Raw genomic sequence first — 138276 nt, 5'->3', positions numbered from 1 at the left:
TAATATATAACACTTAATCTTAAATATATAATATTTAACCTTAGCTATATAATACTTAACCTTAAACTTATAATATTATTTAATATTATTAGCTAAGCTTAATTGCCTTAATTTAAATTAATTTAGCCTTTAATAAATATTTTATAATACTTTTTAATAAAATTACTTAGGAAATTAATTAATATATTATGCTAAAGCTTAGTTAGCTTAATTAGCTTTTTTATATAAATAGTTAAATTAATAATATTATCTTTAAGAATTAATTTTTCTTTTAATTAACTTTATACTTAATTTTACTTAAGTTTTTATTTTTAATATAATTTAACTTTTTTTATTAAACTTTAATAATTATAAATTTATAATAATATATAGGGCTTTATAAGCATTTTTATATATAAATATGCATTAAGGGGCATAAATAATTATTAATAAGTATATTTAGCATTATTATAGCATTTTTATATAATATTTTTTTAATTATTAAAGGTTTTATAAAGGATTATGGTTTAAGCTATGCATATATTTAGTTTAGCAGGGTTAAATATAATTAAATAAATGTAAATAATATCTTTTAAGGCTTAAAATCTTTTTTTATATATTAATTTTAAATCATTAAATTTATTTAATAATAAATATTAATAATTATTTTTATTTATTTATATTATAATATATAACCCTTTATATATACTTAATAATTATATAATTATTTAATAATAATGCTTAATAAGCCTATATATATATAATTATAATTATCCCTTTACCCCGCTTTTCCTTTTTAAATTTTTTCTTTATTTTCTTTTAATTTATTATTAAATATTTTATTAATTTACCTTATATAGCTTTAATTAATATATTATAATTATTTATTAATTTTAATTTATATCTTATATAAATTAAGAATAAAATATAAGCTTAAATACTTATTTTTATAATATTATTTAAGCTTAAATAAGTTTATAATATTATTATTTAAAAATTTATATTATATATATACCTTAAAAAACATTTTATTAAATCTTTATAAAGTTATATTATTAAAACCCTTGCTTTACGCGCTTAAATAGGAACTTTATACTTTAAATAAAGATTATTAAACTTATAAATATTATAATATTTTATTAAAAAGGAAAATTAATTTCTTACTTTAAATAGCGTTGAATAAATTTAGAAATAATTAAATATTATTAAATAATGCAATTTAAAGGAATTTAAACGTATATATAATTACTTATAACAGTTCTTTAAAGATAAATAATATAAAGAAAACCTTATAGTTAAGATTAAAAGGAATATATTATATATATACCTTTAATAGCATATAATTAATATTTTATGCAATATCTTTAGCAATATATACCTAGCATTTTATTTAAATAACCTTAAACATTATTATTTAAAAGCATATAAGCATTAAGAAGGCTAAATATGCTTTAGCCTTAACTTTATATAGTTTATTAATAAATATATAAAGTTGTTTATATATAAAATTAAGTATTATGCTAGGATTAATGTATATTTATAGTTTATTATATAGTTTTATTATAGTATTTTAATTATTATAACTTAAGTTATACTTATATAATATATTAAGATAATTAAATAATATAAGTATATCCCTTTACTTATATATATAAATTATAAAAGGAAAACTAAGCTTATTATTAAAGCTTATTATTATTTATTATAAAATTCCAACTTTATATAAAAACTTAAATAACTTTATATAATATTATAACCATAATATTACCAAGCTACCTTATTTAATAATTATTAGCTTTTTATTAAGCTTATTTAATTATTATTAAGTAATAATATTAACTTTTATAAGGTTATATTACTTAATAATTAATAATTAAATTTAACCTTTTATAAATATTAATTATATAATAAGAATATATATAATATTAAGATTAAATGTTAATAAGAAAGCTTATATAAAGGCTATATAAAGTTTTAATTAATAAGTTTAATGTTTTATAAGTTTAATTATTTAAAATTAATTAATAATTATAAACTTTTTTTAAGTAATTAAAGCTTTTAAGCCTTTAAAATAAGCATAACCTTATATATTATATTGCATTATTATATATTTATTTATTATAAATTTAATATAAGTTTGCTTAATTTATATAACTTTAAAATGCTTATCTTATTTAAAAATAAAAAAGCTGCTTATATATTATCCTTAAAAAACTATAAGTTTTTTATTATTTATTAACATTAAAGATAATTAAGGATTATTAATGCCTTGCACTTAATTTTATTCTTTAAGAATTATTAAATATTATTAAATAAAATGGTATAAATTTAAATATATACCTTTTTTAAAAAATAATAATAATTTATAATAATATAATATATTTATTTAAAAAAAATTCCTTAAATAATTAATAAATAAAACTTATAATACCCTATTTATATATTAATATAAAATATTAAAAATTAAACTTTAAATATATATTAATAAAGGGATAAAACTTAAAATTAATTTGCTTAAATTATATATTAATAGCCTTGCTTATTTTTATATATAGCTTTTTAAAAAAAAAGTTAATATTAATTAACTTAATATGGAATTAAATTAAGAAATAAATATTAATATTATATAATTAAAGATATATCTTATTTTATATTAATTAAATTATATAATTTATTTTAATTTAATTCTTTAATCTTATTTTTATTTCTTAAATTACTTAAATAAATAATGTAATATATATTTATTATAAAGGGTATTTATTTAAGTAATAAGGATTATATATATTTACGCTTCTTAGCTCCTTCTTATATATTATTATTAATTAATTATTAATATTATAAGGAAATATAACTTATAATAATTTCTTTCTTTATATTTAATTGCTTATAATTATTTAAATGCATTAAAGTTTTAACTTAAAGCAAGCTTAATATATTTAAGCCTTTTTCTTATTTAATAATATTTAAGTTATTAAATTGCTAATTATTATAATTCTCTTATTTAATTAAGGAATCTTTTTAATTTTCTTATTTAATTATAATAAAAGTAGCTTATTCTTTTAGCTTTTTATTATTTTATTATTATATAAATTAAGTTTTAGCTATACTTTTTTTTCCTTTCTTATTTAATATTAACTTATTCTTAAATATAACTTATTAATTTTAAAGAAGCATAAGATTATATTTATCTTTATTATTTTCTTTAATTTTCTTAGCTTAAAGTATAATTATAAATATATAAAAATTAATAATAAACTTTATATTTATAGCTAGTTTAATTATATTAGCATTATTATTAAGCATAATTAATTAAATAATGCATTAATCCTTAAATAAGAAATTAAGCTTAATATAAAGATATTAAAGAAGTTTATAAATTAAATTCTTATATAATAAATATTAATAAATAAGTTTAAATAGCAGCATTTAATATTTATTATACTTAATAATTTAAACATAATTATAAATATTTAGTTTTTTAATTAATTTAATTATATATTATTAGCAGGTATAAGGAAATGCAAAGAAAAATAATATTATATTAAATTTCAGCTAGTTATAAAAAGCTAGCTCTTTTGCTCTTTTAAATACTTTTTTAAAGAAATTAACTCTTTTCTTTTTTTATATATTTAATGCTTTAATTAAGCTTTTTTTATTTTTAAGAATTTTTAAAATACTTACTTTTTCCCTTTTTTAACTTTCTTTTATTTTTATCTTCCCTCTTTATTATATTAAAGCTCCTCTTTAAGTTATTCTTAAAAAGGTTTAATAAAACTTATTCTTTATTATTTAAATAGCTTATTTTTATTAATAATTTAACTTAAGCTTAATTTTAATTTTATATATTTTTAATTAATAATAAAAGAAATAAAAAGTTAATTATAAGTTAATTATCTTTTAATTTTATTTTTTTTTTTATTTTTATATTAAATATTATTAAATTATTTTATATTTTAATTTAAAGCTTTAATTAAAACTTATATTTATTTTTAACTTATTATAAAAAAGAATTAAATATAATTAAACTTATAATAATATTATAAATATTTTAAAATTATTTTTTAATTTTAAAATATTTCTTATATTTTTAATATTTAAATAAAATATTACCTTAATTTTATATTTATATATTATTAAGCTTTAAACTTATTTTAAGTTTTTTATTAAAGATTATACTTAAATATAATAATAATATAAATATAAAACTTAAAATAATAAATTTAAACTTATAAATATTACTTAATATTAATTAAAAATACTTTTAAATTCTTAATTAATATTTATTATTATTATTATAATTTTAAGTTTAAAATAAAAAGAGTTATAATATAAAATTAAAGTATTTATTTTATTTATTTATAAGTTTAATAAATAATATTATATTATATATTTTATATTAATTAATTAAATTATAAAAAAGTTTAAATTTAAAGTATAACTTTACTTAAGCTTTAATTAAACTTAAATTTAAATTATTAAGGATTTAATATAATATTAATAAATAAAAATATTAAATATAAATTTAAAAAAGCTTTTTTTTTTATAATTTTATAATATTTATTTTTTAATAAAATATTTTTTTATTAAATTTATTTTTTATTTATTATATTTATTAATATTTTTATTTTTTAAGCTTTAATTTAAATATTTTATAATAATATTAAAAATAAATTTCTTAAAAGTAATTATTTTAATTAAAAATATTATTATTTTTAAGTTTCTTTATTTTATTATTATTTTAATAAAAATTATTATAATATATATATATATATTTTTTAATTTAAAGCCTTTTTAAACTTATTTTTATTTTAAAAATACCTTTAAATCTTAAAAATTATTTATTTTCTTTTATTTAAAGCTAAAAAAGGAATTTTAAAAAACTTATTAAGAAAAAAAAAAACTTAATTTTATTTATTATTAATTAAAGTATTAATTTTACTTTAATTAAACCTTATAATTTATTATTAATAATAAATTAAAAATTTAAATTAATATTTTAAAAATCTTATTTTTTATTAATATAATAATTTTATTATAAATAGCTTTATTTATAATTTATAATTTAAATATTTTAAAATTTAATAAAATTAATATTATTAAGATTTTAAATAACCTTAAGATTATTATTTATTAATTTTCTTATTTAAATAATTAAATTTTAAAATTACTTAAATAATGCTATATTATTTTAAACTTAATTAAAGTAATTAAAAATATTATTATTAAATAATATATTTAAAAAAATTAAAAAGAAAAGCTTTTTACTTTTTATAAGTTAAATAATTAAACTTATTATATAAACTTAATAATAATTATTAAAAATATTATTTATAATAATTTTTATAATAATTTAAAAGTATAAAAAGAAAAAATTATAAAATATAATTAAAAACTTAATAATATAAATAATATTTCTTTTTTTATAATTTAATTCTTTTATAAAATGCTTTTATTATATTTAAAAAAATAATTAATAAAGAAAGAAATTACTTATAAATTAATAAAGAATATTTTTTAGCTAAACTTTAAATATACTTTATTAAAAGTTATTAATTAAAAGCTTAAATATTTTAAATAAAATAATTATTTATTTATATAAAATAATTTTAATTAAAATTTACTTAATATAAAAAAATAAAATTTTCTTTAAAAAAGTTAAAATAATTTTAAATTTTTAAATTATTTTTAAAATAAAAACTTATAAGCTTAATAATCTTTATTTAAATTTAATTATATTAATATTATTAAAAAATATAATTAAAATTTATAAAATATAAATAAATTTATTAAAAAGTTTATAAAGTTAAAGCTTAATTTAATTAAGTTTAAAAATAAATTTAAAATATTTTAATAAAATATTAAAGCTTTTTTTTATAATAAATAATAAAATAATTTTAAAATAATTAAATTAAGGGTTATAAATTTTATTTAATAACCTTTAATAAAATTTAATTAAAATAACTTTAATAATAATAAGGTATAAATTATAATTTTAATACTTTTTTTTAAAAAAAATAAATTACTTAAAGTTTATTATAATTATACTTTTTAAAATTATAATATATATTAATATAATAAGCTTAAATAATTTTTTTTAAATAGCTTATTAATAGCTTTAAAGTTAAAAGGGTTATTAATATTTTTTAATTTATTTAAAAATATTTAAGCTAACTTTTTAAAATATTTAAATTTTACTTATATTTAATTATATTATAATTAAAGTAGCTATAATTTAAAAAAATATATTTATAATTAATTAAAGTTTTTATTTAAAAAAAAAAGGTTTAATTTATTTTATATAATTAAATATTATAAGCTTATTAAGATAAATTCTTTATTTAAAGAAAAAGCTTTATTAAAAGCTTTAAAAGTAATTTAAAAGCTTAATAATTAAAAAAAAATTAACTTAATTTTAATATTTATAAATTTTATAAATTATATAATTTATATTAAAAAAAAGCTTATAATTATAAATAATAATAAGCTTTTTTAAATAAATATTATTATAATTAAGAAAAAGTATATAATTAAGAATATTAAAAATTAAAATAAAATTATAAAAATTATAAAGATTAATTAAGCTTATTTTAAAAATTTTAAAAAAGTAAAAAATAATTAATTTTAAATTATTAATAATAAGTTATAGTTAAAAAATAAAAAAAAAATAAGAAAAAAGAAAAATTTATTTATTAATTAAAATTAAACTTAAAAAGAAAATATTAAGTTTTTTATAATAAAAATAAGCTTAATAAATATAATAAACTTAAAATTAAAAAAGTATACTTAATAATTCTTATTATTTAAGGAAAAAGTAGTTTAAATAATTTTAATTATAATTATTAAAATAAATATTATAAATATTTTAATACTTAATAATATTAATTTAATTTTAATTAAGTATTTATTAATAATATAATTTAAGGTATATATTTTATTAAAGGTATTTTTTAAGTTAATATATTTTAAAAAGTAAGCTAAAAACTTATTTTTTAAAGTTAATATAATTATGCTTTTAAGAAATAATATTAAGATTAATATTTTAATTATTTTATTATAAATTATTTAATATTAAATTAACTTTATTATTATATTTATTATAAATATAATTAATTAAGAATATTTTAATTTAATTTACTTAATAATTTATATAAAAGTAAATAATTACTTTTTTTAGCTTACTTTTTTAAATATTAAAGTTAAAATAAATTTTTTATTTTTATTATATTATAAATATAATAAATTTTTATATATTTTACTTAATAATATAAACTTAATAATATATAATAAGGATTTTTTAACTTTAATTAAAATTATAAAAAAATAAGTTTATATTAATTTAAATAAAATTAAAGTAATATTTTTTATTATTAATAATAAAGCTTTTAATATTTTATATTATATTTTTTTAAAAATACCCTTTTTTTTAAATATAAACTTAATATTTAAATAATTTAAAAAATATCTTTATATTTATTTTATTTTTAATAATATTAAGGTAATATATAATTTAAAATAAAAGAATTAAAAGCCTTTTAAAGTAACTTTATTTAAAAAAGCTTAAGTTTCTTAAAAATATTTATTAACTTTTAAAAGTATTTTTTTATTTTCTTTATACTTTAATTAAAGCTTAATATTAATTAATATATTAATTATATTAATATATTTTAATATATTTTTAAAAGAAAATAAAAAGATTTTAAGCATTTTTTTAAATAAAGATATAAAAAGTTTAATTTTTATATTTATAAAAAACTTTTTAAGCTAAAATTTAAAGAATTTATTAAATTAAAGGAAAAGGTTAATAAATATTAATTTATATTTATAATGCTTATTTATAAAAAAAAGCTATATATATTAAAAAATAATTAATAAAATTCTTTTTACTTTAATTATAATTAAATTAATTAATAAAATAATTTAATTTTTAATTAAAACTCTTTATAAATAAATAAATATTAAAATTTATTTTATAAATAATTATCTTTTTAATAATATTATTTTTAAAAATATAATTAATTAAAAACTTATTTATAAAAAAGAAATTAAATAAGTTATAAATAAAAATTATAAAAATAAATATAATACTTAAATTTAACTTAAGTTTTCTTTAATTAATAAAGAATTAAAATTAATACTTAATTAATTAAATACTTTTTTATAAAAAAATTATAACTTTTTTTTAAAGTAAAAAAAAGAAATATTTATTTATTTACTTTTTAATTAAGAAAAATTTTTAATATAAAATTAATTTTATATTACTTAAATTAATATTAATATTATATTATTATAATTTATTTAAATAATTTCTTATAAAGTATATTAAGTAAAGATAATTTAACTTTTAAAAGCCTTAAGAAAGATAATTATTAAAATATTTAAGGATTAATAAATTAATAAAGTTATTAAGAAATTTCATATTATATATAAAAATTAATAATTTTTTATAAAAAAGAAGGATTTTAATTATTAATTTATTAATAATATTTTAAAAGCTAATAAAATTATAATTAAAAATGCCTTTATTTTATTATTAATAAATAAGTTTATTAAAAAGTTTATAATATATAAAATATTATTTTTTTTTAACTTTTTTTTAAAATATAATTAAATTAAATTAAATAAGAAAAGCTAAAATATTATAATTTTCTTTATTTTAATTAAATTATTTTAATAATATAATTTATTTATAAAAGTTATAAATTTTATTATTTAATTTATATAATATATAATTTAAACTTTTTATAACTTAATTTTTATAATATATAAACCTTTTTTTAATAATATTATAATTAAAAGCTTAAAAATAAGTTATAAAAATAAAGAAATATTTATTTTATTAAAAGTTTAAAAATATATAATTAAATATATTAAGAATTTTAATAATATTTTTTATAATTTTAAGTTAATTAAAAAGATAATTAATATTATTAAATTAAAATAATATAAATAATAAGTTAATATTATTAATTATATTTATAAAATACTTAATTAATTTTTATTAAATAAAAAGATTATTAAAATTAATAAATAAAATATTTATAAGAATATAATTAAGCTTAAATTCTTTTTAAGCTTAATAAACTTTTATAAAATATAAATGCTTTTTTATAAGATTATTATTAAGTTATTATTTAATCTTTTTAAAAAAGAAGTTTTTTATTAATAAATCTTAAATTATTAAAAAGTTATAAATACTTTTAAAGCTATAATTACTTTAAAGCTATACTTAATTAATATTAATTATTTTAATAATAAAATTATTTTTATAATAAATATAAATTTTAAAAAATAAAGTATATACCTTATATAAATTAAAAATAAAATATAATACTTAATTTAATATAAAAGTAATACTTAAATAAAGGCTAAAAAGTTATATAATATAATAAAATAAAAATATAAAGCTATTTTATATATAATTAAATACTTATACTTTTATATTTATAATATTTACTTTATTTTAAAAATAAATTTAAATATTTTAATTTAGTAATTTAAAAAATTTACCTTAAATATATTAAATGCTTATATTATAAAATAGCTAATAATAATTAAAATATATAATTTTATTATTTATTATATTAAAGGCTTTAAAAATATTATTATAAATATATTTTTTAAAAAGCTATTAAAGTTATTAAATAAGATAAATTAAGAATTTAAAGGAAATATTAAGAATTAATATAATACTTTTTTTAATTAATTATTTTAACTTTAATTATTTAATTAAAAATTATTATTATTTAATAATTATTTTTAATTAAAAAAATTACTTAAGATTACTTAATACCTTTATTATAAAACTTATTTTAAAAACTTAATATTATAATAATAATTATTCTTTTATAAAAAAGCTTATTATTTCTTTATTTATAAAAGAATTCTTTAAAAATAACTTAAAAAGGATTTATTATAATAATAAGTTATAAATAATTTTAATTAAAAATAAAAAATTATTAAGAATTGTTATGCTTTTTTTAAGCATTATAAAAGAAATATTATTTATTTTTAAATTTAAGCTATATATTATTAAAAAGGAATATATATTAATATTAAAAAGGTTATTGCTAATTATTCTTATTATAATAAATAAAATACTTAAATTTATAATAATAAAATTATTTTAATTATATTAAATTAATTATTTATTAAAATTTATATTAATATTTAATATTTACCTTTTAATTAAGGATATAATAAGTTAATTAAAAAATAATATAACTTAATAAAATAAGTTAAAGCCATGCCTTTTAAGGTAGCTAATTTAAAAAGCATTAAGAACTTCTTTATTTAAAAATTTCTTTTTAAATAAAAGCTTTTAATAAAGGTAATAATAAATAAAGAATAAAAAAATATAAGTTAATTTACTTAATATTTCTTAATAATTAAAATTAAAAAGATTATAATCTTAATATATAATCCTTATATTAATAATATTATTAAATATAAATACTTTATTATTATAGCTATTATTAAAAAGATATTTAATAAAAGGATTAAAAGCTAAGTATAAATTTTATTTTATGCTTTCTTTATTAATTAAACTTTATTTAAAAGATTTTATAAAAAAAATCTTTTTTATTTTTTTTATAATTTTAAATTAATTATTTTAATTAAAATTATTATTTTTATATAATATATTTAAGCTTAAACTTTAAATATATTTACTTAAAATGCTTTTAATTCTTAGCTTTAATTACTTTTTAATTTCTTATAAAATATAAAGATAATAATTAAATTAATCTTTAATTATAAAAAGAAAGTTATATAATAAAATATATATTATAATTTCCCTTAATTTATTTCCTTAAAAAAAGATAACTTAATTTTGCTTATTAATAAGTAAAAAAAGGTTAATTATTTTTTATTTTAAAAACTAATTTATTATTAATTTAACCCTTTTATTATTTATAAAATTTATTATAATAAAATTTATAAACTTTAAATACTTAATAATATTTATTTTTTAAGTATATTTTTATTAAAATAATTAAAAAAATTTATTAATTATTTTAAAATATAAAAACTTAAATCTTATTTATTTTAAAAAATTAACCTTATAAGTATTATAAATAATAATCCCTTTTTAAATATTTTAATAAATTTTACTTTATTTAATTTTAACTTAAATAACCTTAACTTTAATTATTATTAATATTAATTAAATATATCTTTATTAATTACTTAAGTATATTAATTATTTATAAACTTAAATTTATTAAATTCTTTAAACTTTAATATTTAAAATATTAAACTTATAATATATTTATATATAAAATAAAGAAGTTTAATAAATAAGCTTATATAATTTATTAATATTTCTTTACTTTAATTAAATAACCTTTAACGTTTTTAATATAATTAGCTTAATAATACTTTAAAATCTTAGCTTAAATATTTATTTAATAAAGAAAAGGGTTTTCCTTTTTTATATAATTATATATATATTTATTATATTATAATATTGCATTTCTTTTTTATATATTATATTTATTTATCTTTAATTAAACCTTATTTAATTTTTAAAATAAAAATATTAAATTTTTAAAAAATGCATTAAAAAATATATTATAAAGAGTTATTATATATTTATTTATTATTTTACTTTACTTATTTTAAAACCTTTTTATAATTAAAAATATTTAATTATTTAATTTATTTAAGTTTTCCTTTTTTTTAACTTTAATTACTTTTTATATTTTTATTAAAAACCTATTTTTATAATTAACATAATAAAAATTTTATATTATAAGGTTATAGTTATTAACCTTAAATAATATTAACTTCCTTATTTTAAATAATATTAAAGCTAATTATTCCTTTAAGCTATATTATTTTATTAATAATAATTTTAAAGTTAAGTATATCTTTAAACTTTACTTACTTAGCTATTATTACCTTTTATACTTTTTTTATATTATTATATTTATTAAAAGTATAATTAAATTCCTTAATATAATAAATATAATTAATATAAGCATTATTATAAAAATTATATAAAAAGCAATAATTAAAGAAAGGGATTATAATAAGAATATATTTATTTATAATTAAGGAAAAGTTATAATTTATATATTTTAAGTAATACTTATAAAGAAAAGCATTTTAATAGCTATAAAAGGTTATAAGTAAAGCTGCTTAATAATAATAATTAAAGTAATTATATATTATTATTATATATTTCTTATAAGAAGCTTTATTACTTTTCTTAATAATAATAATATTTATATAGCTTTTAATTAAATTTTTAATATTATTTAAAAATTATTTTTTTTATAACTTATTAAGAAATTTATTAAATAATTTCTTAATTACCTTTTAAAAAGTAAAATTAATAAGTTGCTAAGTAAAATATTAATTTTATTTAATATTAATAATCTTATATACTTAAATGCCTTTTATAAAAGCATTATAAAAAATAATTTTAATAAAATAATTTTTATTAAAAATGCCTTTTAATTTAAAAAAAGTATAAATACTTTTAATTAAGACTTATTTAGCTTATAAGTTATAATAAATAGCTTAAAAAAAAAAAAAGGAAATCCTTTTATATTAAACTCCCTATCCTTAATTAAAAAGGGTTTATTAATAAAGATATTATTATAGAAAGATATTTAAAAATAAAAGGATTATAATATTTTGCTTTAATTTTAGCTTAATTTAAAGGCTAATTAAAATTAAAAAAATATTAAAAAAAAGAAGGAAGAAGAAGGAACTTAAGAAAGGAAAAAAAATTTATATATATAAAGTTGCTATAATAAGAAAAAGCAGATAATATTAATAATAAGCTATTTTATTATTAAAAGGAGTGATTTATTACCTTGCTTTTAATTAAGATTAATTTATTACTTAAAAAGGATTATTTACCTTTAATTCCTTGCTTATAAAAAAGTTATTTATCTTTTTATTATAAAGAAATTTTAGCTAAGTAACTTATTTTAGCTTATGCTTAATAAACTTATAAATTAAGAAAAGTATACTTTATAATTAACTATTATTTAAAAAAAATAAAAAACTATATATTTTATTTATTTTAATTATTAATAAAATAATAAATTAATAGCTTTTAAATAATAATTTATAAACTTTCTTATTACTCCTTTCTTTTAATTAATATAATTATTTAACTTAAAAGCAATAAGTTACTAGCTTTTATTACTTTAAACTTATATGCATTGCTATACCTATTTATTTATAACTAAACTTTCTTCCTATCTTTCTTTCTTTCTTCTTCTTCTTACCTTTATATTATTATTAATTAAAGGTTAAAAGTTAGCTGCTACTTAGTTATTTTAATAAAAAGTATACTTTTAATATATTAATTTTTTCCCTTATTTAATTCTTATTTAAGAATAAGTAATAATTATTTATAAAAGCTACTTAAAGCTATAAATAAACGTTAAATACTTCTTTTCCTTATTTTTAACCTTCTTTACTTTAATTACCTATATAATAATCCTTAAAGATATAAGGCTTTTCTTATTATTATACTTCCCCTTTTTATTATTTAAAATTTTATTACTTCTTTTTACTTTACCTTTTATTTTCTTTACCTTCTTTCCTTATAATTAAAAGTTAAAATATTTTTTAATTAAAAAGGGAAAATAAAAAAATAATCTTAATTACCCTTATATTATAAGGTACTTTAAAACCTTAATATTTTAATTTTAATAATTAAACTTATTACTTTAAGAGAAAATAATTTTATATTAATAATTATATAACTTCCTTATTTTAATAACTTTAAAAACCTACTTAGCAAAGCATTGTAATTTTTAAATATTATAAATATATAAAATTAATAAAACTTTATTTAAAAAGTAAGTGCTAACTTTTTTAAAGATTCTTTTAAAATAAGAATTATTATAAATAAAGTTTACTTAAATAATATTTAGTAAACTTAAACCCTTAATTATTTATTATTCTTTAATATAAAATAAATAGCATTTAATAATAAGCTTATAAAGATAATATAAAAATACTTTTTAAATATTAATTTTTATTTTAAGCTAAGAAAATTAACTAAATTAATAAATTTAATAAAATAATATTAAGCCTTTTTTACTTTTAATTTCTTTAATATAAAAAAAATACTTTATAAATATAAAAAGTTAAGAACTTAATATATTATAACTCTTATAATTTAATAATTTCTTAACTTTTAAAATATTATATTTTTACTTAAAAAGTTTTTACATTATAATTAATCTTTACTTATAAAATATTAATAATATAAATTAATAAAGGATTATAAATTTATTATTATATTTATTTATATATTTAATTATTAAATAATAGCAATTTTTAATAAAATTAATAATTATTGCTTATTATAAAATAATTTTATATTAAAAGATAAAAATAATAAAATAAATAAAAATATTAAAGCATTTATTTATAAATATTTAATAATTACCTTAAAAAATAAAATATAAGATTTTAATAAAAAGTTTATATTTAAATTAAAATAAATTAATAAAATATTTTATAAATAATATATTATTAAATTTATTAAAAACTACTTTAAAGAAAATTAAGGAAAGAATAATTAAAAAATATAAAATTAAGCTAAGGCTGCTTTAATTAAAATTATATACCTTAAAATGCTTAAAGTTATTATTAATATTACTATTTAAATATTTATTATTTAATTAAAGTTTAATAAAATTAATAAAGCTATTTAAATATTTATATTAATTTTCTTTATTAAAATTAATAATATAAAAGTAATTAAAATAAGAAATAAACTTTTATTATAAAGAGAAATTATTTAATAGCATTTATTTAAATTATAATATATTAAGATTATTATTAATTAAAAGAAAAATATAAGGGAAATAATACCTTTAATATAAATTAATTTAATAACTTAATTTTAAATATTTAATATATAATAAAGTATAAACTTTTATATAATTTAAAATTAATTAAGCATAACTTTAATTAAATAAGCTTTTAACTTAAGTATTATATTATAAAATATTTTAAAATTAATAAGAAATGCTTATCTTAATATATATAAAGATTTTTTTTATTTACTTTTTTTAATAATAAATATAAATAAAATTTAAAATATATTAATTAATTTTAAATAATTAAAGTAATAATAAAATTTAAAATAATAATAAAGTTTACTTAAAAATAATTTAATAAGCTTATTAATAAGTTAATTAAATAATAAAATATAAGGTATAAAATTTAAAAATAAAAGCTTTATAAAAAATAAAAGTAAAATTAATAAAGCTAATATATTATGCTTAATATAATAGTTAAAAAGAAAAATAAGTTTGCTTTTTATTTTATAAAAATATTTAAATCTTTAATAATTATATTTATATTAATTATTAAAGCAAACTTTAATAATTAAGAAAATATAATTAATAAATATATTACTAAGTAAGTTTTAAGAATATTTAAAGCTTTTATAAAGAAGTAAAAGCTATAATAAGATAAGTAAGTAAGGAATTAAAGATAATAATAATAATTTAAATTATAATAAGGTAAATTTTAAAGCTTAAAGGCTTAATTAAAGATAATAAGGTTTTATTTTTAATAATTTTTATAATACTTATTATAAAATATTTAAAAAAGGATATATTAATAAGTATAAAGAAATATAGGAAAAAATAATATTATATTAAATTTTAGCTAGCTATAAAAAGCTAGCTTTTTTACTTTTTTAAATACTTTTTTAAAGAAATTAACTCTTTTCTTTTCTTATATATTTAGTGCTTTAATTAAGCTTTTCTTATTTTTAAGAATTTTTAAAATACTTACCTTTTCCCTTCTTTAACTTCCTTTTATTTTTATCTTCCTTTTTTATTATATTAAAGCTCTTCCTTAAGTTGCCCTTAAGAGGATTTAATAAAACTTATCCCCCATTGTTTAGGTAGCTTGTTTTTAATATTCCTTAAAATAAAGAGTAATATTAATTTAAGTTAATAGCTATTATTTAGGTTTATGCATTTCTTTTTTACTTTAATATTAATTTTAAATTATAGTTTTAATGTTAAAAATAAGTAATTTAATTAAATTTAAGCTGGGAATTATAAATATAGGCATGGTTTAGCTTTATATATTGCTAAAAAGTATTAAATAGTTTTATATAAAGGTTATTTATAAAGGTTAAAAAGGTATAATTAAGTTAATAATATTTAAAAGGGGAAGGTTATAATTTAAATAATAGCGTTAATATGGATTTATAAACTTAATCTTAGCATAAAGTATATATATAATTAAACATTTAGCTATAAGCTTAAAGGGTGGTATAAATAATATTATTTTATAGTAATGAGTTATATGCAGCGCTATATAAGGCTATATAATTATGAAAAGGGGTATAGGAGGGGAAAATGGAATTATATGGAGTTAATTAATAAAAAAACTTTTAAGTTTAAAAAGTAATGAATAAATATAAGGAGATATATAATTGCATATTGCATAATTAGCTTAGATTCCAGGTGTTTAAATATATTTAAGGGTATATGCCTATAAAGAGAATTTAGGGGTACAAGGGGTTTTTGGAAAGTCAGCCCTATCGCGCACCATACGTTATAATCACTTGTACAAAAATCGACACAAGCGTGGTATAGAACACGCCATCACGTGCGACCGCGACATCGGCAACGGTCCCGTGCAGCAACGGTTGTTTGTCGGGTATATCCGTTGCAGGGAATGAGACTGCACATCCATCCTTGACCCACCCGAGGACGTCGTGCGACCTCCTACCCGACGACCGCCGCGGGCATGTGTCCGTGTGCGGACTTGCAGCCGAGTCGCTGTCAGCTATCAAGGCATGGCACATACTGACAAATAAGTTAGGAGAGATGGGAGGAAAACACAGAGAACAGGACGGTGGCCAGTGAAGAGATGAGTCCTTGTTTTGACGCTGTGGGATTTCCAAGATTCGGCACACCTGCTCTGTTTACCTAGGTAGTTACTGTAAATGCAACGATTAGAGCCTTATCAACCTCAAGCCCAAGAGCTTTGAGAGATTTCAGTCAGAGTAGGATGATCATCCAACAGACATGCTTCTCATGTTCATACATACATTTAATTTGTTTCAAAAGAGTCATTAGGCCACACGTTCCTGAAATCTAGAAAGTCAGTCTCACACGATCCAGTTCAACACATTGAGAAAAACGCACCGGACAATAGGAAAACATCCACCACAGAGAAAATATTGGCGAAATTCCTGGGGAGGGGGGCACGAAATATCCAACCAACACATCCGTTCTTCTAACCATGATAGGCTATTCCCTAACTGTCCCTGCCGACCGACTAAGTATAAAGCCCTCTCGCTCCCGGTTCGTAGACGCGCTCCTCGCTGTGGACCCAGCCCGCAACATATATATATCTCTATAGATATTTATCAAGGACCCGGAATCCCTCGCTTCCGTTCAACAGCACCCAACACGCTTCAAAGCTGTAGGTGTCAAGTCCATGGTCGAATGCGACCAACACCGCCGGCTGGAAACCCCTCACTCAGACTTTGGTCTCTTCTTTCATGTATCAGTCTCCCATCCATTCTCACCTCCTCCCTCATATTCACCAAATCAACTAAGGAAGCAACCGAGTGATGAGCAACACTCTCGATATGAATGTATGTACGTATCCATGACATTGAAATCCTATCCTGAACTCCAATGGTTTGACAACAAGGCACAATCATGAATCCACCACCTAAATATAAAGCGGCTGGCTGGAGCAGGTCGTCAGGGGGAAAAGGGAGATCATCGTAGCGGTAAGGAAATGAACTCCTGCCCGATATTAGGAAAAGAAGAAAACGGGGACATTGGCGAAACTCCTGTGGTATCATCGGTCGACGCCCCTTACTCCTCGGTTTTTACAAATCATCCACCCCAACAGTCCCTTTCCCCTTCCGCTATTTTCTGGGGGTTCCCATGTACAGCGGGGCGTCTTCGAAATCACCTTCGATCTAACTTCATCATCATCAATGTCATCATGAGTCGCCGATGCGATCCTTGGTCTTCTTTGTCGCCTTGGCCGTGCCAATATGGGTGTTGTGCACCTGTGTTTAGTTAGCATCGTTGGCAAACCCCAAGAAGAACGGGATCGACTTACCTTGGTAGCAAATCTCAAGCTGGTCAGCGTCTCCTTGAGGTGTGCCTCCAGAGGCGACACCATCACGAACATGAGAGTCTTGGAGTTGCCGCCCAGTGAGTTTTTCAGCAGGTACGTTAGCTGAGAGTTGCGGTAGGGGATGTGGCCGTTGCCCTTGCCCAGCGCCTCGATCACATCGCCGAGGCACGTCAAACTCTTGTTGATGTTCTGAGTCTCCTTCATGCGGTCGCCCTCGGCGCCCGAATGCTTGAGCCGCTCCGACCCGGCCAGGTCCACGAGGTTGAGCGTGCCCTCGCACCGCTCGTGCGTCGCCGAGTTCTCGCCGGTCAACTTGAGGATGAACACCGAGTGCGAACGGGACGACCGCTCGTTGGCCTTGGTGGCCGCGACAGAGCGGTTGTTCTGAGCGTGCTTGAGCATCTGCTCCACAGTGTCCTCCGAGTCGAGCGTCACGCTCTTGCAGTTGACCACGGTCGTGGTCTTGCGAGCCTCGTCGTGGCGGATCTCGGGTCTCCTCTTGCCTTCAGCCTCCTTCGCCGGAGTCAGCAGGTCGTGCAGCTCCTCATTGTACACCTCGACGAAGTTACCCTCCATGGTGTACGTCCAAGACTTCTCTTTCAACTTGTTCACCGTGTCGTAGATCATCTTCGTGGCTCGAGGTATCATACCATCAGCTGAGGACATAGTGTATGTCTTGCCTGAGCCAGTTTGACCGTAACAGAAGATGCACACATTGTAGCCATCCAGGGCGCTTTGTACCAACTGTGCGATCTCGTCAAAGACCTCTTCGTTGTGTATCTGAGGAGTAAAAACGCGGTCGAACTCGAATGGGTAAGTCTTGCTGCTGGTCTTGCCGAGGGCATTCCTCTCCTCCGGTCCTTTGACGTAGATTTGAGCCGATGTCTTGTCGTCGGGGAACTCCAGTTCTGCTGCGGTGCCCTCGGAGTCTTCAAGAACCGGCCTGACCCTGCACATAACTCGGATGTTGCCTTTCAATTCCTGGTACTTGTTGAAGAGGGCTCGTCGTTCCGTCTCCTCCTTGATGAGCTTCTGCCGCGCCTCGTCGGCAGCAACCAAAGCTTCTTGCATCCTCGCCTCCATCTCAGCAAATGAGTCTGATTGTTGCTTGCTATCCGATTCCAAGAAGTGGACTTGAGCTTGCAGCGATCGGACGGTGCCTTCGAGGGATGTGTTGGTGCCGATCAAGTCATCGATCTGTTTCTGCAGGTGGGTCTTTTGGACTCGTTCACGGTCGAGGTCTGCGTTCAAGACGTCCATCTCTGCTCGAGTGCTTTGAATTTCGCGATCCTTGTTATGGAGGGCAAGGTTGAGGCCATCTTGTTCAGAGCCAAGTTTCGATCTCAACTCCTCAACCTCGCGGGTGGCCTGTAGTTTCTCGTCCTCCAACTCAGCCCGGTAGTGCCTCTTCAATGCGTCTAGCTCTTCCTGGTGCTGCCTGCTCAGGCGGTCGGTCTGGTCTTCCAGAGTTCTTCGAAGCTGGTCCAGTTCACTACGCTGCTCCCGGGCCTTGTCCTCGAGCTCGTACTTGTACGACCTCCGTTCTTGTTCCAGTTCGAGTGTTAGCGATTGGAGCTGCTGTCTCATGCCATCAAGTTCGCCTTGCAAACCCGCGTTCTTCTCGTCTAATCGATTTCGTTCGCGCTCGAGGTCGTTCGCTGTGAAGTATCAGTATACACGACCAACACATTTCTGTGCTTCCGTCAGACGCCTACCTCTCGTTTTTGCCATTTCGATCACCTCTTCCATGGCCTTCTTGTCGGTCAGGGAGACGTTCATGACCTCTTTCATGGCTTTGAACTGGGCCTCCACTTCCACGAGACGCTCGTCCATGTCCCAAGCTGTGAATGTAGTCAGATTAGAATCCCTAGTTAAGAACGGCCGCGCCTTTGAAGGAGATTTAGAAGGCGACTCTGGGCACTTCCTAGTAGAAGCGTGTAGAGTGTCCTCGAACTTGTCCAGCATATCCAGAGCGTGTTGCGCATCTCGAGGAGGAGTCTTGGGCGGCGCCATTATGCTGGCCCTAGAATCCTCCGGGCGGGTGACTGGCGTTGCTGTGCCGTCTTCTCTGCGCGACTGAGCCGGCCTGAGGATGACGTTTTCCAGTAGAATGTCTGATTGACGCAAGGAACTCGGACTGGGGGGACAGTTCTCTTTGGTCGAAATCGCTTGATCCCGGGTGAGAAGAATACCGTTTGAACGCTCGTCGTTGAGACTCAATTTGCCCATCATGGTGCTGATGGAGAAATCTCTTCCTGGCGCTGAGGCTCGCGGCCCCATGCATTGAACTGAGGCAGCCTTTCTGAGTCTTCTTTCTGGCAAAGCATTGGGAGCGGACTGGGTAGAGGATCGAAAAGAAATGGGCAGCATCGTACAATTCTGCTTTCCGGTTGGTTGCTCATCCTCCTCCACTGCATGGGTGGTCATGGAGGTCTGAGGTCGGATGCGGCTTGCGTTGGGACGCTGTCTCGTGTCTGTCGAGCGATGGAACGACATGGAAGTCTGAGAGCGTCCGATCATGGAGCCAGGACGACTCGCGTTCGGGCCGACACTCTGAGCGAAGCTGTTCGGGGGGAGTCGGGAAGACAAGGATTTGGAAGATTGGTGGCGTGTGAGAGGCATCGCGGTCGAAGGTGGCTTGATCTGTTGAAGGCAGAGTTAGTCGCCGTATCAAGACAAGGTTTGATGCCCAGTAGGCCTTCGCAAACGTCGAAGACAGACTTCAGCCTCGTAACGCAGCTCGATGATCCCGCAGAACCCGTTCAGGTCATATTGTTCTACGATGCAGAAGTCGTTGAGCTCGGTAGACCCGTCTTCGATCGGGTGCGCTTCTTCAAGCCGTGCGTGGCGCGACGAAGACGTCGCGGCACGAAGCAGCTGCTTGGGCAACGGAGGAAACCTCATCTTGGCGAGGAATGGTGATATTCTGCCGGGACACAGATTGGATAGGGACAAGTTGCGCGTAGGAGATGCAAATGAACAGGCGCAGGTCGGGCCTCGGATATAGGCAAATGTGATCCGGGTCGACCACGCGCTCAAAGAAACGTGCGGTCAGAGATCAAGACATGTTGCAGAACTTACCCCAGACTGTGAAGCGAGCGAGACACCTTTGTTGGCGGTCCTTGGAGCGGGAGTAGCGGTAAGGGAGGTCTTGCTGCCAGGAAATTCGCCGGCCCTCTCCATCAGAGTCTTTCGTGCTTTCGGGTCAGGTAGTGTTTGCGAGACTGTTATCGGGTCAGCGATGAGCAGTATGGTCATTGCTCGTTCGAGGGCGTACCACTGTTAGACTGTGGCCGCTTGATGCCGGACTGCGGGAGCATCGAGGGCTGAGCCCTGACGTTGTTCTGCGATTCGGACATCTCGTTGAGGGTCGGCGGTCGAACGTTTGGCGCGGGCAGTCTACTCCCCGGAGGGCGCAGCTGGGAGGCGCGCATCTGCTGGTGGGACGACGGTGAGATTAGCTAGATGCGACGAGGCATGGGATCGCAATTGGGTGGCTACATACGGCGCTTTCTGTTCTCTCTCCATGGTGTAGTGGGTAATGATGCGCTGGCGGGGGAGGACGATATGGAACAGGAAGATGGAAGCGAGGAGCGATGCCCCGTTCAGCGGAGAAGTTGAGGCAGGCAGGATGAGCAACTTGTATCCGTCCGTGGGCGGGGAGGGCGGCGTGCAGGGTCTAGAAAGGGGCTCTCGAGGTCATGGAGCATCTAAGTGGTGCTGGGTAGAGCAAGTTGAGCCGGGTTTGAGGTGGAGTTGTTGGTTGGCTGACAGACTCGTGGGCGCCCGGTCAGGATTTCTGACGTGCACTTTGCAATTATTTACGCGGGATTTGGCGGTTGCGAGGAGCAACGAGGGACGTGCAGATGAGGATTGGGGTCGATTGGCTGCATGCGACCCGCCCCTGCACATGGCGGGCAGGTGGGGGAGCTTGGCTGCTCGCCATGCACCTCGTCTCCCCGTCTACTCTAGGTTTGTGTACAGACGGTGGACAAAAGTTCCACCACAGTCGAAATGCTTATAATTACTAAAAAGTTTTATCAGCATGTGTTACCGACCTTACGTTTTTTGGTGTTTAGGGGGGCTACATCACATAATTTTCTCACGGATGAATCAGACCATGTCAATTCAGTCATTGACAAGAACCGTAGAGTTTGAGTACGTGCTTATCCCTGATGTGGCTGCTGCCTGAGGATCAGATCAAAACAGTGATGACTCATTCAATCAAGGGGGTTCTGCAGAAGAAAAGAGGAAAGGAAGTTATCTACACTGCACTGAGAGCAAAATGATGGGTGCAAAAGGGATGCTTGCTCCGAGGTTAACCCCGTCTCTCAGCACACCCAATCATGCCTGTCACACTGACACAAAAGCTGTTTTGCACCACAGACATCATACCTAAGTATTTTTGCTTGCAAACTTTGCAACAATGTGCACATTTTGTTTCTTAATCCACAAGTTCCATTGAGAAGCTCTTCAATGTCACTGAGCCACCCAAAGACTGCGTGGCGTAGTTGAAGGCTGCAAAGCGATAGCCAACAAAGTATGACCAAGTATTGACCAAGAGATAAGGCTCGCCCAACTGTGTCCAATTAGTCCCATCTGCACTGTAGCTGAAAACAGCCGGGCGCAAAGGGGCAGCCTCTAGTGCAGGTGCGATAGCTGCTGTGATCTTCTCGACGCGGTGGCCCAGTTCCAGTCAGCCAATTCCAGGCCGTTGACGTACACCAGCATGACTGCGTCTCCGCTCTTGTGGACGCCAATATAGGCAGAGCGGTCCCGGAACATGGCTGCGCCAGCACAGTCGCCGTTGGTCATCTGGCTAATGTTGAATTCGAAGATGGCTTCTGATCTTGGCCCGAGCACCCGGCGTGTGAGCGTGTTTTTCGCATCGTAGACGTCATATGTGACGGTCGCGGTCTTGAGGGTGATCCCGCCTTCCCCGGCCAGACTCCAGCTAGAGGTGTCGGGGTTGTGGTTCCATTCCCATTCGTCACTCAGCGTCGTGAATGTGTCCAAGCCAACCGGTGGTTGGACTGTCTGGGTAGTCGCAACTGGGATAGGGTATTCTGTCGCCCAGCCGCCTGAGCTGTTTGTCACAATGTATGGCCACCCCTCCGAGTCCCACTCGACAGGAGCCATGACAGGAATGCGGCCTCCAGGGAAGGCGTCAATGAATGCGACATAGTGCCAGTCCCCGGCCTGAGTCTCCACCATGCCTCCCTGATGCGGCCATCCAGCTTGAGCAAGCGGGGCGTCGAGGAAGTCATAGAAGACATGTTGCTCATATGGACCCCAGGGGCTTGTGGAACGGTATGCCCATTCCCCGGTCGCAACCTTGGTGGGTATGATCCAGTAATAGCCGTTGATCTTGTACATGTGGCTTCCTTCGATGTAGACGTCCCCGCCTGAGACGACTTCCTGGTTGCTGGCTTCGCTCAAGCCGTCGCTTGATAGTTGTGCCACTGAGACGTTGGTGTTGCCGTAAACAACATACATAGAGTCGTCATCGTCAACCAGGAGCCCGCGATCGTAATAACACCTGTCGATGACGCCTGCTATCTGCCAATTCCAGGAGGAAACCTCGCCATTGTTGGCTGCCGCGTTGCTTCCAGAAGAAGTGTAGATGTAGGTCTTGGAAAATTCAATGCATCCAATCCAGTAGAAGGTATCAGTAGACTTACGGTAGCGCACCGTACTGGCCCATATACCCTTCACATAAGCGCGGTCTGAAGTGCCAAGGTTGTATGTGTCCCCAAACTCAAGCGTTGGCACGCTGTGGCTGACTGGAGTCCAGTTGGCCAAATCATAAGACTTGTAAAGTGGCACACCGGGTGAAAAGGTAACGGTAGAACTCGAGTAGTAGAAGACGTCGCCGATGCGGAAAATGTCGGCATCTGGCATGTCCTCCCATCGAATTGGGTTGGTGAATGTCGAGCTTTGACGTTGGCCCACAATGTGCGGCGCCGGCGAGGCACAGAAAAGAGTGCAGCAAAGACCGCTAAGGCCTGGACAGTATTGATAAGATGCATGATTTCCTGATGCTTATGGAGTAATGTTCGCAGGACCCAGAGCCCAGGGCACATGAAAGGAATTATATATTTCAAGTTGTAATTTCTATCCTTTTGATATCAACTCTAAACATCAGTGTTTCGTCAGAGACGACTGTCTGTACAATGAGTGCAGAGTCGTTAAGCAATGCACGCGTGCCAATCAAAGGCTACTCGGATAACCGGCCAAACTATTGTCTTGCGCCTTGCTACCCACAGAGAGGCAGTTGACCTGTCTGTGGTGCCCACGACTATTCTCCATTCAGTCCCATCGCCAAACCCACATGTCCGATGCGTACCAATCAAAGGCTCTACGGATAGCCGCCCGTACTATACACTGTTTCTAGTGATGTGTGCACCAATTCTTTTGTATTGAGTGGGCGGCCAGAAAGAGCTGGGTAGGCGGACGGAAGAAGCTGGGTAGGCTGACATAAGCCTAATTGTCTTTCAGGGTTCATTGCAGAGCCACTCTGCAGCGGGAGTTGCCTGACTTGTTTGACTGTGATCTTGTTTAAGCACCCCATTGCGGAAAGTTCGTGGAAGGTGGGTGTCCAAATGGTGCGACTTGGGTTAGAAGAATTCCAGAGTGGCTGGACTGGGAGTGCTGTTATTGGCGGTTCAGATTCGGCAACTGGGCGATCTCTTCGTCTCGACTCACCAATGTTATAGCGAGAAGGTTGGGACTGACTCCATGGGGATAGACTTTGGAGATCAAGAATCGTTAGGATGCCTTGGCATTGTTTCTGCCCACCGTACAAGCACTGCGACAAGTTTGTCAGTGCAGTATGTTGATCGCGATGTTATTTGTCTAGGTATGACACTCACTGGTCGCTTGTAAAGCTCCGTAGCCAACTGGTGCGGTTGGAAGAAAGGAAAAAGAAGAAATCGGATATTTGCACCCGCAAAAACGGAGGGTACACCCGTACATCGCCAGATGTAATGATTTCTTTTATATATATCTTGTAATTATAAATGCAAAGCTAATATTTTCTTTAAACCTCTGAAATTGTATAGATTTGTATAGAGGGTTAAAGTAGAAGTGTTTGGAGTTTGTGTGGGAAATTAGCGCCGAAATGGTGGTCCGCCATGGTAATGCTCATTACAAAGATGAAGGGAGGGAAGAGCACCCGAGAGGACACATTTTGTTTTGTCTCTGTTGCACAATTCTCAGTAAGAAAACGATCTGTCAAATTGGTAACCTTCACATGCACGAGACACGCCAATGAGCTGATCATCAACACGACAACAGGGCAGTCAACATGCAGGATATGAGTGGTACCGACAGAGTGTCACGGCAACAAATAGACTTCGGCTTGCTCCTTGCAGCCCGAACCCGAACCCTTCCCGTTGCGCCTAGATTGCCTAGGTACCTAGGCACCTTCTCTGCCCCTCCTCATTCTGCACGTGGCCACTTTTTTCACATGCCAGCAGCCACCTAGTCTCACTCAGCAAGCTCCCTACCTCCCTCCCTCACCCACCAGTCAGCACAGCTCCAGCTCTGCTCTGCTCGGCAAGGCTCGACCTGCTCACAATAAAATGGTCTGATAGTCAGTCATGACGATCCCTTCCTTACTGTTGATCCGACTGAGCTTTTGATACTTCGTTGCAACCGTCCTGTCGTCTTGTGTACCCCTTGCGCTCCCATGCGCTCTTTGTCTGACATGAAGTGAGCTGCATCATCGTCATCTGCTCTTGGAAACAAAGTCTACACATATCTTTGATCCCTCCCTTCCTGGACATCCCAGCCCGGCACAGCGCATCCAGTCGCAACTGTTTTCTCCATCGCCAGCCATGGAGAAGTTCTCGCAATTCCGTGACAGAGGTATGCCCCATCTCCTCCTATCCATCAACAATAACAACATCAACACCAACGGTAACTGACTGCTCGTAACCCCCAGGCTCCGGCATCTCCCCCTTCATCCCGCACAGCTCGCCCTCCAGCACCCCGGCCAAGCTGCTGCACCTCACCCTCTTCGTCTTCCGCCTGCCGTTCCTCCTCTCCTACGTGGCCTTCTACTTCCTGCTGGCCCAGCACATCCCCTTCCTGCCCCAGGCCCTCAACAAGCTGCTGGTCTGGGCCCTCCTCGCCATCCCCCAGATCTGGTGGGGCGACCTCCAGCTCGACGGCGTCAAGCGCGGCTCCCTCTCGCAGCAGCCCCCGGGCCGCATGCCCTCCGCCCCGCCAGCCTCCCTCATCGCAGCCAGCTTCACCAGCCCCGTCGACGCCGTCTACCTCGCCGCCGTCTTCGACCCCATCTTCACGATCAGCTACCCGCGCAGCCGCAAGGTCTCCAAGGTCGGCCTCTGGGGCGCCATCTGGCACGCCCTGAGCCCCCAACAGCTGCGCACCGGCCCTCCGTCTGCCGGCGACAACACCCCCAGTAGCGGCCTGACCACGATCGACGCCATCCTCGCCGAGAACCCGGGCCGCGTCGTCGCCGTCTTCCCCGAGTGCGCCACCACCAACGGCCAGGGCATCCTCCCCTTCAGCCCGAGCCTGCTCACCGCGCCCGCGGAGGCCAAGATCTTCCCCGTAAGCATCCGCTACGCCTCGCCCGCCATCACCACCCCCGTCCCGGGCGCCTGGGCCAGCTTCCTGTGGCGCCTGCTCAGCCGGCCCACCCACGTCATGCGCATCCGCATCGCCGAGGCCGTCTACAACACCTCGGGCGCCGTCAACGGTGTCGGCGAGGCGTCGGGCGTGGACGTGCCGGCCCGTTCGGAGGCTAGCAGGGCCGGCGCCGGCGGCGACGAACCCACGAAGATCACGGCCGAGGAGCGGCGTGTGCTGGACCGGGTCGCGGAGAACCTCGCGAGGCTCGGGCGGAACAAGAGGGTCGGCCTCACGATCGAGGACAAGGCCAAGTTTGTCGAGGCCTGGAAAAGGAAATAAGCTGAGTGTCAAAGCTGGAGGTAACACGTCTTAATGGCTTGGTGGGTACGGTACTAGGAGGGCACTTGGCCGAGGAGTGCGAAGGTGGTAATTTCCGAAAAATGCATCGCTGAGGTGTTTTGGGTCTATACGACGGTTCTGTTTTTCTTAGATATCTCCCCGCGAGTCGAGTATCCTTCGTCGGTTCTTTGGTTTTATTACCCTCCACGGAGATCCAAAAATATCTGTGTTGGTTTGTTCGGTTCAGCAGAATCAATAATCACGAGTAAATGAGCCAGTCGAATTCACACGCCGTGACATCAGTAGGCTCAGGGAACAGAGCGATAGTGTTAAGAAAGAGCGCTTTCGCATAGCGCCCCCAGTTTTGAACGCCAGGAATTATCAAGGTATCTACAGTACACACATCCAACATGACCCTCACTCGCACGGACGCCACCCACACGCCCCGGCACCTCATGACAGCTTCAGCAGCTTGTCGTCCGTGACGCAGCCCTGGCTGGCGTCGCTGACCAGCGTGGCGTACTTGGCCAGCGTGCCGCGGAGCACGCGGTTCTGGGGCCTGACCCACGCCTTGCGGCGGGCCTGGAGCTCCTCGTCGGCGACCTCGAGGTCGATGACGCGCTTGTCGGCGTCGATGACGATGCGGTCGCCGTCCCTGGCGAGCGCGATGGGCCCGCCCTCCATGGCCTCGGGCACGACGTGGCCGATGATGAAGCCGTGGCTGCCGCCCGAGAAGCGGCCGTCGGTCAGCAGGGCGACGTCCTGGCCCAGCCCCGCGCCCATGATGGCCGAGCTGGGCTTGAGCATCTCGGGCATGCCGGGCCCGCCCTTGGGGCCCTCGTACCGGATGATCACCACCGTCTTCTCGCCCTTCTTGATCTCGCCCCGCTCCAGGGACTGGATGAAGTCGTCCTCCTTGTCGTACACGCGCGCCTTGCCCTCGAACCGCAGGCCCTCCTTGCCGGTGATCTTGGCCACCGAGCCGCCCGGCGCCAGAGAGCCGCGCAGGATCTGGATGTGCCCGTTGGGCTTGATTGGGTTGCTCAGCGGGCGGATGATGGCCTGGTCCGAGGGGAAGTCCTTGAACGCCTCGAGGTTCTGCTTCATTGTCTTGCCGGTCACGGTGACGCCCGACCCATCAATGACACCCTCCTTCAAGAGGAACTTGAGGAGCGCTGGAATTCCACCAGCGTTATACAGGTCCTCGAAGACGTACTTGCCCGAGGGCTTCAGGTCAGCCAGGAGGGGCGTGCGGTCGGAAACAGTCTGGAAGTCGTCGATGGTCAGCTTGACACCGACGGCATCAGCAATGGGGATAAGGTGAAGCACGGCGTTGGTGCTGCCACCGAGGATGCTGATCAGGACCATGGCGTTCTCAAAGGATTGTCTCGTCAGTATGTCACTAGGCCGGATGTCCTCCTTGAGCAGGTTCCTGATAGCCGGGCCAACAGCCTCACACTCTGCCTTCTTGGCGTCGCTGACGGCGGGGAAACTGCTGCTTCCGGGCAGGGTCATGCCCATGGTCTCGATGGCACTGGCCATGGTGTTGGCGGTGTACATGCCACCGCACGCACCAGCGCCGGGGCAGGCATTCCGGATGATGTCGAACCGCTCCGCCTCGTTGATCTCGCCAGTGATGTACTGCCCGTAGGCCTGGAAGGCCGACACGATGTCGAGGTCCTTGCCCTTGGAGCAGCCGGGCTTGATGGACCCTCCGTAAACCATGATGCTGGGTCGGTTGACACGGCCCATGGCCATCAGGACACCAGGCATGTTCTTGTCACATCCTGGCAGGGACACGTTGGCGTCGTACCACTGGCCGTTCATGACCGTCTCGATACTGTCGGCGATGATCTCACGACTCTGCAGGGAGTAACGCATACCGGTGGTGCCCATACTGATGCCGTCTGACACGCCAATGGTGTTAAAGCGGTAGGGCACGAGGCCGGCCTTTGCCACGGACTCCCTGCAGAGGTTCGACAGGTCCATCAGGTGCATGTTGCACGGGTTGCCCTCGTACCACACGGACGAGATGCCAACCTGGGCCTTGTTCATGTCCTCCTCGCTGAGCCCGGTCGCGTAGAGCATGGCCTGGGAGGCGCCCTGCGACTTGGGCTGTGTGATGTTGGCCGAGACCTTGTTGAGCTTGTCGTCGGCATAGCGGGCTGGGGTCGTGGAGAGGAGGCGGCTGCATCGAGAGGCAATTGTCAGCAACGGAGATCCAATGTTTACATGATGAGTCAATTGGAGCTGGACGGTATAGCACGTACGCTTGGCCATTGGAGGCCAGATAGCGGCCTGCTGCCAGGGCTCGTGGGGCCCTGGCCCGGAGGAGTGAGGGCAGCGACATGGCGCTAACTCAGTCACTGTATGGACGGACGCACGAGTGACAAGAGAAAACCGGACAAAGTGAACGAGGCGTCGAGGCAGAAGAACCGAAAAGTCGTATTTCTATCTGCGCCTTGCCATGCGGGATTGGAGGCGGGGGGCGGGCTGGTCGGGGATGACTCGAAGGCCACGAGCACAATTGAGCCGACGCTGAGACGAAATCCAATTCTTGCCCTCACCTCGAGATCACAGGGACAATCACAGGGACACACCTGCAAAAAAGGCGGCAGTAATAATTTCTGGGGAGCTCAGCGACATCGGCCCCGGATTCCCACCCGCGCCCCTGCAGCCCCACACCAGCTGTAATCATGCCCCCTCTCATTGGTTGCTGGCTTTGTGTTGCATCAAGCGGCTCTGGAGCTGGCCAGGGGGCGACACACTTGGCTTTGCAACGACATTTAACTTGGAAAAGCTCCAACGTACAATTGATTTTCACCTGGATCCATGTACTTGCTGGAACTCATGTCCATGAAAATGAGTTCTCGACTGCGGACTCATGTCAGAGTTCCTGACTCTGTCTTGGACGCAGCTGGATTCATACACTCACGCCTGCTCAAATCTAAGCTCTCGTTCTCTGGAGTTGACCCACGCTGGCGTCCACTACCCACATCTCATGACGAGCTGATCCGACTGTTAACATTGGCGTCCAGATCTCTCCCTAATATATCGTACCAAGCTAGATAATTAGGCATAGAGTACCAATCTGTACACTTGTCTTGGTCTTGCACTGTGTTGGTTAGGAGGGGGTTGGGTCTTGGTATCTGCCTCGCTCGTCAACATTGCTCGGCGAGTGTCGAGGATCTATCTTTTCTTACAATCAATCATGTGCAAACTCAGGTTCATCCTGGTCTTTCATTGCATGTGAAAAAGTCTATCTCGGTAGCCCTCAAATCATGCTCCAAAATTCAATCAGAGGAGAAAGAGTAATTTTCCTATTCCCCCTAACAGGCAGAGGACCCTGACCCCAGTGCCGCTAGTTCGCGTCGACGGCAATGTCTTCTGACCCGATCTCACTCAATCCACCTCAGAATGCTACTGATCCGCCCCGTCCACAAAAGCCTGCAACGTCGTAACGACTTCGTCTACTGTCAGCTTGCTGACAAGATCGTCATCGGTCTGGGCCCAGGCAGTAAGCCCTGACAGACAGGCCTCAAGGTCATCTGCATGCTCCGGCGCAGCCAGCTCCAGGAATCCCTTCAGATCGACGACCTCGAGCTCGCCCGGGTCGATCGTGGAGCGCCTGAGAGGTACAGGGCGGGCCTTGGAGCGCACCAATGCCACTCGGAATCGAGCTGAGCCCGGCACCTGGCGGAGCGTCTGGGGGTCCATGGCGGCCGTGTGGACCATGACCGCAGTCCAACCCTTGGGGTGAATGTCCCGGATCGAACCGGTCGGCCGTTTCTTAGGGTACGAGTAATACTCCGATCTGGCGCAGAACAAGGCCTCTGATGGTATGGGGCTCACTTCAATCGAAAATGTGAAGGTTTTGAGGGTAGAAGGGGCGCAGGCAAAATTCAGAGGAACGTCGAGCTGTCCATTCCCGTTTCCGGCTTGGCGGGGCTCCTTGGACCTGCCCTTGACGACGTTGAGGAGACCGGTGACAAAGCGGACTGGCGTGAGAAGACCGTCGCACAGGAAGAAGCCCGACAACCAGGGCCCATTTTCCCGACTGCCCTGGATCCCCTTGAACTCCGTCGGGCCGTGATAAAGTAGCTGCATTACGGGAAAAGTCTTCCAGTAGCCGGTTCCAGGGAGGGCGGCTTTCCAATTGGTCTCGTTCGTTCGTCGGAGACTTCGGGAGAAGGCAGAGCCCAGCACAAGCCTCTGGCTTACCAGAGGTTGGTTGGAACCATTTGTAAGAACCTCCACCATCTCGGACGGGTCCTCAGTCCGACGATCTGGGCGAGTAAGCAAATATAAGCTGTCAAGTTTGACGTGTTCCACGATAGCAGCCGCGGTTGGGCAGGCTTCGAGGAATGAACCGATGCCAGAGAGGTTGGCTGTCTTCAGGTGTCTCAGAGCCTTGCTGTTCGCGAATGCCACAAGATCGTCTTCTGCTAGCTGGCTTAGGAAAGGGGTGAAATCGAAATGCTTCTCGCCCGCAAACGCCTTCTTGAGGATCTCGGCTGCTGCAGAAGACTTGGAAAGCGCATCAGTGTGCTCGATAAGATGGTGCTGGAAGTCGCTTGTGAAGTTGCGGATATATTCCATGGGCTCATCCAGTAGTGTCAGGTCCGGGGGTGCGTCGCTTGATAGTAACTCCTGGAACAGCTTGTTCTGCGAAAGGGACCGAAGTGATTGCACTGATGCCTTGTTTGATACTGCAAGGGGAAGCCCGTCATTGGTGTCGCCTGCTCCTGGGGTGGTGGGCCATGCACCGTCCGGCCAACAGTCTAAGCAGGTCCTGTTAGCATTTAATACTTAAACTTCAAGCATTCCCATGCCTAGGTGATGCCAGTTGATAACAATCTGAGTGTGGCCATGTGTCTGGCTGGGAACTGGCAGTCGGAGAAAGAAAGCAGTTCCAAGTGTACTGACCTGCAAGGGCAGACAACTCAACAAGAGCGTAGTTCTCAAGGCCGTCAACCGCCATTTTGTTTCTGAGAACAATTTCATCACCGTCATCGTGGTAGGCCCTCATGTAGGTCCATCCATCCAAAGGTGTATGCAATGGCACCTCTTGCTCCGAATCTATGCCACAGAAGGCCACGAAGCAGTAGCGGACGTTGGAAAGGTCGGTTATATCTAGGATCATGATACCTGCAGCCTCATGTAAGCTTACTGAAATGCCGTGAATTAGAAGGATGATATTACTGTTGGTGCTGGGGCGGTGGTTTTGGTTGGATCTCATTTCAAAACGTCCCTCTTCCACTGCATAACAACTTCCAAGATCTGGGTTGCATGAAGCGCCCGCAATCAAGCAAGTCGTGATGAATGGGAAAGGACATGGGGCCTGTCCCACAGCAGAACCATTGTATCTGACCAATCTTTCAATCTCAGTCTCAGATGCAGCCCCATAAAATTCGGCAGCAAACTTGAGCTCTTGCTGAATAGAGTATCGATTCGCCTGATCAGAGAAAATGCGCAGGAGGCGGTAGCAGGTAGACAGGGCTGAGACGCCCTCGAGCCCTTGTGATCAAGTCAGTGATATCCCAGAAGAGTAATGATTAGCAGCAAGTTAGAGGAGTTCTCACATGGATGATTTGCGGCAGCAAGGGAGCGGTAATGCTGACCCTTGAGTTTTGCAATGATGAAGAGTTGGTGAGCCTGGCGCTGTCGTACCATTGTGGATATGCTGTAGTGAGCTGAGAAAGGCAACCAACAGCTACTTTGCGGCTACCCAAGATAGAGAGAGAAAGGAATACGGCAAGTAGCCGACAATCTAGCCTTTAAATACTCATCAGACTGTTCAGTGACTGGTGGTCAAGTGAATGTATCCATAGTATCGCTGTGTGTGACTGAAGAATTCTGTGAACTTTGCAAATCAAGTTACAAGTTATGGATTCACATCAACCAAACAACTTCTGAGACAATGTATCTGCTGCTACAACCCCACTTCAGTCGTGAGAGTTGCCAGCAACTAAGCCCGAAGTCTCCTCCCAGGTTATTTACTTGATGACACGGCCTTCACGGAGAACAGTGATGATACCAGTGAATAGAACAGTCACCTGGGTTCTGTGATATGGTGTGGCAGGAAAGACTGGGTCTGGCAAATAGGGGATTGTTTGTCTTCGAAGTTGGCGTATGGCTCAGTTCCGAGTGCAGAAGGGGCCCCAGGGCAACTTTTTTAAAGACGTGTGGCCCAGTGACTGGCCCATATTCACAGGAAACCCCAGTGAATGCCATATAGGCTGTCCATTCACTTCTTTTATCAACAACTATGTTCAACACACAGGAGGCTTGCACTCAACATTCAAATGTGACTCAGCGCTACCTGGAGAAATATATCTAGACACCAATGGCCCGTCACATTCATGGATTAAAGGGATTGGTATGGGACTTCAGATATATTTAATACACCCGTATCGACCTTATCAGAAAGGGAATACCTGCAACTTAGCTTCCTATTTCCATTTGCCTCTTGTCTCTGAGGTCCAACTCCTTCACTTCTTCAACTCCGCTCATTCCAAGTGCTTGACTTCCTTGCTGAGATTCTGCTTAAAATCAACATGGTACTTGAGCTTACGTGGCATAAATCCATGCTTTTGTTTCAAGCATGAAGAACAGTTGTGCGCTGGAGCGTCTCGTATGATGGGATGAAGTCGATGATTGAAGACCAACAGGGCAGGGACGGACTGAATTTCAATTTGATTGTCAATAATGCTGAAAAGTTCACTGCACAGAGTTTGGTAACTGTAGCCTTCTTAAACATCAAGTGAAAGATAATGAGGATAAGAAAATTGGCAACAATTAGCCGGAATATCGTTCCGGCCTGAGAAGATGTTATTCCATGGGAAAAGGTAGTATTGGTCTGACTCAAGCCACAATTGTTATATTCTTTGCGCTGCTCTATCCGAAAGGGGCCAAGTGCTTCCTGATTACACCAGCCCGTCAGCCCAGCCAAGGCACACGGAGGAACCATCCCGCCGATACTCGATCCTTCTTCGGCGTTAACGATAACAGAGCTCGGGCCTTGCTGCAGTTACTGTTTGTACCACACTGTGTCGGAAACATTCACAGCCTCACACAAGTGTATGCGCGTGCACTGTCAGCTAGATATACCGAGTGCCGCAATTCAACGCACATACACCAAGCATGGATTTGTCAGAGGCCCTTAGACCCTCGGCTTTGCAGGGTCAAGAGCGCCCGATGCCGTATATGACTCTTGCCGAGTGTCGTAAAGACTGAGCAGGATTGCTGTTTATTGCCCTGGCCAACATTCATGCCTCTTGATGCGAGAGACAAGACAATCTGATCCTCATGCTGCGACGATATAAGATGGGCACATGCCCTCGAAGTAATGCCGGGACAATACACACATGCAACCATCCAACAACCATCCAACATCAACGACTATTACACTTATAATCTCTCATAATGTCTACGAAAAGGTACGAACACCATGGTGAGGCCGAAGTGTCACGGCTGGCTCAGCCTCTGTCATTCGGGCAGTCTCTCAAGTCTGCTCCCAACCGCCTTTTGAAGAGCTCAATGGCCGAGGGTTTGTCGACCTGGGATGCCACCAACTTGCAAGCTCGCGGTATTCCTACAGACGAATATATTGAGCTTTATCGGCGGTAAGAAGCTCGAATACTTGTCCTCTACACTCAGACCAGGCTGACACGATTGAAGATGGGGCGAAGGCGGCTGGGGGATCATTCAGACAGGCAACATCATGATTGATTGCAAGCACATGAGTGCTGCTGGCGATGCGGCTATCCCATGCGACTCTCCACTGGAGGGAGAGCGCTTCGAGAGCTTCCGGGCCGTAGCTGCGGCTGCGAAAGCCCACGGGGCCTTGGTGATAGGACAAGTAAATCATCCCGGACGGCAGATCCCATCCAAAATGATCAACGAATCCATCTCTGCTTCAGCTGCTCAGCTCGGTGAGTCCGCAGCTCCACACCTGGCCAGACAGCGCAAACGCTCATGGTTCGAATTTCCCTTACAGAGCCGACCGCCGGCATGACATTCCCGCCCACCCGAGCAGCCACCACAGACGAGATCGCCCGCGTGGTCGACGCCTTCGCCCACGCAGCCGAGTTCCTCGAGGCAGCCGGCTTCGATGGCATTGAAGTTCACTCTGCGCACGGCTACCTGCTTGCACAATTCCTCAGCCCGACCACCAACAAACGCACCGACGCCTACGGCAGCAGCAGCATCGCGAACAGGATGCGCATCGTGAGCGAGGTGTGCGCAGCGGTGCGCGCGCGCACGCGGCCCGGGTTCTTACTCGCCGTCAAGCTCAACTCGGTCGAGTTCCAGGCCGGGGGGCTGTCGACGAACGATGCGGCCGAGCTGGCGTCCGCGCTGCAGCAGGACGCCGGCGTCGACTACCTGGAGCTGAGCGGCGGCACGTACGAGGACTTTGGGCTCGGGCGCAAGAAGGAGACCACACAGGCCCGCGAGGCCTTCTTCCTCGAGTTTGCCGAGCGCGTCGTGCCCGCCCTGGGACCCGCTGACGGGCGCAGGACAAAGGTCTTCATCACCGGCGGGCTGAGGTCCGCGGGCGCCATGGCCGCGGCTCTGGACGTCGTCGACGGTGTCGGCATCGCGAGGCCTGCCGTGCAGGAACCTGCGCTTGCGCGGGACCTGTTGTCTGGGCGTGCCAAGGGTGCCATCAAGGCGCTGCCTCCCTTTGAGGAAGACTTCGCGATGTCTGGGCTTGGTGCGTGGTCACAGATGCGGGCGATCGGCAAGGAATTTGAGCCGTTTGACCTGAGTGATGCCGAGGTGGTAGGGCATTTTCTGAAAGATGCTGGGGCCTGGTTTGCCGAAGTGGCCCAGAATGGGGATGACTTGACCAAGTTTGGGTATCCTGATTACACTGGGGAGCTGCGACCCCATTTGGCAAACTGACGCCCTGTAATGTGGTAGTCATTGTGTATGAAGGAAATTTTCAATTATTCAAGCTTCCATGTCTCTTAGAATGGTCTCAAGGTTTGTGCTCCTTGCATCTCATTAGTATGACAGGAATTGGAAAGGATACATGACTTCAGCTTCTTGTGAATGCCCGCTTTGCTCTCACAGACCAACAGCGAGGAGCTTCCGTCTGTCCTCCCAGGTTCAAGAGCTTAGCGAACGTGAGCTTAGCGCCCTTGGCGCTGCAGTTGGCCTGGACGCAGCGTGCCCACGTGCTGCAGTCCCCACTGCCAGAGACACCCAGCCTGCTGCGCCCACAAAAAGCAGTCCAAACCGGCAGTCGTGAATCCTCCGGGACTTGATCAATAACATGGCAAAGGTCTCGCTCGGCGCTCATCGACCGTGTCTACTTGAATCCGCGGGTTCAGATGCTAAAGAATATTGCGGGAGTTCCCGGATCTGATCGAGGCCTTCTACACGAATGTATGATTAATTGCTCGGATCAGGCCTACGGCGGGACGTGGCTTTGTTGGCCGTTTTCTATGGGATACCTAGGCAAGTCACCTTGCCGCCTTGGCTTTATTTAGAATTTACCTTTGCGGACTGTCTGTCCACTATTTGGACGTCCTCATAAACTGTCTACGTACGGATATTGTGCTTGAGTCTGATCGAACTGTTACCTGTTGGGCACATAATGTTTGCACGCCTTCCTAGGTAACCCGATGTGCATTCTTGGATCGCTTCGCCCCAAACAACGACCAGAGCAACAGGTGAAAAATTAAGATTGACCCATTGCAGACCCCACAAATATACTACCAGGACCCAGGACCAATTCGATGATAGGATGAAAACCCACCCAACACGCGCGGACGAGAATGATGCGTACCATTCAGAGCCATTGTGGTGGACCAGCAGGCCTGTCGGTGGGTATGCTGTGCCGCAGAGATGCCTCAAGAGAGCCTTTTCTCAGTGTGCGCCAGCACCTTTTTACACAGTAGGTTCCTGGCAGTTGGAAGCAGCGTTCCTTTTCTCTCTTTTTCCTGACCAGACGATGTCTTATTGAGCATTCTGAAACAATGAGCAAGACTTGAGAATTTCGCCTCTCCTAATTCCTTCTCGTGACAGTTCAAAATGAAACTTCTTAACAGACTGGCAGTCCTTACTACTCTTCGGTTACTGGTTCGCCCGGCATTCTCCAGGAATATCAGCGAGGTCGATTCGCCCGCATGCGCTGTAGGTTAATGAGCCAGTTTTACATTTGATGTATCTTATTCTGATGTAGGAAACTAGATCAACTGTTACCAAAGTTTATGCGACGTGTCAACGATGGTGAATGAGCATCGCGGATGCGGGTGTGGGGACACAAGCTGGGAAAACATAACGCGATGCTTTGACGAGACTTGTCTTCTCGCCACAGAATTCTTCAGTATGTGCACGCCACACCTTCTGAAACTGGCTCAATGGCCTTGATGACGGACATTGACTGAGCGTCTACTTGCAGCGAGCCAACGATTCTTGTGGGACGACTGTGGCTTCGAGCGCCCTATCGACACTTTCGATTCCGAAAAGACAATTTCAGCCATTATAATATTCGTGGTGCAGACTCTGTTTTTCGTTCCAAGGATTACAGTACGGCTTATAGGCTTGAGCCAATGGGGCCGGGACGATACCTCTTGTGTGGCAGCCTATGTCAGTAACACCATTCTCCACTGAGTGTACCTGGTCTGACAAGAAGAAACAGGTCCTCCTGGTCGTTTACTTCGTTCTCTCCATAATAAGTAGCTCAGCACCTATCCCGAACTTGGGATGCCAGCCACATGCTAACAGGTGTGCAGTGGGGCACTATGGCTACTATCCGCACTATTGGGATTTGGATTTCTGGAAAGCACGCATATGGCTAAAGTTGAATATTTCTCAGGGTCTCCTGTATGCCATAGCACTTGGAACCTCCAAGGCGTCCATCATATTCCTTTACCAGCGCATCTTCGACACGACTAAAACGCTTAGATGGGTCTTCTGGGGGACGCATGTCTTCAACATATTGTTGGCGTTGTCGTACTTCTTTGCCTCCATCTTTGTCTGGAGGCCTTTTAAGTGCCACTTCATGGTAGACATCGAGGAGGGCTGTGTCTCGAACGACGTGTGGGATGGTTCCGGTGCTAACGCAGCTGTCAATGCCGCGTTGGACATCTGGCTGATCATTATCCCTGCGTTTGCGATATGGAGGCTGCAGATGAAGGTCTCACAGAAACTGAGTCTTATTGCGGTATTCGCTACTGGATTCCTGTAAGTGTGTCCCTTTTGCCCATGAGGAGAGTCGCCTGTCCTGACAATTGGTGGTAGCACATTCTTGACAGCACTATTTCGCTTTATCATTTGGCGCATTCAAACTCGGCTCCTAGACCCAGGTAGGTCACAGTATCCCATCTGAAGTCCTTCGAGAGGAATACTGGTGATTTGAGTATCTAATTTGCCCTCAGATCTCGATGAGTATACCTATCAGTACATAATATGGGCTACAAACTACGCATTTGAGGCGGAGATAACATGCTGTTTCGTTATCGGCTGTCTCCCGGCCTGTAGGCAGCTCCTTAGGGAAAAGATTTCCCCTTTTGTCAGGGAAAAGAAGACTTCCATTTACTCACGGCTCAAGACTCGGAGTAAAGAGCAAGTGAAGCAGAACACAGGAAGCACTCAACAGAGTCCTGGGGAGAGCACACATGACTGTGTTGATTTGGAGGATCGCTGGGAGGTGGACTCGTATTTGGATACAACTGGCCCGGAGTACGCTTGGATGCATACAGAAGACCACCAGAACATGCAATCTGGTGGAAGAAGCCCTGACGAGAATGTTCCTGGTTTTCAATCTGTGCGGCAACCTTGATTATTTCTTCAGAAGGCATATTCCCCAACATTAACGCACATCAAGAATTGCATCAATATAGCGTTTCTGAAGGTGGGATATCTGAAGTGGGAGGGGGCATTTGGTGTGTATGTCAGGGAGGGAGCTGAGGTTTGATGTTGACTTGAGAAATCGTCGAATTTACCTACCGATCCATCTGTAGGCTGCAAGCTACTCATTTCAGGCAAAGATAAGGCACCTCGTTTGTGAAAAGCTTTTCACTTTCAGTAGGTTCTCAAAAGCTCCCATTTATCCCGTATCTCGCGCCTCCGAAACTGACCAAGAGCTCAAGGAATAACTAGACGCAGGATATTTCACCAGTTCATGGCGTAACTTCAATGCCAATTGAAAGATTTGAAATGGGGATACTAGCAATAACCAATAATAGTATTTTTACCTCTCGCTAAACACATCGAGAGTCACTTGCTCAGACTTTGTGAATCCATAAATCAGACGTGGATATACCTGAACATTATTCCATCCCCCTAGTCTCGAACCTCAGCCCAACTCGATAGCTCCTCATCCATGACAAGCTTCTCCATGCACCCTTTCTCGAGCCCCAAATAAATCTCCACTCCCTCATCTGCACCCGCATTAAGCCGCGTAGGATACAAGAAACCATACCCGTCAAACACAGGCGTAGCCCACCTAAGCGCCCCCAGCGGGCCGAAGCCGAAATCCCACCTCTCATACGCCCGTAGAACCCGCCAGCTCGTCACGAGCGCGTCCAGACCCATGACAACGTCAACGTCCATGGCGACATCCGCACCCCGCGGGACCGACGCGATCCAGCTAATGGCCCGCTGGACCAGGGTCCAGGCGCGGAACTTGTCGACCGTCTCGCGCACGCACACCGCGACGGCGCGGAAGGTGTCATGGCGCACAAGCTCATTGAGTGGCATGACGGCCTTGGAGAACATGACCACGTTGCCCGGGTACGCGGCGGGCACCCCTCCCGTGATCGAGGCCCGGACGTCGAGTGAGTTCTCCAGCGCCACGGGCCGGGAGTCCGTGGAGGGGTCGGCGATGTTGTGCATCGCGAGACGAGAGCGAGTCACTGCGCGCCACATGAGTGCCGTGATGCAGTCGTTTGTCGAGACCCACGCGTCTCCGGGGGCCGGCGGCGCGGCGGATGCTTTGAGGGCTGCGAGCTTGCTGGCTGGGATGTGCCAGATGTGCTGGGCCATTGCTGAGGGCGGAATGTCTGACGTTGGAGGGGCGTTTGGTGCGTATTTAAGAGAAGGGACCGGTTGCTTGGTCTTGTCGAAAGTGTCTGGTATGGCTGAGTTCAGGCGAGGGATGTTGAGGTCAGACGGATTGAAGCGTGGACGTGGTGTGCCGTTTCTCAGCGAGCGGGTGTGAGCGGCCCAGTGGGACATCACGGCATCCAAGCCTTTCGCATCGATCAGGAGGTGATGGAATACCGCACCGATTACCAGGCCGCCCTTGAGAATGTTGAACTGCACGAGCATCGCGGGATTGCCCTCTCCTGCATTATTCGTGGGACTTGGCTCGAAGTCTGGTGGGAGCATGCGAGCGTCGAGTTCCGAAACAGGGAAGTGACGCTCCGCCAGCTGGTCATGAGATGGGAATTCTCCTCCGGTATGGTCCTCGATGTGCACGGTGAATCTTGCATGAGATGGTCCGCGCTTCACAAAGGACGTTCCAGCGTCGGTCTCGAAAAGCGATCCTGCCAGAAAGCGGTAATCCGCCAGTAGCCTCTTGAGCCCCGAACAGAGGTCGGTTATCACAGACTCAATGTCGAGACCATCATCGATTCGGTATGTGCAGGTGATTGGGATGTACATCTTCGGCATAATGCAGTCGAGGAGGCTGACGTTGAAGACCTCTTCTGCCGGTTCGGTTTCCAAATCTACGACATCGAAAGTACGTGTTCCGGTAAGATTAGAACTAGGAGTTGGGATATCATCAGAATCGATGGGAATTATATCTACAAGTGCTTCTTTTGCAACATCAATAGGCTCGGCATAAGATGCCTGCAGTAGGGAGATCTCTGCAGGGGCCACTGTGTGTGCCATGATTAGTGATTTTGTTTTAGAAGACAAGAATAGGTGAGAAAGTTTGGTGCCCTGATCTCAAAGGACAAGGTGCGAGAGATGCTGGAATATATGTATTTTTGCTTATCGGCCTACAACATGTTGGTTGTGTATTGTTCCAATCGTGAGCACAGAAATCCACATGGGTGGACCAGGTGCATACAATTGCTGGGGGAAGATTGGCTAAATGGAGTATTGAAATCTACAGAGCGAAATCCAACTGGTCCCGTTCTAGCAATCCCAGAAATCAAGGTAGGAGTGTAAGTGGATAGGTGGATACCTCGCCGCTCCTCTGCCTCCTTTCTCCCCTGAAATGCGTGATGGGGATGCTGTATTCCAATCCACACGCAGTCTAAGCGATCCCTTTACAGTTTTGCTCTTCGGAGGTCATCCCCGAAGAGGAAAATGTATATGATGCATCCATATTATGGTCGTCATGTCGTGTAAACGATATGAAATCTCCTTCAAACCTTGCTCAAGGCATGGGCAGCCAGCTGGGTTAAATGAAGACATCTTTGTGTAATTATGTGTGAAAGACACGAGGTTCGGGCTTGGGTATCATGCTAAGGGCTTAATCAAGTCTGGCTAAGTATGATTAGCTCCCTCTTTACCCATGAAACATTCTCTTATACAATGAATAGTTGAATGTAGATCTAGCCTACATTCATGATGACCTTCGCGTACATTGTGTAGCTAGAGGTACACCTGTTGCGGGGGTCTTAAGTTTCCAGGTCACTGGACAACTGGAGCTACAGGTCCGTTTGGACGGAAAGGATATATAATTTGATGCGACTATGGCTCATACTATCTCTTCACAATCTGCAGCCCGTGAGCCAGTAAAAGAAACCCCCGTGAAGTCGTGTGTCCAGGGAAGTGGCTCGAACTACTGGGTTTTATATTCTACTCACTGGCTGATTTCTGAGTGAGATATTCATACGCCAATACCTTGACAAGCGGCCATTTCTGTGGCCGGAATGAGTAACATAATGTTGTGCGCATCCAAGTCTAGGCCATCTGCAGCTTCATCTAGAGACATCCGTGCTGGATGCCAGTGTGACAGTATTCGGGGAACGAGTTCGCTGGCCGGAACCGTGACATAAGTTGTGGCTGAGCTTACGTGGCACTTGCTGCTCTGTCCACCACTTATCCACATCTGGCTGACGCTGACTTGCTGACGGCCAGCGCGGATCCTGGCCTCGGCGAGACTTCGCCGGACTTTGAGGCTTTGTGTGCTGCCTTTGAAGGCGCACTTTCCACCGAAGAGGCGCTCAACTATGAGGGCGACGGCGAGTTCCGCTACTTCGGCCCCACCAGTGGACAGCTGCATTTCATGTCCGACTTTTCGCCGGACCAGAGCCAAGACACTCCTCCGCTGCAATCACAAGCGATTTCTGCCGACTCTGTCGCCGCCAACCCTCGCGCCGAGATGAACCGGCGGACACTCGCAGAGGACGACAGTGGGTTGATGGTCTCGGAAGAGTTGAAGTCCGAGCTCGTAAACTTGTACTTCACATGGCAGAACCCATGGCTGCTCGTCGTTGATGAAGACCTCTATCGGAGTAATTTGAAGACGACGGGCCGTTACTGGAGTCCTCTCCTTGAAAACTGCATCCTCGCCATCGGATCTCGTTTCATAGACAACCCCGATGTACGTACTGATCCGGACGATACGAACAGTGCTGGTCGATTCTTCTTTGACCGGGCCGAGGTCTATCTGTCCTACGAGCTGAAGTTTCCGAGCATTACTACCATACAATCACTGTTTCTGCTGAGCCAGCTGAGTGTGGTGAGTCCACTCCAATGCACACACACCTGAAAGCATACAGTGCTAACTCGCTGTGTGAAGTCTACAGGGGCCGACGCAACTTCCTGGCTACGCCAGGGAATGGCAAAGCAGCTCGCCCTTGATCTGGGGATCAATCTTGATGCCCAAAGGGTGTCTGGTTCAAATTCAATATCGGCTGAGGAGGTCGAGCTGAGACGACTGCTTTACTGGTCCATGCACTGCGACGACAAGCTGGCTGCTGCTTACACAGGACGCGTCTGCACACTGCTAGGACTTGTTGCGTGGCCAACCGTTCCCGACCTTGAAGTCACCTCACTTGGCCCATCAGCACACGCGCGAAGTCCGCGAACGTTGATGTTGCTGCTGCATGCTCTTATTCGGCTCTCTCACATGCTGGAAGACATCATGGTGTCTTTGTAAGTGAACCTAACTAGTAGGACGCGACTTCCCTGAAATCTTTAGCTGACATCCTGGCCTGTCACCATTTATAGATATATGCCAAAGCCGAGGTGCTAGGTGAGCCTGCGATCAGCCTTTCTCGACTCATGCTACCTCAAACTAAAGACTTGGATATATGATCTGCCACCTGAGCTCCGTCTGGACCGCTTGGACCAGCCTTGCATCAAAGTGGGAGGTTCTATAGGTATCGATAAATTAGTAATGTTCAAATTGAGCACCGCAAAGAGCAAGTTGCTGCAGGTGGCAGGATATTGCCGCACCATACCGCCTTCTGCATTCAGAGACGACGCGTCTTTCAGCTTTAGCCGAGGAGCTTTGGGCTCACGTAAGCTGTCGGACCCATAATAACACGGCCTACGCCCAGACAACGGGAACTGCTTCACTCTCGTCATCAATCTGCAAGCCATCAATCCACCCATACCGTCGTCCATTCACCGTCATGTTGGCTAGGACAGACGTATCTCGGGACCGCGGGTGACCGCTTAGAATTTCGAAGCCGAGGCTGCCATGTACAGGTCCTTCTCAAAAGCTCCTTGTTTTCCAGAGTTTCGATGAGTGTGCCAGATGCTGCTGGCAAAGATGGGGATGCCGCAGGCCCCGAGACTCCTGATGTGAACAACACGCTATGCTGGCGGCTGCTCACGATTTCCTTGTTGAGGCTCAACGCCGCATCGCGTCACATCTCGTCTATTTTCCGACGCCGCCGCCGACCACATGTCGGCCATGTGTATCCCCTCACGCGTCACATGCTCGTCAAGACTGGGAGCGACGTCCGGCTGGCCGAAGCGGCGACGATGAAATTCATCGCCGAGAACACCAACATACCCGTACCCAAAGTCCTCAGCGCGTTTATGCGCAAGGGAGTAGCTTACATCGTCATGGAAAGGATCCAGGGCCAAGAAATGGCCAAACTCTGGCACCGCCTATCCGATCAGACCAGGGCGAGCCTGCTGGACCAATTGCGACAGATAGTGGACGAACTTCGGGCACTCCAGCCACCAACCAAATTCGCTGTTGGGAGCTGCATCGGTGGGTCGCTGCAAGACTTCCGACAGAGTCGTGCGCCGCCTCCGGTGCGATTTGGGCCCTTCAGGACCATTCAGGATTTCCACAGCTGGCTCAGGGACGGCCTGAAGAAGGGACAAGCTGAGAACATGGAGCAGGCGGATCTGGAGGATATGAACGAGATGATTACGAGGCAGGAGGGTCCTTGGCCTCCGCCCGTATTCACGCACGGAGACTTGAATCCTTCGAACATCCTCGTCCGCGACGGCAAGATAGTCGGCATCATTGACTGGGAGATGGCAGGATGGTATCCTCACTATTGGGAATATACGTCACTCAAGATCGCGAGCGACTCTGTCAACCCAGCCTGGGATGATAATGTTGAAAAGTTCCTCAGCCCCTTACCGGACGAGTTGAAGATGGAGAAAGTACGGTTCCGTTGGTGGGGAAACATCTGCTGAAATTCAAATTTCACAGTCTATACAAACATGAGGTCCACCCCGACATCTACCTTCATTCGGAAATCTGTACTTCAGAGGTAGCTCTCCTTCCCCGTCAATAGGTCCAACAGTGGCTTCGGCGCCATCGCATCCGTGCCCTCGCCGTACCGATTCCTCTGTACCTGCCGGGCAACGAACGCCTTGGTCTTCTCGATGATCCCGTTCGGGCCCTCGATATCGTCCAGCACGTTGGTACCGACAGCCCCGCCGTCAGCCCTGACGGCCTTCAAAGCAGCAATCACCCAAACTCGGCAGGTCCACTTCGGCTCCCTGCCACTTGCCCTGCCGTCCCAGTCCGGCGGGTCGACAGGAACGCTTTCGAGTATGCTGATCAGGCGCTCCTCGTCCACGACCTTGGCGATCGTGACGCGCGCCAGCAGCTGGGCGGTGACGCGGACGTCTTGGAGGGGGTGCGGTTCGTACCTCCAGCGGGGTGCGACGGGGTAGTTCTTGACGTGGTATCGGTCTCCCGTTACGGGGCCGCTCTCTTTCTTTGGTCCGACTAAAAGAGCCCAATGGTATCTGCACGGTAGTGTCATTACTTCAAGCTCGACATTATGGAAGGATTGTTGGAGCCGAGAGCACGGCTCGACCGGGCTTTCGCATACTTACGTTCCACGACCCTGGCCACTCGGGTAGACGGCGATATAAAGTCTTTTCTTGTTTCTGGTCATCTTGAAGAATCACGGTAAATGGCGATAATTTGGAGACCAAAACCAACCTCAGAGTTTAGGTACAGCAAAAATTGCTGGACGACTTATATATCCCCTTGACAACTCCATTTGTGATACTCTTTGCATCTTCTCCGGTCACTCAGAAGAATTATTTCTGTATTCTGTTTCCAAATCAACAGTTCCCATATGCGACCACAAGGTCCATTCGAAACAGCCTTTGGCGGATTTGGGGGCCGCGCCTGAGGTGCCTATCTATTCCTGGTGTCTCTACAACCAACCCCAAGGCACAGCCTACTTTGGGGAGCGCGCGTCAGCTTACCATCTCCGCCGCTGAATGTAATCTGGTCGTACCCTAAGCCGCAAAAGTCGTCGCATCCGGCACACCATCATTTGAGAGGACCTGTCTCGACCAGTCTGAGGATATTCAGCTTGACGAGTTAGTTTCAAATTGGTTGGTATCGGCTCCCAGGTCAGGGAGCTGGTTGCATAGTGCTAAAGTAAGTGGAATATCACAGGTCCAGAACGGCGGCAGGTACGTCCCCGACTATGCAGCACTTGTCTTAGTCGTCCGTCTATAATGACCGGTGCATAAGACGCCTTTTGTAAACTACCGAGCGATGCAATAATTTAGGGAACTGTAGCACATGGATTCGCGACTGTCAACTTGTCCTCAGGCTAGTAATTTTGTTTCTCTGAAAGCATAGCAGCGTGACTAAATTTGTGTCGAGCCCTGCCAAATCTTCCACTCCATATTCGCAAACCAGCCACTCAATCTTGGTCCAAGGAGCAAGAAGTTCGTCCGAGCTCCCCGCTCTGGCGTTATAGCCTTGAGTCTCGCACGAAATTGACTAGTTCGATCGCGGGGACTCGGTAAGGTTTCCGTTTCTCACTAATTCGTGTCAGTGATTCAAATGTGTTCGCTACCCGAAGCAGTCGCCCGTCGTCGAAACGCTGAGCATAGAGGTAAACAGAGAACCTGCGTCAGTTAGGCGCCAAGAACTATAGGCTACTCAAGACACGAGACTCACGGAACATTTGGCCCGATGACGACTTGACCAGTTCGCTCATCGGTCACTACTTCGGTTTCTGGTGGATAGAATCCCATGGGGACGCTCATGGCTGGTGAGCCCGCCATGGCGGCAAAGCCTTGGACCGCGAGGGAACCTGCCGGTGCGAGGAGCACGTGGCAGTCACTCGTCTCCAGAGCCCCTTTAATGCCACCCTGAGATGCGAAATATTCTTGTCTTGCCCGCATCTTGGTGTAGATTGGAGAATGGACTGATGTATGGTCCGCCCGCTGCATTATTTCGACATTCCATTCCGGGAAACGCTCAGATGGATCGTGCTTGATCGTCTCAATTAATTGGCCCAGCGTCTTGATGTTTCTCGGGTTGACTGCAAGGTTGGACAGGAATTCCTCCAGGCTAAATTTGAACTCCGTGTCCAGGACAACTGATTTCTCGGCATCCGAGAGGCTCTCATATTCCTCGAGCCCCGGGATGGCTACAGGATCGATGATGATGGCACCTGTGCTGCGAAGCCGGCTGAGACCATCGTTGAAAGCCTCAAGCTTGTGTCTGTCCACCGTGTCGTCCGGTTTTCGAAGAACTCCGATACGCAACTCTGCTGTGTGAGGGCGATCTAGGTCTTTGGCATAGTCAAACATCGGCTCTGCTATGATGGAGAGGATATGCGCCACATCCTTGACCGTTTTTGCCAGTGGACCGACTGTATCTTGCGTTTCTGAGACGGGAATTATTCCTTCAGAATTCACAATGTCTCTGGTGGGCTTCAAGCCCACAACGCAACTTCTCTCTGCAGGCCCCACAATGCTCGAGATCGTCTAACATCAATCAGTAACATGTCAAGTTCTCCCTGTTCAGGACGTACCTCTGTGCCAAGGCTTGCAAATGCTGTTCCGAGACCTACCGAAATGGCAGATCCAGAGCTGCTTCCGAATGCTTTCATGTTTGGGTAGAAAATCCCGGTCGTCTGCCCTCCACGATGGCTCCACGCTGTTGTACCATTGGCGGATCGAAAGCCCGCGAACTCTGTCATGTTGGCTTTGCCCAGGATGATCACGCCCGCTTTGCGAAGTCTCTGCACGATTGGGGCTTCGAAGGACGATCGGATGCCGAGAAGTACGGTCGAGCCGCAAGTGCTCTCAGTGTTGTCGTGGGTCATGATGTTGTCTTTTAAAATGATCGGAATCCCGTGGAGCACGCTGCAAAGTCCGCCAATTCGTTTAGATCGAGGGTCCAGTAATGGGGTTTAGAGGGTGACTTGCCTTCTGGGACCGCTCGCACGTCTCTCTTCATCAAGAGCGTGTGCAATCATCTCCGAATCAGGGTCCCATTGAATCACAGCATGGAATGTGTCATCCACCTCGCTGGACCTAGCCTTGTAGGCACGGACCAATTCAACGGACGTGAACTGACCAGCGTCCAATTCATGGGCGAGCTCTTCAAGTGTACTATTTGAACAGCGTTGGGATCGCCTCGGAACCTGGCCCCCGTGAGTCGGGCTGAAATGTAACTTCAAGCAGAATATTTACCTGGGGAGGTACAGGCTAGTGACTTACGCCTCTTGATCCATCGTCCGAGCAGGAACTGAACAGCGGCCAACAGAGACCCCAACATGACCACAGTCAGAAAAGTAGGACGCATTAAGGACGAGACCCAAGCGGAGTCAACCGACAGAAGCTGACACAAAACGCGATGAGACGCGGTGTTGGGCGTTCGGATCTTCTGCCACAAGCGTGGTCTCAGGCCGCAAGAGGACGGGTTGAGTGGACGGAGGCAAGGAGGAGGATGGAGCAGTGAGGCTTGATGTTCCCAAGATTTGTCGAGCCAAAAGACGTAGTCGGGCGACTCACAATTCCATTGCCCTACGAGCAAGTACACAGATGGCCTTATGGACAATACTACGTGTGTATCGCATGTGCACAAGAAGCCAAGTCACGCTGCAGCCCTTGGAAAGGTTCGAGTTACTCAGCACAAGAGACTCACCGACGGTAACTAGATCGAGGCACCACGCAGGTGCCAGTCTAGTGCGGTAATCCGATAAGTTGTAATCATATCCCATTCAAAGTGTTTCTGCGGAGGCCCATGAGGTAGTGACCGTGCCGTAGGTCGACTCAAGTGCTCTGATCGGCCAGGATCTGTAGAAATTGGCACCTAGATCATGCCCACCAACTTTGTGTGCTTTAAAGTTTCCAACCCTTTTGCAGGTTCAATTTGACGTCGTCACTATTCCACGCCTCAAGCACTGAACGTGGTCCTTGCGCGCAGGACATGTCCAAAATAGTACAACACCCCCATCCCAACCACACACACCGCACAGAGCGCCCCCATCAGCGTCATCCCGTACGCCACGCCTAATCCCTCGTACAAGGGACGTGATCACAGCACGCCGCAGAACGCAACCATGGCCTTCGCAAACCCGTTCCCGCTGAACAGCGACGACGCGAACTGAGGGTACCCGAGCGCGTGATGTACACGAAGATACACTGCAGAATTAGGATCGTGCCGCCCGTGACGAGGCCCACGCCGATCGTGGGGACCATGAAGTGGATCGACGGGCGGGACGTCCACGCGAAGAGGAAGAGGCCGACGGGGATGAGAAGGGAGGCTACCAGGGCTGGGAGCAGGCGGTCCTCGGGCGTCATGGTCTTGCCAGATCGGAGGCTTTTGTTGATGACGAAGTGAATACAGAGCGTGTAAGGTATTCCTGCGATTGTTATGGAGATGACGACTGTAAGGAACATGAGCCCGATTTGACCATGGTTCATGTCGTAGACGTTGCCGTATACGAGTGGAAAGAACTCGAAGAAGGAGTAGAATATGGCGTAAAGGAGACCCATATAGAGGCCTGTGAAGAGGATGGAAGGGTCTAGGGCATTGATCTTTCACGGAACAATAAGTGAGGCGTACAAGCGGCTACCGAGGGAGGAGTCGGGCGCCCTTATCTCCGATTCAGAGCGATACGTTGCCTGGCCCGTCAAGGCACGTATCCGTCGCGCTCTGTGGTATAGTATTGTAGCCAGTGAAGATCCTGGGAGGAAGAGCCGCCATGTATTAGTGAACATCTCATGATGAGGTGATAGAGTGGGATGTTCGAGGTTGGCATACAAATAGAAGTAAACCCGGCGCGTTAACAATGGGGATCAGCCATAGAGTCCATCTCCAGCCCATGACAGGAGTGGTGAAACCAGCGATGATGGTCCCAAGAGATGGTCCAGCCAGCGATGAGATGGCCCACGTGAACAGAGAGTACGGTCTGTTGTACAGGTCGGCAATGTCGGTCAAGGAGGCACCGCCAGTGCTCAATATGGGCGATCCAAATAGGCCCTGCAAGGAGCGGAGGAAGAGGAGTCCTCCTATGTTCTTTGCCAAGGCGGTCGGGATCGAGATTATTATGAACAGTGTCATTCCCAGGACGTATGGTATGTTGCGTCCAATCGATGAAATCTCGGATAGAGGCGACCAGAACATAGGCCCGATACCATAGCCGATGATGAAGAACCCCACCCCTGACGCCGCAACGAGCGTCGAGACATCAAACTTTTCCTTGATCTGGGTCTGCGACACAGTGTAAGTAGTTGCCGCCATGTACACGGTCATGGAGCAGTAGTTGATGGTCAGGTAGACCATGAACTTCTTCCACCCAGGCCAGTTGACAGGATTGGCCGGATCATCAGAGCCGTACCAGTCCACGACCGTAACCGCTTGGCCCTCTTCTTCTCTGGGAACCTTTTCCAAGTCCGCAGTCACGCCAATTGCTGTATCTCTTTCTGCTCCGGAATTGTCATTCTCGGGGTTGATTGGCCTCAGAGCACTGCTCCGCGATGACTCGGTGGCTTAAGCTGTGACCTCGAGATCATATGGGACTTGTCCAGAGTATCCGAACTTTCGCCATCTGTGCGAAGTCTGCTGTATATCCAATTCGCTCCGTTCATCCGCGAAACTGAGGTACTTGCGGCCTCCCAGACGTCGTACAACATATCCGGCCGGGGTGTCCGAGAGTGGTGTGCACATGGCGCCTGGGTAAGGGAACGTTAAAAAACAAATGCTGAAGTACAGAGCTGCAGATAGAAAGACGTGAAATTTTGTATTCAAGGCGATGGGTCGCCCTTTATTCTTTCCCGGCCGACGCAGAAAGTAAAGTCGCTGTGAAAATTCGTTGACTCTCGGGGGTTGACTCGGGGGGGCAAGATTAAAAGAACAGCAATTCGCACTCCAGCGAATGCGCAGGAATTTCTACACATACGTCTCGAACAAGATCTATTGGCCCACTCGAGAAAGTCCCACTTGCATCTGAATTAATCAACTTTGCGGTCTTGGAGGTTGGGGTTTAGGCAAGGAAGCGGAATACATATGCCGCCGGTGCTGCCCTAGGTGGGTTGGACAGGGCGCGGAAGATATTTGCCGCAGCCTGCAGGACTCCACAACCAGAGCAATTTTTCTATCTACACCAACCATTTACAAAACTTCTTTCAAGTCATACAGACCACTCCGTAAATGGAGAAAATAACGACTATACAGAAACTGAAACTTGATGCGAATACGCCGGAGGAAGGGGTTAAAAGAGTACCAAAGCGCTAAGCGCAGCATGCGGCCAAGAGCCTGAGGTACCTGAAGGAAACAGGTAGACGAACAGTTAAGTAGATAGAGCAGAGAGAAATGTCGTCTGGCTCATCAGTGTTTTGACAATTTAGAGTTACATTATGACAAGTTGCACGTGCAGCATTATCGTTTGGGACTGTTTGGATCCAAAGTTACAAAATTTTGAGATAGTGTATCGAGACGTATGACGAGTTTTGAGACTCAGAACGTGTGATAAGTAACCCAAATATGGTCAATATTGGTCTTTCTGAATAACCTTGAAATCCTATAGTTACTGTACCAGAGGTTTACGCCCCCTTGGAGCCTTGAGGGTCATAAGCCTGCACCTCGATCTCCACCCTCATCACATCACCGCCGCCAAGCCTGACAACCCCAACACAAGTCCAGAGGGACTTGTGGTTGGGCATCCACTTGTCAAAGTTGCGGACCATGGCGGCCAGCGCGGTCTCATCCAGAGGGATGTGATAGGAATTGACCCTGAACACCTGCTCCCAGCCCTTTCCGCCGGCCTCCTTGAGGATGTGGTCGATGTTGGCAAAGGCCTGGTCGATCTGGTCCTCGATGTTTTCGTGGATCACGCCGGTCTCGTAGACCCAGCCGCCTGGGAGCGATATTATGTTAGCCCGTTCTTGCCCGCTTGCTTGTCATGTCGGAGACAAGGACTGGACGTACCCTGGCCTGAGATGTGGAGGACGTCGCCGACGCGGACGACCTGATTGTACTTGTAGTTCTTCAGGTTGTCCTGGCCATGGCCAGCTGGGGTTGTGTACGTCAGATCTGACATGATGAAGAGCTGTGAGCGGGGTGCGTTTGGTTGCTAGGAGCCGTTGGGTGCAGGTAGTATGTGGTTGAGATTGTGTTATGGAGCAAAAGGTGATGATTGAGAAATGTGAGGTATGCCGTCTCGATCCAGGCTGGTCTGATCAAGTAAGAAAGGTGCCAAGGGTAAGACGGGTTGTCGGCCTTTAATGACTTTCCAGACGGGATGACGTTGGGCGCGGAACATAAATTCCTCTGGCCCCGCGGTTGCTGGTGTGTTAGTGGGGTCCCGCAGCAAGCAGGTGCACATTGTAAGTTTGACCATCGGTGCACATGAAATCCACACTACCAGCCAAAGGGAGCGTCAATTGAGAAGGACCAAGACGAAAAGCAAAGGGCAGACGTCAACTGAGGGTTTCCATAGTGGACGGAGTAAAGGGAGACAAACAGCAACACCAAGAGCCGGTGACACACACTGGCTTTTGTCTTTCAGCGAGGCAGAGCCAAACGAACTTAGTCATCAATCACATAAACCCAGACTCTAGCTTCGGTATTACTGCCATTAGCCGGTCTGTGTCTCAGACCAGTAGCCTGCTATAAATAGAATCTAAATAAAGTGCTTGCAGATTGAAGCTGAAGTCTTTCCTAGAAGCTATTATTCCAGATGTCTCACGTCATTAAACCTAACATGAAGGATATACTTAGAGCAGGTGGGGATTTCTTGGGGATGCGGCTCTAGATACGCATTACCTATTTAGTGAAAGACGAAGCGCCAGACTAAATTCAGTCTCCACTGCCAATGCCCCGATCTGAGGATGTGTAAGCCATCAAATGTACGTCATACTTTTGGCGCGACATATGCTTTAAAACGCAGTTTCTTTTGGTCGATTGTCTGTCTGGTGGATGTACATGATGTCCATGCACGCCCAACCCGCCGTGAGAAAACATTTATTCAACCCTGCTTACTGGCCATACAATGAGCTCCGCTATAGTGCAACGTGTTCAGGATGGCGAACAGCCCAAACTGATCCGCGAATCGTAACCAGTGCGTCAGCCTGGCCCGCACCAACTCCTTGTCAAGACGTCCCACATTGGACAGAACCCAACTGACGGTAAGAAGGTATAATTCATGGAGTGGCATCTTCAGTGCTGAAAATTTCAAATAGTCCAGTCGTTTGACTCGAATGCGTTCGGCGATGGCGCAGTGCTGGGCTGCGACTTCGTCGGCACCGTAGAGACGTTGGGCAAGGACGTCTCGAGGGCCAGACAAGGCGACACCATCGCTGGACTAATCTGGGGCGGTAAGGATTCCGTCTGACACGCGTCTGTGCGCAAACATCATCAAAAGCTGACCGACATCAGGTGAGCTGAAGGGTCTCGGGGCGTTCAGCGAGCATGCCCTTGCAGACGAGAAAATCAGTTTCAAGGTGCCGAAATCCGTCCCTGTGGCCGAAGCTGCCACCGTGCCGTTGGCATCTGCAACAGCGTGGCTCGCTCTGTTCTCCAAGGACTGTTTGAGTATCCGGAGGTCTCACGGCGAGGACGTGTCCGTTCTCGTCTGGGGCGGCAGCTGTACGTATGACACCCAAGGGTACTTGCTGCGCTGTTCTAATACTTGTCTTCTACAGCTAGCGTCGGTCAGTACGCCATCCAATTAGCTGCGATGTACAACTTCAAGGTTATTACCACGTGCAGTGAGCGCAATTTCGACCTGGTTAAGTCGCTCGGGGCACACCACGCCTTCGACTATCGCAATCCCGATGTGGTGAAGCAGATCCGAGAAGTTGTTCCAGACTTGGAATACGTCTTTGATACCATCGGAGGTTCCGATTCATCCAGGCTGGCCTCGAATGCCCTCAAGGAGACTGGTGGTAGGCTTTGCACAGTCAGGCCCGGTAAAGCCAACACGGAATCAGTCAGCAAGCAGACAACGGTCACAGACGTGCTTATTTGGACTGCATTCCTCAAGGACCACAGATATGGAGACTTTTTCTGGCCGGTATGTGCTTCTCTTGGGCTTTAGCTCATCTCATGTTCTATACGCTAGATCTAACACTCAAATGCTCACCTAATCTCCAGGCAAACCATGATGATCATGAATTAGCCTCGATACTCTTTGACAAGTTGCCCGAGTGGCTCGAGACTGGCAAGATAAAGCCAAACGGTGTAAAGGTCTTGAAAGGGCTGGACACTGTTCCTGAAGTTTTGCAGGAGTACAGGGATGGCAAGATCTCCGCTTACAAGATTGTGTATGAGATTTGAGAGATCTGAAGTAGTGTAGCTTGCATACTTAGGTAGCACAGAGATAAAGCCTCACACTCTCATTCAAGAACTCTCCACAACAAATGACGCCCGCGCTGCCCTTGTTTCTCATGGCCTGTTGCCCCCAACTTGAATATGTAGTCATCAAAGTGGGAGCTTAATATGACAAGGTTTTGTTATTTTTACATTGAATACAATTAGTGGATCAACTCACAACAATGGTAACCTACCTTACCAGATATACTTTTTCTTATTTCAACATCTTGTCACATGTCATGGACAATTACAAGATCTGTTTAGCTGGCACGCAATTCCTCATGTAGGCCATTCAATGGGAAGGAAAACCTAGTTGGTCATATACATGATGCTCGGAATCGTGACACTATCCCTAGAGCTTTACCTTCATGGATTCGTCCACTCCTTGGTAATCTGTTATTTGTACCTTCACAACACGCTCCCTCGAGCCCGCGGAGCCAGACACAAGCTCCATCGCCTTGATTGCCTCCTCCAGACAGAACTCATGACTCACCAGTTGTGTCAACTTCTCCGGGTCGATCAGCGCCCCTTCGAGGGCCTGTATGGCCGCTGGCCAAGTCCCAGTGTAGTGTTTGATGAACCGCAGCTGAATCTCAGCAAGTGAGAGGTGCATGAACGGAATGTTGTTGATCAGCGGCCTGGATGAGACCCCGACAATGTTGATTCTTCCACCCCGGCGCACTATGTACGCAGCCGTTGCGATGGAGGACTCGATCCCGGTACACTCGAGCACGAGAGCGGGCATGTCATGCTCCGTTGGCAGCCCATTGCTGCCGGCGAACAACGACCGTATCCCCACGGCGTTGCCCTGCGCGGTGCCCTGCGCGTTGACAAGGTAAGTCCGGCAGTGCGGCTCGAACTCCTTTGCGAATTCAAGCCTCGAAGCGTCGACATCGGTGATGACAACCGGATGCGCTCCGGAGGCACGAGCTACAGCCATGACCAGCAGACCGATCGGCCCAGCCCCGAAAACCGCGACCGGGGTGCCAACGTCAATGGGTGTGGTTCTCAGGGCGTGAAGGGCGACCGAGAGAGGCTCGATGGAAGCAGCGTTCCGGAATGAGATGGTGTCGGGAAGTTTGTGCACATAACGGGCGGAGTGCACTTTGTAGCGCTGAATCGTTCCGTGGTATGGATACATGCCGCAGAATGCCACGTCGCTGCAGAGGTTGTAACGGCCTTCGATACACAGGAAGCATTGGCCGCAGGGTACACCAGGCTTAATGGCAACTCGATCACCTAGGCCACTTGGTTAGTTTGGTGGCATGTTCGAATCATATGAAATTTGAAATTCAACTTGTGCTCACCAACAGAAAGTCCTGTGACTCCAGGACCGAGTTGCGGAATTTCGCCGGCAGCGTCATGGCCCAATATGCAATCACCCTGGACGACGAGGTCTCCAATCAAATGTTTGATCCACAAATACCCGTTGCTCGTACATGTAGCAGAACCTCGCCAGGGCCTGGCCGGAACACTGGCGTATCCTCAAGCTTGAGCTGGTGATCTGAGGTCACGACCAAAGATGGATTCATCATCCCTCCGCTAGGGCTTTTCGTGCCAGCTATCTCGATGGGTTGATCCATTTTCCACCATGTGCTGAAATATCTCCTCTCTGTTGTGCTGTGCTCCAAAATGGCGGGCGGTAGAGAATCTAGAGAGGGCGTGGTATTTGCTACTCAAATGGCGGCAGGAGTGGCCCGACGTGCGGTGTACTTGTTTTCATTCTCCTAACATTTCTGAGCTTAGAGGAAAAGGCTCACGGGTTGCTCAATTACAAGTCCGTCCATCCATAGGCATGTCATTGCTCCTAGGGGAGGCGAGATACGACCACAGTTATGACTTACCTTTTTAAGAAGTAGGGACAAGGCAAGCCCTTATTCATGCGCTCAAGGCTGCGGAATCCCAGGTACCACATGGTCGAATAGAGCAACTGGATGCGCCGGCTCTTGCCCCAAGCTCAAAAGAAGAGGCTCGGCTAGTCACCACCCACTTATGGGTCCACCCCATTATTAGCAAGCAATGGAGCGGCCGCAGTCAGAGCCTGCCCATATATTCAATAACATGCTGTGTTATAATTTGATGACACTCTCTGGGAAGTTCGTGTCTCGGAACAATATGTTGCCATTTTGACCTTCTACTATTATTGTTGACGCTGGTAGCAAAGTCTGAGAGTCTAGGCTGCGCTCTGGTACTGCTCTGCTCGAGTAGCAAATGAGTCGTCATTACCGCTTCCATGCGGGCACTTTCCGATCGAGGATAACAGTTCTCATTCTCTTGCACTAGGTGAGCATGAAATATCCGGTGCGTAAGATATGAGAATTTACGCGGTAAAGAACTCCACCTGATAACTTCTTCACACAAACGTCCGAATTGCTGTCGCATCAGAACTTTTTCAAAGTCTGCCATGTCTGACATTTCTATGGTTGAAAGATTTGGTTTGTAAAGGTACGCACCTCTCACACCACCGTTTGAAAGCCCTGCGTTCCCGATTCTTGCGCAAGATGTCTTCCGCCATAGGTGACATCATCTTTTGAGATCCATATTTCTCGCCTATTGATTACGAAAGAAAGTTTGCTTGATACCCCCAACCGGCTCCGAATATTTTCGCTGTAGGTAGAAGTTGGTGAGGCGGCATGGTTGTCATAACTCCACAGCCATGGGCACTTGCAGAGTGTGTGTCAATGGTGTGTTACACTCGTGGACTCCGTAAGCTCCTGAATACAACTCTGACGCTTTCGTGCACCTTCCTCATCCCGTGTTGATTACATTTAATCAATGTCAGAACAAGGGTTAAAGAGATGTCTCAGTGGAAACTCAAACATCACATAGATATCGCAGTCGTAAGCCAATTCGGCCCACAGAGACCAACCAAGGTGGATGGGCCCGCTTACTGGCTCACGAGGGTGCGATGTGATCTCATCGGGATTGACAACCTAGTCGACCACGCGAGCATCCGCGTTTGCCGGAGGCACCAGGATTCCTTCCAGGGCGTTGGGGGCGGCAGGGCGGGAGACTCAGGGCACTCTTGATCCTGATGATGTCTGTTGATCCTCCTGATGTCACTGAAAACATGACAACGAACCTCGACGGGGAGGATCACAGGCAGGTTGGATCTTGCGCTCAAGATACGTGCCGGCTGATTGGGCTGTCGACGTTGTGCGGTGACAGCCAGGCCGCGAATACCTCATTTCTTAGCTCCCTCGGATAGACAGGCTGGCTGGCAGATAGACAAGACCGTGTCTCAAGAGGTCTCGGAGGCAGAGACTGATGAGGCACGTCTGACCTGCAGGGGCAGAGGGGTTGATGTGATGCAATCCTGCCCATCCCATGCACGTCAAAAAGAAGCAAGTTGCCCCTCAATCCTTCGATTCTGCGGACCCCTGAGGTGAGCTGTTCGGCGCTGCACGACTTAGCCTCAGAATGACACTTGCTCCAAGCATCCACACAGAGAAGATCATAAGAAATTGAAGAGGGGGAATGCAGGCGTGCCGCCTTTTGTCTTAGACCGTAGATTCAGGGTGCCGTGGAAGATGAGATCTGTACGACATTTCCTCGTGGGCGAACCGGCGGGATGGCGCCAGGTGGGCCAATCACATGCGTGACAGGAATGGGGAAGTACCATTGTGCTGGGATGCACGACGCCAAGACGATGAACGGTACTTTTGTAGGTTCAGCTCTGGCCCCCATCGGGCATAGCGCCCCTTCCCTGTGCCGTCCCCCGTCCTCGACGACGAGCTATCGACCCGCCCAAGCAAATCCGTATCCGCTCCCGCTCCTACCTACCATGTACCCATGTCTGCGCCAATGCCCACCACCCCCCAATCCTCCCAAGATGACATCGAGCCCCGTCTGCTGTGCCGCTCTCCGGCATCGCGATAGACTTGTCAACTGCCATTTGCCTTCCATCATGATCAGGGGCCGATCAATACCCTGAGAAGCAGGAATTACACGATCGTACAGACGCACACAGACACACCAGACCGGACGAGCATAACACCGAGGACGACCGCGCCGTTGGGTGACACGAGCTGAAAAAGGAGGCAATCTGACAAATACACGGCTGTGCTTTGTGGTTGCCTGCGCGTATGCAGAGGGGCGATATACTGGCTACGACCGCACATCACAGCACATGAAGCCACGAGAAAATGGCGACGAAATCACGCCCTCATCACCAGTTTCCCCCAGGCATCATGGCCCCGACGCCGACGCAGACATATTACCCAAACGGTAGGGAGCAGGATGAAGTCTACGAGGAGGTCGTGCAGCAGATCAACCCATATTATGCGTCCATGAACTTTGCCATACCAGCGCCCGACCTGCCCGCCGCACATTCGCACTTCCAAGCCGCGCAATGGCAATGCCAGCCCGACAACATGATGTGGATGGAGGCTCTGCAGCCATGGCCGACCAACGGCATGCTCAACGCAACTGAGCCCGTGTATTCCGACTGGCAAGCGAATGCGACGCCGACTTGGGATTTCCAGGGCCATAACGCCTTCGCCAGCCTGCAAAATGCCCAAACATTTCCCATACAATCGCCCTCTCCCGCTCGAGTCGACAACTCTTTTGCTCCACCGCCGCAGCAATTCCAGCAGCAATATCCTGCGAACAACACTTGGGCTACCGGCTGGGTCGAGGAGATCTCTCCAGCTGCGCCAGTTAACGAGGTCATGCCATCGGTAGAAGCCATGCCCGACGTGACAATCCACGCGCCGACCCCGATACATGCTCCGGTTCCAATTCCCGCCCAAGCCGCTCCTCCTCGGCGGCAGCGGGCGCCTACGCCCACGATAGAATTCCCCGAATATGCCACCCCTGTCGACGGAGTCCCAGTCCCGGTCCAGCCATTACCGGTACCAGTTCGCGTCGAGAAGCGCCGAAGGGCACCAACCCCCACGATAGAGTTCGAGGAATACGCGACGCCCTTCTTTGATACCACTCCGGTCCCACAGGCTGCGATAGCACCACCTCCTCCCGGCTCGCCTGCCGCCTCGCGACCTGCGCCTGTGCGCCGAGACTCTCCGGTTAAAGCGCGGCGTGGATCCCAGACCGTCTTCAAGACCCAGTCAGCCAACTCGAAACGAGGCCACTATGCGTCCGACGTGTGGGAGAGACACAAGCCCGTTATTCAGAAGTTGTATATTGAGGAGGGAAAACCGCTGAGGGAAGTCATCAGGACCATGGAGACGGAACACAAGTTCCCGGCAACGTAAGCTCCCGCACCGTCTTCTCAGCAAATGACATTTCTAAACATAAGCAGCCAGAGGATGTACAAAGCCCGGTTCAAGCAGTGGGGCTTCGTGAAGAACAACACCGAGAAGGTGGTCTCGCAGATCCTCAAGACGAAGTTCCAGCGCGACGCGGCCGGCAAGCTGTCCCAGTTCACCCGCAACGGCAAGGACGTCAACCTGCAGAACTACCTCCAGCGCAAGGGCATGACCGAGTACGACCTGGTCGACTTCTCCACGGGCGTGGCCGAGGATTCGCTCGTGCACGTGCGGTGCCGCACGCCGCCGCTCGACCTCCCCGAGGACCTGCGCCTGCCGGACCGCCTGCGCTTCCAGGACTCGCTGGTCATGAGCTTCAAGCGGGCCTTCCTCCTGTGGCGGCAGGAGGAGCAGGAGAGCGCCTTCGGCCTGCAGGCGACGGTGTTCACCTGGCGCGTCACCGACTTCCCCCACCTGTCGAGCCTGATCGAGTCGGCGCGGCTGATCCGCAACGGCGAGGGCGCCCAGGGCGTCGCGGCGCTGAACCAGGCCTTCTGGTCGATGAACTCGTACTTCGGCTCCATGGACGCCACCTCGTCCTTCTACTTCTTCTTCCACCGCCAGAGCAGGTGCTGGCAGGACGACTCGCGGATCGCGCTGGCCGTGTGGAAGTTCCTCGCCGCGTACGCGAGCGCGCGGAACCACAACAACCACCCGCTGTTCCACACTTTCAAGTTGATGTACGAGGTCGTGCAGAAAGAGGGGGTCCCCGGCCTGAGGGAGCTGCTGCAGGAGAGCTCGAGCACGGTGGCGGACGAGCTGGAGAAGTCGTTCGGGAGGGACCACTGGCTCAAGGACCTGATCTGGCACCGGTGCTTCCCTGAGAAGTCCAAGCTGAGGCATTTGCAGCTGATTAGGGACCTGAGGGATCATGGGCCTACCAGGAAGATTGTGAGGAGGCTGTATTGAGGCTGTCTGCGGTCAGATTTTGGACGGCCTCACGGGGTCATGTCATTGTTCATATCAGCGTTTCTTTACAGCGGATGTTTGCTAAGGACAAGCCAGCCATCGTTACCATTTATCAGCCATATAATCAATACCCACATCTATAAAGATGGACATATCCGTTGCGATCAGCACTGCCACGATGCTCAATACTTCCTTCACCCACCTCCGTGATCGATTCTCCGCGGCCAAGACAGATTGTTCACGCCACGCACCCCACCGTGAGAAAGGATGCTTCGCCATATCACGCTCGAGCATGCCCCTGATGCTCCTCACAGCAATGACAATGGAACCCACATCCCTCGCTTCCGGCGTCTTGATGCCGATCCTCACCCATCTGTTAGATGCCGCCCGCTGCGGTTGCGGTCTGTGGCGCGCTGAGAGATTGCTTGGATATCAGCTTCGCGGATGGGGGCGTGAAGGTTTGCGGGCTGATGGACGTTCGTGTGTGACCAGTGCGAAGGGTTGGGCTTCCTCGGTCTACATGACTGTTGCCCGCTGGCATTGGTGATCTCTGCGATGTGGTTTGGGTCGAAGCCTCAACGATGCGTCCATGGAAAAACTTCGGGGATCTTGGTTCTCGACACTTTGTAGTGGTAGTTTTTGGGACTTGCTCAGCCACTTGGTAAATATCATATGATTGACATGGGCAGGCGTGGGAGTAGTTTCATCCAGGTCAGCGTCACGTAAATTTTGGAGTGGCTGCACCCACCATTCAGCATAACCGCTAAGCATTGATGCCATGGGATAGAGCGGCCGTCTACCTCCGTACTTGGGTAGTTTGCTACGGGTAGGAAAGGAAACTATTTCATGAAACAATCTGCTTATAATCGTGTTGGGACGGCTTTGCTTTGCGTCATGTACTCCACTGCCTGACCTCCAACACCAGGTCATCTCCCTCTATTTGCTTACTGATACCTAGACTTGGCTTCTTCAAATCGATCCTTGGCACAGTCTTGCCTTCGGTTCCATCGATCGCCTTTTGACCCAGGGCCACCACCTTGAGCTTGTATCTCCACAGAGCCCAAGCTACAAAGGCTAATACTTCAAAACGACCTATGGTCTTTCCGCTGCAGTGAGTGATGCCCTGTCCAAATGGACGGTAATACTCATGTCTTTCAATGTCCTTGTTCTGAACGAAGCGGTATGGGTTGACAGTCTGAGCATCCTCGCCAAAAGCCTCAGGAGCAAGGAGAAGTTGGCGTTGGGGCAAAATTATCTTGGTCCCTTTGGGGATGGTCTTCCCAGCGATGCACGCTTCGCGTGTTGTCTCGCGCATCGAAGAGCCCGTGTTGTAGAAGCGAAGGATCTCGTTAAATACCGAGTTGAGCACCGGGCACGATCGAAACAAACCATCCCGCATCATCTCGGAATAATTGCTCTTGGTTCGGCTGACAGCCTCCATGATGGGCACGATCTCCTTGCGGACGTCCGCTACAAGGGCGGCATCCTGCAGGATGTGAACCATGACCCAGAAGGTCGTCATTTGCACATTGGAATTAAGACTGGAGGGGCGAACTGGTAAGTTAAAAGTCAAGCGCACAGCTCAATACATGTGAGAACGGGAAACTCACCCCCACAGAATCATCATCAAGATTCGTGCACAAGTCTCACTGTCAAGGCCGGCGTGCCTCATTTCTTGCTCCAATTCGGATACGTAAGCCACATTCTCGGATTTTCTCTCCGGAGGTCCATCCAGGTAGCCCATTATAACCTTGACCAGCTTCTCTCGTGGCACCGTCGCCGGTTTGGCCATGAAACTCGGGTACGAGTACGTGGACATCCAGGAATTGATATCCCACTGATCGTATATTAGGCGGTAGTCAGGCTCCAACTCGCTTAGATATGGTCCAAAGAACGTATCCGTCTGGGATCCAATGGCTACATCGCGGCACCAGGAGTGTAAGCCGATGACTTTAACGGTCCTGTCCGCCGCCTGGCTGGTCATGTCTGTGGAAGCGATCGCATCCCACCGCATATTAAGCTCCAGGTTCACCGCGGCCTTCACCAACAGGTCTCTGGAGGGTCCAGGTGAAAGCAATTGCTTGTGGAGTAGCTCTTGGCCAGTGTGTACAAGCACCTTTTGCTTGGGGTTCGGATGCAGTGAAACGAAACCATCACAAGGTTTGCGCCAAAGAATAGCTAAGGCAGCATCTGAAACGTTACCCACTCGCGAATAGAGAAGATCGATGAATGTATCGAAACTGTAAACTTCGTTGTCTTTGAATATCTGGGCTTTGTGCTCTGGTTGTGTCACAACAATGAGCTGCTGGCCCAGCACGTACAGGGAGTAAGGTCCTCCACTGTGGCCAAAGTAGGCACTGTGTGATAGTAAGTCCATGATCCGCGAGCATAGACATGAGGTTGCTTACGAGGCTTGTTTGTATAGTTCCATGGTGTTTTTGAACATTGGAATCGCGTGTCCTGCGCCTGTGTCAGAACAAATCAAGTTCAATCTTTTTCTACCATCTGCATACCAAGCACTAGTCAAAGTCAGTGGTGCATACAGCGCATTATCTGGACTTTATCGCATCGACTTACATGGGACATTGTAAGGGAGCATAGCGACCTCACTATTGAAGAGTCGCGGCCTGACACCAAACGTCCATATTTTCCAAATCACCCACCACAAGAGTAATAGCGTCATGTACGCCGCGATTAGCTCCTTCGACGTAAACTGTGATATGGCTCCTGTAGACATAATGGGCTTAGATGTTCTTCGCTGAGAATTATACCTGGTGCGGTGTTTGTGGCTCTGCAAGATCTTTGTGATTCTGAAATAGGTTACACTGCTGTACAGAGATCACGACTCAAGGTTCTGACAAACTCCGAGGCTAGCGCCAGCCGAAGATCGATTGCCCAGGGAAAACAATGCCTATATGAGCACCATATTAAAGATAGTATTTTGGTTATTGCATAAATCCCAAATGTTTTCGATAATTTCAATTCCACGAAATCTCACCAGCCTAGTCACCACTCATGGTTTGTGTACCCAACCAGGACTGCCTGATACCGTGCAGCAGCAGTGTTCCGTACCACCTCCTTCTTCTGTCAATTTGAGAATCAAACAGCCCGCGAGGATTGCATGGGGGCATTGGGGGCCCTTCTCCTTTCTTTAGCGAGATAAGACATACGATGATGCAACACATTCAGACTCAGGTCTTCGCCATCGATGTCGCCCACATTGTGTTTCACGGCATATACGACCCCCAAGTATCACAAATCCCACCACGGGACGGTGGCAAACTTTTGTAATAACAATAGGGGCTAGATGAGGGCCGCTCACAAGTGAGTGTGCCGAAGATTTCTTGGGTTCGGCCTCGATTTCCACCCAGCACGTACCTACCAGTGTTCTTAGACGCAAACTCGGCCCGATGTAGCGTACAGCCTGCATCGACGGCCTGCATCGACAGCCTGCATCAACAGCCTGCATCGACAGCCTGCATCAACAGCCTGCATCAACAGCCTGCATCAACAGCCTGCATCGACAGCCTGCACCTAGTCTTTGCACAAACGCCCCCCGACCTCACATGCGCATCATTTTCCCTCTCTGCTTGGTGGGCGAAATTTGTTCAACGTCGGCAGTGAGCTTGCCGAGTTGGTCTCGAAACAGCGTCGCGTAGGTCGTGGCAGTGCGGATGCAAATGTACACATCAGCCCCAACAAGCAGAGTAAACATCCCAATTCCCCGGCTCACTGGTGGGATTCAACTTTACAAATGGTTGTGACTTAATGCAAACGTGAGGACTCCACGGCTCTCCTAATCTTCACATACTGAAATCACTGAAGTGCAGGCGGATAAGCTGTACTTGTATCTCGTCACGAGAGTATTCTATATAGAATTACCATTACTGAAATCATTTCAAGTGTCCACAAAGTAGGCACATTCAGGGGTGCACACGTGGTTCCTGCGCCGGATCCTGAAGGGCACGGGTCCAGCCGGCGTGCTCACGCCAAGCCCAAAGCGCCGATGTCCAAACTTCAGCGCCTTTTCATCAGCCAGTATCTCAATTTCAAAATCTTTGACGAGGATAGCGGTCGAAAACAGCATCACACGTTTGGCGAAAATCCGGCCGGGGCAGGCTTGGTGGCCACCTGGTAGTTGAGATTAATTCAATGGCTTCGTCAGATTGGGTTCTCCCTGTCACTTACCCCCATAAGGAATCCATGCACCCTGGAGCCCGTCACTTGAGAAATAAACACCATCCTGATCCACATCTGTCTTGTTGACCACCTTCTGTCTTGCAGGGCCGCTCGACGGGTCCATGGGATCGACAAGGAACCTCTCAGCACAGAATTCGTCAAGTGGTCGCTTTCCGCCCAGATTATCCCACACTCGGTAATCTGTGTGTGCGAGGTGCGTGTTCACTATGATCAGACTGTTCTTGGGGATTGTCACACCATTGATGTGTAGATCATGGTACGGTGCGCTCCGCGGAATGTGGATCTGGACGCCAAAACGTAAGGTCTCTGCGTAAGTGGCGAGCAGAAGAGGGACAGATTCCAGCTCCTTTGTGCTTGGCAGTTGGGACAGTTTGGAAAGACTATCCTGTATGGACCTGAGAAGTGACTGAGACTGGAAGACATGGATGGCCATGCTCATCGATGAAGGAACGAGGTTTGTGACGGATCTGCCACATGATTAGCCTCAACAGTCGAATAATACTTGCTGGCACTAAGAAAATAAAATAGAAGGTGGGATGTATTGGTTGGCGGGATTGCCTTCACGTACGTCCAGATGAAGGAGAGATTGGTGGAGGCCACCGATGCTTCGTCCTGGCCAGTCGCGTTCAGAAGAATCTCGTATCTTTGTCTCATCATCTTAGTTCCCCACATTGGGTCAAAGTGTGAATTATCTTCAGGACTTGGATGGTTGGGCGAAGACGTCGCATTTGCTTGCCATGATTTGACAGCAGCAATGAGGCGGTCTCTGACGCGATACCCGTTTGATCTCCAGAGACGTGGAAGTCCTTGTGCCATACTCAAGACTTCTGCGTCGTATTCCCATAACTTAGAAACGAAATCTGGCTGTTGACGAAGTAGCTCATCCCCGAACAGAGTACGGATCAAGGCTGTACCGTGGTGGTGTTGGAAAAACTCCATCATGTCGGGCATATATGCCCAGTCATGCCCAATGTCCATTTCTTTAAAAGACTCCTGTAGGTTATCTCGGAATCGACCGGTAGCTGGGTCAAGGCCATGTTTTAACAGTCCGCCAACGAGGTTCTCGTGCGTCTGATAGCTTATGCGGTCTCGAAGTCCAGGTGTGCTGCCTGGGATAGGTTCGTGTCTCGTCCCTGATGTATCTGCAAGGTAGGCATCCGCTGCTGCTTGCTTCATTCCGAAGCACTGCTTGAGAATGTGGCTCCAAGAACGGGTGACTGTGACATTTTGGTTGCGGAATAGTTCGGCAACAAACTCAGGGCCTTGCACAAGATAGGCTGTCTCTCGAAATAGCGAAATGGAGAGAGTGGAAGCATATGGAAACTGTTTGCTAAGTGGGCTTTGAGTACAGCACAAAACATAGTCTGGGCTTGGTGACCTTACATAGAAGCCTGCAGAAAATTGAATCCATCAAAGATGAAGGGAACTGTGCTCTTCAGAAAGGGAAGGGTATAAGGGATACCGCGAGGGTCTGCCAAGGGTTTCAACTTGTGGAAAGCAATGGTGCAGAGAACCATGATTGCAATACCAGTGATAATTTTGTATGTCAGCTCGGGTTCCTGGGATGTCCCGAGGACATGAACTGAGGCAGTCATGATTTCGTGGGTTGAGGATGCGCTAAGCCAGAAGACAACCAGTATGGATGAAAGGATGGCTTGTGGAAGGAATTATCATCTTTCCAAGGAGAGATGAAGAGATCAAGAGACAATTCATCGCATCTTCGTGTGATGTTTCTACTTCCCTGTGGTCATTAGTGGGATCTTGTAGCCTTACTACTCAATTTTCGGTCCGGTGGCGGCCAACGAACGCTGCCGCCAGTGAGACCTTCAGCTGCCAAATCTTGGACAATCTAGAATCCCACGACAGGGCCCCAAGTCCCAATTTCCAGCACCGGTGGTGTGTGCCTCTGCATGGCAGCCTGCTGGAGGGAAAAAACCAATGCAAAGGTATTCATGTTTTCACATGACAAACCCAACACCCAGATGACTTCTATTTATGGAAACAATAAAGCACAGCCATCATTTCCGCTAGGATTTGACTGTTGCTGCGAATTTGGTCATGATCGCAATGTACTAGTTGTTCATCAGGCTCAGCCAATATGCACTGCGGTACTACGTAGTAGGATGTGCATGCAGTAAGGAAAGACTGTTTGAGTCACTCAATAGATGGCCTACATTCCTGATCATCGCTTTTATCGTCTTTGTAATCATATCTGGCCGGAGAGTCACACAGACGCAGAGATACAGGTTGAAAAGGCTGTTTGAATGCAGTGCTTCCACGTTATGCGGCGTGTGTCGTAACGAAGCCCCTGTTGGATACGTGGCAATTGGTATAGGAGCACCCCGGCGTTGAAAAAGGGCTTCAGAATCCAGATCACACCACAACATGATGTCAACTTATTGCTTAGGCTGCCTCCATCTGAACTCTGCCCCTACGAGCCGCCATGTAGGCGAGGCTCTGATCCAGTCTGTACGTGGATCCCACCCTTGTCACATGTCTGTTCTTGAGGTGGCACTGCAGACTGTATATTAAATTGAGACACCGCATGAGGTGTGCTGCTTATGCAATGATGCTTGGGTAGGCAGTACAGCCTATTGGAGTAACATAATATCTCTTTCAGCTGCCTGGGTATGACCATTGCCACAGTCCTCTCGCTTAGCTGCGCCTCTGCCTTGAACTTGACCGAGGTTGTAGCGACTTGACCTGATGTCTTTGTACTTCCCATATGGAAACCAATCTGGGAGATGCCTTATCTAACTTTTTGCCACCACTGACCACAATGACATTAGTAATGGTGCAGCCTAACGCTTGTTCTCCAAGTACACGTCCTGCGAGTGCACGTTCTGCGAGTGGATCCTTCGCCCCCTTCGCTCCGTCTGTGATAGGTATTTTGGTCTTGAGGTTGATCATCGTGGTGACAGCTGTTGATATAGCCTCGTTCCAGCTGCCTTGTGGTCAATTTTCCTGTGAAATAATATCTTGCAATCGTCAACTGACTTGGAAAAGCAATCGCTCTCAGCCAACGCTCTGGAGCATGACCATTCTTGCTGCTACTCACAGCTTCTTCTTAGGCCAAATTCTTTTGTGATTGAAATCAGGATGGCGGACGATCAACCCGCTCTCCCTGCCGTTCAACGAGTAAGCCAAACGGCTTTCCTCGTAGGTAATCACCCAGCAACTCCGCCCGCGTTCATGCCAGCTGACCTCCTTAGGCCGTCGCGTGGACTGCCACCTGCGTGTCCTTTCTACTCGTCATCTTCCGTTTGGTGATCCGTATCAAATCCTTCAAAAAACTTTTCTCCGACGACTTCCTGGTCATTGCAGCGTGGCTGTTCCTTCTGACGTCTTCCATCCTATGGCAAATCAAGAGTGACATGCTATTCTGGATGTACGACATCCAGACCGGAAAGCGCCCGCCGTCACCTGATTTCCTCCAAGAATATGCCAGCTACATGCCTGTGGTGGTCGCTTGGAACACTCTTTTCTACTCATGCCTGTGGGCAGTCAAGTTTTCATTCCTTATGTTCTTCCGCCGTCTGGGAACCCGCGCCACAGGCGATAGGATCTGGTGGTGGACGGTTTTTGTTGCCGCCGCGATTGGCTGGGTTGCGTGTATCGCGGATATTGATTTCGGTTGTACTACCAAAGATCTCACATATATAATGAGTAAGTTATGGCCATCACATGCTCTCCTCCGAGCTCAACTACTGACCAATGATTGTAGCACAATGCGGCCTCGCTTCACACGTATTATTTGATGACCGCACATTCTACGCCAACATGGTCGTCGATATTTTCACTGATCTGCTGATTTTGTCTATTCCTTTTCGACTCCTCTGGAACGTCAGAATTCCGCTTAAGAAGAAGTTGATCCTCCTAGGAGTGTTCTCTTTTACCATCTTCATCATCCTGACCGCCATCATTCGCGTGGGATTGGTAAAAGGAACCAGCGGCGCAGTTCAAGTGTCCAGCATGGACTGGCTTTACCTCTGGTCCAATGTTGAGTCTGGTGTGGGTAAGTTACTTCACTGTCTTAGTGAATGGGGCTCTGATACTAATGCCACGGGACACACATGCTAGCCATCGTGGTTGCTTGCCTCGCATCCTTTCGCCAACTATTCGTTCACAACAAGCAGGGCGGATCTGGCAATAGTGGCCAGTCTCCTTTTCGGAAGATTCTATCATATCTTGGATTCGATCGACTTCGATCCACCACTCGCCTCGATGGCACCCCGCGCAGCAGAAATGGCGGTCCGGAGCACAGGGGCAGTCATGGTTCACTCGACCACGAAGTGCCGCTGAATGCAGTGCGTATCCGGCATAGTTTCGACATCATTCGTGATCAGCCCACAGGTGGAAAGTCAAACCAGACATCTTTGGAGCCCAGAGGGCACGAGTTCGTTTGATGAAGTGTGAATAGGTTGAAGGAAACGCGGTCGTCTCCTAGAGCTTTCTTTCTTTCAATGGTTTTTATCCCACACCCCACACCCCCGGGGAAACCCTCAACCGTCCCTCACGTTATTGCTGTGCTCTATAGCCTGGAAATCAAGTTCTCTGCTTCCTCTGTCGTCTTATAATGTGCCTTCAGTCGTTGCATTAGTTGAGAAGCCATATAGGACTGGCAGAGAGGAGGTCTGGTCGCTCTCCTTATTCTTGAGATGAAAAGTAAAATTGAATATACCTGAGTTCAATGAGCCATTACTTGCCTGACGTTGTCACCCCTAGGCACATCGTTGTAGATCTTGCTGTGCCATTTGCTGCTCAATCATCACCGAGGCCAATTTTTCATCCCTCACTCGAGCGTTTGAGTGAAAGCTGGGATTGAAACTCAATTCAGTGCATGCGTGTCAAAAGCGATCTTATTGTGTTGCCTACGTCCCATAAGACTTGTATCAAACTAAATGTGTGACACTTAACAGTGTTTCTCATCAAGTTGATCCACTGAATATATTCGACTTAACGTCATCATCCAAACTATTCTATTCAGCAAGCAACATTTCTACTTTCCATCCAACTTGACTCCCATGTCTTCAAGAGCAACGCCAGCGTTAGCAGTTGAGCCTTCCATATTGTCGACCCCGCTCGCCTCCTTCCTCTCCTGAGAAACTTTGAGGGCATTGAGCCATTCCATGCCCAGCGTGAATGGTATCGCTACACCCACTACAGCTGTGCCCAATATCATCGTTCTTGCAACAGCAGTGTTCCAGATGTCTTGCAGAATGGCCAGATCCTCAGCTGAGGTAACAAGTGCAGGGAGATTTGCTGCACCAAGAGTAACCACCATCTCGGGCGAAACCGAAGGTAGGTGCTCCGGTACAAGTTGAAGTAATGTAGTGATAATCAGAGTGTGACCGATTGAAATAAATATTGCACCGCCGAGCTGATAGAACAATACGGCAATTGCATTGCCAACAGGAACATCATCGTCTGATAGAACTACAGCGACAGCGGTGTATGGCAGCTGCATCGCCATCCCAGACCCTAAGCCAGAGACAACGAAAGAAGCTGCCCAGTAGAGAGTAGTACTGTGAGGATGAATCTGTGTGAGCATAGCCTGCCCGGCCGTACAGATCAACTCGCCCACGACCATATAAGGCACGTAGTAGCCGAAGCGCTTGACAATAGCGCCAACGATGATGAGGGAAATAAGCTGAGGAAGAAGCAGTGGTATGAAATCGACACCTGTCGACACTGGACTGATACTTTTGACACCTTGGAACCAGAAAGGGAGGAAAAACACGTTCTGGGGCTGTCAGCTGCTTAGCAGAACAAAATAGGTGGTGACATGAACTTACGACGTATGTTCCTGCTCCCAGGCAGAACAGCACCATTGAGCTGGTCCATATTGACCGTTTCTTGAAGATACGTAGAGGTATTAGGGCAGAGTCGCCTCTCCTCCATTGCAGATAAATGAAGAGGGCCCCAATCAGCCCTGCACCAACGAGGCAGCCAATGACGTCCGCTGAGGCCCATGACTTCGACTGGCCGCCCCAGTGCAGCGAGAGCATCAAGCAGCAAGTCGCACCAATGAAGACAATACTACCTAGCGGGTCCATACTGTGAAGCTTCCTCATCAATGGAAGTGCTCGGTCGTCGCTTTCCTTGCCCTTGATCTTCAAGAAGATCGAGAGACCTGCGAGAACGACAGCTCCAATGGGAAGGTTTCTAGAGAGCAGACTTAGAACCTATGCCTATTTTGATGGCGTGGAAGTGACATACATCCAGAAGCACCACCTCCAAGTACTGTTTTGGGTGAAGACTCCACCCAGCACTGGCCCAACTGTGACTGCAATGACGAAGACACTGATCACGATGCCCATGTATAGCGGTCGTTTCTCGAGAGGTACGACTTGGCTTATGATGCTCAAAGCACCCTGGAGGACACCAGCGGCTCCAAAGCCAGCGATGGCTCGCCCAGCAATGAACATGTTCGAGCTCGCCGCCGCGGCGCAAAGTATAGAGCCGACTGTAACCATTAGCCTTGATTGCATGTGTAGGAGACATGGCACATACCTTCGAAGACGAATATGGACGTTCTGTAGATGATATCCGTGCGAAAGTAGGTATACAAAGAGCCATAAATGGGTTGAAAAGCCGTAATGGTAAGTAAATAAGCCGTTCCATACCAGGCGACATCCTGAAGAGCCTCGAAGTCGGACGATATCTTGGGCAAGGCGACGTTGATAATATTCGTATCAAGTGCGATCAGAAACGATCCGAAGAAGAGGCAGGCTATCACGATGTAAAGTCTCCATCCTGCCAGGTGGCTTGTCGTGTCCGGCTCTGGTAGCTTGGTGGCAGGCTCTAATGCCATGACGTCTGGTCAGATTGCTTGTGGAGGCGGCGATTCCCGTGGGTTGGATCTGTTCCTGCTTTCAAACTCGAATAAGGAAGGCAGAAAAGTGCAGATGCGTCTTGTGACTGGGAGTACGAGCGCGATTTGGCCGAAAGACCAACATCAAGGGAACGCCGATTTCTGGACTGACGGGTGGGCAGTTGATGGGTACCCGAGTTTTGGCAGCCTGCTGAAAATTATCAATCAGGTACGATGCCGCGAGAGCCTGACCCGGCTGTTCATTCGCGCTCAATATGCTGTGCGACTTAACTGTTGATATTGGGTTCTGCGTGAGTCATCACCCGTCTTGCCCTTAGAAGTATTAACCAAGTCGCGTTGTACAAATATCACATCTGTTACCGTTGTCCTTTGTGCTTCAGTAGCAGACCATTTCCTTGGCACGGGAAGAAGTCTCCGTTCATGCAACCCATCATGTAACATACCATGGGGTTCCGCACACCGGGGTACGGTTAGCACAGATAATGAATATGGCCCCTGGGTTACGTTGGGCTTTTGTGAGACAGTAGGGGTCCAGTACCGATCATTTCAGCAAACCTAAGATCTCGATGCTTAGTGGTGGGGTCTAAGGTTGCAGCTGAGACGGTGCGCGCGCGTCGACCTCTCGATTTGTGAAGGTCGGTGTCACGCATTGAAGTACTTCCAATTAACCCTGAAAGGGGGAGAGTGCAGGAGTTTGCGTGTGTAGATCTACGTATTCATGTTCGAGACACTGCCTCAGGACTCTTCAGTCCCAAGGCTGCGCCACTCCAGGCGCTGTGTTTAGATCTAGACATTCATCGCAAAGAGACTGGAGATATGAGGTGATAAATTCGATGCTCAGATCATTTTGAACTGGCTTCTAGACTCCCTGACTGTCGCTGCTATTACCTTAAGCCTGTTCTGCACCTCTGAATCAAGTCAATATGCCATCCACAGAAGCCGTCATTCCCAAGCCGGTGACACAGCTCCTTGCTCGGCTCTCCGAGAACACAACCAGATACCTCGAATACTTCTCTGAGAGGTCTTTGCCAGAACCATCATTCGAAGATGGAGATGGTCTCTCTCCCGACCAAGAGCTCCCAGGAGCTATCCAAGCTGCCAGGAACGTTGCTCTTGAGGCCACCGGTGAACTACATCGACTGCTGCTTGGGCCGATAGGCCTGGTAATGAGCTGCCCCGGAGATCACTATCTCATGCTTGGTATCCAGTATGCGTACAGATACAACCTTGCGCAACATGTGCCACTCGAAGGGACGGCGACATTCGACGAGCTTGCAGCAGCAACAGGGGCAAACGTCAAGGACGTGACGCGGTTCACTCGCCTACTCACCGGTTGGCACGTCTTTCATGAGATGCCCATCGGATGCATCGCCCACACGGCCGCTTCGAAACAACTCCTTAGTAACCCAAAGCTGCAATCATGGATCACCAGCATCGCCCAGGAGTTCTGGCCTTCCCTGGCACGAACCGTAGATGCGACCCAGCAGTGGCCAGACAGCGAGGAGCCAAATGAAAGCGGTTACTCTCTGGGCCATCATACGGATGACAACCCATTCGACGTTATCAAGCGTGACCCAGCGAGGCATCAGAGATATATGGACGTGCAAACTTTCTCACACCAGCATTCCAGCTTTAGCGTCAATCACCTCCTGGACGGCTACGACTTCAGTAATGTTCACACATTAGTTGACGTGGGCGGTGGACAGGGAGAGGTGTCCCTGTGCCTAGCAAAAGAGTACCCGAACATGGAGATAATCGTCCAAGATCAGCCAGAAGTTATTGAAGGCCTAGAGAACCGTATTCCAGCCGAGCTCAAGCATCGCATCCGTGGCATGAAGCACAATTTCTTCCACCCACAACTCGTCAAACACGCTGACATATACCTTTTGCGCTGGATCTTTCACTGCTGGAGCGATCTGTACTGTGTCAAGATTCTGCAGTCACTGGTCCCAGGTTTGAAGAACGGTGCCAAAGTGGTTGCCAATGACATCTGCATCCCGCAACCGGGAAGCTTGGGGATTGCGGCCGATCGAGAACTGAGGCAACTCGACATTTCATTGAAAGCATTCAACAATGCCAGGGAGCGCGATGCCAATGCGTGGGAAATGCTGTTTTCTGCAGCTGATTCGAGGTTCAAATTTCTGGGTATCAAGCTCCCGCAAGGTGCGAGTATGGCAATCATCCAGGCGGAATGGACAGGTGAAGACCAGCAACAGCAATGCAAAGGAAATCTCGGTGACGAGGGTCTATAAATTTCCGAAGTCTCCGACCAATCTCATTTTCATAGGCGATGTATCTCCAAGTGAAGCTAGTTGTGACACCCCGTCTTGTAAGGGTTCGACCGACAATCAGGCCTCTTTACAAACCAGCGTGACCTGGTCTGCATCCCTAAGCCTGACCAGCATTTCCAGGTCGACATCATTGAGACATCTATGTACCCTCCTGCGTAATTTCTCAACGCTTTCCGTTGGTCTACCTTTGGGGAGAACACGATGTCCCTTGAATAGACTCGCTAAGACAGCGACCTCCTCGACCTCGGCGAACTTCTTCCCGGGGCAGATTTGCGGTCCCTCTCCCCACGGAAAGAATATGTGCTTGCTTGGCTCGGAAAACTCTTCGCTGGCAATCTGGGTGAGGGAAGGCGATCCTGCTGGGGCTGGGTTGGAGATCCAGCGCGCGGGCTTCCAGACTTCCGCATCAGGCCAGTATTGAGGATGCATCTGCATGGCGCGTAGGTTGACGGTCAAGTTGGTTCCCTGAGGTATCACAAGGGTTCGGTCGCCGCTCTTGAGCATCTGCGTGCCGTTGGAAGTGATTGACGGGAGGGCCGGTACAGGCGGGTACATGCGCAGCACCTCGTACACGACGGCCCGGCAGCGCTTGAGCTGCGGGAACAGCTGCCTGTAGTCCCATGCATCGGAAGACGTGTCCTGGGTGACAGATGTGATTTCTTCTGCGAGCCAGTCCTGCACATCTGGATTGGCTGCCAGGAGAAGCATAGCAAAGGCCAACGTGTTGGCCGTGGTATCATGGCCGGCGAAGTTGATAACAAACAGGTTTCCGAAGACTTCATCCACGGATAGTCCCTTCTTTCGACCTGCGACGTCCGATGTGTCGGCGGATTCAACGTTGTGCACATCAGCGGCGCGTACAAAAGATGTTATAATCCCGCCTGAACCGGGGGTGCCTTGGCTAAGGGCTTTGGTCTCTTCGTCGAGCATCTTCTCCATGTGTTGTTTGAAAGTAATCCCCGCATTGCCAATCCTAGCCCATGTTCCCGGCACCAGTCGCAGATAACGAGCTGGAATCAACATGAGGAGAATGATGTTGTCAAGAACCGTCTGAAGGGAGTCACGGTAGCTTCCTGTCTCGTCGGTCGAGGGCTCGGCCGAGCCACGGAACTCGTATTGCTTCCGGAACCCCACAGCTGCCAGAACGTTGAGGGAAAGCATTCGGGTATCTTTCTGGTAGCTGCCAATCCCAGTGGAGGCCACCCGAGTCCACGAGTGGAGCATGCTCTCGGCTTGACGTTGGGCCTCATCCCAGACAAGCTTCATGATGGACTCGTTGAAGGGTGTAGCCATGACTTTGCGGTGGCGAGGCCAATCGTCCCAACTCGCAGTCGAGATGCATGGGCCGTAAATTTCCAGGAGTTCTGTTGCTAGTCAGCCGAGTACATCATTGCTCGCATTGGCCATACGTACTCAGCTCTCGAGAAGGGCGTTGGAAGTGGCCGCGTCGTGTTACGATGTCTTGGATGGTGTCAGGATCTGCGAAGTGCAGGTTGATGGCCACGGGCGACACGAGAGCCCAAACCGGTCCCAATTGCACATGAGGCTCTGCTTTCTCGGCGACATACCATCCTCGACGAGAGAGGCGCACGAAACGAGGGTAGTAAGACCAATCAAACGGGAGCCGGTCCAGAATCCTCCACACATGCGGTTGGAGGAGAACCCATAGGACGTTGTTTGAATCGATGGGAAGTCGTACCACAGGCACACCGAAGTCACGAGCCTTGCGCACGTTGGCCTCCAAGCACGCAATGCTCCAAATCATGTAGGTCAAGAGAGACCCCAATAGCAGTTGGCCGATCATACCTTGTAGGTTGCTTGCTGCTGTGGAATGCTGGTTGACAGGTTGCTGGCTTACTGAGCTTGTGATCAAGCTGTAGCAATAAGGTTGTGATGGAGTGAGCGTTCAGGTTGTTGAGTTGGCGGGTCACGAGGCCAAGTCAGTGTGAGGGTGAACAAACGAGATGTGAGAACATGAATGGAGACCAGATCGAGGCTGTGGAAGAGGAAGGTAGAGAACGGAGAATCAGCTCTGAACCAGCTTGGCTACATGTAGAAATGGTGTGGTGTCAAGGTACGCTAACGTTGACCGTGTGTGGTACAAACCGCACTTCCACTGTCTCAGCCTTTCACATGTTTAGTGCATGTTCTGGTGTGGTGGGTGACACATCAACGGCTAACTCATATAACCTTATGTGATATCTCTATTTCTATTAGACTCACACCCCATGCCCTGCCTTGTGAAACACGAGAAACAAAAGGACCTACAACAGTACCACGTGACACCACAGCCTAGATTTAAAGGTGTTTATGGCTTTCAAGGGGTTCATGGCTCGTTGTTTGCATATCACTGCAGTGTCCTTGCAATTAGCAAGGAACCTCTTCTTGTACCCAGAATTGCGATTCACCAACAGCCTGAAACACTGCTGTACAGGACTGTACCAGTGAATCATCGTTGTTTGTCGCAGAGAGAAAAACCCAAGCTTCAAGATGCTGGACTCAACACTTGTTGCTATTGTCGTTTGCGTGGCTGCTTCTATGGTGTGCCATTTCCTCAATGCACGCAAAGAAACCAAGGAACCACTACCTATTCCTTCAAGGACTCCACTTGTGGGCCATGTCATTGGCATGATCCTACATGGCTCGAATTATTACAAGCAAATCAGGTTCATAACACCTAGAAGTGAGCGTCTCAATTCAAAACTAACGGCGTTCTAGCAATAAATTCGACTTGCCAATATACAGTCTCCATGTGCCTCGAGGCAAGATCTACGTCGTCAATTCTCCCAACTTGATCTCGGCTATTGACCGTCGCCCCAAGACAATCTCGTTCGCCCCCTACGTCGTCCAGTTCGCAAAAAGGATCCTGAATCCAAGCCAACATGCTCTGGATGCTCTAGAAGAAGATCTACTCGAGTTGAAGGGCCCAGTGGGACTCCGACCGGAGACGATGAAGGTCATGCATGAGGCGCTTGCTCCCGGGGATCAACTCCGGACGACCACCAAGGTGATGCTCAAGGCACTAGTCGACATCATTGCCTCAAACAAAGCCGTCAACCAAGGGAACTGTATTAAGCTTTTCGCATGGACACGTAAGATTGTGACTAGGGCCAGTACCGACGCCATTTATGGCATCGAGAAGAATCCGTTCCAAGATGCGGACGTGTGTGATGGGTTCTGGTACGTCGATAATTTGCAAACAAAGAATTTGATGAGATGAGGGGCTGATTGGATTTTCAGGGCGATTGACGACGACTTCGTCCTCCTAGGCCTCAACCTTATCCCGAACATCATTGCACCCAAAGGCAGCCGCGGGCGGGACCTTTTTTTCAAAGCCATGCACAAATACTATGCTGCAGATGGACACAAGACTGCATCCGCACTGATCAAGTTGCGTGACGAGGTTAACGAGAAATATGGTCTATCCGAGATGGATACAGAGCGGTTCAACTTGAGCGTGTGTTATGGTCTCCTCGTCAACACCGTCCCCGCCACATCATGGGTCATATACTACGTCTACTCCGATCTGCCTCTCCTAACAAAGATACGCAAGCATGTCGACTTGCTCGTACATCATAGCAATAGCGGGCTTGTAACCGTCAACATCCCAGAGGTCATCGCAGGCTGTCGGCTTCTCCATTCCCTTCTACAAGAAGTTCTCCGCGTGCACAGCACCAATGCCGCTGGCCGTGTGGTACTACAGGACACATTGATCAACGACAGATACCTGTTGAAGAAGGATGCTTTACTCTTTATCCCTTCCGCAAATATACACCGCAGCGAGTCAGCATGGGGCCCAACAGCCTCTACCTTCGACCCCGAGCGGTTCCTCGATCTTGGGACCGCTAAGAACACGCACAAGGTCCCCGGATACGCATACCGGGCATTTGGTAGGGGCGCCAGCATTTGCCCTGGTAGGCATTTTGCAACGTACGAGATCTTGACCGTCTTGATCATCACTGTGCTGAGGTTCGACATCCTTCCTGTGCGGGGCCGTTGGGAGATGCCCAAGACCAAAAGCCACATCACGACAAGCATTATGACCCCGTTTGAGGATATAGATGTCCGAGTCAAGCACAGAGAGGACATGAAGGGGGTGGAGTGGGCGTTTGTCTGGGAGGCGGATCCAAGTGAGGACGCAGGACTAGCCACGGCAGAGTTTAGTGTCAAGTCTCCGTAAGTATCGACAGACTATCCGGCTGCGTTACGCGGGCTGCTACGGCTTGGACCGGTCTAAGGTCTAAATGTATCAATGGTCGGTCAAGGCGGCCGGAAGCCCAGGATCAACAATGGTATGATAATGTGCTCCACAACTATTGCTCTTGGACTGAAATGACGCCGATTATGCATCGAGCGAGCGTTGGCTGTGAGGGTGCCAAATCTCTACATGATGTCTTGAGTTAGCCAGTGTGATCTTTGTTTCCCTTGTGTGGGACCATCTATTTCCGTTTCCGTCCGTATTTTTAGTCAATTTCACCGCAAGTCATATCATCCATCAAGGTCTGATGGGACTTTTACATGTGTATCGCGCCGACAAGCTGTGAGCACGTTTTCGTAAATGACCATTACCCTCAGGCGGAGGAGGCAAGCTCACATTCCTAACATCTTCACAAACACCACTTTTCCAATCATGCTGTCACGCCAAACAAGTCAGTAACTCACACCGGCAAATGCGTATCACTCGACCGGAAGGAGGACTAAGTACTCCCGCCCTCGCAATACTCCATGAAGTCCTTGAGCGCCGACCACTCAGCCAGCCGTGTCGCCGTGTGCGCGTCCTCCTGGCCGCAGATGCTGGATCACAGCACCGAGCAGGAGAGCAGCAAGGCCAGGATGCCGAAGATTTTGACGGCGGGGTCGAGGCGCTGGTCCCATATGCGCTTGCGGCAGCGGGTGCAGACTCTTGAGGGTGGTGGTAGTGGCGGCGGCGGCAGCATGGTTGGATGGCCGGGAGGAGTGACCGTAGGCTCTGTTGCGCTGCAAGCTGTGTTGTCCGGGTGTGTACCTCGTGACCGGTGAGAACTGCTCCAACTTGGACCGGAGCTTCAACCAATCTGCGTGGTCTTGATGGTGTCAGGCCATGCAGTTGGAATGTTTCAGTGTAAAGCCACGAAAGATGCGTGTTCGAAGATATCGTTACGATGCGTCAATGCATCGATGAGTGAAGTCTATTTTATCTGGGACCCTCCGTAAGTGAGGCTGTGTATATCGAGCACCGAAGTGGAATTAGCTCGATAGTGCATTCCTTACAGCCCACAACCGTCGTGATACCACTGGAGTCCCATAGCGCAGGCACCATGGATGGCATTTGCACCAATTACCTCGCCGTAACGAAACCCTGTCCTACTCATCCTCTCCAGCTACTCGCCTCACACACTCGACCTCCAATAGCGGCTGGCTCAGCTGGGGGCAATGTCCCACCTCGTACTCGTGAACGTCGACCGGGCTCCCGCTCTCCTTCTCAACAAGATCGATGAACCCCCGCTGAACCTCGGGAGAATTGACACGATCCAGCTTCGTAAGCATGTAAGAGCACGGGATGTGCTTGTACCCAGCATAGGTCAGGGGAGTCACAGTGGACTTCACAGACTGCGCGACCGGAGAAGAGACGGAGACGTACTTCAGGGCCTCCTCTCGAGGCATGTCCGAGAGGAGCCAGTCTGTGAAGATATCCGGGTTGCGGTTGTAAGCCCAGAGGCCCTCTACAGACGCAGCCAGCGATGACGGGGAGAATAGCCACGCAGTCCACGACAGAGGGATCAATCCCCCTACTGCAAGAGAGATCGACGTCCATAGAGACGGCCTACCATGGGCAGCCTCGATAGAGGGCAGCGGCATGTCAGTCCGTAGGATGCCAGCCATTGAGGAGCCCACCGGCGCAATCGCAGCCCCGACATAAAGGAGCCGCACGATTCCACCTGGCTTGGAGGCGCGCAGCCGCTCAGTCCGGCTTAGGCCCTCGCAGGCCTGTGTTCCTGGGAGGCCGCCGTAGGAATGCATGACCATGACGACGTCCTTGCCCTCATCGGCTAAAGTCTCCACCAGCCGATGAATGTTGTCTGCATCGTCGTACATACCGGGAGTCGGGTCTATCGGAAAGTCGGGTGAGGAGGGATGGTGGACGACGTGGACTTCATAGCCGACATCTCGTAGCGGGTCCGAGACCAGGTCATAATCAGAAGGACGGCTGAATGCACCGGGCACGAAGACGATGACAGGTTTAGGAGAAGCCATGATTGATAAAAACTGAGGTGGCAATCGTATGGATCAGTTTGACAGGCGGACAGACCAGACTTAAGTTGAGGCCTGCCGCCTCCAAAAGGATCATGCATATCACGCCACAGTGGGCTTGGCGGGTGAGAGAAGGAAGCAAAACCCCTCGCGTGGATGGTGCCATTGCCATTGCTGTGCTGAGCTGTTGGTCAAACCATGAAATCGCAGCGTAAGCACCAGCACTGCAGGCCCCCACAAGTGCCTTGAAGGACAAAGCGTGTTGCCTCGAGTTCGCCTCAACAGCCGTTGTCCTTGACCTTCGGCCTCAAAGATCGTCAGCTTCGAAATGATCTTCATCCCGATCGCAACGGAAATCTGCCGTGACGAGCTTTCGCTGCCGGGCATGCCCTCTGTCGGATAGCCGCAACTAAGGAATACTCATCACAGCTTGCTGTAATCAGCCACGTAGCCTTGGAGGCTCCAGAGCCTCATGCTTGTGACGCCGCTTCGTTGGCTTCTCAACAAGAAGAGCGATCCATCTTTAAACACGGAGGACTCAGACCTGAGCCGAGCGACATTCGCCGGGCCGAGGAGTTTTGGCAAGTTGTAGACAGGACGTGTGGTAGTTGGGTCGCCGTCAATATCGAGGGTTGCGTACTGTTCGGGATCGATCTCTGCCTTCTCCGCCGTCTCTGTCTCCGCCGTCTCTGTCTCTCCAGCGGACTCCTGGTCGCCCTGTTCGGAATCTAACGCCTTTCCCTCTCCCAGCCAGAGAAACGCGCTGCGATGGACGTATGTTGCGGCGTACTTGGCGTCAGTGACTCTGATGATGTACTTCCTGCCGTTCTCCTCGCAAAGCGTGGACAGGTAGAGGAGGTCATCCATGATCTGGCGGCGTCTCTGGTCGAGGATGACCCAGTACATGTCCGGACGCCAATTGGCTGCCTTGGCCTGGGGCGGGACTCCGGGGTTGGTGGCAAGCCTTTTATGGCCGCCGTAGTACCTTCTGCCAACCGTGCCGAAGTTCTCTATCAAGTCCTGGCGCGCAAGCAGATGGCTCGGGTACCGATATTTGGTCTGCTTCTCGGCAGTGCCGGACGAGTCACTAGCAGCGGTAGCAGTGGCCTCTTCGCCAGCTTCTTCCTTAGTAGCTGCTGATGGAGGGTCGTCAGCCTCTTCAGTCTCATCAGGCTTCCCCTTTGCCGGCTTGCGCGGTGTGTCCAGCCCCTCAGGAATCCACCAGACTTGATTTGTCTCTGGATGCCTGACCAGACCAAAGCTCTGCAGCATGGCCTTGGGCAACTGAACCCGGGTGACACCGCAGAGTCGGACAGGCGTGGCCAGCAATTGGGCTGCGGGTGGTCAGTAGCATGGCCAGCAACCAAAGCGCGCCAAGAAAGAAAGAAAGAAGACGAGGACACCCGGATATTCATTTCCAAAACGTAACGTACCGTAGGTGTTTTGGCGCAGCTGGCGCTGAAAGCGGTTGTGAGCATTTTTGTCTGGGGGAGCCTTCGTCTTTTTACGTTGTCGGGCTTCTCGCCATGTCGAGTCCACAAGGGGTGAGATGGGAAGGTCTCCTGCCGCCGTGTGTATGGTCTTGTCGACAAGATTCACCTCGGACCAGGACCACTGGTCAAAGCCCAGGTCATCTTGCACCCGCTCCAGCCTTGACCCACGTAATGTCTTGGGTGGCTTGGTGGATGCCTTTTTCGGTGCCTGCCTCGGCGTCTTTTTCTTCGAAGACACCGGCTCCCCGTTGACGGCTGCACCGTTGGTGGAATAAAAATGTGCTGCTGGACGACCCAAGTTGAATCCCGCCAGGCTAAGACTGCGTTGCAGCCTTGTGCAGCTCGTCATTGCTCAGGATTGGAGCAGAAGCCCAATGTTGAAGGTGTACCTGCGGACTCAGAGAGCGCCCAGCTGGTGTTTGGATGTCAGATGAGATGCCCAAGATAGAATTGTTCGTTCGGGGTACACGCGCCAGGGATCAGGATCGGTGCCGGACGCGGATACGTAGGGAAAGTGGAGTGCAGTGGATCCGCGGTGGGCTGGGCCTAGTCGCTGCGCCCGCCGCGGCTCCGACTCGACGTCACCTCCACATTCTGCCGTCGAGCTCGTCAACAACACCCCCTTCTCAGCGACGACATTCCCCTCCACGCCGTGGTCCAGCGCTCTGAAACGGCACAATCACGGGGATGAACACCCAACGGGCAGCATGGCGTCTCCTCAGGGGCATCGCACCCACGACGGCGCGGAGGCGTAACTTCTCCCAGATGCCCTGCCGCATGGGCCCGACATCCTCGATTCCCATGCCATATATCACAGAAGTCACAGTACGCCCTGAGCATGCCCCAGCCAGCCTTGCAGCACCCTATGGCATCCGCTGATTGATATAGTCTGGTGGCTGGAGGACATGTGCGTCACATTTCTCGCGATCCTCGCCGCCGCGCCGCTGGCAGGACGATCTTACTGATACGTGGACTTGAACCAGCCGACATCTTCTCCAAGCTACTTCAGGTACGCAGTCAATTCCATGCCCTTGCTGAATACCTGCTCTCTGTTGAAGACTTGAGGTCGAGCGTGCTCAACTGACAATTCTCACTCCCTCCCAGGAACGAATCGTCTGCCTCAACGGCCCCATAGACGACACCGTCTCCGCCGCCATCGTGGCCCAGCTGCTGTGGCTCGAGTCCGACGCCCCCGAGAAGCCCATCACAATGTACATCAACTCGCCCGGCGGCGAGATCAGCTCCGGGCTGGCCATCTACGACACCATGTCCTACATCCAGTCGCCCGTGTCGACCGTCGGCGTCGGCGCCGCCGCCTCCATGGCCGCCATCCTGCTGCTGGGCGGCGAGGCCGGCAAGCGCTACGCCCTGCCGCACAGCTCCGTCATGGTGCACCAGCCCCTGGGCGGCACCAAGGGCCAGGCCTCCGACATCGTCATCTACGCCACCCAGATCCAGAGGATCCGCACCCAGGTCAACGACATCGTGCGGCGGCACCTCAACCAGTCGTTTGGGTTCGACAAGTATGACGCCCAGACGGTGAACGACATGATGGAGAGGGATAGGTACTTGATGGCGCACGAGGCCAAGGAGATGGGCATTGTGGATGAGATATTGCTCAAGCGGCCTGCCAAGGGGGAGAAGAAGGACGACAAGTGAACGGTATGGTGTTCGAGGTGGCTGGAGGCTGGGGGCTACAAGGAAAAGGATATTGATAATGATCGTTGCCTCTGGGTGATGTACATGTGGATGTGTTGCCGAGCACGAGCCAACCCTCGAGAGCATGTACCAGGCAGAGGGACGCCCGAAGCTAGCTGCGTCTTCGCAGATAGATACGCTCCCATTCACTCATCGCCCAAATTCATCCGATCTCTTTGCCACTCAGGCAACTAGCCCCGCCCTCATATACGGGCCGAAGCCACACCGGTCAATACCGGCCCTCCTGCCAGTCCCGTTCAGGTCAAATGGTCTAATTGCCAGGGCGATGGTTCCCGTGCAGGAGATACTACTAGCCGCGGGATAAACTCAGAGCTCGCAGATTCGAGCCTCCCTGGTAGTATACCGCGGAATTGACAGATAAAAGTACGCGATGAGAGACGTAGGCGCTGGTCGCCGAACTCTTTTGCCACCTTTGCCATCTCCCCGCTTTTTTGTGTTCTAAAGTGTCAGCAGTTCTTAAAAGGCCATAGACTGCTGCACCTTCCGTTATTTGAACACAAAAAAGCCTTTCATGTGTTCCCGGCAACAAACGGCCCTCCATGTCTGTTCATCAGAAAGCCGCCAACACCCATCCAACGTCGGCCAACCCACCCTGCCCTTGGCCGGTTTTAAATTCAAGATGAGATCTCAACATTGGCCAAGGTAATCTATCTGTCTAGTATTTGTGAAGCTCGTCCATGTCTTTGAATGCTAAATTTATCCACCTCTGTTTTGCTGCTGGACGAATTCGGACTGCAGATTGGTCCTCGTGGGCTTTAGTCTCGCAACCTCTTGATTGAATTTGTGTCAAACGCCATTTGCTCCGCAAGTCCTGGCAAACTTTCAGGCCGCTTCAGCCACACACGGTGTATGATCAAAGTGGTGGAAAAGCGGGTATGCTTAGTATTGACAATTCAAGAGCGCATCTCACTTGGCCTACAGCATTTCCTACAGTGCCTGTCCTGTGTAGCACTGTATTCTTTACAGCATCGGTCAAGAAATTGACCTTAGTCACAATATTGGTCACAATTGTTTTTCCACTCATGAATACCAAGGCTGACTCAAATAAGTATCCAGTAATAGGACGTCATGCGCCATAAGTGCTTACTGAAGTCTCATCTTACTCGCATAACGTGCATGCCTCTGAGCCTTTTGGGAAGGAAATACCTAAGCCTTGTATGGGCATCTCGGGGGTATTACCACAAGTGATGTAGGATATTCCGAATTGGGGACGACATCAACGAGCGGGCCGGTCGCGGAGTGCAAGGAGCCATGATTATCATTGCCAAAATTGCTTATTGCCGAGTCCGCGCACACCCATCAAATAGATACGACCGTGACCCTTACTCGCCGTGACCCGTGTGCGCAAGACTATGCAACGAGCCCGGGCGTTTTCTCACGGCGCAGGATCATCTGGCTCTCCCACATCTGCCATCCAGACCACATCTATGCAGCTTCATTTTTGCTCAACACCGGCGACGGCTGACAACCAAGGCGGCCGGTTCTCCACAAACAGCTCAATCAGGGGCTTCGCGTCCTCCAGAGCGTCGCCGTCCAACGTGCCGACCTTGATAATCTTGTTTGTGCCATAAGTCTCCGTCTCGCGCCAGATAGTCGTGCCACAGTCCCCACAGAAGAATGACGTGACCGTCTTGCCGCTCTTGGCCGTCGTCTTGAACTCCTTGGGCTTGCCTTTGGTCAACGAGAAGCCGTCGCCGGCAACGATCATGTTGGTGGAAAACACGGAGCCGGTAGTCTTTCGGCAATCAAGACAAAAGCAAAGGGACTAAAGTGGTTTAGCTGTTGCGTAATATCAGGTAGGTGAATCTGCTGCGGGTACCAACCTTGCCCGAGACCTCGCCAGTGGTCCTGATGCGGACCGCCCCGCACACGCAACCGCCTTCGACCATAGTGCAAGATTTTATAGGATTTCCGTTGGTGTTGGCGGTGAAAAAAAGGCCTGAGATGCGTGACGCGATGGGTTACGCGATGGGCAAAATAGAACAATGAGATTCGACCCCTAGACAAACTTGAAGATATTTATACCATCACTCCGGCCCCCTCATTACGGATTCCGCCTCGGAGATGTTGGATCAATGGATGAGTTACGCCCTTGGCACATTTCTAAGGTCCCCTTATTCCCGACTGCGCGCGCCCAAGTCATTTTTCTGCGTGATGTGAAAGCAGGTACGGGCTGATTCGCATCGGTGGCGCGAGCCAATGAGAGCGGCGGGGGCGCCGCTGACCTCAGCGTCTCTAGGTCAATTTACGGCGAATGCTTTGTCAAGGCGCGCCCTTGGGACGGATCAAGTCCACATGTGGGGCCCTGTCAGAGAGCTGATCGAGCACATATAGCTATATACAGAAACCACAATGTGGCCAGGTGATATTCATCACAGTGAGGTGGTTATTCCCGATTTTGTTGGCTCCGAGTGGTAGTGGTGCACAAATTGGTTTCGGGCTCTCAGCCGCAGGTGCCGTAGGAGCGGGCGGCGAAGAAGCCGAAGATAATGGTTCTCTAACCGATTTTCTCTTTGATGTAATCGTTGTATTCATCTATCTAGCTTGGCCATATTTAAACGTCTTCGCTACTCCGATTCACAATTGATAATTTCGTTATGTGATCCCTGTGCCAGTCACCTCCATAAATGCCGTGTGTAAATAGACAGAACCACTCCATCTTAAGAATGACGGGATATGTTGCATGTCGTTATTGGAAGCTCATTCATGCAACTCAGAAAGTCGCATGAGTTTGCGTAGTGCCTCGATCAAGTGCAAAATCTTCCCCGTCATGGAACCTCTTCTGCTTGCTCCACCAGGCCTCCACACTCCTCGAACAACTTCTAGTTGCTCCACCTGGCGTTCATACTCCTCGAACAACCCCTGCTTCCTCTCCTCGGCCGTCGCCCTTCTCTTCGAATTTTCAACTGTCTTCAGCAAAGACCTGAAGTGCTTGTCCAAATCATCTGAGTGGCCAGACTTAGCCCAAAACCACGCTTCTCCATCATCCGCTTCTCCGGTATTACTAGAACGCGAGAGGAGCATCAAATTATTTCAGGGGTCACGATACATGCCACTCACGATTTGCGCGAACATTTGCTATACCTGTCAAAACTTTTATGTACACCCTATGGGATGCTTCGTTGACATCGTTGGAAGTTCAAACCATCGAGTAACAGTGTATCATGATAGTCTCATGAGCGTGTAACGTCCCCGGCCCCGTTTCTAATTACCCCCTGATCCCAATCACCTTGGCACCTACACACTCCCTTATTATTACCCTTAATTGCCCACCACCACAATGCACAATCCTTCTTTCGTTAATATTTTTAATTCTTTAAAGGCATCGCTTTCTTTTAATACTTTTTTCACCTTTATTTAAGCCTTATGGATAGCCTTAATATTAATAAAAGCTATATTTAAATTAATTTAAACCCTTTTTCTTATAATTCTTTAATTAATTTTAATTTAAGCTTTAAGCTATTAATTTTTTTATAAGGTTATTATTAATTAAGTTTCTTTCTTATTATATATTTTAAAAAGCTTTTTAAAAAGTATTTATAATATAAGGCTTAAGTATTTATTATAATATTAATAAATAATTAATTAATATACCTTTTATAATTACTTAAAAGTCTTAAAAATAAGCTTTAGCTATTAAAAAAAACCTTTAATATAAAAAATTACTTAATAAAGCTCTTTATATTATTAAATTTTAATAATTTATGTTAAATTTAGCGATTTTTAAGGATATAATAACTTTTAAATACCTTATGCTTAAATATTAACTAAAGACCTATTACCCTTTACTTTAATTAAATATTTAACTTTATAAATACCTCCTTTTATACCTTATAATAATAATAAAGAAACCTTTTCTTTATTATAATTATTAATAAATTATATTACTTAAGTTAATAAAAATGCTTTTTAAAGGCGTTTTTTAAAGGTAAGAAAATTATTATATTAAAGGGCTAAAGCATATACAATATATATATAAGTAAAAAGACTATATATATATAATTTAAATAGCATTTTTATATAAAGTTAATAATTATATATATATATAATGCTTATTAATTATAAGTAAATATTATTTAAAAAGATTGCTAAAGATAATATTAAAAATAAAGATTTTCCTTAGCTATTTAATAGCTATTCTTTCCTTTATTCACCCTTTTTTAATAGCTATAAATTGCTAGCTAAAATAATCCTTAAGAGCAATTAAAAATTACTATTATTATATACTCCCTTCCTTAAAAATAATAAAAGGTTTAAGGACTTTGCTTAAGGCATTAATATACTTTATAAAGGAAGTTTATACTTAAGAATTAAAGTCTTTTTAAAAAAGAGAACTATTTTTTAAATAATTAAAAGTAAGGGCATTCTTTAAGCAACCCTTTATTAACCCTTCCTTATTAGCATTTTATTAATAGGTTAATTAAATAAACTTAATAATAAGTAGTTAAAGGAGGTTAAATTAAAAGGTAATATTCTTTTTAATTATTAATTAAAAATAAATAGCCTTTATATATTAATTCTTTTAGCTTTAAAGAATAGGGTAATAAAAAAGAAAGGCTCTTAATTAATTCCTTTTAAGAAAAGGGTAGTTTTTATTTAAAAAGGCTAATTAAGCTTTTAAAGCCTTTATTTTAAATTGCATTAATGCTAACCCTAAGCTATTTTAATTAATTATAAATAAAGCTAATAAAGCCTTTTAATAATTAAAAAGAAGCCTTTAAGAATTAATAGTAATATAATAGCTTTAAATATTATTAACGCAATTATATAATATAATAAAGAGGATATGCTAAATCTTAATAGCTTGCTAAATTAATATTCCATCCCTAATAGCAATAAGGGCGTTAATAATATTATCTTTAAAATACAGCTTTATAATAAGAAGGTTAATGTTTAAAAGAAATTTAATAATTAAAAAAAAATTCCTTATAAAGATATTAAGAAGTGTTTATATAGTGGGTATAAACGCATTTATGCACATACGCGGGTATGGGGCGATTAGGATTAGGGGGTAATTGGAAACGGGGCCGGGGATGTTAGAAGACGAGGCATATGATACGTTTTCAAGTCGTCATAATATGGTCTTGTAGCAATGTTAAGGGATTGATCTGAAGTACGCGGGCGATACTCATTTGTCACATGCAGGCCAGACTTCTCAACCACTTGCTCCAGAATTATGAACTGACTACTAGTACGGGATACTCTGTGTAGTGTGGAAGCTCTAGATCTTCTCAAGCATTCAGGCTGTTATTGTTGAAGACATTTTGTGAAAGTTCACAGAATTTCCTCTCAATTACAAGACAAAGACGATAAAGATATGTCAAGGTCTTTGAGCCGATGACCGGAAAATGTTCAAATGTTGGACACACTCATGCTTCAAAATATTTTCAAGTGGCAGTGACGATTAAGGTTTAAACTCCAATTTTTTTAATCAAGTAATAGGAAGAACTGACAGGGGATTCGGGTCACGCCAATCGTGTTCCACTTCCCTGCTAACTCTCCACTTCAGACGAATGCATTCCTCGGTCTGATAACTGACTGGATGGTCGATGCCGGAATGCCCATGGATTTGCAACTCCAGCTTCTCCACTAACTCGCTCAATCCAGCTTCATTGGAATCAAATAAAAGCGATCTGATGATGTGCCCATCCCCACTAGACCCATTCCTTACACGCGGCGGCCGCAGCCCTTGTCGTTCCAGAGACTACAGCCAAAGCCGAAATCGTCAAGGTTCTCAAGACCTCCTTCGAGGTTTTCCTTCTCTTCATCTTCCAGCTGCTTGATAAGCTCGCTGATATCACAGATGAGGCCTCTTGCAGTTGGGAGATCTATGGGCTTATCGAAGTACGTCCGCCGCAGTTCTTGTGGAACGGTTTGACAGACTCTCAGTTGCTTGATCAGCTCATCTATATCAACAACACGGATTTTGGTTTGAGATGTAGGATACAGGAGAGACGGCTAGACACTTACATTCAGGCATGGAGTATTCGGTATCATCAATGACATCGAGGGCCGTAGCTTGCTGGAAGAAGGCCAGTCCTAGGACACAGGCGTAAAGGTTGAATCGCATTTTGGCGGTTGGTAGAGGACGTGGACTTTTTAAAATAGGTTTCCTTGGTGTTCAAGATTTCCGGATGTTCGAAATTTTGATGTTTGAAATTTGAGTGCTGGCAGTTTTGTATGTCTGGTGGAAGTTGAGAAGGAAATGTTTTCTTCTTGGGGAAGGTCTGCATACTTATACAGTATAATTTTGCCCAACGCTACTAATGGGTTATGGTGAAAAACTGAGCTTAGTCTGAACTGCATCGAGCTATTCGGTCCATAGAGGTCATGTGGTCAAATTGGAGCAAAATGAACAGCACAGAATAAGTAATAGCTTTACTTAGTGTCCCTAGACAGCCGCAGTTGGAAGATCACAGTGGAAATGGAGAGAACTGTTTCGACCATGGCCGCCTCATTCCAGACTGTAATCTCGTTAAGTTGAGTACCACTTCAAGGTTGTTATTCAACTTAATTTGCGGTTCACCAACGCATGTAAAGCATGGCAGGCACCTAGTACTCAGTAGGACGTCTAGCCTGGTGCTATGTTTCTGCTAACTGGTACTTTGTACCTGGCGCCCCCGAGCGTTGAGATTGCCATACTTCGTCAAACATGGATGACTCGGAGGGCTTTGGCAGCTAAATAGCCTCGTGATTCTTTGGAAGAAAATCTGCGTTCAACGAAATGCCATCAATGTGCGGTCTTGAAAAAACAATGAGTTCAGGCATCCGAGACACCACGGATAATATTGAGTCCCTTACACATAGCTCCGAGAATCCTGTCGCGAAGCTGCTCATCCATTATGACCTTTCCCGTGTAGCGTCGACTTTTTGCCAGTTTCGCACATTCACATGTTCATTGAGGAGATGTTTGGCGTCTTATAATATCAATGTCCAGTGTCTGACATATCAGGGAGATGGATTTTGGAAATCATATAATCATTCTTATACAAGTGGTGGGAAACAAGGGACATGCTCAAGATGTCTTTAACGAGATCACGAGTGGAAATTTGCACAACGCTCGAGTCTTTGCAATCCAGCAGTCATAGCAATTGAACACAACTCCTTAGGAGTCTTTTTAGGTGGATCTAAATAACTTGGTATCAAAAAGGCCCATTGCTGTTGCTGATGAACTCAGAATCCATTGCATACCTACTTCAAGAACTCCACCTCAGCTCCCACACCACCTAGGTATCCATCTGGAATCATGCCACTTCGAGAAGACATCCTGGGTGATAAAACGCATTTGTTGGCTCTCGATTTTATGCTGATTGATCATTACACTTGCACGGCTTTCCCACTGATTGACAGATTTCTTATACAATTGCGGACAACTTACACCACAGCTACATCTGGTCAGAGCACATACACCCAGGCCTGATTCACACACTCATACCCAACACCTACTCACTCAGCACCTATAAGTACGTGTACCTACTCACGCACACACCCCCTCCCGCACAGCCGTTTCCCACTAAAAAGCCCCATTTCAGCCTATTAATAAATAAATCTATAAAAATACAATATATAAAATAAATACATCCAGATTGCACCTTCCTCCAGAATCTTTGTACAGCCGGGAGCATCTTGTGATCACCCCGGACAACGCTCTCCGGATGCACAGACACCGTCAGGACACTGAAGCGTATGGTAGTTCCTTCCCTGTTGACGTAACTGAAGGCCGGGCACTTCCGGGCATTTCTGGGCAAGGCCAGCCTGGAGAATTCAGATCAAGGCTCCGTAACGCCTGCTTGACGAGGATTCATGAGCCAGGAAGGGCGGTCGGCCATGGAAACGCATCGAAGCTTGACGTACGCCACGCGGGATGATGGCGTACCGAGGCACTCACACACTGTGAACACTCACATCAAACCGGGCCACTTCCTGATTGACGCGACAGAGATGGCACCCAAGGTCTCCATGTACCTCCAATTGGAAAAGAATCTGAAAAAACACAAACAGTATTTCGCGTGCGTTGGGATTTGATACGCCCTTCCCTTCCACCTATCAAGTGGCCGGTGGGTGCGCAGGCACTAATTAGGTCGCTTTGGCTTTGTCTGCAAAGCAACCATTTTTCTCTCAAGAAGAGGCATTGTAGCCGTTCTTCATGCTCACAGCAGCCACGGACTTGTCCGCGAGCCTATTAGACTTCTTCCGAGCGCTTGATGACGGTCGAAACACAGTCGTTGCAGGTCAATGTCACGTTCTACGGCTCTTTGAAAGTCTGAGATTGGAGAAGCCCGAATCCGACAGCCCTGTAGAGCTACATGACTCTGCTTCCTCCAAGTGAACTCGATCGGATCTACGGCATCATGCAGGTGTTCCGATGCTATCTCGGCGCGTCCAGCCCCCACGCACGGCCGGGCTGGAAATCGCTCTTACTCATCTGGGAGAGCAGTCTGGTCAGGCCGTCGTTGACTTTGAGCAAGGCGGCAGGCGACGTGCGGGACGAACGGCAAGCACCCCCTATTACGACGGGGCCCATCCCTCGGAGGCCCCGTACCTTCCATTTCCACGTAATCTCACTACCTGTGGCTTGGAGATCATGATCCAGAGATATGCAATTCCGCCGCACCATTGCACTTGGCCCACGAAGTGACCCAATCCAATAGAATGTTCAGTGGGTTGGGAATTTGTCACAGCAATACTCTCAGCACTTGACCAGGGAGTGCTTCATGCAGTAGACTTGAATGGCGAATGACCAACAATTGAAGACTCCAAAGTTTGGCCTGCTTTCTGCGTCTTGAACATGTTGCACATGAAGTGTGTGGCACGCTCTGATTGGACTACGCAGATCGTGGAATAAATAATGTTAAGATCAGTTCATTTGAATTTATTATAACGTTGATGCAATGACTAACTTAGAGGACCTAGTATGCAAGCTGAAAGTAGGTGGCAGCAGTGTAGACCGCAAGATTGAATGTCTTCATTGCCTCGGGGACAGTCGGAAAAGGGTGCGTAGTACTTGGGTCGAGCATCAGCCTTCTTCTACTAACTATTACGACCCGCCGACTCGCTCATCCTCCCAGGCCAGATAATCCGGCGCGACTTGGGTTCCGGAACACTGGACAAGCGAGGGCTGGGAGCCCGTGGGTCCTGAGATTGCTAGGTTGAAGTAGCCTGGTCCGAGGCGATTGGCGTAGTAGAGACGAATCGGAAGGTATTTCTCTGTTTCCGATACAGTGATTGAGTAGGTCGTCACCTTGTTGTAATCGGACTCGAATAATTTGCGAAGCTGGCTGTTGCCGGGATAGAAGCTTCCAGAGACGGCGTTGTTGCCAATCCAGACATACAAATTATCATCTTGCTCGTTGATGATGTTGAAGGTGTAGGTGCCGGCGCCGGGGAACTCTAAAAATCCGCGTTCTTGGACCGAATAGCACGTGTTGAAGGGGTCTGTCCCGCTAGGGGTGGTGTATCCGAAAATGCTGATCGGCTTGCCTCCGCCTTGATAAGGAACACCCTGGGGAGGATAGTCGTTCCATTGAGTTAGCTGCGTCCTGCCTGTACCCTGCGGAACCTTTTCTTGGATCATAAGTCCGAGGTTCAACGTGTTCGGATCCTCGGAAAAGTAGTTGTCTAAAAGCTCCTCACACTCAGGCCCGCCCATAGGGTAAAGGTAAACGCCGAACTCGAGCCCTGGTGTACACACCGGTGTAGGAGTGGCGGATGGGGTGCTTGAAGTCGAACTTGAGCTCGACGAGCTGCTTGTACTGCTGCTGCTTGTAGTGGTGCTGCTTTCCCTGACCCGTTCCTGTTCCCAAGGCAGCCAGAATGGCGCATCCTGGTCCTTGGAGCAGGTGCTAAACTCAGGCGTCGATCCGGAACTCTCTGTAACCGATAACTGGAATTGGCCGCCGCCCTGAAGGTTGCTATAGAATAGGCGGATCGGAATATAACCGGTCCCGACTTTTTCAGAGTTGAAAGTGTATCTTAACTGCGAGTTGAAGTGGGTACCGAACGATTGGCGGATAACAGTATTGCTGGGGTCGAATCCTCCTGACAACGCCGCATCCCCGAGCCAGACGTAAATCAAGTCGTCAAGGTAATTAGCAAGTTCGAATGTGTACTCGCTGTCGTCGGAGACCACAATGTATCCACGATGGTCAATCACGAAGCAACTGCTGGAACCGGGAGGTATAACAGTCTCGTAGAATGGAGAATTATACGTAAACTCGAAAGTAGTCCGCGTTACACCCACGGCCTGTGGAACCCTGCCTTGGATAATGTTTGCGAGGTTTACATTGAGTGGGTCGCCGCCAAGAACTGGTCGTGCAATTTCGCCATAATCTCCTGACCCTTCTCTGCAGAAGTAGATAGCATATTCAACCCCTTGTTTGCACACGGGCGTGGGTGTAGCAGTAGGGCTTGACGAAGTGCTGCTTGAGCTTGACGAACTGCTGCTTGTGGTCTCCTCAGCCGTCGAGGACGAGCTTGAGGAGCTGGTGCTTGTGGTCTCTTCAGCTGTAGACGAGCTCGATGAGCTTGTGCTTGTGGTCTCCTCGGCCGTCGAGGAGCTGGTGCTTGTGGTCTCCTCGGCCGTCGAGGAGCTTGTACTTGTGGTCTCTTCAGCTGTAGACGAGCTCGATGAGCTTGTGCTTGTGGTCTCCTCGGCCGTCGAGGAGCTTGTGCTTGTGGTCTCTTCGGCCGTCGAGGAGCTTGTGCTTGTGGTCTCTTCGGCCGTCGAGGAGCTTGTGCTTGTGGTCTCCTCGGCCGTCGAGGAGCTTGTGCTTGTGGTCTCTTCGGCCGTCGAGGAGCTTGTGCTTGTGGTCTCCTCGGCCGTCGAGGAGCTTGTGCTTGTGGTCTCCTCGGCCGTCGAGGAGCTTGTGCTTGTGGTCTCCTCGGCCGTCGAGGAGCTTGTGCTTGTGGTCTCCTCGGCCGTCGAGGAGCTTGTGCTTGTGGCCTCCTCGGCCGTCGAGGAGCTTGTGCTTGTGGCCTCTTCAGCTGTAGATGAGCTTTCCGACGTGCTGCTTTCAGAAGTGCTGCTTTCAGGAGTACTGGTTTCAGAAGTGCTGCTTTCGCTTGTCGTGGATTCGTCAAGGGTGGTGGAGAAACTTGTGGTCTGCTTAGCGGTGCTTGAGCCAGTACTTGACTCAACTTCGAACGAGCTACCAGACGGGCTTGTCGTTTCTTGAGCGGTGCTCAAGGGTGTAGTGGATTCAGTTTCTGACGAAAGGCTCGACTGTGTTGTCTCTTGTCCTTCTGATGTTGACGTAGACGATGCAACGCTTGTTTCTACCTCAGAGGTGCTCATGGGACTCGTCGTCGATCCGGCCTCTGAAGTAGCACTTGAGCTGGTCTGCTCGCTTGATGATGTTGACTCGGAGGATGACTGCGATTGAATGCTGAATACGCTAGTCGTTGAAGGCCCGGCAGATGATTGCGCCTCCGAGCTGGTTGCGCTGTTGCCACTTATTGTCCCTGTGGAACCTGTGGTCGTCGCCACACCAGAAGGTGTTGGCTCAGAGCGTGAACTTGTTTCCGTGCCAGAAGGATTTGATCCAGAAGTGCTGCCACTCATCTCCGGTTCTGTAAATGCTGTTGATTCCGGAGAGGTAGATGTGGAAGAATTAAAGAATCTGGGCCTGGTGCTCGTGGTCATGAACGAATCAGCTGACGACGATTCAGAGGTAGCACCCCTTGCTGATACTGTGGGGCTATTGTCGGACAGCGTCGATATTGCTAAGCTGCTTTCAGAGGTAATAGGGGTCGTTGGTGGCGCCTCGGAGGAAGCTATAGAGTTCTCTGAAGACACCACAAAAGATCTAGAGGCAGAAATTGAGGAGCTTAGAGACGACGATTTCACGTCTTCAGTAGATGTGAGAGGTCTTTCGGAAGTTATTTGACCCGTAAATGTGGGTGGCAATGAAGTTGTACCGGCTGAAAAGCCATCTGTCGTGCGAACAGAAGAAGCAGCGGTTACCTGGGTAGTCGCAGCACTTGGTAAATCCGCACCGACAATCTGTCCATTCTGGCACAGCGAGGCTATATTGACGATTAGCATGTCAAACCCAAAGAAATTGGGAGGACAGTCCTTACCTTCGAAGCCGATCAGTATTACTGGCTGACAGTTGATAGGGCTCGAAGTGAACGTGATGTATACATCTCCGGCATCATCTTGACAGAAGTCTGCCCGTCCACCAGGAATGGAAGAGTTCGAGAATTGCAGGATACGCCCGTCGACAGTGAAGGTGGTAGATATAGCGCCAGCAGATAGGAATCCCGTACCACGAAGCTGTTTAAAATTGTCACCAGGAGAGTAATGGATGGGTGTGCCGGTATCCGAAAGCTGTCCCGAGGCCAAAGTGTAAACTGTCGCGCCATCGCAGCGTTGTTGGGGCCCGGGTGCGTCGTTGTTCAGGAAACCTTGAATTGCCCTGGTCTCCAGATATCGTTTTCGAGCTCCTCCGGGAGCAGAAATGAAAAAGATTATCTCTTGAATGATCGGGACACTAGGAGTGGGTAATGAGCTGACGGTGGTGGATGCCCCAGCGCCGGAGGTGGTGGTGAGACCTGGCGTACTCGGAATCAAGGGCGTCCCAGACAGCGAAGATGGCGACAGGCTCAAGGTTCCCCTTCCAGTCCCACTTTCCGCAGAAAGAGGCAAGGGCCCAGGCGACAGTGAAATCGCCGGAGGCGGACTCGGTGGCAAGGTCGGCGCAGGGACAAGAATATCTGACAGATAAGTGAAGCACCAACTCGCAGGTCCGTATTCAGCATTTTCGGCCAACCGCATGCCAACGGCCGCCCCAACCCAAGAAATTGCGGTTGCATAGTATCGTGGCTTCATGGCTGAACATGCAAGAACGGGTGGCGGCCGAATAACCGTTTCTGACCCGGGCCAGTTGCAGTGTTGAACGTGGTAAATGTACCAAAAAGAAAGGTGGTGGCTTCAAGCCTCGTCCCAACAAGAATTAGCGCTCCGCCACCATCAAGGCGGTCGTCTTGTGTAAACACAGCAAGACGCTTCGTGGCATTCCATGCGAAGTGGGTGTACGAAGATTGATTCCAGTGGTCTCCAGGGCATCACCCGAAATTCCCGAGCACCCTGATCATCTGACACTTCTGGGTGGAATAAACCGAAACCTTTTGAAGAGCATGTATTCGCACAAGACCTGATGTAGTTAGCAGCATGGACGTTAAATATATCCCTTCGTCTTGGCGAGTACCTGAACCCGTGGAGCGCATTATTGGCCAATCAGCTCTCTTCGTAAACAGCAGCTGTTCCACCTTTACATTCCGTTCCTTTCGAGTTGGAGTTGTGACTCAATTGTGGCAGAAGTTGAGATGCCGATCGTGATGCCGATCAATTCTGACGTTAACGCCAACCAACAATAGGCGACAAAGATCAAGTATGGCAACTGATTGTTCACTATCTCTTCAACTACACGTATAGTTCAGAACCAATCCTAAGGCCCAGATCACGGTTTCCAAAACGCCGTAGTGTTCTAAACTGCACTGCGCCGCTATACTTAATTTAGAATTAATTTTTAAGCACAGGTAGCATTTTATCTTTAAATGCAGCTTAAGAAGTGCCTTAAAACCCATTGCAATTTTCATTCACGCCATAACTCATTTTAATAATAATTTATATTATTTTTCCTCTTTAAAACGCTGAAATTTTTTAAAAAAAACGCCATAATTTAAAATGCTTAATTAGCAGTATGTTATATAATATTGGCTAGTATTTTAACTTTTTAAGGCTTTAAAGTAGGTCCTTCCCCATAAGTGACTTCTCGGTAAGCTTCGGCAGCGCCTTAGCACGGAAGTTACTTTGTAGGGGTGCTTCACAATACTGGCTCAGAACCGTGATCTGGCCCTAAGCACCAGACAACTCAAGGATTCATTCAGTTGAACCTTGACCGAGGTGGGAGATTCAAGGTCCAGGTCGGGAGAACTTGGATATGCTGGACGAAAGGTCTGCATCTGTATCATGACTTCTAGCAACGTGCAATCAAGAACAAGTCTTTCAGCTCAATTTCGCTCCATCGCAACCTCTATCTTCTTGAATGAATTGGATACTAGGAAAGGCCCCTTCTCATCGCTGTCACATACATTAACTATTATAGTGGCACAGTCATGTGCAAAAAAATTCTAAAATGTCATTGTAGAGCCCCTTTGGGTTGCTTACTCTGCGCGGCTACCAATAGGAGTTTATCCCACAGGAGAGTATTCCACAGGCAGTCATCCTATAATAAATTTAGTTTTAAATTGGGTAGTGCCTTATGTATGTGACCTGATTGAACTTCAGGGTGTTGCCTATTTACTCCGCTAGAATTATGAAATTTCAATTGAATGTCAAAATATGAGTGCATTGCGTGACCCAGTCAGAAAACCCCCTCCCCCCTGATAGGAACGTTACGTGATGGCAGCCTTGTTTATAGTCCTTATTTAAACGAAGCAGACTATAAGAAGCTGGCGGTGCATAGATACTCTACCACCTGTTCGGAGTTAAAGGGTTGGGCATGGCAATAGCGCAGGTTGGAGGTAAACATGGGTTGCGATTGAAAGGCATAGGGGCGAATCAATCCAGGCCTCTTTGGATCATGCAAACCACTTCACTGGGGTGGGACAGAGAACATAGGCAACTCAGGCGAACCAGGCGAGCCAGGCGAACCAGGCAAACCAGGCGAGCCAGGCGAACCACATAAGCCTCATTCACCCGCTCCACAAGCATCGCTGGCCAAATTTCGGTCATCATCCCCTCTTTGATCACAGGTTGCCGCATTTGTTCAGCAAAGCTCAGATTGTGGTCAACGCGTCATGGCAAGAGCAGATGACGATATAGTGGACGACTCTTTCAACATTTTAGACTACATCAATTTACCCGATACCCCACCTGAACAGCTGCCCGACGAGGACGACTTCGCTCAACTTCAACCAAGCCCGGTTGCCCACCATGTTCCGGACTTATCAGCTCTCTACGCATCTCGAGATTACCAGCAGGGCGAGGATGATACATCAGCGCTGACGACGGCATGTCTTCATCAACAGCTAACAGGACCCTCCGAGGCAGAAACTACAGGAAGATCAAGAAGACTTGACGGCACCTCAACAGAGTCAACACAACCCGCGGGACCGCCTGCTACCAGATGTCAACCTCCACAGGGTACTAGTAAGCACCGGCCACTAGCTCCCGCGGCTCCTGGCGTTACTTTACGAGGTCTGAGCTCGAAAAGATATGCGAGGTTTGTCAACACTGGGCCAGATGCCAAAGGGCAAGTTCCTCGAGTCGTCGGCAAGCGAGGACGGCTAGACAAGCAGCAGCTCCAATCATTCCGCAAGACCCGAGTGGTCGGAGGCTGCATACAGTGCAGATACCTCAAGGCCAAGGCAAGTCCCTTCAATCCCAGGATGTCCAAGCATAACTCTGACATTCTGTCCAGTGTGGGCCGGAGGCTCATTGTACCCGGTGTCGCAAGAAAGCGCTTCCACAGAGTCTCTGCTGCCGAGACAAGGTGAAAGACCTCAAGACATACTCCGAGAAAGGTATGGATCTCTGTAAACTAGTTATGCCCACGTCTTTCCGGTACTAAGAGTTACCAGGCCTTGCAGAAGTCTTTTTAGACAGGTACTCTGGATGCATTTCCTATTGGAAGCCGGAGACGCAGCGGAAAGTCAAAATATGGCATGGCTTCGGCGAGCCTCTTCAACTCACGGTCGAGGAGTATGAGCCTAAGGTGCCGGTGATTGACCTTTTCTGGAAAAGCCCCACCGGCTGGCAGAACCTCAGCCACACTCGGTATGGACTCAAAAGGATGGGTGGCATGAGTCTCGCAGCCCTCGACGCGTACGTTTACAACCTGATACCTCTCGTCATCGATCGACTGGCACTCTCTGAAACACCAGGATCTCCGTTCTTCCGCCGCGCCATGGCTGCGGCCTTCACCTTCCAAAATAATTGCAAGAACGCAAAGATTGCCGGATTGCTCCGGAACTGCCTCCAATTGTGGGCTCATGCTTTTCTCCAGTACCATGGTCTGTGGCATGTGGCGCCCGAAGGGAAAGATAACGACGGTTTCCAGGACAAGTTGGGGATGACCCAATTAGTGCTGCACTCCCACGACGTCAAGACACTCACGCCGTTTCATGGCACTATCCCACTGCCGCGACTTTTGCACCAGCAAATTCACACCTGCGCCGAAAACAGTATGAAATTGCTGGATGGCTTCATCGTTGAAGGCCTGGATTCCGCCTTTGAGGATTTTCGCTCGACGACCGAAGGTGAGGAACCCGACGAGACAGCATTAGGTCTCTACTTAGCTACTTTCGTGTACTTGTCCGTTCTAGAGGAGGTCGCGTGGGATGCAGGAAGATGGGAGGCTTTACTAGAAGTAAGCGCTCGGAATCTGATTGCCATGAGATTGAACGCGTTGGCCAATCTTGCTGGTCCGTAGCGCCCGACTGATCGTCTACAGGCATTTGCTTGGCCACTTGAGAGGAAACCAGACTACAATCGAAGCTACAGTGCCCACGCCGCACGAGTAGTCAGCGCTCATCTCCACGCGGCGTTTCGTAACCGGAGCATCTGGCAAATCTTGGGCGCGGCCGAGCCGCCTACTCAAGGAAACCGCTTGACCAAGTCACCAACTCTCAATGTCAGAGGAGAGCGTCATTCGTTAGATTACCTGCAACTCAACGGTAAGCGGTCAATGAGAATTGCGGTTTCTATTTTGCTAACACAGCATTAGGTGAGGATCTTGGATCAAAGCGCACAGCTACTTTTGACAATGAAGATATCGCTAGTCTCGAACTTCACTACAGCGCTTTGATTCTCGAGCCAACGAAACAGGAGTCAAAATGAAATCGCGTTCCTTATTTCTCTATGACCTCGAATGTCGCGGGTGGAAACACGATTCCGATGAGGCAAGCTGTTCGTTCCATCAGGTCGGTCAGCCATGACAGACAGACACAAGCCAATAGATGCATGCTGATATCCAGTGGTCTAAGTTGTGCATCAAGATCCTGTAGGCACCGCTCGATTTAGCATCCCAGCACAACCAACACTAGGCACGTGGTGAGGGGTTGTTTACCTGTACCAATGCAGCGAACATACGCGCTGCTAGTTTCAAACTGATGAATACAGCAGCGAAGACGAGAGAGATTCTTGGCGTTAAGCCGAAGAACTGCAAACTAAATTGGAAAAGGTGTCAGTGCGGTTGGTTCGACGTGGATTAGGGGCTGTTTCCCGTACAGATACACCGATTCAGGCATGAAAGCTCCCAGAATGCTCAACGCCAGCTGCACCTTGCCCCAGAGGATGCCGCTGGTCCAGACTCCTTGATACCATCTACGTCTCTGGCGGAAAAAGTCAGACACGGACAACGGAGATTGTTCTCGGCAGATCGCAGCGATCCATCCACAACAAAACCCCGCCTCTGCTGCCTTCACGTTGTTAGCTTACTGTTCCACGACGCTGTCTTATTGCAATTTCTTTGGGGCATTCCATAGACTTACCCTCCACGAGAAGTCGTAATCTTCTGTCAAGCAGTCCGTGTCCCATCCCACTTCGTTCTCCACAGCTCCGCTGAGTAGCAGGAAGCTACCTCGTAGGCCCCAATAAGGACGGTGGACAACAAAGCTCTGGAAGAACAGTTTTCCCATGTCATCCACAATCCGTGTCAAGTCGGCTACCGTCAGAAGCCAGTTTGCCCAAAAGCCGGAGGAGTTGTAAAAGACAAAACCTTGGCCAATGTCGAAGTTCGTCTCATGAGCGATGAAGTTGGTGCATGCCTCTAATACGCTGGCGTCGATCATGGTCTCCTCGTCAAGGTGAAGTATCCAGTCATCCGGTTGGAGATTGGCCGCGATTCGAAAGTACTCCAAGGCGCGAGCCTTGTAACGGGCGCGCGGTCTCGTGAAGGACGCAGGAACACTCACGACGCGCGGGCCCAGGTGGTCCAGCTCACACGCATAAGGCTCATCTGTCAGCAACACGACCTCTGCCTGGGCCAAGTAGTTACTGGCCATTGCTCTTTCGGCAGTGCGACGAGTGCTGCCCAGGTTGTTCCCTTTCGTGACAACGACGATATACAGCTTACAGAAACGCCTCTGTAGCGGATTTGACGATTGCTTCCGGCGGTGCCGCGGAAGGAGAATATATCCCAGGAGAGTGTTCAGCATCGGGATCTGTGTGATGATCATTGCAACTGAAGTGCTGTTAGTTGCGTCAGTCATCTCGAGAGGATGAGCGGAATCACCAAGGATGAGTCCATCCATCAAGTAACAAGAGCCAGGTCTCGACTCCGGGAAGAATTCGCCGAGCAACGGAGACGTGGAGAGGATTAAAATAACTGTACAGTCAATAAGTCAAGGTCCGTAGCATTGGAAAGATGCGTTCTCACGGTAAAGTTGTACAAGGCTCATGACCACCATGATAGGTCTCACGGACGAGATGATCGGAAGACTGTCCATCTTGAGATTAGTCTTGCTTGCTCGGAATTGGTAGTTTCAGCTGCGTTTCCTGACACAATTGGCTTGAAGAAAGAAGGAAGGAAGGAAGGGAGGAAGAGAGGAAGGAGGTGGACTGCCGATATTTAATGCAACGGACGGGGACAATTCACTCCATCTGCTCCCGCCTGACGACTTGTGGATCCACTTGAACGTATCGTCCGTTGGCTGCCCTGATTTGGGCGCCAGGGCATAGTCTCACAGAGCCCTGGGGAACAATCAGGCAGCCAACGAAAGAGCAACTTCAACACACCGTGTCCCAAGTCTGGCTAGTCTCCCGCTGCTGTGAAATGCCTTGGGCTGCAAATGACAGGGGTATTCGCTGAGAGAATTCTCGACCACTCAGATTATCCAGATCATATTACCGTGACCCCCTTTCGGAATGGACCCTTTTCTCCAGATGTTGTAAGATTGGTGAAACGATCCATCGCGGCGCATCAGCTTTAAGGTGCAATCAGGCTGTGTGATATGCAAGAAGCTGCTTGGCCGGAACTTCGTGGGCCAGAGCTACGCCGACTGCTCAGTTCTGTCTGATGATTTCGAAGCGTGCCGAACAACTAAAACCACCGAGAGCCTTATATAAAGCGGCCATGCTGCCACAAGGTCTCGGAGAAGAACGACGACGCCTGCTACTTTGAGTTTACGACTCTTGCCTTCACGCTACTTACTTCGTCTTACAGGACAAACTTTCAGCAACTGATTAGACCGAATCATGCCTGGCAGAGATATCCCCGTGCACATGGCGACAGTCAAGCCGACCCTCAGTCATACGGCAAACTCGCTGAGCCGAACCCTCAGCCGCAATGACCCAGGCACCCAAGGTATCTAAGAATGCATCCTTCCATTTGCACGGAACCCTCTGCCACTTTTCGAGAACTAAAGTGCTCACACTCACGTCTAGTCATGCTTAAGCAGTATCTTGGAGAGGTTGCCAGGGACAAGTTGCCCATGACCGAATACCTCCACGCCACTCAAGATGATACCGGGAAGACCGGCCGTGGAGGGAGAGCACTTTCGAAGGTAAGAGCCACTTCTCGTCAAACGTAACATCTCGTTACTGACGATAAAAAGATCTGAGAAACGACGGAGCAGGCGTTCCTGATGTCATCGAAGTTGGCAGGCATAGAAATGGAGTGGGGGCGGGTCAGCTTGTAAGTGGCGAAACAGAGAAGACAAGACAAGCAATCAAAGACGTGTTTTATGGACACCTTGATTTCAACTTGGTGATTTCAACTTGATTCCCTCGGCGGCCACTTTGCCTCGCAGGTATCCGCAATTGTCGCTGGCGTCGTTCCGTATCTCCTCTACCTATGTTGATATTGCCTGCTACCGGTAGTGGTGCTGCTGGTCGGTGTTTCTTTCCGTGTCATTGCGGAGACTGTCGTGACTCTTCTCAAGGTCCACAATTCGAGTGAAAAAGCCAGAGTAGTTTCCCGAGACGTGTCACCCGTCGCATAGCAAGCCACTCGCGGCTTGAGCTTCGAGCCAGTCTCTATGCGCGGCATACATCATCAATGTGAAGCACTGCCCCTCGGCTGAGGCATCCTGCGGCTCAGGATCTTTTGTGTCCATCATATTGACCACGGGCGAGGCTTTGCCAGTCTCCGAGTCGACATGTTGCATGACCGCAACGCGGCTGCTTTCAGTCCATGCCATGTGATCCTCGCTCAGCTCGCTGGGAAACAGCGTCGCAACACGGTACATGACAGCTGTCAAGGCGGCCGTGCCAGCAACCTCGCCGAACCAAACCACCTCCCGATCTCCAATGTAATTGCGAACTAGATTGGCAGAATCCCTCGGATGGAGTAGGACTCCATCCAACAGCCTCTTCAGGGGCTGAAGGAGTCGATCTATCATGTGTCGGCCGTGACCTCCGTTCACCAAAGTTGCAAGCACGCGCGTCATCCCCAGAGCAGCCCAGCCATTTCCAGTGCTCCAGAATCCGCCGTCTTTGAAGTGTTCCCCGTTAATGTGCCGCCAGAGTCCCTGGACCGGGTCCTGAAGGAGTTCCGCATAGAGTTGACACTGTTTGACAGCAGTCTCGATTGTGGTCAGGTCAAGTTTTGCCATTCCGTAGTAGGCAAGGAACGGTGGTACCATGTAAACACTGTCAGACCAGGTCTCCGCTCGGCGTACTTTATGACTGATTGCCCCATTCCCCATTCGCGGAGTGTTCTCGACTAGTGTCGCAAACTGCCTCTCTGCCGCTGCCATGTAGGGTGGGTCGACTTGCCCGAGAAGCACAGCAACGACGCCGAGAGAGGCAGGATCTGCCGCGGAATCTTCAAGACGCCATGGTCAGTGAGAAGCACTTCGACCATGAAGATTGAAATACATCTGGGTGAGTGATTACCCTCATCGCCGGTCAAATTTGGCTGGTCAAGTTTGATATGTCGTTTCCCAAATGTTAGACCTCGATTGGTGTCTGTATCGTCAACAACGGGGGCTCTGCTGTGGGGGAACGACCGGGCGCTGAAGACGGAAATGTCGGGGGAGAAGACCTCGAGCAGAGATTGTGCAAGTGTACCATACTCCCAACTATGTGTCGCCAGCTTCTCGGCTTGTTTCGCGATATTGTGTATCAACTCAGGAGTATCGAGTTGCATGTTAAATGGCTGACAAGTACAATACACACTATCCAGGTTGGTTCTTATGTTCGTGAAGCCGTGCGACCACCCTTTATTGGTATTTAAGTATGCCTCCGAGACATTTAGCACAAAGTCAGACTGACATCGCTTCACTCCGTCTCGGTCAGAGACAGTGGTGACACCCCGTTGGTCATGCAGTTGACATGTTATGTGCGGGGTTTGCAGCATCAACAATATGAATTCGTCTGCTGGTTGGCCTACGGTAGCTTTCCGTCCCGGAGGGGGGGGGGGACGTGGAACGTTGTCCACAATCCGTCAGCACGTCTTTCTCAACCCATCGGCCGATGTCTGAAATCCAAGAGTGTGACAGGTCTAGGCCTTTACTGCGTGTGACTACCTACCTGAATGGTTATTCCTGCACGAGTGCTCCGGGATCTGCTTTCGGAGGAAAGCTCCAATACGCTTCATTGCTGATTGGCTTGCCCTGCAAATAGATGATGCATGTTGTCGCCTGGTTGTCGCCTGGTTGTCGCCTGGTTGTCGCTTCAATGTTGCCTTCTTTCAGTTCCACCTTTGACCGTGTCGACCATCTCCATTCTGTCAGGAAGAGGTTGCATGCCTGTGCTCCCACCTGTAGACGGTATGTACGGTTTCCTGCCCAGTCCTCTGCCGGTTCATTGCATAAGTAAGTCAGTCAATCCATGGGTCAAGCGGACTTTGATCATCAACATCAGTACGGATCGCTGCGCCGGTATTGACACAGATCAATGACACGCACGGGTTTCTGGTATGTCTACCATCATACGTTTCTACTCAAAAGCGATGAAACCAATTTAATCAAGCATTGGCATAGCGTATCGAGCTTCTCAGACTACAGCCCCGCCCCCCCCCCCCCCCCCCCCGATCGCCATGTCTTTTGTGGCTTCATTCCCAGAGGTCTTCAGGAGTGATGGACTCACAATTCTATTGTAAGCAGAGGCGATTCATCTTCCCCGTCCATCTGGTGTATCGATTCTCTACTCAGTAAAGCTCGCGTAAACTTAGTAATGTTGCATATCTGAAGGTTGTACCGTTTCCTCACCGGCCTGCTATGCATCATTTGCTATTACATCTTCCCTCACATTAACCGCCGAGGTGCACTACATCATCCCTTGTATCAGAGCGAAGATGATGTGACAATCGTCTGTGCCACCCTCGGAAAAGATCGCCACGGCCTCAGAGCGTCAATCCAGTCTTGGCTCGTCAACAAACCCAGCAGGATATTTGTCGTGGCTGATCCGGGCTCTTTTGAGTCAATCTCGGAGGGACTGTCACGCATTGACTCCAGCTGCATTAAAACTCTTCGTGCAGGAGTAGCCAATAAGAGGGAACAGCTTGTGGCGGGCTTTCGAGCTTGCCAAACAAGGGTTGTCGTGGTTGCCGATGATGACACCCAATGGTCCCCCACGGTGCTGCGAACCCTACTCCAGCCCTTTGTGGGGAACGACCGACTGGGCGCCGTGTTTCCGGAAGTCAAAATGCAGCCAGCCGGGGAGCGTCTCAACTTCTGGGAACTACTGGCGGTGGTTCGTCTGTTTGGCAATTGCGTCGACATCAGGACGTCCGTCCTCCTCGACGGTGGCATATTCTGTGCTAGTGGCACGACAGCAGCCTACAAGTCGTCTATTGTGCAAGACCCGACGTTCCAGTCCTACTTCCTTACTGAAACGTTTTTGGGATCGAAAGTGCATGCTGGTGACGACCAGTCCATCAGCTTCTGGCTTTGTCAGCAGGGGTGGGATGTCGGCTTGGTTCAAGATGGTGGCCCCTCCGGCTGTCATGTACTGTCTACCCCTCGTCCTACCTGGCGTCATCTGCCACAGATATTGAGGTGGTCCAGAAGTGATTGGATAGCCTATATAAAGGATCTAGTGCTGGACCGAACGATTTGGCGGTAAGCACTGCCCAAAGGCCCACGTGCTCAGCGGGTGGCTGAATTTTGACGCAGGCGGTATCCCTACACAGCCCAATACGAGTTCATGTGGTGCGTCGAGACATTCACGCCTGTTTGGGAAGCAATCTGCATTGCTGGAGTGGAAAGGTAAGGTTTTCAGACTGCCATTCTACAATTTTGCCTCAATCCTGATTTGTTACGTTCCCAGTCCTCGACGGAAGCTACTGCTTCTCGTCATCATCGCAGCCAGTCGACTTGTCCGCTACATTCCCGATGTCATCCACGACTGGAAAAGAATGGCTCTCTTGCCCATGATCACGATATACCTCTATATTTTGGAGCTGGTGAAGATCCACGCCTTGCTGACCTTGTCCGTTGTAAGCCAGCTCCGTCTTCTACAAAGGTAGACATGTGTTCGAGTCTCCTCGTACTACGTTCATGACTTGCTCTTCATTTCCCAACTAACGAATCGTAGACTGACTGGATATAAAGTCGTCTCACGCAAGAGGCTGAGCGTTGAATTATACCAATCCGGCACCTTCTGCGTAGCATTCTTTTCACTCTGCATGCGAGACAAAGTCCAGGGCCACTGCTGTCACAGTCGCGAGGCCACAGCTCGACATTATCATTGCATACATTATCAATACACTTTGTCCCTGGTCTGATTCCAAACTTTGACTTCATATCACGCTCATCCATCATTGAGAACAGCCAGCTCATGAGCTTGCCAGACCTTTTTGCGCGCATCTTCATCCCCGACTTGACAAATAGCGTCAAGCACGCCATACTCGACGCCACCAAAGAAAGAGACCGCGCCCCAGCCAGTACTAGTACTCCTTGATTCATGCCCCAGATTTACGCCCACATGTAAAACAGTCTGGACGCCAAGTTTTTTTGAGCGCGTCCGTTCACAATAATGATTGGCATCTCTGCAGCATTGGCAGCCGTGACGGCTGTAGCGAAGAGGGGTAGCTGCTCAATACCGTTGGTGACGGGTGCTTCCTCGTTGTGCAGCCGGTTGCGAACCGCGCCGCAAGCATGGCCCACAAGAAGTGTGGCGTGCTATGACTGGACTGCGCATTTGCTGAGCCCTTTACATCTGCTTTGGCTACTCTGCTTGTGCATTCTCTTAGCAGATGTCATGTCTTCTTTTCTATAAATCTCTACCACAATCAGGGCCCGGTGCCTGCATCCCCAACTTCGTTCCTGCAGGCTGTAACCACAAATCTTTCTCTCCGCCAGAGAACATTAGAATTGTTTAAATCGTCATAACGTCGGGTTAAGCATCATATTTGAAAGGTTTCCTGTCTCCTTCACATTTTGTCTATCCATTGCTCTCCATGGTTTTCTGCCCGTCTCTGCGACGACACACCACTCGCCTCACTTTGACTAAGCCTCGGTCGTTACAAACCCTCCGTCTAACGCCGCCACCCAAAAAGGTCACGAATCTCTTGTTGATGATCAATATTGCGGTAGCTTTGAAGAGGGTGAAGAATTCGGCCTCATTCCTGTAGGGTCTCCGGATCCTGAGCCTCTCTACTCTTCGGCTGCAACTCCTCGGCCTGTCAAGCGTCCCAACCACCCTATTTCGCAACCGGCGATGACTTCTCCACGACAACACCTAGAGAAAGATTCTGCCATCCCAGCGTCACAGGCTTTTAGTGGTGTGCTTTCCGAGAGAGATACGCCCCCGAAAGACTGAATGTCAGACTAGAAAGCTAGAAAGAGAAACACACCAGGACTTGAGTGGTGGCCCCCAAAACATCGCGTGGATTCTTCTGCTCTCTGCACGGAATGTCGAGCGATTGATTTCACGGCAGCTGTCTGCCACCCTCCGGCTTGCGACGAGTCTTATGTTCAAGTCTACGAACGGGACGCCGGAGCTTACCACCAGACGGTCAAAGACAGGTGGGGCACCGATTGGCCCGTCAACGATCCAAATTGTCCGTTTTGTCGGTATCTGATTCGTGTTCGCATTCCCTGGAAGCCCTGGTTGAACACCAAATACTGCATCATTTTTCACAAGCCACAAACTCGGAAGAGCTTGTTGTCTCGATGTGAGCAGATACTTCCGGGCTGTCTTTCCGAGGTTTTTACAACTGTGCGTTATCCGAAACTTGCCCGGTCTTCACTGGATGCTAGTCCTCAAATAATTTGCCATGTCGACAAGCCTGTCAGAAGGCCGGGCACTGCACAAATAGTTTCCCCGGTTTTCAGTGTCCCCCTCGCCAAGGCCTGGCTTGACGCCTGCAATCGAAACCATCCAGAATGTACCATCGAGAAGGACGCGCAGATGCCGAAGACAAGATTGATCGATTGCGTCACCCGGAGGCTTGTCTCAGCAGGCGATGATGCTATTCCAAACCCTCGCTTTGTTGCGCTGAGCTACGTTTGGGGACCGAACGTCGGGACCACGACCCTTACGGAAAACCTTCCATCAAAATTGCCCCTGACCATCCGCGATGCAATGACGGTTACCAAGGATCTAGGTTTCCAGTACTTGTGGGTAGATCAATACTGCATCGACCAGTCCGACAATGTGGACAAGGACATGCAGATTCGCCATATGGACCTCATTACCATCATCGCTGCCGCTGGATACGATTGCGATTACGGCCTTCCGGGGGTCTCGGACTGCTCCAGAGATGTACTGGATCCCTTTATTCTCGATGAAGCTCTTACCTTTGGCATTTTTCCCAAAATCGATCCCTTCACGAACCACTGGGAAAGAGGAAGCTGGCATACCCGCGGGTGGACATTTCAGGAGGCTCATCTCTCAAGGAGGCGGTTGGTCTTCTCAAATACTGCGACGCATTTCGAATGCATGCGGCACGGAGAGTGTCAGACAGAGATGTGCGGAGGCGTTGAATGCGCGAATAGCGATGCTATCAAAGAGCACAACTTCGTCGAATCCATGCCCGAACGCCGACGTCGGAAGAGGGGCCTAGGATTGGTCAACATTGAGCCCATCGTAGGTGGTACTACACTTTCGAGACCGGCCAAGCCGATCCCCCAGTTTACAGCGTCGCTGGTATTCCTTTCGTTGTGCATGGCCACGGCGAAGACAACTTGACCGAGGCCAGCTTCGCCCACGGGCTCGCGTGGCAGTCGTCAGTTGGTGGCGTTTTTGTCGACGCGAATGGGCTCGCGTGGTCGTCGTCAGTTCGTGTCGGTTTTGCCGACGGGAATTTCCCGTCCTGGAGTTGGGGCGATGTCAGGGTGTGGAGTGTGTTTTGGAAAGAAGAGCATGATGTGCATGTGGATAACGCATTTTCGCAACTGGTAGCCAACACCATCTACCATCCACGCGGCGTACACATCGAGTTCAATACCAATGGGAGAAAGGAGTTGATCGGGCTCGCTGAGTTTGGAGAAGCGTGTCAGTACTCGACGCCACTTAGTCGGAGGAATCCAACAGCCTTGTGTTTCAGGGCCCGTATCCTCTCTTCGCATGTCACCTCGAGAATGCCGAACGAGAGGAAGGCGAAGGCTTCTTGGGACTTTCGTGGATATCGCCATTGTGGTGGTCTTGATGCTGAATTCGAAGAAGTTGTGAATCTGGTCGTCAACAACACAGGCCACCCCAGTGACGAGCAGAGTGAAAAGAATGGCGATGCAGGCCGGATGGACAACTCTCAACCGCACTGCTTGATCGAGATAGATGAAAAGTTCCTCTATGAGAAAATTGTATCCGGAAGATGCAATTTCATGCTTCTGCGCTGCAATAGCATCGCGGCGAAGGTGCTGGTGGTCGAACGGCAGGATGAGCCATTTGAGCCCCAGAGAACCGCACGGCGAATTGGCATCCTGCATTTCTCGACGCAGAGGCCACATGGAGATAACCACTTGGGTGAGTTTCTCAGTTGCTTCTCCAACGAGACTGACATAAGATTGATATGAATTACGATGGGGAACCCATGTTGTACATGACTACAAAACAACTATGAAATTCACACCTCCCAGCTTGAACAAAGCCACGAACACAAGAAGTTTGATCGCGAAACTAACTAGCAATAAGATTGTATAGTATTGAATAAGAAAAAGGTGTAATGACAACCCAGAAAGTGTAGTTTTGCGTACCAGACTTTATGCCCAAAGCAAGAGGACCACGTCCATTAGCCTTCCTCACAGCTCTGCTCTAATCGAACAGTGCAAACCTGAATACATTGGCCAGGGCAATATAAATTCAAAGCAAGACAACATCTTTCAGTCAAAGATCTAGGAAGGGGGCCTCGCCCGAAGATGTCTAATAGTCCACCAGATATGACAATACGAGTTTTCTTGAACATTGACCCCGTGTTGATTTTCACGACGTCAGGTGTAAACCGCTCGGCGCCAACACGGAGGCAAGACAGTTTCAGCCCTAGCCCCGGCAGTGCACCGCCCCGAGACAGCTTGTGGCCCCCCCAAAGCCGACCGCCAAGTCACGCATGAGTGCGGCAGCAGGTGTTCCCGGCGCGTCGGAGCCTTTCGTTAGTGGCCCCTCTGTGTTAGTCAAGACTTTCACGCCTTGGTATAAATGCCCGCGACGTCCTGATCGCTGCCGCCAATTTCTCAGGGGACGCTGACCCGTGCTGGGCGCCCTCGTTTTGGACCGGTCGATCAAGGGCGAAGACATCTTGTCGTTCTTGTGCGTCTTGGGCTTTTCGGGGTTTCTTTGAGGGTCGCCGGGTGTGAGACACAGGTGATATAAAGGAGCTGGGACGGACTCGTGGTTTTCATCGGATAAGTGCTAAGCTCTATCATTCGCTTTGAGAGCGACACGCAGAAAAGCGACTTTTCGATTCCGGCGCGCTTAAATATTTCGAAATACCCCTTTTATTTTAACTTCTTACCGTCGTTTCCGTGAATCATGATGAACCCAACTGTCTCTTCACTCATTCTGCTGGCGCTGGGCGCTTGTGCCTCGCCTGTCGCTGTACGGCAAACAACCACCGAGCCCATTCAACTCGGGGGAGGTAGCAACTCTGCCATCCAGATCACCATTTCTCAAATCGACCTTGGCGCCGCTGCGCCCGCAGCACCGGGAGCTGCTCCCATAGCTGCGCCCCCGCAGAGGCCCCGGCGGCTGCTCCGGAAGCTCCCCCAGCTGCAGCACCGCCTGCGGCGGCGGCCGGCGACGCCAACGGGCTGTTTTCATTCTCGTCGACCATGCTTACCAACGCTACCCCCGAGCAAGTAGTCGACGGGACGACACCCACAGGTGGCCTTGCCGGCGTCAGGAACCTTTAATTTCGGCCTTGACTCGGCCACCGACACAATCTGCTACAACATCACTCTGAACAACTTCCAGGGAGATTTCGCCTCGCCCGCGACGACAGCAACGCATATCCACGAGGCGGCGGCGGGCCAGTCCGGCCCACCGAGGATAGCATTCCCCAATCCTGTCGCTGTCGGGGACCCTGCTGCCGGGGTTATGAACAGCGCCGGCTGCATAAGGGGGCCTTTCACTACCGGCGTTGCGATGGAGGGCGCAGATACGGGAGCGGGATTTACCGTGGCCCAGATCGAGGCGAACCCGGCCGGGTTCTTCGCGGATACCCACTCGAGTCTGGCTATGCCTGGCGCGGTACGAGGCCAGTTGGCGTGAGGGGTCAGCCACGGCCTTCTGGAGCCCATCAAGGCTTTTTGGAATCATGCAGAATAGACTTAACACTACTTATAATATCAAACTAAACATTCAGCCACTACCGCGTACTCCTCCGCTGCTGCCACTTATTCCCAGATCCCTCACACCAGGACACCCATTGTTCCGCTGCAATACTTGTCTTCTCAGAACACGCCATTTTTTGGGTCTCTAAGGGACAGGGCTAGGGTGGCGGCTCTGATGGTGCCCCATAGAGCGTTAAATTTGGTAATAACACGCGGTGAGGCTTTCGCGGCGGTCTTGGTCTGGAACGAGAATAGTTTGTGGGCAGTGACCGCTATAACTTGGGTGAAGGGGAGGAGGAGACAGCCAATCGACCCAATCCCGGCAGACAAGACTCCGTCGCCCCCATCACGCACTCTAGTTCTTCATCGTCCAGCTTTGGAAGATGCTGACCAGCCTTCGCCACCTCCGACAGCAACAACAAGTAGTCGAGAATATCGCCATCACCATTATATTAAAAACTTTTTTAACTCTTAAAGATATTATACATATATTAATGTTGAGATTTTAAAGAGCCTCCGTCTGTGCTTAGGATAATTAAGCAGAATACTCACGTTGACACCAGGGTCCTTGGTAGAGGCATAGGCAGGAATCGAGTAGAGAGAGTCCGAGGATGCCGAAGCGTTTCCCTGCAAACTGTAACTACATAGGAGTAGGACGAGAGTTGGCTCTTCGTCAACCGTGAGTATCATGTTGAACTCTACTGTTCGCCGAACGACAAGCAGCCTATAATATCTGTCTGACCTGCCTCGTTGTCTCTTGGAAGCGAGAATCTTGAAGTCTAATACGTTGCGAGGCGCGGGTATCGTCTTCTAAGCCAGGGCTGCCTCGGTGGAGGAGATAACTTTGTTTGCATATGTGGCATCGTTGTCAATTAAGTTAAAGCTCTTTGTGAGAATTACAACAAATCGTGATAGTTCAGCAAGAATATCTCGCGGTCATTTGTACGCAGAGCTGATGAGACTAAAGTGACAGAAATGACCTCAGCTGGGATGGCTGTGACATGTTAGACAATGTTGGCTAGTGTCACACTGGACATGATTAAGAGCCAAATCACATGGATCATCTGACGTTTTATCCAGCTAGGCAAGCCAGACATAGGACACTGGCGAATGGACTATGGGATACGACAGCGATATGCCTATTCGGGTGTATCGAGGTTGGACCGGCTCGGCTGGGAGCGATGGGACCTGTGATCTTGCTCCTGCAACACTCTTCTGGCTGCCGGCAAGTCGTCTCTTAATGATTGTCCCAGAGGCAATGTATACTACGTGTTTCAAGATCTTCCAGTCCTGACTTCTTGAAATCGCACACTCACGCCCACAACCTCCTGTCCCGAAATGCCAGTCGGATCTTGTGGCATCGTCTCCGCCAAATTTCCGAGATCCACCATTTGACTGCGCAAGCGAGTTTTACCGCCGACGTGAGTCCCTCAGCCCAGACATGCATGTGGGTGGATTCGTGTGAAACTATCCCTGAAGTGCGTGTTGTGATTTGCAGAATAGACTCACAAGAGAGACTAGAACGGAGATCTTTCAACGTCTCAACTGATACACATGGGAAGGGAATAAAAGAACGATTTTCAGGATTTTGCCGACATGTTGTCGGCCATACTTGTTGAATTGTACAAGACATATACCGGAGCTACTATGCATACCTGCATAGATAGCTTCTTGGAAGTGGGTGGGGAGCAAGGCGTGCCGCTTCTGAGTCGATATGTGGACTTCTTGAATACGCGTACTTTCTAACGACCAAAGTTTTTTTCGTCGCCTCATATATAAAGTCCGTTTTCATTTGACCCCAACTGCTGGATCGTTTCGATCCCGAGGTGTCTGGGATCAGCTCACTCTTCACCCAGTTCTGGGCGCGAATGATAATGGCGCAGTGGCTGTGGAAAGTATACAGATATGGATCCCCGAATAGCCATTTCAATACCCGTAACTCATCACTGCTATGAATATTGATGGTACCGCCGTTGGCGGCCGAAAATCTTATTCACAAGTGCAAACTTCAGCGCAACCGGCAGATCGATATTCACCACTCAGCTCATACATGTTTCTCCAATCCAGCTGAGGCTGACATGCATTGTTTCACCCTGTTGCAAGGCATGCGCATGAGTTGGGCAGGAATGCTTTGACATGTGTCAAGGTTACACTCAGGGTTGTATCTCGAACTTTTCGAATCACTGTGGCAAGGCACTGTAACCTGCGGTAGTTTTCAAAGAAACATATGTGCCTCCTGAGCCGTACCCCAATCGTTTCCCGTTAACTGCCGGTATACCCAGACTCATCCCACAGTCTCTGAGCACGCTTTCATCTAGAGGTCCTTGCCTAGCGACCGTGCCCGGGTGAAGAAGACTGCAATGTACCGAATCTACCGTATGGGCCTGATATTAAGTAGGTACATATGACGCAAATACACTGTACAGTTGCAACTTAGAACTGCAACACCGCGGCCGCCAGCCAAGAGCATGAAAGTAGTTTGATTATCCCCCGCTCCAGCAGCAACGCCTGGGCGGGCGGGTTGTGATATCTCTTCCCCATTCCCACCCACACTGGCAGGCCATGACTGACTAACTGACAGATTGATTAAGTTGATTTGACAAGCCGTCAGTCATGTCATATTCATGCACGACATCATCCCCGTCATCACATCACCAGCCCCACCTACATACCACCGACTCCCATCTGCCGTCGCCCCCGTTGGACCCAACACGGGGCGTAGGTCGAGCTGTGGCTGTACAAACTGTGTGATGGCTGAAACGAGCCAGGTGACCTCATATGTCATCCCGTCCCTTCCCGCGGCAACGACACGATACGAGACAGCCAATCCGCTCCCAGAATCCATGAGCCGCGCGAGGTCGTCTCCCCCCCCCCCCCCCCTTCGGAGAATTTTGCACTTCCCCACTGAACATCCTGCGAGTCATTCTGCGCCGGCCCGCCCCAGGGAGCAAGCCCTGGTCGGGTGGTGACCTGTTTCTTGCTCGGGGTCCGGGGCCTGCGTTCTGTTTGTTTGTCCAATGGCCTCCAGTTGTAGGGTTCGTCCAATGTGGAAGGAAGGCGGAAGGACGGGGAGGCGGCTGGGCCGTGCTCGACGCGGTATCCGCGCCCGGTCAGGGAAAAAATAGCCCATTGGAGGATCTCGTGCTTGTTCGCTCAGCAAGTTTGCCTTTTTGGCTTCGGGCTCCAGCGAGTATTCTCCGAAGCTCATGGTTGTCACGACCGTCCCTGGCAGGAGTACGTATCCTGTGCTTCCGGACGTGCGTGGGCCGTCACAGAGGCACAGATGTGGGCGCACAGAGCAATCAACTCACCCACCACCAGAGGCTTGTTGGGCTGGACCGGGCAGGACCGAAAACCCGGAACGTTTGTCCCCTCGTGCGTTGGCTTCTCGCAATCGCAACAGGATGTATGGGCACGGACAGCGAACACATGTACAGGGCGACCTGGAAAAGATTATCCATGTCGCTACAACGCCCCACAAAGAACGCAACAATCTCCAACCAATCACAGCTTATCATTTATTCTTTCCTTAACTAAACCTATATTATTATAACATATTTAAAACATAATGCTATAAATAAGCTTTTTTTTTCTCTTTTATTTTTACCTTAAAAAGCTGGTATTGTTTTTGTGGTAACGCAGACAAGAAAGGAGAGTCAAGGGACCCTTCGCCAACGCCACGGAAGTCACGAATTAGGCTTCTTTGTCAGGTTTCCCTGTACATGCCTTGGGTGACTTGGCAGGGCGGCCCAAAGCGCAGGACGACCCTAAGCGCAGGACGACCCTTCCTTCCCACTCAATACTCGGTAATTTCAGTTAGTCGGGGGCAAACTCTAAAGCGTGAGGTGACCAAGCAGGTGGGACAGGAAGTGAATCACGAGGGTTTCGAGAATAATGTTTATTTTTCTGTCGCCTCTCTCCCCCTTTGCCACTGCCACAGCTGCACTGCAGCATCTGCTTGCAGCTGAATCTCTACGGAGTGAGTACCGTTTCCTTGTTTTCGAAAATCTCGTACTCGTTCCCAGTATCTCCACCACACGCGCCCCATCTCCCGTCACTCCAGCTCTATCCTTGTTCCCGTTTCGTGAGTTTGTTGTTTTCTGGTGGTGGTTTGTGTGTGTGCGCGTGTGTGCATGTTTGTGACGGTTGTGTATGTAACAGTGTGTGGTGTGTCTTCCCAGTTATCTCCCAAGAATTGCATCGGTACGAGGGGGGCGACGAAATAACAGAGGGTATCAGAGCGCAACGAACCCCACATCCCGCCAAACAAGTGCCCATCTTTGGTGAACATTCATCCTGACCTTGGCTTGTATGACCTGGCCTCCTCGAAGGTAGTGTGGGATCATCCGATTCGGTTTCCTGGCTGCATGTGACGTACCGCAGACAACTCTGTGTGGGCCGGGAGCCGTGCCAGTGAGGGGAAATCGGGCCACCCGTGGGAGCGTCGTGGTGGCAGCTTTCATGAGGGCTGGTTGTGTCCCAGTTTGGAGTGCCTTGGAGTGTCCAGCTGTTTACAAGGTACAAGTCGCTGGTTGGAGATGCAATGCCAGATAGAAATGTAGTCGAAGCCAAACACAAAATCGCCCATAACATGCAGCTGTAAACAAAAAGAAAACGCAGTTCGTTCCCAAAACCGTGACTCCCACGCACAGAGAAAAGAAAAAGGAAATCAGAAAGACACAGGACCGAGCTTGAGCCCTAGGCAGGAGTCTGATCGGTTGATTGTGTGCTCCTGGAAAGATGGCAGTAGTAAAATTAAAAAGGCTACAAAGGGAATCGCTTTCCGGGTGTGACGGCCTGTGGTCGGCTGAGGTGGTATAGACAATCTTTGCGGTGTCGAAAAGGTAAAAGGAAATCGTTATATCGTCATTGACTGAGCAGTCGCGGTGCTCTATATGGGTCTGATATCAGAAGACGGCGGTGTGTTGTGAGATCGCGAAGCTGCGGATGAGTGGGTTCTCGGTGTCGAGGTCGGTGATACGCCGGAAGTGAAGGCGCCCGGTTCGACAGGGTGGAATCGGTTTGCTGTCGGCCCCGACCCTGACCAATATCCAAGCTAAAATGCCTTGGCTGCAAGCGAATATGCATCACATCACAATACAGCAGCCGCAGCCTCCCTTCTCCTTCTTGCCCGTCTGCTCCGGCTCTTTCTCCGGAATATCCGGCACCCTCGTAATCTGCATTGGTTCCGGAGACTCCACGGGCCGCGATGGTTGTTTCGGGCTTGATAATGGACTCGCAGGCGGCTTGTCCTGGATCTTGGGCATGGTGGAGTAAGAGCTAGACCGACCAGGTGATGCAGGGCTCTTCGGGATGTCTGGCGATTTCAAGGGCCAATCGTCAGCCGGCTTCTCCACCTCCTGCTTCACAATCTCGTCAGAAGAAGATGATGGTATGTTCTCCCGAGGCACCAGGAAGCCCTCGCCCGTAAGCGGCCTGAAGTCCTTGTCGTAAATGCTCCCGAACTTGCCCTCCTGCTCCCACTTCTCCTGCTGCAGTCGCCTGGCCACGGTGGGGAGGAGCTGTTGGTCTGGCGGTAGGCGAGGGTCAGGCTTGTAGGCAGACACCAGCCATGGCGGGTCGCCCTCCATCGGCTTGGAGCCCATGGACAGCTCACGCTCCCCAGACCTAGTGGAGGGTCGTGCGTTGCTGTTGGCCGCCCCGTTCTTGGGCTTCGGTTTCACCTTGCCACGCGCTTCGGGTGGTATCGACTTAGAAGGTGCTGAGCCCTTTCGGGGCCCGGTGGGTGTCTGCTTCTTGGGAGACAGGTCCGTGGTCGCGGCGCGCTTGGCCGGGTGGGCCTTGAAGGTCGGAGACGGCTCGAGGTTCTTCAAGGTGGTACTATTCGACCTTGAGCGAGCCTTGGGCATCTCTATCCGCTTCTCAAGCTCCTCAGGGCTGTTCTCCCTCTTCATCAATTTGTCCCGTTCTAGGTGCGTTGTTGGGATCGGCAGCGGGCTCTTCTTGGGTACAGGTATGCGAGAACCTCCGGCGGGCTTAGAAGGCGCATCTCCTTCAGCCTCAGCCTCCTCGATCGGTCTTGAAGCCCAGCCGTTTATTGCCTCAGACGTATCAGGCGTCTTGGGCTCCATAGCATGCGACGAGTTTTTCCTAGATCTCGACGAATTGTCCTGCATGGGCTTCCTCGCACTGCTCTGGCTCCTGTCCCTCCGAGGTCTGCTCCGAGATCGAGATTGGGGCAGGGTGATGCCGGCAGCCTGCAATTCCTGGCTCTCGATCTTGGCGAGCAGGTCCCTGTGGATCCATTTCGAGTCCTCGTCCGACAGGTCCAGATGATCCTTGCTCCTCGTCTGCGTACGACCGCTGCGTTGGTAGTCATCGTCGAAGGGTACGTCGACTACATTGTCGGGCCTATCGTCGGAGTCGTCCTCATCGTCGTTGCTGTGGGATCGCGAGACCGCACCAGCACCACCTGGTCCGTTCACCTGATCTCCACCACTCGAGGCCTTCGATGACGTGTCCAAATCCAAGGCCGAACCGTTCTCGTCTCTTGTGAGGTGATGTGACCTGTAGATTCCGTTTGTGGTATCGGTCTTGAGGGTGGTTTTCTCGTGGTAGGGACGGTTCTGGGTGCATCGGTGAACCAGGTCAGCGTGTGAACCCCTCACCGACACATGATGTGCTGATCTCGGGACGCCACCGGGAGGGGGCAGCAAACTCACCTCGTGTTTGGCCGACGTGAAGTCCCAGGAGAAGCCGTTTCCATCGCCATGAGAACTGCTCGGAGGGGTCAAAGTGGTAGCCGTCTGGACGGCGGACAAAGCGGACATGTTTTCGCGGTAGCCCTTTGGGGGCTGCACGTGGAAATTAGGCAGGGCGCGGCGGTAGGGGGTTGGAATGGCCCGTCAGGTTGGTTCCTCGTGCCGCTGAGACAATCGAGACTGGACCCTCGTGCCGCCAGAGGGCCAGCAAAGTGACAAGGCGCAGACTTCAATTGACGCAGCGGCAGTGGTGTCGGGATGGTCGAATGAGGGCGGTCGAGGGGTTCGTCAGATGGGAAAACCGGACTGCAGTGTCGAAGCTTCAGTCCAGCGGCAGCACAGCAGCAGTAGCAGCAGCAGGGTGTGAAGATCGGAACGGCAGGGTGGTGGTGGGCAGGGTGAAAGTGGTCGGTACTGCCGATATTATTGCAGGCGCTGGGCCAATCAATCTGTTGCTGGGCCCGCACCGAGGAGCCAGACTCGCATCGGCTGGTGCTCTGGAGCCTGTGCCCAGGTGAGGAGGGAGCGGCGAGAGGCAGGCGGGCGGAGAGCGGTCGGCTTTCCCCGCGGCTAGGCTCTGTCTGTCTGCATGTACAGCGCAGCGCATCCGCTGTCGAGCTGGCGGGATGGGGGGTTGTGAGAAGTGACAGGAGCAACAAGAAGAAGGAACAGAAAGAAAAAAAGGCGGCTGCGACCACAAATGGGCAGACAAGGTGAGACGAGGTGTGGGTGGCAGTGGGAGGGAGATTGATTCAAGTGGGCGATTGATCCGGATCTCGTTGAATTGCGACTGTAACCGTGCCCCCCAAACCTGCACGCCCAACTGCGAATTGAGCCCAGCGACCCGTGACAGTGGCCGTGTGGCCGTGACCTTTGACCGAGTGCTCTGTCTCTGCTCCGCTCTGCTCTGCTCTGCTGATCGGACCGGATCGGTTGGCTGCTGGGGCTGGCCTGAGGCTGATTGTTTCGAGAATCGAGACCACAGACAAGAGATAAGACAAGAGACAGGAGACACCAGGGGTGCTGCCCACAAAGAAAGAAACGAACGTCAGTCAGTCAGTCAGTCGATCTGTCTCAATTGCCTGTCTGGCGTGCCAAGACGAGAGAAAGAGAGGAGAACGAAAGGGCCGTCCCTCTGCGTCTTGCTCTGATCCGGGTTTGATCTGGGAGAAGTTCAGGCTGTGCCTGTGATCTGTGCTCCCCGGGCTCTGCGCTGTGTCCAACGGCAGTTAAGAGGAGAGCTGGTGATGATGAATTGGAACCCTGTCTTCCTCTTGGCCGTCCTGTGCTGGGTTCTGGGTTCTGGCTGCTCACGCATTGATTCCTGAGATGAATCCGGCCGCCGACGATTTCTGCCAGAGATTGGCCTGTGGGAACAGGGACGGGCAAAAAGTGCCTGCGCCCGGACCACACAGCAGCACACGCTGCACAGCCAAAAGCAACCAACAGCCTGGACAGGACAAACTTCTGCTCCGTGCAGTACCAAAATGTGCAAGCCCGTTCCAAACGTTTCCAACTGCGGCCCTGGAACGACGGTTGCAACCTAATTTTTGGCGTGCATCTTGTCTGGGTCTCTGGTAGTGACACTTGCCCAGGCGAAAATGACGGCATCCACCCCCAAAAGTCCAAGCAGCCGGGACCGCATGAAAGGTGCGCTGTCTCTTTCATTTGACGTCTGCTGTAGAACATTAGGTAACGCATGGTCGGTATTTCCCGCCCGTTGTACCGGGTCGGGCTCGCGATAGCCTCACCAAAGCCACCACATCTCGACAGCATAACCTGCCATCTCGCTTTGCACCTCCCAAAACGAGTCCCCGCTGGCTCATCAAGCGCAAGGATTCGCCAACGGCGCCCCAACCTGGGAAAGGGTTGCATCCTGTCCGTCTTCCCCGGGCCTTCCAGAAAAAAAAGGGGGGGCACCCCTGAACAGGGTGGTCCGTGTCCGTCAGCTGGTGCCAAAGGGGGGGGAAAACAAAAAAAGAAAGGCAGTACCAGACTTCTCGACAGGGCCGCCGGTATTCGACGTGGACGTGCCTGGACGCGATAAGATCGTCCTGATATAAGGCAGACTGACTGCAGCCAGACGGGTGATATACAGGACATACATTGTATATCAAACACCCAAGGCTGCAGGTCCCGCGCACGCTCTGGTGCGCCAATCTGGATTGCGTGCACATGTACAGGCACCCGTGGGGGGCGAATGTAGGGGCCGAAACAAATTATCCACCAGGCGGCTCTCTTGCCTGCGCAGATAGACTTTCACGGACCCTGCGGCGGGTAGGTTCCTGTGCGAAATCATCACACTGCCGACGTCTCATCATCTTGGTGTATATGCCTCACGGGTGCATCCATTCCTGCTGCTCTGCACGCCGCTATGAACTACGCACACACCAGCACAAACACTGTCAGTACAGTACACACGGCTTGCCGGTCGCCTAGATGCTACCTGCCGGGCTTCCCGGAGTCGCAACCGATCCCCCACCAGTCCGCAATCTTCCGGTCCTGATGGCTCGTCGAGAGTTTGTGTGAAGTTGGCCCTCGCAGGATACGGTAACATATCCAACTACGACCTTGGCGGCCCGACTGGCAACTAGAGGTGTGGTCGACATCGAGCCTCTTCTTCAAAGCCCCCCGTAGGCTTGTCCATTTCCCGCGGGCGGTCCATGCCCACTGCCACCCACACTTCAGGGACCTAATCGGCTGGAAGAGAGGATACATACACAACACCACCACCGCCAACCACCAAGGCGGGGGTGGGGGAGGGGCTCAAACCGGTGGCAGCCGCAGCACCGGGTCCGGGAACGGCCTCTCCCCCATCATGTCCGCCGACGAGGTCGGGTGCAGCACCAGCTCTCTCGTGGCGAGCTCCGAGTGAATGAAGCCCTCGGGCCCGCCCATGAAGTCGGCCATCTTGACCTCGTCGAAGACGAGCGGCTCCTGCCGTGTCCTCAGCAGCGCCACCTCCCTCCACACCCTCTTCACCCCAGCCGCCATCCGGAAATCCCACGTGCTCGTCCAGCTGACCACCCCCGTGTTCTCCACCACCAGGAACCGGAACACACCCGCGTCCCAACGGGTGGCGTTGTACAGCTCCATCGCCTGCAGCGCCGGCATGTCCCTCGCCGCGAGGCCCGCCGACCGCAGGAGGCCGTTGACCTCGTCCGGGAACGCCACCTCGGCGATCATGCGGGACGTCAGCGTCAGCCAGCGGAGGTGCTCCCACCGCGGCAGGGCCGGTGGGTTCGGGACGCCGGGCTTGAGGCACGCCCATGGCTGGAAGAAGTCCTTGGCGTCCACCGCGAACGAGGCGCTGAGCTCCTGGAGGTGCGTGCTGAGGCGCCGCAGCCCGTGTGCCAGGAAGGGGAACCGAATCCGCGTGTCCCACATATCGTTCTGGTCGAAGGCGCCGAAGTGCTCGAAAATGCTAATGCGTTTGAGAGTGGTTGGCCAGAAGGGTATTTGGCCGGCGAGTTCTGCGTGCGGTAGGTGTTAGCGGACGGTTCAGGTAGGATTTGATTGCGACTCTTCGTAGTGGCGTCTTAGTGGGCACGTAGACATGCTTACCGCTGTCGACATCTTCCTGAGCAGGCTGGTCTACCTGCTGCCACGGCTCGAAGCGCACCTCTTTCAGACGAGGTAATGACCTCAGGACTGGTATGAGCGAAGTGGCCGAGACGTTGCGGAAATTCCGCCGGAGTATAGAAAAGCTGGTCACCACTTCGACCATGTGCAAGCCGTGAATGCCCTGAGGGTCAGGTATCACCAGGAGCATGAAATCCAGCAGTGAATCAAAGTATCTTGAGTTCCCGTCCGCGTCAAGACCTGCCTCGCCGAATAGATTCCTCTTGTCACTGTATCCAAGAATCGGTGTCAGCTTTGCAGGCGTGGAATATGTTCGAAGTAGCCAGAGCAGGGCACGAGAGCGAGCTCACCTTGGAGAGAAGGCGCTGAGCTCGAGGCTGATGCCGCGGCCATTTCTCGAAGACCAGAATTCCGGTGTATTCCACGGATCGAGCAGCTTGAAGAGGTCGTAGAGAGCCATGGAGTACTTGAAGTTATTCTCCTCCTGGTCCTGTTCATTCTCCGGGACCTGTCTCGACCTGCGCGAGTACTCAGGCAGCTCAACCCGGAGCCATAAGTGTCTGAGCAGGGCCCTTCGGCGGCCGGTCACGTATTCTTCGAGCTGCGGCAGGTCGGTCTGCTTCACTGCGAGGGTCCCAAAGGTGGCCTTCTCGATCTCGGCTTGCCACGACTTGCAGACGACGGCGTACTCGGCCATGAGGTGCGACTTTGCCTCATCCTCGGCGAGTATCTGCAGGATCTTATGGGAGAGCTCGTAGGGGAGGCGTTCCCAGGACGAATTGGGGTTGGTATCCTCATCCGTCTGTGAGTCTTCTACTCTTGAGGCGCTCCGTGCTCGAGCGGGCTCCTCGGGCATGCCCTCCTCAGAGATCACATCCTCCAAGTCGTCCTCGCCCGAAACTTCCTCGTCTGGGACACCCATTTCGACGTCGTCATCAACATCCTCCCAGTCATCGCGATCACCCATCTTGAGGCCAGTGTGTTCTGAAGAATCTCTGTTCGGCCTAGTAGATATCCAATGATAGATAGACCTGATGTGGGTGGACCAAGACGGCTGACCAAACCCCGTGCTAGACCCTTGCGGTACTTGGACTGTTAGCTTGCAAGCTCGTTTGACAACCGCTTGGAAATGGTATCATAGTAAGAGAAACAGGGTGTCGACCAGCTGAATCCCATGTTGGTCCAGCTGAGTAATCTTTGCGGGCCGGCGGTGGTGAGTCCGAGTCGGCTGGTCAGGCCCGGTTGAAGAAATTTTGAGCCAAGATCTCACATGCCCTCTCACTGTTGACGACGAGCGTTTCTGCGCCTCGGGGACATGATGCCCTCGCTAATATGATTTGCAGGAGGTATAACTGAAATGGTACGTACCTTCGTGGAACTACAGCCTTGTTGGTGTGACTATGAGTGATGCTTCGCGTTGGTTGGGGGTGGGCAGGTGCAAGGGTTGGCGTTCTACTACCTGCGGCCTCCGTCATTCCACAGTACACAGCACCCGCTGCAGCCTTCTCAATGGACCGTGCGCCCATTGACTCACACAGTCCACGTTATCTACTCAACTTCAACGTCTGCTGCCGACGACATGACCACCCCTTTCCTCGCTCGTCAATGATCAATCAGGAACATTTTTCCCCTTGAATTTTTCCTTTTTCCTACGAAGAATCCAATCTCCTAGTGCTTGAGCACAACTTTGATCACGTTTATCTGCGCTCTCCGTGACACGCCTCCCGCCCAGCAAGCGCTTACTCAACCATCTCCTACAGCCCTCAACTGGCAGCTCTCCTCCGACCTCAATCTCTCAACCTCTGACTCACACTTTGGCCTCATGACACGATTTTGGAAACACCTCATCACCGGCTACTGCGAATGCCAGAGAAGTTATGTGGTGAAATCCTAGCAGTTTTGTGCACTATGTGGCAGAGTTCAGCGCCCACAGTTACCAGCGCCATCGTTCCCAGCCGCCATGGCGTCAACTCCGCAAGGCGAGGCGCAGAGGCAGCCTCGGTATCGAAGGACTCGATTTGTGTGTGTCTCAGACACCCACAACCAGACGGTCAAGCTACCCAAGGGTGATGTCCTCATCCACGCTGGGGATCTGACAAACCAGGGCAGCTTCTCCGAGGTATGTCGTCGTTGTTCCTGGATTTGCGCACAGTCGCTCTCGCCATGCTGACAGAATCACGCCGTGGCTCAGCTTTCGAAAACTGTACAATGGTTGGAGAAGGCGGATTTCGAGGCCAAGATTGTCATTGCTGGGAATCACGACGTCACTCTCGACAAGGCCTTTTACGCCGAGTATGGCTCGTACTTCCACAACCAGTCGCCTCAGTCACCAGATTCTTGCCTAGACCTGCTTACCTCGAGCCCGTCGATCACCTACTTGGACCACAGCTCTGCCACCGTCGTTCTGGATAAGAACCCTTCCCTGAGAACCTCCTTCACTGTGTTTGGGTCACCGTACAGCCCGAAGGATGGCATGTGGGCGTTTGGATACGACCGGGCCAACGCAGAGTCTTCGACCCCAATTAACTCCAAACCTTCAGATGAGGCTCCCTCCCTATCTTTGCCAAAGTCTGGGGATCTGTGGTCTTCCATCCCTTTGGACACCGACATCGTCGTCACGCACACCCCACCATACACCCACTGCGACGAAGCCATCTCCAAAAGACGCGCCCTGGGCTGCGACGACCTGCGCCGAGCTCTGTGGCGGGTTCGACCAAAGCTCGCGGTGTGCGGCCACGTTCATGAAGGCCGCGGGGCAGAGCGCGTCAGGTGGGACATCCAGGGTGCGTCCGGGGCGCCGTACACAGAGCTGGGAGTCGAGCGGTGGGAAGACCCAGGTGCCGGGCCCACAAGCAACAAGATGTCGCTGGTTGATCTAACCTCACGTGGAGGGAGACGCCCACTGGACAACGACGGCTCAATCGTGGGGCAGGGGCGGTGTCCCGAGAGCCAAGGCCAGGGCGGCGCCTGTGAGCAATTCGATGATGCGACAGCTACGGCCCTCCCAGGCTTCGGCACACGCGGCGTCGGCGGGAACCCAGACTTGTCGGTGAGGTGCGACAGGGAGGCCTTGTGTGGCCGTATGGGCCGGAGGGAAACGTGTGTCATCAACTGTGCGATCGCGGCGACGAATTGGCCTCATAGCGGGGGCAAGAGGTTCAATAAGCCCATCGTCGTTGACCTAGACTTGCCGACTCTGGAGACGGACTGACAGGGCAGGTAGGCCGAGGTAGTCAGTAGAAATCTTTCTAGGTGGTGCTCTTCATATCTAGTTCAATTCCTGTCGTGCGAGCTCCTTACATTCATAGCAGGTAGGTTTGCTGAGGGTTTGTGATGTTTCCATCGTTCTGCTGGCATATGTACCGAAGACGAGACTCGGAGGGATAAGAAGCGTAGAACTCACGTACATGGGGCAGGAGGAGGGGGCCGAACCATGCTCGTCGCCTTCCAGCTTGACCAGCTCGAGCTGATCAGTCTGAGGTGCGGCCACCCTGGATCAAATGCTGGCTGTCATTCACTCGTGGCCAGGCCCCCAGGGAGCCAGCCCCCCCCCCCCGGGTCTCTCCCATATAGCCACCCGATTTCATCCCATTTCGACTTGGGGTGAGGATGGTCTAGTTGAGGTGCGGGCTGACTTGTATCTTGTAAAAGGTACTTTCACGAGTCACCTGCCATTGCCGTGGGCTAGACAGGAGTTCGATCCCTCTTTGTCGCTCAGCAAAACTCTTAAATGTCTCCGTGTTTCCGGTGGGGATGGCTTTGCGGGTTGATCGACACTGCGTTTTCGAACCTCGTAAAGTTGATTTACTCCCATGTGCTTGATCTCAGTCTGACTGGGAACGCACATGGCATGGAAAATCCACCAAAGAGTTTTCTACCCTCGCTCCGGCGGGGGGTCTTTTTGTCAAATCCACCAAGGTCCGTGGCGTATTAGCTATTATTCAATGTCCTCGTTGCTTCGCTTGCCTGCCAATCGTCCTCTTGCTGGTTTGTGATCCTCGAGACTGGATCAGCGAAGATGTCCTGCTTATCGTTTGTTGACCTCTCGCCTTGTACTACAACCTTTTGGCGGTTGGTGATGCTGCTGCTCCTTCTCATGGGTGCTCACTCGCTGGCGGTACTGCAACTTTTCAGGCGCAACACCGCCAGTTGGAGTGGATTGTATCTTCTCTAATATCCCCGATCGCTGGTCAGAACGTTGTTGTCGCTACCAAGCGTGACAGGGTCGACTGGGCCAGCTGAGCAGTTGCGGGACCAAGTTGCTCATTGGGCACGCTGACAGCGGGGAGAACAACCTCAGAACAGCTACCGAGAGATAATGAGTACATAGGACATCGCGAGGAGATTCTAAACGCCGCAACTCCCAGATGAGCACCAAGGGGAGCAGAGCAGGCTCAGCCTCCAGCCCCAATTCGACCTTCGTGAAACAACGGTCGCTGTTCCCAGAGCCAGTCCTACCCGCAGACACCGACCAGACGATGTGGAAGAAGTGGTGATGCCAATTTGAGCACACTTGAACGTCCAAGAGGGGCGATGAGGGGCATTCACTTTTGGTCCAGTCATCGGTTGACCAGCCCATCTCACCCACCACCATGTTTTCTTCCACATAGTCAACCGAGTTCGTCTGATTTCGACTTGGAGAGGCCGAACGGTCTAGTTGAGGTGCAGGCGCGTTTCATTTCTTGAAAAACACACGCCTTGCCATTGCCGTGGGCTAGGCCACAAGATCGACTCCCCAAAAGTCGGTGCGGCAGCCCGCGAGCCTTTGTGCCACGGGTAACCACTACTCATGGCTGTGACTCGGTGCGGTAATGTCGGCTTGGATCGACCAAATACACACTGAGGCCCCAGGACTCAGATGGTTCACCTTGGAGTTTTTTACCCTCACTTCGGCGGAGGGTCTTTTTGCTGATTCTCCCCAGGTCCCTTTAACTACAATGACTCTTCTTCTCTAGAGCATAGTAAGTTCTTTTCTTTTCTTTTAACCCTAGCCGATTCTGGTCGATGAGAACACAGCTCGAATGGCAATCTGTCACGTTTTCCCCCCTGCTGGAAGGGGTGTTGGCCTATGTGTTTGGTTAGTGCTCTTCCATATGCGCATCTTCAACTTCTTTTCCGCTCTAGTGCTATTGACTGGCTTCACAGTATGGCTGGCTGTAGGAACGGTAGTTTTAGAGCGATAAGTTGTTTCTCTACTAATATCTCTAACACAACTTATATTTTCAACGCACGGTATTTCTATAAGACTATGTCATTTGTTCAAGTCATATTTGATTTCAAAATACCTTCAGATTTGTTCAACTTAATAAATCAGAAATTGTAACTAGACCTTATGAAGAGAAATGTTGGAATGGCTACATGTATTTGAACATTCAACTTTATTGTCCACAAAAGAGATTCTGCCGACTTGCTTGGTCTTTGAGAGCGTGCAAAGGAAAATGATCCAAATCCACTCATCAAATCTCCATATGTCCACTCAGGACCACAACAAGAAGGCCTAATTGGGCATGAGTGAAGAGATGTACACCAGATTAGAGATGAACAGCTTCAAACAACCTCCACAGCAAGCCACATGGCAATTGTTGCTAGAGTATCGCCAACGAAGTAACTGAGAAATTTTATGCCCAGGGCGTTCAGAAAGTTTACTGCCTGTCGGAGCAAACGGGCCGCAGAAAATTCAGCCTGTTGTTTGTATCCAAGGTAAGGTGGCCCATACGCGGGGCACAGCCGGTCCTTACAGACGTTTTGTCCAAGTTCTTCGAGATAATCGGCGTACGATGAGCACAGCCTGGTAGTAGCCACCATGGTCCGGAAGCACATGGACAAGAAAGCATTCATGATGCTCGAGAAAAACTCCTCAAGCGGGGCTGGGAGCCCCCATGTGTACAGGACCACACAGACCACGGCGATCAGAACCAACTTACGGAAAGCCATGTTGAGAGTGAGGTCTTGAATTCGGTCAAGTCTCTGATTTTCAGTCGTGGATGATTGCGGGCCTCGATGCAAATGCTAGGCGGAATGATCTAGATTTCGATGCAGCCTTGGTTGTTGTCTAGACGTTCCGAATGATTTGGCTTGGACCACCGGACACTCTCGCAAAGGTGAATTGTGCTGTTGATGTCTGAATGATTGCTGCACCACAAGAAATTTAGTACGCTCCATATCCACTTTTATATCCGGAGAGTGTGCTCAAAACTCGCGGCGGGCTCCAGTCTATCTAGGTATGCAGCATGAAGTCTGGCTACCATGACTAATGTCGAGAGCAGCTCGACAAAGAGACCACCCTTTGTTTGCATTTTGGCCTTAGTCGCACGAAATAGTAGCGTATGTGTATTGTTAGTTTGAGAGGGCCAGCTCTTTGTTCTATCAGAACAATAGGTATTGACGATGAACTGGCATAGGCCTGATTGGCAAGGGTCCAAAGGAGTCTTCGAAAGGCCTTCCTACGGCTTTCTCAAGGGACTCCCAACGGAAACGGAAAAAATAATTTCAATTTAGAGATTCAACCGGTACATATTTGGGATCATTGTCAGATGATCGGTGGCTTTGTTGAGTTGATATGCTCATTAAGCTTGAGCATTAACATTTGAAAAGCCACAAGACAGAAGAAAGAGTACCTTATCAGAATCAAGATGTCACTTAGCATGAGGATACATTGGAATCAGACGAGCGACTTCATATTGGAGAGACAGGTACCAACTGCTGGGCAACTGCTGCTTAATCATGACTTCATTTCCGTGCACTTAAGGCAAGTGCCTACATAGTTCCACCGAACTCAGGGGGACCAGATTAGAGATATCAAATGCTCATTTAGTAACATCTGTGACAGTCTTGTTTCAGCATTGCTCGCCGTTTTGGGTTATCCTTACATGAGCTTTAGTTTCCTCAGAGGACGACGCTGACACGTTCAGCAAGGTGATGCAAGAATAAACACATCCTTTCTGGGATGAATGATGCTGTTCTTGTGGAATCTTGTCCTGAACGAAGTGCTTGTTTGCCAGTGTCCACGGCCCTCGCTCTTTGAGCAAGGGCTCGGATATGCTAGCGGAAAATTAGCAATGGTCCGAAGACGATCACGAAACATCCATGTTTTGTCGATCGCATGCCACATTCAGTGAAAGATCGTCATGCTCAGGCCTGGATTGGGAATAGAGATGTTGCTTAGGTCAGAAAATAGGCAGTGTAGCATCGGCCAAAGGCCTTCCCTACACATGCTTAAGGCTCATACCGTGTCTGCTTACAATCCATGATGCTGCTGTCCGAGCCGGCACTGGGGAAGCGTTGTAGCAGGATTACACGCTGCCCCGAGCACTGAAGTCGGCTTGTGGGTCTGACCAGTGCCGTAGCCAACCAGCTTACATGGTTGTGTTCTTATTTCTAAGCTTGATGACGGATTTGCGGTCGTCGGCTTGCCAATTGTCAAGACCGACATCCGAAGTCTCCTCAAGGTGGCATGTCAGACTACGTCTCGGACTCATGTTAGCCTATGGATTCTGAAGCCTTCTCATTGCTACATGTCTCAATGAATCCTATACCAGGCATCCATTTTCCGCCTTGTCGATCTCTGCTCTGCCATCATTAGTCTGCACCACTTGGGCATTTGACGGATCAGCTAGCACAACTTCGTACTCAGGTATCTCAATGACTCGGTTTCATTGCTAGCGGCCATGGTCTTTTCCCTCCTTGAGCCTGCACTTCAGTATGGAATGCCAGTCGTTGCGTTCATTATTCGAGGTGGAGGGGAGGGGGAGGTTGTACAGGTGGGTGAGTATACAGCCACCTCTGTCGAATTTGTCTGTTTTTAGAGAAACGCTGACACCTTAGATTTAGTTCAGAAAATTCGCATTGACCTAGTCATACTCATATCATACTATTCTTCATCAAGATGCCATTTTACTACGCTCCGAGGTTGTTCCGATAATTAAATTGGTCGAAAACTACAAGTGTAGTTGACTTTCTTCTCTAGAGCTCGGGGTGATGAGAGTTCCGAGCAGTTGTGTTGTCATGGTGAAGTGGGTCAAAGGATCTAGGTCAAACTTTATTTTGTACGCTTTTTTATACTGTCGAGGAGTTTGCAGCACCCAGTATTGTGATACCTTTGGCCACTGACATACGACAACTGTCCGTCTCCATATGAGTGGATATAGTATAGGAAGGCCACCGACATCCGAGCAGTCCAAGGCTATAATCCGAGGAGGATCACTTTCCTTGTGTCTATGTTGCCATTGGCTTACACAACGAAGGATCGTGGCCGAATACGCGTGTAACATCGAGTTCAGCTATGAAGATCGTACCAGAAGGCCCAAGGCTTGCTGCCGTCTGAGGACAAAATGACGATCAGTAATCGTTTAGGCGCGCCGCTTCAAAAGTCTCATCACACCGCTATGACCAATTTCATGCGGGCATGCATCCTCCCACACAGTTGAAGTCTTCAAGTGCCGTCTCATCGACTGGAAAAGACTCTGTAGATCACATCAATCCTTCGAGGCAACAGCAGCACTCGGACTTCGTCCCCGATGGCCCATCGATGCAGTGCTCATGAGACAACCCACAAGGCTGTGCCATTCACATCATTTAGTGATACTGGGCAATTTCAACCATTTGGCTGTATGATCCAGGAATGCATATATAAGAGCCCGCTCAGTCCCCCTTCGCTTGGCTCGATCTTCAGACAACTCACTCTCAAGCTCACTCTACCAAGCACTATCACCAATCAATCCCTCGTCTTCAAGACCAAATTCTCAGACTCTGCCAAAATGCAGTTCTCAGCCGCTACCCTCGCCTTCTTCGTCAACCTCGCCCTGTCCGTGGCCGTCCCCGAAGCTGCGCCTGTCGGCATGGTCCAGAAGCTCGACGCCCGAGATGTTTCCGAGAATCTGATCTTCGGACGGTCATTCCCATGTGCCTCTAACAACCCAACCACCTGCTGTGCTGTAAGTCATATTTGGGCTCTCGAGCCCCATCACCAATTACTCCCTCCCCCCCGTAGTACTTTATCTACCTTGGGGCCGTAAATGAACGCATAGAGGGAAATTTACTAACCCACCTGTGGATAGTGCCGTGGCGGATTCGGAACCTGTATCAACGGCGTATGCAGCTGCAACGGAGGTGACTGCTAAATACAATCTGGGGTGACTTGAGTTAGTCCCAACAGCCTTCACCCGCTGGAGAAAGCAGGGAGGATTGAGGGTATTGAACGAATTTCTTCCAGTCACTCTTTGAAACGAGCTATAGCATGAGTTACGGGCCAATGAAAAACAAAATTTTGACGTCAAATGCTGTGCGATCACTCTGAGCACAACGGTGTGTAGCATTCTAGGAACACCACAAACCAAGTTTTCTTCTCTCGGTGAACATGCAAGCATGCTGAAAAATGTATGAGCATTGCTTATTGAGCTTCGCCTTGGACAGGCTAATTGGACCGGAGTCTAAGACAGCTGGTAGAAGACTGCTTAGGCAGCATACAAGGGGGAAAATCCCTGAACTGGATTTTGGTGTAGCGATTGTCAGTACGGAAACTTTAGGGACTACAAGGCTTATGAAAGAGAATACTACACCTAACCGAAACCTCGTCTTCCAGATTTTAAAAGCAAGTACCGGGGCAATCTATCATCACCATACAACAATCCGGCAGGACCAAGGCACTGTGTGACATATTTTAACTCGTAATTGGCATTCAGGAAAGCGTGCAAGTTGGTGTCGATGTTTTATGGGTTTTCTCTCTCAGACTCCGAGGGAACATGCCAACCTTACAGTACTCGGAGCAAGGAGCAGCGAGCCAACATTAATCGATAAAATATACGAGCGGACATCGAGTCTTGAAGACTATCTAGATGACCATTCCAGTTATCAATTGCTACTTGTTTGAGGACCTCTGTTGGTAGGTCTCTCGTACGTACGATAATTGTATGGGAAGCAATCGTGTATTAGTATTATTCTGTTTAAGTTCTGAAAGGCTATGTACCTTGGAGGGAATAACTAAAGTAGCCTTTAAATGCAAAGGTTATACTTATTAATACTTATAGTTTTTCTCTTCTTTTAATAAATATATATAATCTTTATTATAATTAATGATCTTTATTTTAATTAGCCCTAAAATTATAATTCATTATATATTAAGTATATATAATCTTTATTATAATTAATGATCTTTATTTTAATTAGCCCTAAAATTATAATCCATTATATATTAAGTATATATAATCTTTATTATAAAAAAGTATTATTAAAAAGGCTTAAAATTATAATTTATAAGTTTTAAAGTAAGTTTTAATAATTTTTATTATTATATTATTTTTTAAACTTATAATTATTATTATTATATTATCTTTTAAATATTATACTTATTATTTTTAATATTTAACTTTTAGGGTTGCTTTTTTGTAAAGATTATTAACTTTTATATAATAGCCTTAGTTTTAAATCTCTTCTTTATAAAGGAAGTTAATGCTTATAAAGTTAATGCTAAATTCTTTAGCTTATATTTATTTTTATTATATATTTTTATAATATAAATATTATTATTTTTATCCTTATTCTTATTATTAAAATGCATTTAATATTACTTTAAATTAATTTCTTTTAATTACTTTTTATCTTTTTAAAATTAAGTATTATAAGCAGCTTAATTATTTATTATTTCCTTTTCTTACTTTTTATTATTTTTTTTAATCTTCTTAATAATTATCTTTTATTTAAATTGCTTAAGTAATGGCATATATTTCTTAATAAATCCCTTTATATATAAGCTTTATATATGCTTATTAATAGTTTAATGTAAAAAGTTTTAAAGTTAAGTTAGCATAGCAATTTAATCCTTTAATAATTAAATCCTTTTAATTTAATATATATAAAAAACACTTAAGATTAAAATTTTTATTAAATTATTTATTATAAAGATTATAATAATTTAGCATTTAAAATAATAATTACTTTAATAATTTTTATTATTAAAGATACTATATAATTTTGCATTAAAAGTTTTAATGCTTTTAATATAAATATATAGCTTTTTAACTATATTATTAAAAAATATTTACTTATCTTAATATTAAAAGTTATTAATAATTTAAATAATAGTTATTATAATAGCATTATTTAGGAAAAGTATTTTAGCTTAAGCTATAGTTATAGCCTTTAGCTTATTAATTTTAATAATTCCTTAAAAGTTTATTTTAATAAATAGCTTGCTTTTTTTAATACTTAATATAAAAGTAAAGTTAAAGGTAATCTTTATAATCTTTATTAAAATCTTATTAGCTTAGTTTTAATTATCTTTATTATTAATAATAATTAAATTATTATTAATATTAAGTAAATAAGAATCATTATTATTAATATCCTTATTAATATTTATTAAATAAATAAGTAAATAAAAGTTATTATTATTAATATTCTTATTAATATTTATTAAATAAGCGTTATTAATAATAACTTTGCTATAGGAATTAATAAGATTAATAAGCTTATCTTTATTTTTATTAATTAAGGTAATTTTAGCCCTTTTTATAGCTTTAATAATAATTTTAATTTTTATTTTATTACTTAATAGAAATATAATTATAATATTTATTTTATTAGTTAAGGTTATAATTAAAATATTTATCTTATTAATTAAGATTATAATTGCAAAGCTTATTTTATTAATTAAGGTTATAATTGTAATATTTATAGAGGAATCTTGATTTTAATTAAAAATTGCGGTAGGGCTACCTTTAATGCTAGTTATATTAATAGTAGCTATGGTAATAATTATATTAGGTATGTTTTTAACATAAAAAGTAAATATAATATTTATTAAATAATTTTGCTTATTATTATTATCCTTATAAGGCATATTAATAAAAGTATTAAACAACTTTTATAAGTTATTATTAATATTCTTTATTATAATAAAAAGAAAAAAGATTTTATAGGAATTTAATAATTAAAATAAATATTTATAATATAAAACTTTATAATTATTATATAATAATTATTAATTTATTCTTTAATTATAAAAAAAGTTAATAAATTATAAATAAATTTAATAAAAGTTAATTTTAATATTATTGCTAATAAATAGCAGTAAAAGATAATAATAATAATAAAATTAATATTAAAATAATAATTATTAATAATATTAATAATTATAAGATTATCCTTATATATAATAAGGTATTAAAAAGATTTTAATTAAAGTATAAAAGGTTAAAGTTTATATTAAAAATTTAAGTTTAAGAAGTATAAGGTTTTATAATTAATAGTAATAAGGTTAAAAGAAAAAGGTATTAATGGTAAGTTGCTCCTTTTTTAATAAAAAGGGGCTACTTTAAGTTTCTTAATTAACTTATTTATTTATATACAAAGCTTATTATTATTAATAAGCTTTTATAATGCAGTATTTAAAGTTAATTTTATTATTATATTAATAGGGTTATTTTTCCTATTTATTTACCTTATTTTAGCAATCTTTCTTATTTTATATAACTTTTATAATAATATAATATTAATTATAAAGTGCTTTTTCTTTATTATTTTTAACTTTATAAGGTATTTATATAGGCTATATAAGTTTATATAAATAATTAAAGATATATTTAATAATAAGAGTTATCTTATAGCCATTTTAATTATTATAGCTAAAGAGATTTTAATATTTACTTTATTTATTATATTATAAATTTTGCTTATTAACATGCTTTAAGTAATATATTTATACTTTATTAATAATTAATAAAGAATATTACTTATTATTATAAATTTTTTAATTTCTTTATAAGTTTTATTTATAAGGATAATAATATATTTAAGTTAAGATATTAAGTTTTGGTTATTTATAAATAATTTATTTATAAATATAAAAAGTTTTACTATTTTAAAATTAAGGAATATATATTTAATTCTTTGCATAATATTATTTATTTATTATAATAGTTATATATTTAAGCTCTTATAATCTCTTACCTTTAAGTTTTATATTTATATAGCTATTAAAAGATTATATAAAGCTTTTAATTAATAAATTAAAGCTATATATACTTCTTAAGCTCTTTATTTAAGGTATTTTTAAAAAGCATCTTTAATTATTACATTAATAATTATAAGTTTATTAGCTTATTCGTTTTAATAAGTAGTGATTAAGTTAATAATATTTATAGTTATATAAGCTTTGTTATAATTTATTAAGTTTTTAAGCATTAACTTTTATTTTAATTTTCTTTATAATTTCATAGCTTTTATTTTAATTTTCTCTTTATCTTAAAATTTTAATATAAATAAAATTAATATATTATTTATTTATATATTTATTATTTTAAAGAGTTATATAGGCTTTATAATTATTAAATAAAGATTATATATAAAATAATTTATCTTAAGCTTTTATTAATAATGTTTTTAATATATATTAAATTAATAAATATTAGATTTTATTATATTATATAAGGATTAAATAATATAAATAATTATGCTTAAAGAGTATTTATTCTTTAATTCCTTTAATAATTTTATAAAGATTATTTTATATAATTTTAACTTTACTTAAAGGTAAGCTTAAATAATATCTTAAAGTATAAAAATTATACCTTTTTCTTAAATTAATAATAAAATAAGTATAAGAATTATTTATTAGCTTATTCTTTAAATAATTAAGCTTTATATTAAGATTAATCTTTTTTTATTATTATTATAATTTTAAATAATAAATTAAAATTTCTTATAAAATTTTATAATTTTACTTTTTACTTTTTATATTATATAAGATTTAAAGAAATAATATTTATTATATTGCTTTATTAATTATTTCTTAATTTAAAAAATATCTTTAGCAATAAGGTTATTAATTTTTATTTTATTAAATTCTTTAAATAATAAGCTTAATATTATAATAACTTTATTTTATTTTAATTTAATTATTAAATTATAGTTTTTATTTTCTTTTTTTAAGATATATAATATAATAATATAGTTTTTTATTTTTAATAATAATAATTGCATAATAAGTTATATTTAAGGTTTTATAACTAAGTTTTTTACTTATAAGGATTGCATTTCCTTATTATTATTTTAATAATATAATTAAATAACCATTAACCTAAACATTGCAGCTTTATTTAATATATTTAAAGTTATATTATAGTTATTTATAGCAATAACTTTATATAAACCTTTTTATTCCTTTCTTTCTTTTTATATATAAACTTTATATTATAGCGAATATTTTGTATTAAAAATAGGTTTAATTTTAATATTTAATATATTTTGCATTTATTATTTAGCTATAGTTTTTTATAATATCTTTATAATTTTTAAAATAGCTTTTGCTTATTTTTATATTAATAGTAATAATAGTAACTTATATAATATTTATAAGTAGGTATTGAAAATTAAAAGCATAGGGATTAATTTATTTAGTTTAGCAATATTATTAATAGCTTTTATAGCTATTTATAGGATAGCATTATTATTTATATTATTATATAATTTAATATATAAGATTTTATATACTTATTTAAGGGCTTAATAATATCTTTTAACTTTTTTAATAAATTAATATGCCTTTATGGAAATTTATTTATATTTAATTTTTATTATTTATGCCTTTAAATAAAATTTTAAGAATGTAAAGTTTATTTTTACATTATATTTAATAATATTTAATAATCCTTAATATATATTAATTTAAAATATTTATAATGTTTATTATGTAATCTTTATAAATATAGATTTTAAGAATTTCGCTTCTTAAAAAGCCATAACTTAATTTATAATATAAAGGATTAAGCATTTGCTTAAATATATTATATTAATTAAGATTTTATAGTTAAATTTATAATTATTATATAATATAAACTTAAAACACTTAAGCATAAGTTTATTTATTTAATAATAATAATATATATTTTTAATCTTTATTATTATTTATTTATTAATATTTAAATTACTAGCTTTTTTAAGCATTTAATATAATTAATTTATTAATGGATATTTAAAGTAATAATGGAGTTTCCTTATTTTTATCTTTAAGAGGAAATATATAATATTAATAATTTAATTTAAAAAAAACCATAAGTAACCTTATTTTCTAAGTATTAGTATAATAATTGCATTATTAAAGGAAATCATTTTATTTATAATATTATTATAATATACTTAAAGCTTATCTATATTTATTAAGTAAAGCAAGAATAAGGTTTATGCTTAAATAATATGGAAGTTAATATAACTAATTAAGATAAAAACTTTTATTATATTAAATAAATTAATAATTATTTTATTATTAAATTTAACTTTAGCTTTTCCTATGGCAATTATATTAATTTAATACTTTAAGTCTTTTTATTATAATATAAGAAATTACTTATATTTAGCTATAAATATTAATAATACTCTTATATTTAGCAAAATTTTTTAAAAATAAGTTTAATTATATTTATTCTTTAAGATAAATTAATTAGTTATAATAATCGTTTTTATTTAAAAAATATTATCTTTTATAATTTAATATATAAACGCTTTATTAATTAAAAAATTAATATTTACATAATAAATTTTCTTATTAAGTCCTATCTTTATAATATAAGTATTGCTATTACAACTATTATCTTAATTCTATTTATCTTTATATTTATAAAATTTATTTTTATTATTTATTTTATATTCTTTAAATTTACTTAAAAAAATATTAAAATTATTATTATAACTTTTATATTTATATTATATTAAATAGCTTCTTTTTATTAAATATTGCTTATTAATTAAATATTTAATTAATTAGCATTCCTCCTTCTTATAAATATAATATCTTTTTTTTAAAATTATTTTCCTTCTTTTTTATAAGCATTATTACTTTAAGCTTTATAGCTAATATTATAAGATTTTAACTACTTAAAGCTTAAATAGCTTAAGTTTAATTAATTAAATTTTTAATTTCCTTAAAATGCTTAAAATTATAATTATTATTTTTCTTTTAGCTTTTAATCATTATATTTATAATTAATATAATATTAATTTAAAACTTTATTTATAATATAAATTATAATTATATAATTAAGCTATGTTTTTATTATAAATTTTAAGTTTAAAAATAACTCTTTATATAATTAAGCTAACTTAAAAAGAGTTATTTTTAACTTAAAAACTTTTTTATAAGCTTTAATTATTATTATTCTTAAGTTATTTTTTTTAATATAATCTTAACTTAATGCCTATTAATAAAGTTATAATTTATTAAGTATTAAATATAAAACCTTATATAAGTCTTTATTTAAGTTTTATACTTTTATTTTTATAAATATTATTATTATTTAATTTATATAATAATATTAATAATTAAGGTTTATATTAAAATGCATTTTAATTTTAAGGTATGTTATTATAAATATATTAAT

General features: G+C 45.4%; 41 protein-coding genes across 41 annotated transcripts; 18 read left to right on the top strand and 23 right to left on the bottom strand.

The window, feature by feature from the left end:
- Positions 1–17941: 17941 nt before the first annotated feature.
- Positions 17942–21515, bottom strand: INS49_015652 (uncharacterized protein; the record flags this gene model as incomplete). Its single annotated transcript, XM_043176331.1, has 6 exons — positions 17942–18010; positions 18064–19739; positions 19797–19922; positions 20799–20985; positions 21163–21305; positions 21359–21515. The coding sequence occupies 6 exons, from the start codon at positions 21513–21515 to the stop codon at positions 17942–17944; spliced, it is 2358 nt and encodes a 785-aa protein (XP_043019786.1).
- A 1207-nt stretch (positions 21516–22722) lies between these two features.
- INS49_015651 (uncharacterized protein) lies at positions 22723–23982 on the bottom strand (the record flags this gene model as incomplete). Its single annotated transcript, XM_043176330.1, has 1 exon — positions 22723–23982. The coding sequence occupies one exon, from the start codon at positions 23980–23982 to the stop codon at positions 22723–22725; it is 1260 nt and encodes a 419-aa protein (XP_043019785.1).
- Positions 23983–25919: 1937 nt separating this feature from the next.
- INS49_015650 (uncharacterized protein) lies at positions 25920–27021 on the top strand (the record flags this gene model as incomplete). The annotated part of the gene is made up of 2 exons (XM_043176329.1): positions 25920–25950; positions 26027–27021. 2 exons carry the CDS (start codon positions 25920–25922, stop codon positions 27019–27021), a joined length of 1026 nt encoding a protein of 341 aa, XP_043019784.1.
- A 453-nt stretch (positions 27022–27474) lies between these two features.
- On the bottom strand, positions 27475–29371 carry INS49_015649 (uncharacterized protein; the record flags this gene model as incomplete). The annotated part of the gene is made up of 2 exons (XM_043176328.1): positions 27475–29209; positions 29292–29371. The coding sequence occupies 2 exons, from the start codon at positions 29369–29371 to the stop codon at positions 27475–27477; spliced, it is 1815 nt and encodes a 604-aa protein (XP_043019783.1).
- Positions 29372–30441: 1070 nt separating this feature from the next.
- On the bottom strand, positions 30442–32002 carry INS49_015648 (uncharacterized protein; the record flags this gene model as incomplete). Its single annotated transcript, XM_043176327.1, has 2 exons — positions 30442–31730; positions 31948–32002. The coding sequence occupies 2 exons, from the start codon at positions 32000–32002 to the stop codon at positions 30442–30444; spliced, it is 1344 nt and encodes a 447-aa protein (XP_043019782.1).
- Positions 32003–34446: 2444 nt separating this feature from the next.
- Positions 34447–35928, top strand: INS49_015647 (uncharacterized protein; the record flags this gene model as incomplete). Its single annotated transcript, XM_043176326.1, has 3 exons — positions 34447–34646; positions 34702–34955; positions 35021–35928. 3 exons carry the CDS (start codon positions 34447–34449, stop codon positions 35926–35928), a joined length of 1362 nt encoding a protein of 453 aa, XP_043019781.1.
- Positions 35929–37157: 1229 nt separating this feature from the next.
- On the top strand, positions 37158–38221 carry INS49_015646 (uncharacterized protein; the record flags this gene model as incomplete). Its single annotated transcript, XM_043176325.1, has 2 exons — positions 37158–37164; positions 37767–38221. The coding sequence occupies 2 exons, from the start codon at positions 37158–37160 to the stop codon at positions 38219–38221; spliced, it is 462 nt and encodes a 153-aa protein (XP_043019780.1).
- A 1097-nt stretch (positions 38222–39318) lies between these two features.
- INS49_015645 (uncharacterized protein) lies at positions 39319–40872 on the bottom strand (the record flags this gene model as incomplete). Its single annotated transcript, XM_043176324.1, has 1 exon — positions 39319–40872. One exon carries the CDS (start codon positions 40870–40872, stop codon positions 39319–39321), a length of 1554 nt encoding a protein of 517 aa, XP_043019779.1.
- A 117-nt stretch (positions 40873–40989) lies between these two features.
- On the top strand, positions 40990–43096 carry INS49_015644 (uncharacterized protein; the record flags this gene model as incomplete). The annotated part of the gene is made up of 4 exons (XM_043176323.1): positions 40990–41014; positions 41099–41150; positions 42073–42676; positions 42737–43096. 4 exons carry the CDS (start codon positions 40990–40992, stop codon positions 43094–43096), a joined length of 1041 nt encoding a protein of 346 aa, XP_043019778.1.
- Positions 43097–43686: 590 nt separating this feature from the next.
- INS49_015643 (uncharacterized protein) lies at positions 43687–44601 on the top strand (the record flags this gene model as incomplete). Its single annotated transcript, XM_043176322.1, has 1 exon — positions 43687–44601. One exon carries the CDS (start codon positions 43687–43689, stop codon positions 44599–44601), a length of 915 nt encoding a protein of 304 aa, XP_043019777.1.
- Positions 44602–44672: 71 nt separating this feature from the next.
- On the bottom strand, positions 44673–46980 carry INS49_015642 (uncharacterized protein; the record flags this gene model as incomplete). The annotated part of the gene is made up of 4 exons (XM_043176321.1): positions 44673–45142; positions 45610–45666; positions 45715–45728; positions 46343–46980. The coding sequence occupies 4 exons, from the start codon at positions 46978–46980 to the stop codon at positions 44673–44675; spliced, it is 1179 nt and encodes a 392-aa protein (XP_043019776.1).
- Positions 46981–48715: 1735 nt separating this feature from the next.
- Positions 48716–50316, bottom strand: INS49_015641 (uncharacterized protein; the record flags this gene model as incomplete). Its single annotated transcript, XM_043176320.1, has 4 exons — positions 48716–48784; positions 48853–49184; positions 49459–50106; positions 50289–50316. 4 exons carry the CDS (start codon positions 50314–50316, stop codon positions 48716–48718), a joined length of 1077 nt encoding a protein of 358 aa, XP_043019775.1.
- A 909-nt stretch (positions 50317–51225) lies between these two features.
- On the bottom strand, positions 51226–51722 carry INS49_015640 (uncharacterized protein; the record flags this gene model as incomplete). The annotated part of the gene is made up of 2 exons (XM_043176319.1): positions 51226–51539; positions 51611–51722. 2 exons carry the CDS (start codon positions 51720–51722, stop codon positions 51226–51228), a joined length of 426 nt encoding a protein of 141 aa, XP_043019774.1.
- Positions 51723–52385: 663 nt separating this feature from the next.
- Positions 52386–53959, top strand: INS49_015639 (uncharacterized protein; the record flags this gene model as incomplete). The annotated part of the gene is made up of 6 exons (XM_043176318.1): positions 52386–52407; positions 52744–52809; positions 52864–52998; positions 53060–53269; positions 53326–53696; positions 53777–53959. The coding sequence occupies 6 exons, from the start codon at positions 52386–52388 to the stop codon at positions 53957–53959; spliced, it is 987 nt and encodes a 328-aa protein (XP_043019773.1).
- Positions 53960–54347: 388 nt separating this feature from the next.
- Positions 54348–55910, bottom strand: INS49_015638 (uncharacterized protein; the record flags this gene model as incomplete). Its single annotated transcript, XM_043176317.1, has 4 exons — positions 54348–55155; positions 55227–55234; positions 55303–55378; positions 55840–55910. The coding sequence occupies 4 exons, from the start codon at positions 55908–55910 to the stop codon at positions 54348–54350; spliced, it is 963 nt and encodes a 320-aa protein (XP_043019772.1).
- A 2230-nt stretch (positions 55911–58140) lies between these two features.
- INS49_015637 (uncharacterized protein) lies at positions 58141–60171 on the top strand (the record flags this gene model as incomplete). The annotated part of the gene is made up of 2 exons (XM_043176316.1): positions 58141–59204; positions 59256–60171. 2 exons carry the CDS (start codon positions 58141–58143, stop codon positions 60169–60171), a joined length of 1980 nt encoding a protein of 659 aa, XP_043019771.1.
- An 892-nt stretch (positions 60172–61063) lies between these two features.
- Positions 61064–62602, bottom strand: INS49_015636 (uncharacterized protein; the record flags this gene model as incomplete). Its single annotated transcript, XM_043176315.1, has 3 exons — positions 61064–61712; positions 61782–62528; positions 62580–62602. 3 exons carry the CDS (start codon positions 62600–62602, stop codon positions 61064–61066), a joined length of 1419 nt encoding a protein of 472 aa, XP_043019770.1.
- A 1467-nt stretch (positions 62603–64069) lies between these two features.
- On the bottom strand, positions 64070–65043 carry INS49_015635 (uncharacterized protein; the record flags this gene model as incomplete). Its single annotated transcript, XM_043176314.1, has 3 exons — positions 64070–64302; positions 64360–64838; positions 64940–65043. 3 exons carry the CDS (start codon positions 65041–65043, stop codon positions 64070–64072), a joined length of 816 nt encoding a protein of 271 aa, XP_043019769.1.
- A 2427-nt stretch (positions 65044–67470) lies between these two features.
- Positions 67471–68777, top strand: INS49_015634 (uncharacterized protein; the record flags this gene model as incomplete). The annotated part of the gene is made up of 4 exons (XM_043176313.1): positions 67471–67509; positions 67584–68037; positions 68096–68386; positions 68452–68777. The coding sequence occupies 4 exons, from the start codon at positions 67471–67473 to the stop codon at positions 68775–68777; spliced, it is 1110 nt and encodes a 369-aa protein (XP_043019768.1).
- Positions 68778–69370: 593 nt separating this feature from the next.
- INS49_015633 (uncharacterized protein) lies at positions 69371–71185 on the bottom strand (the record flags this gene model as incomplete). Its single annotated transcript, XM_043176312.1, has 5 exons — positions 69371–69633; positions 69940–70114; positions 70167–70504; positions 70616–70837; positions 70885–71185. 5 exons carry the CDS (start codon positions 71183–71185, stop codon positions 69371–69373), a joined length of 1299 nt encoding a protein of 432 aa, XP_043019767.1.
- A 944-nt stretch (positions 71186–72129) lies between these two features.
- On the top strand, positions 72130–73458 carry INS49_015632 (uncharacterized protein; the record flags this gene model as incomplete). The annotated part of the gene is made up of 1 exon (XM_043176311.1): positions 72130–73458. The coding sequence occupies one exon, from the start codon at positions 72130–72132 to the stop codon at positions 73456–73458; it is 1329 nt and encodes a 442-aa protein (XP_043019766.1).
- Positions 73459–73554: 96 nt separating this feature from the next.
- Positions 73555–74790, bottom strand: INS49_015631 (uncharacterized protein; the record flags this gene model as incomplete). Its single annotated transcript, XM_043176310.1, has 1 exon — positions 73555–74790. One exon carries the CDS (start codon positions 74788–74790, stop codon positions 73555–73557), a length of 1236 nt encoding a protein of 411 aa, XP_043019765.1.
- Positions 74791–75987: 1197 nt separating this feature from the next.
- Positions 75988–77677, top strand: INS49_015630 (uncharacterized protein; the record flags this gene model as incomplete). Its single annotated transcript, XM_043176309.1, has 3 exons — positions 75988–76005; positions 76319–76677; positions 76738–77677. 3 exons carry the CDS (start codon positions 75988–75990, stop codon positions 77675–77677), a joined length of 1317 nt encoding a protein of 438 aa, XP_043019764.1.
- A 1163-nt stretch (positions 77678–78840) lies between these two features.
- INS49_015629 (uncharacterized protein) lies at positions 78841–79731 on the bottom strand (the record flags this gene model as incomplete). The annotated part of the gene is made up of 1 exon (XM_043176308.1): positions 78841–79731. The coding sequence occupies one exon, from the start codon at positions 79729–79731 to the stop codon at positions 78841–78843; it is 891 nt and encodes a 296-aa protein (XP_043019763.1).
- Positions 79732–80151: 420 nt separating this feature from the next.
- INS49_015628 (uncharacterized protein) lies at positions 80152–81570 on the bottom strand (the record flags this gene model as incomplete). Its single annotated transcript, XM_043176307.1, has 2 exons — positions 80152–81062; positions 81162–81570. 2 exons carry the CDS (start codon positions 81568–81570, stop codon positions 80152–80154), a joined length of 1320 nt encoding a protein of 439 aa, XP_043019762.1.
- A 338-nt stretch (positions 81571–81908) lies between these two features.
- INS49_015627 (uncharacterized protein) lies at positions 81909–82880 on the top strand (the record flags this gene model as incomplete). Its single annotated transcript, XM_043176306.1, has 4 exons — positions 81909–82046; positions 82110–82128; positions 82205–82230; positions 82326–82880. The coding sequence occupies 4 exons, from the start codon at positions 81909–81911 to the stop codon at positions 82878–82880; spliced, it is 738 nt and encodes a 245-aa protein (XP_043019761.1).
- A 1495-nt stretch (positions 82881–84375) lies between these two features.
- INS49_015626 (uncharacterized protein) lies at positions 84376–84829 on the bottom strand (the record flags this gene model as incomplete). The annotated part of the gene is made up of 2 exons (XM_043176305.1): positions 84376–84675; positions 84764–84829. The coding sequence occupies 2 exons, from the start codon at positions 84827–84829 to the stop codon at positions 84376–84378; spliced, it is 366 nt and encodes a 121-aa protein (XP_043019760.1).
- A 3778-nt stretch (positions 84830–88607) lies between these two features.
- Positions 88608–89010, bottom strand: INS49_015625 (uncharacterized protein; the record flags this gene model as incomplete). Its single annotated transcript, XM_043176304.1, has 2 exons — positions 88608–88846; positions 88911–89010. 2 exons carry the CDS (start codon positions 89008–89010, stop codon positions 88608–88610), a joined length of 339 nt encoding a protein of 112 aa, XP_043019759.1.
- Positions 89011–91977: 2967 nt separating this feature from the next.
- On the bottom strand, positions 91978–92589 carry INS49_015624 (uncharacterized protein; the record flags this gene model as incomplete). The annotated part of the gene is made up of 1 exon (XM_043176303.1): positions 91978–92589. The coding sequence occupies one exon, from the start codon at positions 92587–92589 to the stop codon at positions 91978–91980; it is 612 nt and encodes a 203-aa protein (XP_043019758.1).
- A 481-nt stretch (positions 92590–93070) lies between these two features.
- Positions 93071–94114, top strand: INS49_015623 (uncharacterized protein; the record flags this gene model as incomplete). Its single annotated transcript, XM_043176302.1, has 2 exons — positions 93071–93116; positions 93399–94114. The coding sequence occupies 2 exons, from the start codon at positions 93071–93073 to the stop codon at positions 94112–94114; spliced, it is 762 nt and encodes a 253-aa protein (XP_043019757.1).
- A 3628-nt stretch (positions 94115–97742) lies between these two features.
- INS49_015622 (uncharacterized protein) lies at positions 97743–99783 on the top strand (the record flags this gene model as incomplete). The annotated part of the gene is made up of 5 exons (XM_043176301.1): positions 97743–98273; positions 98366–98468; positions 98526–99313; positions 99398–99620; positions 99671–99783. 5 exons carry the CDS (start codon positions 97743–97745, stop codon positions 99781–99783), a joined length of 1758 nt encoding a protein of 585 aa, XP_043019756.1.
- An 11-nt stretch (positions 99784–99794) lies between these two features.
- INS49_015621 (uncharacterized protein) lies at positions 99795–100949 on the bottom strand (the record flags this gene model as incomplete). The annotated part of the gene is made up of 4 exons (XM_043176300.1): positions 99795–99850; positions 100036–100112; positions 100180–100277; positions 100437–100949. The coding sequence occupies 4 exons, from the start codon at positions 100947–100949 to the stop codon at positions 99795–99797; spliced, it is 744 nt and encodes a 247-aa protein (XP_043019755.1).
- Positions 100950–102141: 1192 nt separating this feature from the next.
- On the top strand, positions 102142–102506 carry INS49_015620 (uncharacterized protein; the record flags this gene model as incomplete). The annotated part of the gene is made up of 3 exons (XM_043176299.1): positions 102142–102250; positions 102331–102449; positions 102501–102506. 3 exons carry the CDS (start codon positions 102142–102144, stop codon positions 102504–102506), a joined length of 234 nt encoding a protein of 77 aa, XP_043019754.1.
- A 366-nt stretch (positions 102507–102872) lies between these two features.
- On the bottom strand, positions 102873–104035 carry INS49_015619 (uncharacterized protein; the record flags this gene model as incomplete). The annotated part of the gene is made up of 2 exons (XM_043176298.1): positions 102873–103711; positions 103783–104035. The coding sequence occupies 2 exons, from the start codon at positions 104033–104035 to the stop codon at positions 102873–102875; spliced, it is 1092 nt and encodes a 363-aa protein (XP_043019753.1).
- A 1499-nt stretch (positions 104036–105534) lies between these two features.
- On the top strand, positions 105535–106357 carry INS49_015618 (uncharacterized protein; the record flags this gene model as incomplete). The annotated part of the gene is made up of 3 exons (XM_043176297.1): positions 105535–105791; positions 106005–106097; positions 106159–106357. 3 exons carry the CDS (start codon positions 105535–105537, stop codon positions 106355–106357), a joined length of 549 nt encoding a protein of 182 aa, XP_043019752.1.
- A 1886-nt stretch (positions 106358–108243) lies between these two features.
- On the top strand, positions 108244–111540 carry INS49_015617 (uncharacterized protein; the record flags this gene model as incomplete). The annotated part of the gene is made up of 4 exons (XM_043176296.1): positions 108244–108921; positions 108945–109800; positions 111007–111128; positions 111154–111540. 4 exons carry the CDS (start codon positions 108244–108246, stop codon positions 111538–111540), a joined length of 2043 nt encoding a protein of 680 aa, XP_043019751.1.
- A 5149-nt stretch (positions 111541–116689) lies between these two features.
- Positions 116690–118393, bottom strand: INS49_015616 (uncharacterized protein; the record flags this gene model as incomplete). Its single annotated transcript, XM_043176295.1, has 2 exons — positions 116690–118189; positions 118286–118393. The coding sequence occupies 2 exons, from the start codon at positions 118391–118393 to the stop codon at positions 116690–116692; spliced, it is 1608 nt and encodes a 535-aa protein (XP_043019750.1).
- A 2697-nt stretch (positions 118394–121090) lies between these two features.
- On the bottom strand, positions 121091–122873 carry INS49_015615 (uncharacterized protein; the record flags this gene model as incomplete). The annotated part of the gene is made up of 3 exons (XM_043176294.1): positions 121091–121797; positions 121889–122175; positions 122257–122873. 3 exons carry the CDS (start codon positions 122871–122873, stop codon positions 121091–121093), a joined length of 1611 nt encoding a protein of 536 aa, XP_043019749.1.
- Positions 122874–123866: 993 nt separating this feature from the next.
- On the top strand, positions 123867–125117 carry INS49_015614 (uncharacterized protein; the record flags this gene model as incomplete). Its single annotated transcript, XM_043176293.1, has 2 exons — positions 123867–124025; positions 124098–125117. 2 exons carry the CDS (start codon positions 123867–123869, stop codon positions 125115–125117), a joined length of 1179 nt encoding a protein of 392 aa, XP_043019748.1.
- Positions 125118–127453: 2336 nt separating this feature from the next.
- Positions 127454–127840, bottom strand: INS49_015613 (uncharacterized protein; the record flags this gene model as incomplete). Its single annotated transcript, XM_043176292.1, has 1 exon — positions 127454–127840. One exon carries the CDS (start codon positions 127838–127840, stop codon positions 127454–127456), a length of 387 nt encoding a protein of 128 aa, XP_043019747.1.
- Positions 127841–130662: 2822 nt separating this feature from the next.
- On the top strand, positions 130663–131025 carry INS49_015612 (uncharacterized protein; the record flags this gene model as incomplete). Its single annotated transcript, XM_043176291.1, has 2 exons — positions 130663–130839; positions 130963–131025. The coding sequence occupies 2 exons, from the start codon at positions 130663–130665 to the stop codon at positions 131023–131025; spliced, it is 240 nt and encodes a 79-aa protein (XP_043019746.1).
- Positions 131026–138276: the final 7251 nt, after the last annotated feature.

The sequence above is a fragment of the Diaporthe citri genome (assembly GCF_014595645.1).
Source record: "Diaporthe citri strain NFHF-8-4 chromosome Unknown scaffold_9, whole genome shotgun sequence".
Lineage (NCBI taxonomy): Eukaryota > Fungi > Ascomycota > Sordariomycetes > Diaporthales > Diaporthaceae > Diaporthe > Diaporthe citri.
Note: the sequence above shows the minus strand (reverse complement) of the source record. Positions and strands in the feature narration are given on the sequence as shown.